The sequence below is a fragment of the Pipra filicauda genome, unplaced genomic scaffold (genome assembly GCF_003945595.2).
Source record: "Pipra filicauda isolate LSUMZ 115617 unplaced genomic scaffold, ASM394559v2 scaffold346_size766342_pilon, whole genome shotgun sequence".
NCBI lineage: Eukaryota > Metazoa > Chordata > Aves > Passeriformes > Pipridae > Pipra > Pipra filicauda.
This window is the reverse complement of record NW_024104472.1, coordinates 543457-687635: the sequence shown is the minus strand read 5'-3', so window position 1 is coordinate 687635 and position 144179 is coordinate 543457. Positions and strand designations below refer to the sequence as shown.

Sequence of the window (144179 nt, the reverse complement as noted above, 5' to 3'; positions counted from 1 at the left end):
ATGTCTGAATTTTATTATAGTGCATGCTTCAATTGCATTGCAGATCAGCAAGGCCAATCCTTCATTATCAATTATAGTTTTGGAATTAATTTATGATTAATAATAGCTTGTGGCTGCCTTCTGGAGAATGGACTGAGGTATGATAGGAAAAGAAGTGAGCATGACATCATAATGAATCATCATGGCACACGCTGCTGCCAACTGATCTTACAGTTGTGGCAAGTATATAAAGTCTACAGCAACAAACATTTGTTGTTTCTCATAACAACCTAGGACTCATGTTGCTAAAAACACATTTTCTTTTACAGCCAGTTAGTTACAAAAGTAATTTGTTCACTGATGTTTCAGCATGGCCACTTTCAAATTTTTGCTTTAATATTCAGCTCTGCAGGTTAGTTTTACAGTGGATGACTTGATTTTCAAGCTTGTGTATTTTGCATATGATAGATCACTCAAGGCCCACAGTTACTAAAAATGAGTACAGGTAATAAGAAGCATAAGGATAATAAGTGGTTCTTAAATATGGATTTCACATGGAAACATAAATTTTTGCATTACCTTTTGGTTGTTCTATTTTTATCTCTCATCTCTTGACAGATTTCTTACTGTCCATCCAATAAGTTTTTCTTGTTTTGCTCACTTACTATAGGAAAGAAAATAGTCTGCTTAAAATGGAACAAACTGTATTTCATTAGTGTATTTAAAGCCTTCATTTAATTTGCATGTAAAATAATATAATACAGAATGCAAAAAAATCAATTTTTTCATATTAAAAGCTTTAGGTTAAGACATTTTTATGCACACTGCAAGAGAGTTTTTTCTTAAATAATTGTCTGAAAAGCAAAGCAGAAAAATAAAAAACCTTCTTTCTTTGAAAACATGTAGAAACTTTGAACTTCACTAGAATTAATATTTACAAGTCGAACTCCTAAGAGAATCTGTGCTTGAAGACAGCAGAATGTTTTTTGAGTATTTCCTGGTTTTGCAGGAGAGGAGAAGTAAATTTTGTAACTAATAAAGAAAGATATCTAAAACTCTATGCAGAAATGGGGAAACTTACAATTTATCCTAAATGATAATGATGAGAACAATAAAAATGTCATAAATCCAAAGCAAGAGTCCACAGAAAGGTGGGGAGAGAAACATTTAAAATGAACTCTTTTATTCGTTAAAAATTGTGCCTAAAATAAAATAGCTGTGGTCCTCTTTGGTGAAAGGCAAAACATCAGGATCCCTTATAGCTTTTAGTGACAAAACACAAACCAAGGTTTGTTTTGTTTTTTTTTATTTTTCATGGTCTTTGTTCAATGTACACCAGTAAATGCCTGTACCTGTAACAGCTTTTAAAAGCCAATAACTTAGATTTCTCAGCTCTTAGAGTTGATTGTGATTATTAGTTTAGTAGTATTCAATCAATGCTAAAGCTCTAAAAAGGTCTAGAATCCTTTAATTCTAGTATATAATTTTCTTTTTCAGCTCAGAAGACAAAATAACTGTTCATTTCATAAATCGCGATGGTGACAAACTGACAGCCAAGGGAAAACCTGGGGATTCACTGCTGGATGTTGTTGTTGATAATAATCTAGACATAGATGGTTTTGGTAAGTAGATGCACTGAAAACTGTATTCAGTGTCTAGACATTACTTTCCAGTTTATGCATAAGTATCTATAGTATCATTTAGGTTGGAAAAGACCATTAAGATAAGTCCAACCATAAATGAATATGAATTTATATATAAAACCTACCTGTACTTTACTTGGATTTTCTCCTCTTTTTTTTCTCCTGCAGGTGCATAGAATATTTTGATTCAAGTTTTAAAAAAAAATATTTGAGGTGATCTTGGCTTGCTTATTAAAGGAGGGGAATGTGAACAGAGTGCTGTCAAGGTGGAATCTGAAAGATGCCATCTGCAGACTCTTCTGAGCTGAAAGGTTCTGGAGGCAACACAAAACTGGTGTTTTTCTAAAAGTGTCTGGTTACTTCTGTAGTGCCGTACTGTCTCAATTTATTATCAGGCTTTTTGTAACACAGTTTGCTGTGGTATTTGAGTGCAAAGACAAATAAACAACCAAATCCATGTCAGTTAGAGCAAGAAGTTTAATTCTTATTAAAGAACTAGAGTAAAAGAGACCAAAGCCCTCATGAAATTCTAACTTGGTATGAGTTCTGTTTAAAATCAAAATAGGAGGAAGCTATAACTTCTCCCTATTTCTTCAAACTTTCGCACTTTTCTTAGTTAGCATCATAAAATGGTTTAGGTTGGAAGGGACCTTGAAGTTTGTTTAGTTCCAATCCCCCTCCAATAGACACCCTCCACTAGACCACATTGCTCAAAGATAGTTCCATTGAAGTTGTAGGATTCTGCCCATACAAAGCAGTGGTATTAGGAAATGACAATTAAATACCTCCGGAGAGGTATTTATATGAATGTGAGCTGGAGAATTAATAGAACTAAAGTAGGAAGTGGAAGTACAATTTTCAGGACTGAACGTGTAATAGGAAGCAACTGGAGGAAAAAAAAGCAGACTTATAGCACAGTTTAAAATCTGAGGTGTGTTTTCGTTAAGTGCAAATAAGTTTTACTGCTAGTAATGAAATCTTTGATATGATTTAAAATCTTACACTTAATATCTGAGACAACTCTTATATCTAGAGCTGCATGCATCTGGGGAAGAAGAATTGTCTCTTAAGAGAGACATTTTTAAAAACATCTAATGCACTGGTTTAATTAGCTGTATCTATCACTTACTAAATGACTCATAGACTTATGGCTGGTCTGCCTGTATCCTACAGTAAGTGTTCTCTGTGTAAATATCAACCATGTTAAGACATTATGGTGAAGTGGGAAAAAATAATGCTGTCGATAATCAGAAGCCAAACTGAAAAAAAAAAAGGTGGAATACTGTAGCAGTCTTTAATTACAACATATACTGGTCCCATTTCAATAACCACTTGCTAATGAAACATCATACTAGGGCGGAGAAATAATGCAGGAAAAATGTATGTTCTGTGTTTAGAGAAAAATTGAGGGGAAAAGTGAAACATAAATCTTACCTATTTGTTTTTATCACTAGGGGGCATCCCATGTGCAGTAATAATAATAGAAATATCTTTGTGTAAAGGCTTATAAATCTCTTGAATGATTCGGCTGCACTCAATTTGTCTATGACTGCCAGCTTTACAGTTGTGGAAACACCTTGCACTGTCCAAAGAGACTGATCAGTTCTTTCCTTCCCCTCTCGCTCCTTCCCTCACCTTCCCAGCGTTCAAGATCCTTGGACTGCTGACGAGACAAATTTTGTATTTGGCACTTTATTTGAACTCTACTTTTTAACGTGTCTTTGAAGATGTGATATATTTTAAAAATCAAATATTCTAGTACAGTGTGGTGCTCACTTTGACTATATGCTGTTGATACTGTTACCGCATGTAACAGCATGGTGCTTTTGTGTGTAATTCTTGTCTGGTAATAAATTCCACTGTTTCTTTCTATAGCAGCGGTTATGCTTACAATCTTGCTTCCCTTATTTCCTTACGAGTACAAAGGTGATGGGGTCACTATTCTCGGTTCTGCCTTCCCTGCAAATGAGTAAATAGATGATAATTGGCTAATGTGTTACTTGCTTCTCTCCTATCAATTTAAATTGGAGCCTGGTGTTTGTATGCCCCAATCCCACTCTCCACAGTATTCAGCCTTTCCTGCCCTGTTAAACTTGCATGTTTCTTTTTCAGCAAAGTGAAGAACTCAGTGACAAATTTGTTAGTGTTCAAACTTTTACTGTCCTGTGGTGACCTCATTGCTGTAGCATGTAGGTGTTGTTGATGCTTGTTCTGCTCAACCCTAGCAAATTTTTAGATCCTTGACTTGTACTGGATTGCCTCATAATAATGCATGTAGGCCTCTTTAGCACAGATAAAACCATCTCTCTGGCCTGACTACTTTTGTCGCTGTGAATTAGTGTTCTATTAAGTGAGAAGAAGCACCAAGTATAAATTCCCTCCTTCCTGTACTTCTGAGGATTTTTTTTTTGGTGTAGCAGGTATCTTCTGTTAAACTTCTGGAGGAAACCTTCTCAAAACTATGGGAAAAAGAGAGATAAGGATCAGCCTTGGAAATAAATCAAGTAGTGTTGATTGACAGTGCTGTCTACTTTTGCATTCTTATAGTAGAAAACTTTTCTTTCTTTAAAAAGTGGAAAGGGAATTAGTTAAATGCTATAAATTAGTTAAAATATTTAAGTAAATCTTAATGCTATAGGAACTGTAGAAATACTATTGACAGTTGAATGCAGAGTAGGTATATGAATGTGAGAATATATAAAACATTAATTTTACTAATCAACAGAGACTTCTTGTATGAGACAAACACTTATATATGTAGGATTTCTTCTGAAATTCTTCTGCAATTTGAAACTTGGATTTTCTGTTATCTTGATTTGTTCTGTTGCTTAGGTGCATGTGAAGGAACACTAGCCTGTTCAACTTGTCATTTAATATTTGAAGACCACATATTTGAGAAACTAGATGCAATTACTGACGAAGAGATGGACATGCTGGACCTGGCATATGGCCTCACAGAAACGTAAGGCAACATAGCACTTCACTACATCAAAGAATGCAGAGAAGGGTTTGCAGACGGGGCAGTCTAATATTCTTGGAGCATCTTAATCAGCTTTTGATGAGTAACTGGATTCTGTTACACAAAATGGGACTGCTAAGTTTAGATATTGTCTATCTTAATTCATACTAAAAAGATGTCAGTATTGCTTTTGTAACTGAAAAGTGTCAGTTGCCAGTACTTGTCTTCAGAGGTGTCTGGTGCAGAAATGTTATATACTAAAGTATAAGTGAAAGCCCCATTCCGTCAACAAAAGCTCTGCTGCTGCTGTCCTGTGTGTGAATTTTCTTGTACTTGTTTCTCTTCCCTTCTGTTTACTGTCTCTGTTAGTCTGTAGCTAGTGAATGTGTTAACATTAGTGTTTTAGGTTTTGGTCAGATCTTCTTTTCACAGAATCACAGAAGGGTTGAGGTTGGAGGGGACCTCTTGAGGTCATCTGGCCCAACCCCCTGCTCAAGCAGGGCCACCTAGATCCGATGCCCAGGACCATGTCCAGACGGCTTTTGAATATCTCCAAGGATGGAGACTCTACAACCTCTCTGGTATTTATGTACATTGTTAAGATCCTTCCTCCAAGCCTTCTCTAGCACAAACAGTGTTCCATATGTCCGTGTACCTACTTGTCATGCTTTGACTCAGAGTACTCTTGGTGCACACAAGCCAGATTCCCTTTTGGGAGAAACTGATCCTAAACTGTGCTCTTACTGCTGATAGGCATTAGGATTAGACTAGTGGTAGTCTAAAGTAACCCTTGGTTCTGCATCACCCCCACCATCACACATCTTGTGATTAGGGTGTCACATCCTCATCACAGACCCATTCCTAGTGGGCTGTTCTACCTGCTGGTGTACAAGTAGCCTTTATCATAAACCATGCCCCCATGAACAGTAGGCAGCTGTGCCTTACAAGGTTTCATAAGCGCTTTTCTTCATCCTTCAATGGAACAGCTTATTGAAGTTTTTGAGAATCTTTCCAATGATGATGAGGCTTTATACCTGGCCTGTATAGCATAGAGGTTTTTTATGTCTCTGCAAAGAAGCACTCTGAATTAATTCATCTATCTCCTTATATCAGTAATGGGAATCCCATACTCATCATTTCTATATAACAATACACATTCTCACTTCAGACAAATCTGAACTTCTATGGGAGGTTGTAAAGGCAAAGAAGTTAAGCTATGAGATACTTGTTGCAGCTTCTTTTGTTTTATTCTTCCTGTCTCACAAAACCCCATTTTTGGTTTTGAAAAGATCATAAGCCTATTAAGTGTGAATTTACTTCACCCTTACCATCTACCATAATTTTCCTGAATTTTTAGGTTCAGGACCAAAATAATTCCTAAATAGCTCTGAAGGCAAATGGTCTAATAAAAATCTTTTTTCTTTGGCCATCTTTTAAAGGTTTAAAGCAAGGAGATTTTACTGAAGAACTGAAAAACAGTAGAAAGCCAGAGCTCTTTGTTTAAATGTTTCTATTTTCTAAGTTCTTCATACCAAATTAAGTTTTAGACCCTCTGAACACGTTTGGTACTTCTATTAGGTGTTCCTAGCATCATGTGTTCTTCCTATGGCCAGGGACCTTTCAAATGTGTGAGAGGATGACTCTTCTGGAACGTGGAGCTTTAAGTGACTGATATTTACTGCGGGTTACCTGGGCTCCTGTGCTGATACAGATTTGTGTAATGGAGATGCACTTCTATGCTCTGTCATAGGATAAAAGCTTATTTTTATCAGTGACTCTGTATTTGGGGAAGTTTCAGCTAGCAACTGCCATGAAAGTCATGTTTTTTAAAATGAGGAATTAATTAGAAAGGTTACAATTAAATAGTTTTGATTAACTGCAGAACAGTAGAGATGGTTAAAAGTAGTAAGATAAGGGGAATGCAAACCCTGGCAAGTTAAATGTGTAAGAAGAATGCTGAAGCAAAAAATAAGCTGAGAAACAGCTTGTAAAAAGTAGAAAAAATATTTTTGTTTTAAAGCTATCAGAAGCAGGAAACTCTGTCTACATGAAGAGCTGATGGGTAATGTAGAAGGCGCACTTACAAAAGAAACTTTGCTTTTATGTTATCTTTTTCTCTTGTTGTCTGTAGAGATGTTACGGGATGTCCATGCACTGAAAGGTTTCTTTGCAAAAGGCTTCCTGGAGTATTCTGTGATCTTGTCTCAAACTGACGTGTCCATGGAAGTATTACAGCAGATAAATGAGTAACAAATGGTAATGGCTAGGTAGCATTCACTCAGGAGTTCTACAGGAAGTCAGTCTGGCATTTCTGAACTGTCTGCAAGGCTTAATTGGTTGGTTTAAAACTGCTTCTGCTGCAAAGGTATGGGAAGGCAGCAACCCAACTTTTAAAAGATCATCGAAACTAAAGAATACACCGAAGTTCCATACTGGACACTTTAATCAGATGTCTATAGATAGTCTATACTGTCTACTATGGGTAAGGAAAGAATTCGACAGAGCTTTTGTAGAGGAATGAAGCAGATATGGGAGTTCTTCAGATAACTCACTGAGTGCGAAGAAACATCTTGCAGTTCATGAAATTTATTTAGGATAAGAGCAAAGACCCTGTAAAGGATAAGTAATTCATTAAGAAAAATCATCTTTGAATAAGGTAGAAGCATTAGGCTGTCTGGTAATAATAGGTGATCAACAGTGTGATCTAAAAGTGATAAGTACTAGGTTTTAATTAGCAGGTTTGTGGAAGATGTGGGAAAACACAGTGAAGAGTAAGGTTTGTGTATAGTGTGTGTTGCTCTGTGGTAGTATCAAAAACTGTTGGTGAAGACGTATGAGGATCTTGAGCTACTGTCCAATGTTTGGACTTAAAAGGTGCAGATAAATGCATATGGAGAGGTGGACAGGAGAGTGGTAACTTTTAGATTTTTGAAATAGGCTGTCAGCTAGCTAGTGTCTTTCCAGGAACTGGTGCTACAGAACACTGCCCATCCTTGCTGATGTTTTCAATATTCTATACTTAAGTACAAAGACATGAACATTGAAATAAAGATATCCTAGCAATAAAAGCGGCTTCTGATGTCTGCAGAATTTTGTTATTGTATTAAATACTTTGATTTTAATTGCTTGCTTGCAGCATCTTTTTTTTGTTCAGAATGAATGGTAGGTAGAAAAAAAAAGGATGGCATCTCCTCGAGTGCCTTGAGTGTTTTATCCTTTTATCCTTCTCCTTCCTGTGTTTCTTGTCTTTTCACTCCTACTTTTCTGGTTTAATGACCCAATCTTGAGCTTTTTAGTTTGAAAACATTGGAGCCTCGATAGGGAGGTTAAGCTGTGCTTTTTCTGAGGCTTTCATTCAGATTTTTTGCCTTCTTCTCTTCAGAGATGCCAAATGCACCTGGCTGACCTGTTAGTGTCCCACTGAAAATGGAAGGGTCACCCTTATTACATATTGTCTCAGTAAGCAGGAAGTACTTGGTGTGCGACTTTGCAGTGTGCTGAGCTCTGATACTGAACATAAATCATTATTATTGCCACACAGACCCTTGTGTTGACGCATGCGGTTTGCTACTGGGCTTGATTAAGACCATGCACAAGAGTGGCTGTTTGTAGTTCATGATGTGTTTGGGGTGGCTGAATGTTGGAGGCATAAGGGGGTAAATGCTGTTAGATGTCTGGTGGGCTAGAACTAACTGCAATGTCATATTTCCCTACAGATCACGTTTAGGCTGCCAAATCTGCTTGAAGAAATCAATGAATGATATGACTGTTCGAGTACCAGAAGCTGTTGCTGATGCTAGACAATCAGTAGATATGAGTAAAAACTCCTAAAAGAAAATACCTTGGGGGTTTTAAAGAAGCTTAATTATTTTTATAACTTATTTTTAAATGTGTAATTAAATATGGAAACTTACATAATTGTGAGTTATTTTATATGACTATCAATATTAGATTAATGCTATTTTAATTTTCTTTATAGAACCTCTTATATTTTTACGCTTAAAATGCAATAATACTTCCTGTAAGTAATCATTGGATTATAAACATTATCAAGTGTATTACAGATTTCATATAAAATTATTCTGCCAAAACATTTAATGACATTTGGAAACTGGATCACTTCTACAAGACTTCTCCTAAAAAAACCTCTTAGTATTTCTTGGTTTCAGACCTGGATGTGTAAGAGAACAAAACTTGTGAGACTGCATGGGGTCTTTTTGAAGTGTTGTCATTAAAGATGGTATGCTCAGAGTTAATTCACGTTCTCAGTAAACATGATACTTCCTCAGCAAATAGTGGACTTTCAGGGTAGGAGTTTTCCAAACTTTGGAATCTTAATGAGATGTGTTAAATTTTGTCTTGCAAAATACTGCTAAACCCATGAATTCTAGGGGCCATGTTATGGCTCTAACACAGCAAGCACCTAAACACCACTCAGCTGTTTGCTGGCTTGCACCCCACCACTGCCTGCCCCCCACCCAAAGCAGGGTGGGGGATAGAGTTGGGGGAAAAAAAAAAAAGTAAAATTCATGTGTTGATACAAAGACAGTTTAATAAGACAGAAACAGAAGGGAAAACAACAACAATAATGATAAAAGAGTTGCAATATACAAAACAAGTGACGGACAGTGCAATTGCTTACCACCTGCTGACTGATGCCCAGCCAGTTCCTGAGCAGTGACCGCTGTTTCCCCCCAGTTTAATATTTTGAGCATGGCACCATCTGGTCTGGGACAACACTCTGATCAGCTGGGGTCAGTTGTCCTGTCTCTGTCCCCTCCCCACTCCTTATGCACCCCAGCTCACTCACTGTTGGGGTGGGCTGAGGAGCTGAAAAGTCCCTGATTTAGTTGTTGGTAAGCCATGTTTACACTAAAACATCAGTGTGTTATCAACATTATTTTCATTATAAATCCAAAACACAGCACTGTACCAGCTACTGGAAAGAAATTATTCTGCAGGCTGATGCAGAATGCTGGCACCTGCAGCTTAACTGTTGCCCAAATCAGATGTCAGTAAACCTCAACAGTTTTTACATTTGACTACACCAGAAATAAAAGGATACACAGGGCTTAGAAGAGTGAAGTCTTGGAGGTGTCTAATGGGAGAACATAACCACTGGATTTGCAAATTTACCCATGATAAATTCTTGCTGTTCTCTGAAGATGTTGGAGGGGGCAATGTTTGTCAATGTAAGATTTATTCTGAAATCATTATCCCTTTCTCAGTTTTGAGCTTATGCAGGAGGCAGTCTGATATTAGATAGGGTGCTCAGCTTGAAGAGATTTCTAGTTTCTGGGCCTTGCTCTCAGGATCATTTCAGTAATGGCTGATGTGAAATTACCAAGTATATTTATTCCAGAAAAATGGACTCGGTTCCCCAGAAGGTATAGGGAGAACCCATGGTGAGATGACATGTGGACTGATGATGAAGAGCTTTCAGTTGAATATTGTTTTACTCTTTCTAAACTAGCCCAAAATAAAATAATGTCTCTAAGACTATTATTCTCTCCAGCTTTGCATAAATACTTAAAAGAACAACCAAGAGTTGTTACCCTTATAAGGTAATTTTGATATTTGGGGCATATTTATATACATTTATATATAAACAATGTTTATTTACATTTGAATGATCTAATGCAGTCATTATTGCTTTATTTGAACTGATAACAATGATATCTGGACATTTTTCTTGTATTATTATATATATATGGGAGAGGGGGGGAAATTATTTTTACAGTGCAGAATATTGGGATTGTTTTGAGCTTCATAAACAGGAAAAAAGGTCCCTCTTTTTTTATAAAAATTAATATTTTCTAGAACTGTATTGAAAATAGATGTGGGTCAGATTCTTTGATTTCCTCTCTGAGTTACCTTGTTTCCTTGTGTTACCTTTGGGTTTTGCCCTAATGCAAGATGCAGTAACTTGTCTGTTCAGAACTTAATCATGTAGGGTTTTCAGAATACACTTGTGATCTCATCTAAATCAAACTGTGACTTCAGAGATGAAATTTCCAGGCTTTTTGAAAGGCAGATCAAGGTCAGGGAGAAGCACGGGCATAAATGGAAGGAAGAAATGTTCTGATGATGCTGAAGATGTCTTCCTCTTCAGCTGCTGTGACTCTAACTGTAATTTAGAGGTTACATTCACACAGTCAGGCACTAAGGTAAATCTTACTTTATATTGCCTTTGTACTGAGCTCACTTGTATACAGTAGTCATCATTATTAAATCTCAACTTTTTTTTCTTTCTTTTTACATGAGACACAGCTCATTACATTCCAAGAGAGGGGACTTGGGTCATAACAAGATGCACTGTGCGTTCTTAACATCAGAAAGAAATTTGAGGTTTCAGTATAGTTGTGAGTTTTAGGGGTAGATGTTACTATTTGGTGAGTTTTAGGGTTGCCTTGGGTTTTGTTTTGGATTTGTGGTGGAATTTTTTATTGGCTTGTTTGAGGTGTTTTTCATACAGCACCAGGCACTTCTTGTGGGAATCTTGAAGTGCTTAACACTGTGTAAAACAAATGTGAAACAGGTCTCATGTGACAGTTTTCTTTCTAAGACAAGGTTGCTTGTGATAGCTTCTCATTACAAAGACTGACTCTCCTGTAGTGTGCCTGTGGAAGGAATTACTCAGCACAGCAAGGCAAAAAAGGACGCTTTGAAGTTTCGTTTTGAAATCCCATATTGCATGCAAATGGAGATCTCAGAGGGCAAAGGAACTGACTTGTAGTCCCCAAAATGCACAGCTCAGAGATACTAGTTTATTGTCAAAATGATTTGCAAATAAATCTTATTTTTGACCTCTTTCTGACACACCTTGTTTGTATGGATTTTTTTCCTTCTTCTCCAAGCCATTGAATGTATTTCTGGGTGAAAAGTGGAACTTAACAGTTAATGGTGCACATTCCAGTGTAAGTATGAATTCTTGTGCAATGACACACAATTATACCATCAAAACTAGTTGAATACATATTTATTTCCTTATCCAAATAAAGATTACAGGTAACTTGCTTTCTAAAACCATTTCCTTTCTCTGTTAAAACATCAAGTCAGTGGGTCTCTTCTGTCTCTCCTCCGTCAAAAATGATGAGCACATCAAAACCTACTTTGTTGTCTTTGCTTCTGTTAGTTTACAACACATGCTCGAAGTCTGGGGCTGAAACACCTTTAATTCAGAAGCAGTGAATTAGGGGACCAGTGGGCTGCACTGTCTTCTGTTGCTTGGGGTTAAAAAGGTCCTTTGGATTTGGTTGGGTTTGTGAGGAAGCCAGGCCAAAACCATCCTTCTGCCTTCCCAAGGGTGGGGTGGGAGCTTATCTGTGGCTCTAGGTCGTGTCCCTTCCCTCCACTCCCTTAAACCACAGTCAGGCACAAGCCAGCAGTCCCCACCTCTGTGACATTTGGTGTTTGTGTGATGTCTGAAGGGGAAAGAAGGGTGTGCCTTACATTGCTGCATCACTACATCTCGATATGTCAGAAGTTCCCATCATCTGGACTGCAAGCTGTCATGAGAGAGAAAGGCAAGTTCTCCAGGCAGTTTCTGACTTTTCAGACAGAAAAACTAAATCTTAAAAGTTCACCATTTTTGGCTACAGGCACCAAGAGATACAAGGCATCTGTGTTCAAACTCAAATTACATCCCAGTTAGAGGCAAGCTGAAAACGCTGTGTCCAAAAAAGATGCAGTGAAAGTGGCAGTGCTTGCCCTGCTCACAGGCCTGGGCTAGGCAGGGAGGGATTCTCTATAGCCTGTGTTATGCACTCACAGGGGACGATGTGGTATACAAAGATAGGGGAGACAAAAGACAAATCCTCATTGCTTGGGAGAAAAAAGGAGAAGAGATGCTCAAGCTGTCACTGAGATACCAAATAGTAGAAAACATTGGGAAGAGTGCAGCTGCTCTAGATGATTTCTCCTCAAATGATCTGAAAAGATGCACAAGGGGAATGGGAATTTCCTGTGTCGTGGCAGGGGCTGTTGTCTCTGTGGGTGGCCATGTAGATCCATGTCCTGCTGCGGGCTGCAGTGCCTTGGTGCTCTTTCTCTCCCTGTGGAGCTACTGGGAGAGCGACAAGAAGTGTCGTCTGTCCATAAAAGAACAGGCATTAAAAGGAACCCTGAGGTTTACTTTCTAACCCACTTGCTTTTTTATGAAGTTAAATGTTTTTTTGATGTGAACTAATCCAAATTTAAAAATGTTTTAAAAGTCATTTCTAGCCAGCAGTGATTTAGCATTTGCAAGTGGGGCAAACTCTTCATCTGAAGCTGTTGCCTCACTGTGCTTGGCGAAGCATCTTTGAGACTGCCCTCCACGGTTCTGGAAGCTCCTGTGGCCTCAGCCCAGCCGTAAAAACGTTACTCTGAGCATTTACACGTCCCGTGTGCTCCCGTGTGCCATGTTACTTTAGTCCGGGCAGCGTGATCCCCTCTGTGCCTACCCCCTTCCATAGCGCGAGGCCGCCTCCCCCGAGCAGCCACTAGAGCGCATCCCTCGCATCTTCTGGAGATGAGAAAGGATAAAAAGGGGTTTGAACAGGCTTGGTACGACCTTCTTTAGGTCTGCTCAGGTACGGCGCAGCTTTCCCATTTCTGGGAAAGAGCACGTCTGTGCCAGAAATTCTCTGGGCTGGTGCTGATCCCAGGTGGTAAATCCCTGCAGCACAGCGCTCGCGGGAATTAAAATTCGCGTACGGGAGCAGCGCAGCCGTGTGTGTGAGCCCAGCTCAGGTACCACTCTCGATGCAGCTGCTTGCTGCGGAGCCGGCTTGGATACCTATTGCTGTGAAAGAAACTCGGCTTTGGTGTTACAGTGAAAAAGAGCTATTGCTGCGTCAGGCCGGGTTGCCACGGCTCCGGGTACCCTTGCCCAGCCCAAGGCAAGGCTGAGCATGTGGTCCTGCAGACGGACAGATGCACAGACACACAGGCATCGGTGAAATGCAGACAGAAAACAGGGCTCCAGCCATCTGTCCCGTGAGCTCCCAGCCCTGCAGGCAACACCCTCCATCTGGGAGCTGACAGGGAGCCTCTGTCATTGGCCGTGGGACTACTGGATCCCCATGACAGTCCTGGGAATGGCCCTGTCAGAGGCTCAGCCGGCTCTGGTGAGGTTATGGGGGTTCCTCTGCCTGTCATGGTTCCTCTGTTCGTGGCAATGGGCTGTCAATCATGTAACCTAACACTGTTCAGTATGGGACATTTGTGCTCCTGGTTTCTTCAGCATGGCAGCAGGCAAGAGAGGATGCATTACACATGAGAAGTCATAACAACATGGGATGCTGGTGCCATGTAAGGAGACTCTTCCAGGTACTCCAGGGAAGTCTGCGGGCACCTGTGGCAGCTGTACCTGGGTTGCAGCTATGGCTGAATCGATTCTCTTCCCACTGTCAGCAAACTGCCACTGGCAGCTGGTAGGCTGAAATCTCTGGGTTTGGAGAAGTGTGTGCTATCATCACTGAAGAAAATGCCAGACCATAGATGGCGTTCCTCTTTCAGGCTGTGTTTGATCAAAAATGGTTCTCCTCAAGGATCCAGTTTTGGATCAAAGAAACACCCAGATAAGTCAGATGTACTTACTCCATCCAAGCGCATCTGAGCAGGTTCAGAGGCAGGTTAGCAGCCTGTTTTCATTTTACCCTTCCTCAACTAACAGCCCTGCTTTGCATAGGTAAGCCAGCATTAGCTTTTGATCTGGTGAGTGCTCACAGGCTTTACTGGTAATGGTTTGGAAGAACCAGGGCATTGCCTTCCTAGAAAACTCTGACTGGAGGGGAGAAAGAGAGAGAGGGAAAGCTGACACAAGATCACAGTGATGCAGCTGCAGTTTCTTGGATCCAGGAGAGAGGCAGACATATACCACCCAGAGAGCAAGCAGTGGGTTTTGGCTGCAGATAAAGGTAGAAGGTGTCATCTCAGAGGAATGTTTAACAATGGATGAAAACAACTGTAAAAGAAAACAAATGGTGTCACAGAGACAAGGCATATGGTAGCTCAGAGTGATGGGGAAGCTCGTTCAGTTCCAGGGACTGATGATTCTCAGGAGGAAGCACAGCAGGGGATGGTTGGAGGAGAGTCTCTGCTTCAAATATCAGCTTTTTTTTTTCTTCCAACATAATTGTTATGATCATCGCAGCCATTGGATTTTTGTCAGAAAACTAGGAAAAACACGTTCTGTCCTGGCATGAGGAAGAAAAAACAATGTCTCTTGCCTTAAAGTTTCCTGCCCTTCAAGGAGAAGGGCAGCACAGGAGTCTCTGAGGCAGAGGTCTGAGGAAGCAGAATAGAGCTGCTCCGAGGGTGAATGTTGTCCTGGTAGGGAAGTTCAGGAGACTGAGATCTCCCTCTGCTGAGTGATGTATACAGAAAATGTATTTCCAACTCGAACAGCCTGTGTCTGAGCACTGAATGCAAGCTTCACATTAAAAATTGCCTTATTAAATATCTCATCACTGGTCTTTATTCTCTACTGTTTTGCATTTTATCAAGTATTTGCCTTTGGATAAGAAGGATGGGAAAGGTCTAGCTTCTGAGTTGCCCATCGTAGTACTTACTTTTGGAGGTAAAAATGCTTAAAGGAGGCACAAGGGATCACAGACCTTTCTTTACAGCAGCACACAGAAATAAAGTGGGAAAACCAATTACTGGGGAGCAGGAGTTAATTCTTAGAATAAAAGTACAGAGTAACTGCCAGATATTTGCTATGGTATTTCACTGCTTATATAACTGGTTAATCAGTACTGCCAACTGCCCAGCACTGGGCTGCTCCTGGTTTACCATAAAGCCACCATGTATAATACATTTAATCCATTTCCACTTCCTTCCAGCTGAACAGCCTCCATAATGGCTCTAGATCATGGGAATTTTGTAACTTTAACCTTCCTCTGAGGGTCATGTGCCAGAAATTCTTACTCCCCAGGAAAATAATTTCCCCAAATCTTAGTGAGTGAAAAATCAGGTCCAAGCCTGAGGTGAGCTTGAGCTGCAGTGTAACCAGTGCAAGTGCAGCTGCCCCAGCACTTAACATACTGCCCAATGCAGTAGTTCATGGTTTCTGCAATGAGATGTTATTTCCCAAACCATGTTATTTTTTTGCCCCTTCAAATCTGGAGTGCAATCATAAGGAAGGTCCTTTTGCTGTAAACTTCAAGCTTGGAAGGAGACCTGTGTTATTTAAGGAGTTCAATCCTGGCAGCAAATTTGGGTGGATGCTGCTCTGACAGCAGGTCTGAATCTGTAAACAATTGGCCTGAATCCACTGAGGGAAGAAAAAGACCCTTTAGCCAATCGTTTCCACTTGCTCCTCACCTCTCCAAAGCAAACAGATTGGTATGTTTTGGTTTAGCAAAAATGTTGAAACAAATTATATTTAATACAAGCCACAGTACTATTTCAGAAGTGAAAACCACAATATTCCTTCCAGGGCATGCTGAATATTTAGAAATAAAAATGCCTCACTGGTGCATGCACTGAGCTTCCAGCCCTCTCTGCTGTTACTTCCTACGCTGCTTCTCCCAGAGACCTCCTGATTTATTGACTGTTTCCCTCCCACTCCATTGCCTGCAGCTTCTCATGACTTCCACTCACTCCGTGGGTACATCTGTTCAGGGTTTTTTTGTCTCAGTTTATGTCCTTTTTATGGTGTTTCTTTGTCAGACAGAAATCAGGTGTTCTGCAAAAATATACCACACAAGTCAATATTGCATTGAAAGCAAGCTCTGCTCATTTCAGTAATAATGAAATTCTTCAGGTTTCTCTTACTTTTTGAGTAACCATGATGCCTGGAATCCTGGTAGGGTAACCTTCTGGTAGAATACAAGCCCTCCAGAACCTGCCAAAGGAAACAGGGAAGGGGTGCAGGAGCAGCTCCTGGCTCCAGTGCTGCATCTTTGTGCTTCAGCACTGCCTCTGGCCCCTCTTCCATTCCCCAGGAGCTGTAGGGGGAGCCCAGGCCTTGACCCTGCCACAACTTTGCTTGGTATACGAGGCCATAGAGGAACAACCAAAATGAATTTGTGGATCAGGCATGTTCTGAAAACCCTGCAACACCTGAAAACCTCACGTTTCTGCTGCGTGGCTTTCACCAAAGCTCCTGCTGCAAAGTGCTGGAGCTGTGTTGGACGGCTGAGCACAAAGCAAGGGATAATTTAATTAGTGACTACTGTTACCTAAAAGATTTAGGGAGAAAAAAAACTCTGGGGCAATTTAAGGAGGAGGTAAGATAAGGGAAGGTTTTAATGAAGATACAAACCACGCGCACACCCCCTGACCCAGGCGTTATAATTTTATAATGATGTCCAGCCAATCCCCATTCGTCCATCCCCCGGCCTTTGCCCCCTTCCACCCCCGCCCCGCCCCTCGGGAATTGAGTCTGGGGGCGTTTGGGGACCCTCTCTTCCTCATCTTCTTATTCTTCGCAGCACATAAAGTCCTTAGAGGCTTTCCAAAGTCCTGGGTGACATCTTGTTGTCTAGGCCAGGGGGCAGATGTTCTTAACCAGAATGAAGGCCTACCTTGAAAAGAAGACTAAATATGCTACTGGAATTTAGGGGAATTGATATGGAATTGGGGTAATAGGGTTGGGTATATGTGTAACTACTATGCTAAAGGGTAAGGGATGTAATACAGCTGCTTCTAAAACTTACATTCACTACATAACTACTTCTAAAACCTATAAAAATTAAAAAATCAAAAACTCCAAAGCAACACTACATACAAAACTCAATACAGGTCTGAACAGCTTCACCTAGGGCTGCATCCTCTGTACGCTGCCTCTGCCAGGCACGGCTCTCTTCCAGTGCTATTCACTTTGATGTGCTCCTTAAAACGTTATCATACTTGCTTCTGAAGAGATAAAGCAGCAGAAATCTGGGGCATGCTTCTCCATTTTCTCCCAGGTGTATTCATGGCTCTGATGCCATCTGTAATGTCAAAGTGTTCTTTTTCTAACTTCATAGCCTTGGTATTAGGGCTTTTGGCAAAAATCTCCATTGCTGACAACTTTTCAAGGTCCTGGCCGGAAGTTTTTGATTTCCAAACTGAATTTCAGGCTACATTATTTTCACAATTACCACTTTTATTTTCTCATTGAAAATGTGAAATAAACTGTTGAATAAAATAATTCTTTTTTTCTTGGAAAAAAGTGTGAAATTTGAATATTTTTCTTTTTGTATTGCTCTTCATACAGTGAAATCTGTTCATTTAAAAGGCATGTGCAGAAAATCAATTCTGCTGGTTTACACATGATACCATTTAATTCTGGTAAGCTTGTTCATAATGATTTCCAAATCTGAATACTGAAATTATCTCACTATAGCACAGGCTCTAAAATATCTTTTCTAACATTGCAATGTTTTCCAAAATGACAGACAGAGGGCTATAAACCCCAGATATTTGGCTGGGGAGTCACACAGTCTCAGAATGGTTTGGGTTGAAAGGCGCCTTCAGAGAGCACCCACTTGAGCCCCTTGTGTAATTGATTAGGCAACTGCATAAACTTTGTGCATCTGATAAGATTATTGCATAAAATTTCTAGTGTATCTGGTAAGTTTATTGCCAAACTTGTCCAGATTTTTTGAGGAAATGGATTGTATTGAAAGTTGGTATGTTTTCAAAGACTTCACTGGTTTGATATGCTAAACAATTCATGATACATTACAAACCAGTTGTCATTAACATCTTTTTTTACTCGAGTATGATACCAGGAGTATTGCGCACATGTGACAATTTCTCAATATGATCTATAGGGAGAAAAAAAATTAAATTTTTTTCCTATTAAAAAAACTAAGAAGTAAACAAGTAAACCAAAAAGAACTGGAAGCGTGGATCCCAACTTCCTGGCCAAGAGCTTATTGTGATTATGAGTCCATGGTATGTGGCCACTAGACAATGCTTAACATGTTTGAAGGGTAACAGAGAGAATTAGTGTCATATTGGACATTGTCTTGTTATGGTTTAACCCCAGCCAGTAACTAAGTACCAGCACCCCTGAGGGAATGAGCCACCGCTGGGACTTGGTACTCACAGGAAGAGTCCGGATATAAGATGGCTTCAGCAGCTGAGCAGTAGAAAGTATTACAGATGAAAACATTGAGTGGATTTAAAGAAAGGAGCTGTCAGTCAGAAGCCTACCAGTAAAAGTCAGTCAGCATTGGCAATTTGTAGAGAAAAGTCCAATGAAAACCGAGTGCAGATCAAATTGCTGCTTCTCAGCTGTGTTTGCTCATAAAGAGTCAAGTACCAATAAATCTAAAAGTTAACCTAAACTACAGCCAGTTGTGCTGTCACCAGATCCTTGGAGGATCCTGGGATATAAAAGTGGGTTTGTTTCTCTTTTTTATAAATAAAATCCCAGGAGCAAGGATTCAGTTGAAGAGTTAGTTTAAAGGTTATTTTAAGTGTAGAGCTTCTGGTGTGATATATGTGAACCAAATGTGTCCTTCCCTGACATGAGCAGAGTAGCCACCGCAGGAATATGTTGCTTTTGGAGGCAGAACTGTTCTCCTAGCAAATGAAAAAAGTCTGAAAAAAGCTCTTCAGACATCAGGGCTGAGAAGGGGAAATAATAATTGTTAGACACCACCCAGTTGGAAAAATAACCAGGTTCATAGAGTCCATGATATTTAGTGTCTGAAGTAATCATGAATATCTCTTCTAAGTTTTACTTTTTGAAGGTGGCTCTATCCCTTGAGAATCAGAAGCTGAGAGCCAGAAATGGAGTGCTGTGAATTACCATCTCTTGTGGGTAACTGGATACTTCTGAGTCTTTATCAGCTCTCCCAGTTAGTCAGTTTTAGTCACTAATGGTCATTTAGTTTTTACTCAAATAATTTCCACAAAGGCATTTTGATTGAACACAACTATCACCCATGGTTTTTGGTGTTTCTATCACGAGGACACATTGTAGAGCTGTATCAGCCTTTTTTGCATGTTCTTTGGCAAGATCTGTCTCCGTTAGGTGTTTGTGGAACACTAGGTGTCTTGCTTCTGCTGATGAGATTGGAATGGCTGGGAGGTGCCTGGAGGGTGAGAGAGGTTGTGGAGAAAAAAGGTAGTTCTAAGAAAAGTTATTTTAAGGTATGACCCATCAACTAGGTTATAGTTATTCAACATTTTTCAAGATATACCCAGAAAGAGGAGAAACAGTATGATCCTGGGGGGATAGATGGTCTTATTGTTTCCCTGTCAGTCTGCACGAAGTATGTAAAAACTCAGATGCTATCATTTGTCTTGGGAAATTAGGGAAATTGGAGTGGGAGGATTAGAGATATTTTTAATTGGCCCTGGCCCTTCATCCAAGGATTTTTTTTGCGATTCACCTTCGTCATGGGCAAGGAACTTCTATGCCGTACCTCAGAGTGTGCAAACCCTCAGGTCCATTTGCCACTGCTGAAGGGTTGACTTCTGATCTCTCCATTTGTGGATCTGGGGCTGTTTTAGTTGTCTGCATGTAGGGAGCTTGATATGGTGCACCTCTGCCCCCCGGGCCGTGTGCCCCCTCCCTGCCTGCACTGCCCTGCCTTGCCCAGCCCCTCGTGGGAGGCTGCGGCTCAGGAACAGCACAAGGACACACTGACAGACCTGTGACCACCAAGGTACCTACGTAAGATAAGTATGTAAGTCTCTCCAAAACCTTCTGTCTGACAAAGTGCATATGACAAAGGATGAGGGGTGATCGGAGGAGCTTTATGGTTCACTTCTTTCCCTGTAGTTTCTGGAGGCAGGTGCCTTGTTGGTTTTTTTGTTTTTTGCGTTTTTTGGGGGGGTATTGATGAAGGGTGACAGTCATCTTAGGTCTAGCTGAGTACCTCACAACAGATCTTTCTGCTCACTGGGTGTTTACTATGCCTCTGTTTGTTTTAGGGTGGTTTTATATCTTATATTTGATGGAGCTCTATGCTCAAAATATTTCCTAATCCCAGTTTTATCAGGGACTATAAAACCAAGTGCCTTAATGCATACTCTCTGCTTAATCCTCGTAGTTCAAATGGAATTTGAAGCTCAAATTGACTCATAATCTCTTCTTTTTTACAGTGTGCATTTTCAATCAATTTGTGAGTTGTGTGTGTGCTGTTTTCTTGTTTTCTGGGTTAGGACAGTCCCCTACACAACAGAGAATCTTTATATCTTAGGAAATTTGGAAGGTGCCCTGAGTGTATAAATACAACAGTGTTGGAAATAGAAATGTGGCATTTACTTATTGGGCCAAATATCAAGAAGTAAACAGGGAGTTAAAAGGATAAGACAGCAACTGTGTTATTTAAATTAATTTAGTTGGTAATGCTGATGAGTAGTGAGGACATTATTGGAAAGCTTTTGTTACAGGGAAGGATAAAAATAGAATATCTCCCACAGGCAATTACTTTTAAAAATCACAGCTTGTTCCCTGTGTCAGAAGCTCGGTGGGACGATGGAGCTCTTGTGGAGGAACAGAAAGGACAAATATGATAAAACTTGACCCTTACTTTGTGTCAGGTTTCTACCTGTGAATTTCACCCCACCCTACCATATTTTGCTCTTACCTCTACAAGACCAAGAGTAGGCCACCCCTAGGCAGCTTGAGGGGTTCAAAGGGCACCTGCACACACAGGAGCCCCCTCGGTAGTCCAAGGCAGGGGTTATGTGGTGGGTGACAGCTGCAGTGCTTTTGCTAAAGGCACCTCTGGCTTCAGGCAGCCTCTGGGATGTGCAATGCACAGACCCCCTAAGTTGCTCTCTGCAGGCACCTGATCTTAGTGTATGGTGAACAGAGAGCAGAAGAGGCTTAAATTCATGTGCTCTGGATTAGGCTTTGGAAACTTTAGTCCCCCCCGAGGGAGCCTCAGTGTCATAGCATCACTTGGCTGTACTTGGAAGTACCTCCATCTACCTGGCAGGCAGGTCAAGGCACTTTTTGGGGGGGTCGAAGAAGGCACTCATTCATCATGAAGAACAGCTCAGAGTGGGAGAAGACACCTCTGGACAGTCCTTCAGCTGTAGAGGAAACTCAGCACCAACCCAACACTAATTCTTGGATAGATAAAACCTCACCCAGGCCTTAGGAGAGTGGGTCATCTCCTTCAGTTAGCAGTATCAAATTCAGGCCCAAATAGACATAAGGTTGACACTGAATCTGTGTGTAAATGACCTGGTTCAGCAGTGAGAAGAAAGCAGCAGCTGTGTTTGGAAACTCCCAGCAATGAGCCTATTTTTTTCTCACATGAAGGTATGGCTAAAGAAAATGCATTTTTTGCTTGCTTACTTATTAAACATTAAGGCCACAACTATCTCTTTGTTGGTAGTCCCTGTGTGTTTGTCCTGAACAAAATAAGTAAGCATTATGGAGTTGTAAGCAGCTACTGAGGACTGGGAGTCTGATTAAAGTCTGTTCTTGGGTAAGTCATGCATGTCCTGTATCCTCACCATGGTCCCTTGGGCTGTCATGTATGGCAGGCCCCTGGTTTACAGCACTTCCCTAGGCAGGATTTTCATTAAAAAATGTGCAGTATGGCTCAGAAGAAAATCTTAGGTGACCATGACCAGAAGGTCTGAAAACTGTGGAAATAACATATGCAAATGTTATCCCACAGTCCTCCTTAGGTCTCCAATGCATGGCACGTTCAGCAGCTTTGGCTCCTTTGTATCCCTCGGTCACTGCACACATCTGAGTCCCAGATTCTCCCATCATCAATCATGGCTCCTTGTCTTACATGCAAGCATCATCACTGAAGTCTTTTCCCTTTAGTGAATGACTAGTCACCATGGACTATGTTAGAAAAAACCTCTCTGCTACATGGGGGAGCATCAACTCTGTCCTACACATGGCAGCTGACTGGTGTCTGCCCAGGTTTAATTTAAAAAGGGGTTTAAGACATTCTGGCAGCCACAAAATCAGCAGAGCTAGGATAGGGGCACCCAACCTCCCTGCTTGCTGCCCCTGCACCCCTGAGCTGCTTCCCAAGAATTTAATAAGCACAGAAACAATTTGGTCTACAGAGAGTCCCACAGGCAGCCCTTGAGGGTGAAATGTGCTCTTGGTCTAAAAGAATAGCAGCTCAATTTTTCTTTAGCTTATGACACAGATTCCCTCAGTGAACTCTCCAGACAAAAACTAGTGCAGATTTTCTGTAGGAAACTTTTGGCAGTTGCAAGGACTGGCAGGCAAAGGAGTAAGTACCTCCACTGCTGGCTGTTTCCTCTGGCACAGCCATATCACACTAGGTAAAGTACCAGTTCTTCCTCCCTTCCCTTCTCTAAAAAGCACATAATCCTGAGTGGAAAGCTATTGAGTACAGCTTGCAGCGGAAATGTCTTTCTTGACACCATTCAACAACACCTAAGCAAAGGAGCTTTGAAATAGAATAGTGCACCATCTCAAGAAGGAATTATTAAGAAGCAGCATCCCTATTTCTGAAACATGTTAGCATGAGTTCCCCCTCACTGATGTCTGAGCACAGCCTCACAGCATGAGGAAGTGTTCATTTTTGTCATGTCACACTGGAGTCCAAAACTATGTAATAAACTGCTTTAAAGTAAGTACAGTTTCAGAGAAAAATGCAGGCTGGATCCAGTCCTGCAGCTCCTTCAGCTGCAAGGCAGCTTTGCCTTGAGCCAGCTCACAGATTAAGGCAAGGGACACTATTCCTGAGAGCCTCTATGGCTCTGTGGGATATGTGTGATGGCTGGGATGGGTGCCTTATGCTCCCAGACCATCACACTGAGTTGAGCTGGGACCTCTCATATCACTTGCTCTGGAGCTAGAAGTTACTGGGAGCTTACAGGGTCACAGGAACAACGGAGGGGCTTGAAAACACCCCAGGAGACAACTATGAGTGCAGTGCACATGTGTGCTCAGTGTGAGATGAGCTACCCCTCCTCCCAAGCTGGGCTATGGTCACTTGTCCCTCATGGTTAATGAGAAAAGACTCCTCCAATAATTATTCCTGGAGCAAGATGCTGAATGTAGAGCTCTGACCTTTGTGTTTCAGAGCATTATGAGATCAGCGTGTTTTGCTCTCCTTGTCTGAGCTAATTTCTCTGACACAGATTGATTCTCACTCTTCTTGCTCCATTAGATGCTGTTCAGCATGTCAGTGGCTCCTGAGGGTGCACACTAATGGTCATTGTAAAAGCATTTTCTCAGTGGCCTAACTAAGGAGGAAGAGTTCATTTGACTAGAGAGAAATAATAAAAAAAGCCTGAGCCACTGTTCTGGCAAAAAGGTCCCCATAATATCCATGAGAGGGAGAGTAATGGTGGTTCTGGGTGCAGAGCAGGTCTCCCTGGCTGAGCCCAGTGGAGCTCTCCTGCTCTGCAAGCAAACATGGGCTGGCCGGGACCGATACTCTCTCCTGCTCAAACTTTTCCCAATTCAAACAGCAATAGAAATCTGGAAAAAAACCAAAACACTTCATTCAGAAAAATCTATTGTAAAAAGTACTTCTTGTCTGTCTATTCTGCCTCCTCATTATTTTCTTACTCTGAGAATTACCTCAATAAAAGGAGATGAAGGAGGCAGTAGATACTCTCTATCTTGGGTTTGATGCCAAGCAGCATGACATACTTACAGGGAATAGTGGAAATACGGCATGGACAAACAGCTACCTTTTAGTTTTGCTGGAGAATTGTCACCAGCAGATGGAAGGCCCCATGGCTGTCTGCATGGGAAGGGGCTCCACAAGGTTCTTTCCTTCCCTGCTTGCCTCTGAACCTCAAGACCATTTAGAGATTTGAACTGAGAAAATGCTTTTACAGACAATGGTAGGATAAAAGGGATGTGAGTCTGGGATTCAGGCTGGGTGTGGGCTCTTTGGGTGTCCACCAAGGATTAGGGGTGTACACACAGGTGTCCACATGTGACCTAAGTGCTGATTTCCCATGGTAGCTCCTGGGGATATAGTCACTGTGGTCAGAGGAGTCCAGAGAATGAATCCACTCCTCTAAAGCAAGCACCAGGAAAGCATCTGGCTGCCAAACCATAGATGCCTAGTGCCATATTGGAGACTGTAGACCCTATTTGGTCTCCAAGGGGCTCAGCATCTGGCCCTGTGCAGCCATCCTATGACATTTCAAAAAAATGATGCTTGGGCAAGGTATCTCACCTGCCAAACCCCTTTACACACCAATAGAAAAATCTAAATTCATAAGGACACTGGAGTTATAACAAGACATCAGGAAGCTCATGTTCAGCCATGAGGGGCTGTAGGACATCCAGGGCAGGATAGCTGTCTGGATCATAGCACAGGAGGACTATATGATCATCTTGGACTCAGGGCAGGGAGCCAGGTCTTTTTCTCCAAATATATCCTAGCCAGATATTTTTTCAGTCAAATATGGCACTTTACATCCCATGTCCTGCCCCTTGTCAGGGCCCCGTCTCCAGATTCAGGCCGAGCTGGTTGATGTAGCATTGTGTGATTGCTGACAGCTCTCTCCCTTGCTTAGCCACCCCACATCCTCTTCCCATCAGGTTGCTAGGGCTGCAAAGCCTTAGAGGCTTCTCAACAAAAAGAGAAATTGAAGAAAATCACATGGAGTCAAATGGAACCTTTAATTCCACTTATGATATTGATTTTCTAACTTTTTTCTTGACATTTGTAAAAAAGTATGTCATAAATTGAAGCAAGATATGATGTAGAATTTAATTTTTCTTTTTTTTCATCTAAAATGTCAGAAGAAAATGCGGATTTTCATGGATAAAGGGAACAGGGCTTCAGCACTTCTTGAAGAGAAAAAATGAAAAAAAATGGATGTGTATTTATGAAACGTTTCAATATAACCAAAGCCCTTGTCTTCCAACAGAAAAATATTTGGACCAAAAATCTAAATCTCCACCCAGCCTTTTTTTTTGACCTACAGCATCACCCACAAAGGGCATACTGTAACAGCTGAAGACAAGCTCTGTAACCACCCAGCACAAGCCCCCTATCTCCCTTTCTGCTTGCAAAGGGCATCTCTCCAGTCACTACTGCAGCAGTAATGATAATTGCCAAGAATTTGCATTTCTGCTTATCCTAAAGCTTTGTATTTCAAAGCAGAGACTTCAGAGAACTAATTAGCACAGAGGTTCATTAAATCTAAAAAACGCTCTCACTAAATAGGTGGAGCATCCAGACCCTTAACCCATTTCCCAAAGGCAAATGCCTTTCTGCCTCCCAAGGCTTTACCAAGAGCAATCTGAATCCCTTAAGCAGTTTATACCATATACCAGCTTTTTGCCTCAGCACTGGGAGGCCTGGGTGCTGCCCCAGGGTCATCATGGGGCTGAGGCAGCACTAACCCAGTGCTGCAGCGCCACGGGGCAGGACCCCCAGCACAGCCTGGCCACGAGGGCAAGGGGGCAGTGGGTTCAGTTCATCCCTCCCTGCTGTAATAAGCGACCTGCCTGTGCTCCAACACAGGACGATGCTGCCAAAAATGTCGTAGTGAGCCAAGATCAGCCTGCAGCCAATGGGCGTCTGCAGAGAGAGAGAAAACCAAAGGGACATTATAGCAGCTCTGTGCTCCCATTCTTTCTCAGAACCTAAAGAAATGGCTGTGGTTTTGTGTAGAAGTTAATTAATGGTAGTAAATAATATTCCTTTGTGCTAGGAGTGAATAGCGCTCTTTATGTGGGGATCTCAGTGTGCTTAATGCTCTGTATTTAATCCAGCTTCACAGCAAAAGCTAGCTGAATTATTCATTGCAAATAAATTATCTGAAGAACACAGTCCTTTTTTCACTGTGAGCCTGTGAGCCCAGCCTGCTTTCTTTGATGCCCTTTTCCATAGCCAGCAGTGTCTTTACAACAATTTGGGCAACCGACCCACAGTGCACAGCTCGTCGTGCTGTCTGCTAATTGTCAGAGTGTGTGTGCACATGTCAGGGAGGCAGCAGGAGGAGAGAGACAGCCTCCAGGTCCTGCTAGTGGTCTGAGTAAACCTTTGAATGGGAAAGAAAGCAATAAGCAATGCTGAGCATGTTCCTCATCTGCCCACATAGATGAATACACACACATGCATATGTATATAGAGCTTTTCATACGCACCATGCTGGTGGTTCACACAGTGCCCAGACTTCTGTTAGGACCAATTGCATATAGTAAATCCACAAATAAGGAACTGAGATGACATCCTTCTGAACTCATTTTGGTATGAGGCTCAATGTTACATATAGAACACATCCACTTCCTGATATTGAGACAAATTAAAACCTGTCCCCAATACTCTCAACCAGCAAAAAGCTCTGTACTGAAAAGTGGAGAGATGTGGTCACTCAAAGTGAGTGTGAACTCCATTGCTTCAGGAAAGCAATAGGTGGGGTGTGACTCAACTGCTTGAGGAGGACAAGGTCCTGCAGTACATAGATTCAGGCCTATCAACATCTTGATCCCAGGGCTTTTTTGATGCCCTGGGCCTGGGGACACTTTGGTTGTGATTTTAGCCGGCCCTTCATCAACACTTTGTTGCAGGTGGTAGATCTGACACAAAGCCCCAGGATGCCTTTTTTATGCAGGCAGAGCTCAGCCATGAACTCGCTGCTACCAGCAGGTTTGAGATGCCAAAAGCTGATGTGGGCCCAAAAAGCTTTTTGCCTAATTCACTTACACAGAAAAGTGCAGGCATCACTGTGCAAGGAGGCAGAGATGGCCCTCCTCTCTCATGTACCCACTAACTGCCCTCAAGGAGGGAAAAGGGAGGCAGAGTCAAAGCTGCAGGGAAGTTCTTCCCGTACGAATGGTCCCATCACCGAACAGATGCATGGGACAGCCCTGTCCTCACCTTCTCACCTCCAGAAAGAGTTGCTGGTCTGGGCAATTTTGTCAAGAGTGTTGGTTACTTGAGTATTTGATGCTCTGTTCTTGAGCAATGAACCATTCAGATCTGAGATCCACCAGGGAGCCTCTCAAGGACAGCTCTCAGCGGGGAATGTTAGGAGCTGGACTGGAAATGGATATTCCCTAATAAAGAGCTGAAACGCTGCACACATGGCAAGGTGTCACTAAAGCCCTAGGTTAAGTCTCATGGTAAATGAGTGCATGACTAAAAATTATCTTTTTAACATAAAATTTTTGCTTGTTGTTTTTTGTTGTTGTTTTGTCTGTTTATTTCTTTTAAACAGTAAACTCACCTTTGTAAGAAGGGCTTGGTATTTTGTTTAAAAAGATCATTCTATGAAAATTTTTTACCTTTGGAAATAGCTAAACTGACAGAAAAAGAAATCTCAGGTGCATGTTTTTGTCAGTTCCTTTTCATCAATAACACCCCTGTAAAAAAAGCCAAAATCAGCAAGGAAACAGGCTGAATCCATAACAGTTGGGCTGATATTTTGTAATAACATTTGTCAAGAAGAAAATAAATGAAAGCAAACCAGCCTCCTGCATCAAACCTGATGTGTTATCTGCCCTCCAAGTACCTAGTAAGAAAAGCACGCAGACACCTTGGCTAGGTTCAGTGAGGATGTGATACTCAAGAGATGACAATAGCAAGATTCCTCCATCCCAGGAATGAACTTCTGTGGTGGGATGACCCTGTCTGAGTGCTAGGTACCCACCAAAGTCCTTCCATCACTCCCCTCCACAACTGGACAGAGGAGAGAAAATATAACAAAAGGCTCATGAGTTGAGATAAGGACGGGGAGAGATCACAATTATTGTCACAGGCAAAACAGACTCAACTTGGGAATAGCAATTGAATTTATTACCAATCAAAATCCCCCACCCCTCTCTCCTCAAGTTCTACCTCCTCCCCCTCCATGGCGCAGGGAGATGGGGAGTGGGGGTTACGGTCAGTTCATCACAGGTTTTTTCTGCCATTGCTCAGGGAGAGGAGTCCTTCCCCTGCTCCAGTGTGGGGTCCCTCCTGCACGCTGCAGTCCTTCAAGAACAGCCTGCTCCAGCATGGGCTCCTCTCCTCACGGCTCTGTAGATCCCTGCCAGGACGCTGCTCCAGCACGGGCCTCCCACAGGGTCACAGCGTGCTCTGGGCACCCACCCACTCCAGCCTGTGCTCCTCCACTGGCTGCAGATGGATCTTTGCATTCCCGTGGTCCTCCTTGGGCTGCAGGGGCACAGCTGCCTCACCATGGTCTGCACCACAGGCTGCAGGGGAATCTCTGCTCTGGCACCCACAGCACCTCTTTCCCTTCCTCCACTGACCTCGGTGTCTGCAGAGCTGTTCTCTCACATATTCTCACTCCATTTTTCTCTGAGCTCAATTACATCTGTGCAAGAACATTTTCTTTTCCTTCTTAAATATGTTATCACAGAGGTGTTACTACCATCTCTGATGGGATCGGCCTTGGCCAGCAGGGCTTCTGCCTTGCTGCTGGCTGGTATTGACTCTGTTGAACATGGGGAAAGCTTCTGACAGCTTCTCACAGAAGCCAACCCTGTAGTCTCCCCTCCACTACCAAAACCTGGCCATGCAAATCCAACACATCCCCCTTTTTAGAAAACAATCCAGAAGATATTTTTGAACTGTTTCTCTCGCAAACAAGCAGCAAAAGGTCTCCAGGGATGCTTCAAGGACGGAGAAGCAGATCAGTGTTTGTTCTGGACCCGAATCCAGGTTCCAAGTGTCCCTGACCACCTCTGTCCCTATCCTACTCTAGAGGACTGTCCTTTCCCTGTCCCTCCTCAGGAGGTATTTGATATCCCAGTTGATGATACAGACCTGAAGAGCAGAGAGGTGTTGTCCCCTGCATTTGAAAGTTTGGCAGCCATTCCCGCCTTCTCCCATTCATTGCAAAATACCCCAATAAAATAAATTTGTTTTAGAATAAATAGGTCTCAGGGCCTGATTCTGCATCAGTCACAGAAGAAAATCAGATTTGACAGCACCCATCGTTTCATGAGAGCCTAAGCATTCCCAAGAGAAAGCTAAGTATGGGGACTGTATTAAGGCTGTAAATACCTTGGAGTGATGAGCATGGACTAACAACCTGTTTTACAATGGGACCCACTCTGCACCTGCATCGTGTGGGTCTCCTCACCCCGAGGCAGGGATGAAATTTTATTCACAGAGATGTGTTTTCAGAATTATGGCTTTTATGAGCTTTTTGAATGTGAGAAAAGTGAAGAATTTACATAGTAAAAATTCTTGGCAAAGTTGGAACCTCCAGTTTCTGTGTAATAAACCAATTACTATGCTGTTGAATTTACACACTTCAGACAAGTGGACTGTAAACTCATATCCCAAGATAAAAAAAATGCAAGAAATTCAGATTTTGGCTTTGCCAAACATTTTATTAGACAAATTCTTCTTTTTTTATTATTTTTTTTAAATTAAAACTAGGCAAAATGCATAAATATTGAATACTTTTTATTATTTCTTACACAATGAAAGAGTACTTTTGAAGTCTCTACTTTATAAAATAATAGATAGATCTCTGTAATGTAAGTTAAAATTGTAAATGGAAACTTCATAGGAATCTTTTTTTTTTTTTCAGCAATGCAGGAACACCTAGTATAGTTTTTAATTTATTTAGAAAATAGGCACATGGGCTCCAGTCCAGTAAGGAATTTAAGTGCAGAAGCACTTTTATTTCACTTCTCTGGGACTATTTACACATCTAAGCTAAGACCAAGCCCACACACTCTGCTGAAGGTGACCTGCCAGACTCCTCATTCTATCTCTGTATGAAAAGTATGATATCATTTAGATGCTGCACATTTCTGCAAGTATTTAGATATTTAGTAGAGGAATAGCAATGCCACAGAAGTATTCAGATGGGCCTGAGCAATGACAAGCATATTTCAATGACAACCATCTGTGGAAATCAAGTCCTGCTTGGAAAGGTGACTTTGGAGCATGAACTTCCTTGGCTGCCTGGGCACCTCAGGTTCCTCAAGTCAAAGGCACTTGTGGGCATGGTGTCAGACATGCCTTTCCCAATCAGATGTGCCAATAAAGCATCTAAGCAGAGCCCTGCCTCCTTCCTGCCACCCCCACCAAGTCAGGCCCCCAGCTCTGCTAGAGGAACTTTCAGTGGTGCTTTCAGTGGTGTTTTAGATAAAACATTTTGTTCAGATAAAAATATTTAAGTAGTAGCATTAACAAAGCTGCTATTGCTTACTGTGAGGTCAGGGTCCATCTGACCTGCTGCCGGTAGTGACTGATCCTTGGCGGCTTTGACTGGATCTGTGGAGATCATCCCCCTCCTGCACTAAGTCCTTTCAAAGCATTTTATACTACATCCCCTGTGCAAGCTATCCATGGGGCATTTGACTTTTAAAAACACCCTTCTTGATCAAAACTGTTCACTGACTCTGTTGTAAAGCAGTCCCTTGCACACAGTGCTTGCACAGTGAACAAACACAGGTGACAGATACTGCTCCTCTCCAGCTCTGCAGGATTGGTGTCTGCTAGTGAAATCTGTACTGACACATGGAAAATGGGTCTCTCTGCTACCTGGCATTAGCTACTCAGTCTGCCCCAGAACTGGCCTCCCTCAGGCCCCAGTTTCCCCAGGTGCTGGCAGTGGCACCCTCCAGCCTCTGAGGTTTGGGATTCCATTCCAGTTGCCAGCACCGGGCTCAAGTGCTGCTGTCCACTCATCCAGCTTGAAGGTTGCTGGTGGTCTCTCACAGGTGCTCAGAATAGAGTGTGTGCCCACACAGAAGGTTAACTGAGAGAATGTAAGAGTAATTATTATTAGTAATAAGTAATTAATTGTGTTATTACATACAAATATTTAGTAAGACTCTAGGGCAGGCTGTGGTGATGTGGTACAGGGCTCAGTTAGAGAAGTGTGTACTGACCAGCTGTCACTTGTCACCCAGACCAGTCCCTTTTTATCCCCTTTTCCCTGTTTTCTCATGTGGGTTCCTCCCCAGTCCACCTTGATCCCTCCTTTTCCCTGCCTTTGATCCTTACCCTCAACATCCCATAACAAGTCCTGTACATTCCTACAGCCCCCTTAAAACACCTTCTAAGAGGTTGTCCAATGCCCTCAAATACTTCCCCCCCAGCCCCCTGAGTCTTGTGCCCCTGCAAGCACTGATCCCTGCCATTCTGCAGGGCCTTCTGGGGAGGGGCAGCCCCACTAGTGCCTTGGTGGGGGAACCCCTAGCTGACCTCATTTCTCTGGCAGTCCAAGGGAATGGGTTGGGGCTCCCTGGAGCAGGCGGGGTGACTGGGATCTCACAGGCAGCATCACACTCTGATCCCTGGGGATCAAGCTTTAACCACCAGCAGGTCACAGGTCACTCTTCCTTCATCAGCCCTTACTGTCAGGGCTCATTGTCTAAACTCTCAGCCGGGATTGTGTAGCCTCAGCTGTGCACGTTGGCAGCACAGTCCTGTCCCTTCCCTTCCTGGTTGACATCGGGACTGGTAGACCACCCAGCCCCCTCTGCTCATCCCAGTCCTCAGGGTAGCAGGGAATCCTATGGATGTTCTCCAAACCCAGGAGGAGGAGAAGGAGGAAGAGGAGGCAGCCTTGCCTTCAATGGTCACATCAGAATTACTTCTGCGCCTGAGAGTAGGTTTGTAGCAAGTTGATGGAAATAGTTTGTGATAGGAGAATCAAGTGCAGAGAAACAATTTCTGTACTGAAAACACCTCTCCAATGTAGGGTCACAGAATGGCTAAATTCTGAAATATTTAACTTAATGCAACTGGCAGCAGCTACCGAGTACTTGTCCTCAAGGAACTGCTGACATTTGCAGTGAAGCCACAATGAAACCGACAAAATAGGGCCTGGAGCAAACCCAGTGTCGAGGAAAAATCATTGCAGACTGCATTGTACATATTTATAAGACATAAATGATGTCCAAAACCTTTAGGTCTTGTGTGGCAACCATGTCCTAACAAATATTCAACACCTTTAACCAAAGGGTCTCCCCCTTTGGACACCAGTGGGTCAATTAGTTTAGCTTGACAGTGGCCTCAATACAGAGACGTTGGTAACTAATCTTGAGAGTAAGTGAAATCATGCAAGCGCATCTGTGAATGAGAAAGCTGGCTCCCTTCCCGTGATGTTTATGTAGGGCTCTGCTTAGCTGGCAGACATCAGGCTCCACTGCCTCTTACACTTGGTAGGAGCAAAGGACTCTTCCATGGGGAAGTGGGCTTGCACAAATGCCAAGGATGAGGCTCAATGCAGCTGCAGCTGCTTGCTCAGGTTCTTGCCATATTAGCCCTTGATGAAGGAGAAGCACCTAGTGTAGGTGATGCCTTGAGTCTCCCTCTAGATGATTCCTCGAAACACTGTGAGTGCATGAGGATGTCCAGTGGTGTCACTGAGCCTAGTTCCTTATGCATACTCAGGTTTTCTGGACACAGGAGATGGGGAGATGTTAAATAATGAGAAAAAACATGTATCATAGCCTCTGTTCCTAATATATAAGCTTATTGGATAACCTGAAGATTGGGGGTAAGACTATAGCTTTTCTGGTTTCTCAGACATTGTCTGGGTTATCATTATAATCTGTCCTAAAACATTTTATTTATTTGTTTGACTTAGCTACTTTTAGCAAAATTTTCTGGCTTTGATGATCATTGCTATCTCTCCTCTGGACATGAGCTACATGTCTTTGACACAAGCCTTTGACACTGTCTCCTGAAGCATTCTCCTGGAGCAAAGTGGCTTCTCATGGCTTGGACAGGTGAACTCTTCACAGAATGAAAAACTGGCTGGATGTCTGAGCCAAGATAGTGGAGGGGAATAGAGTTAAATCCAACTGGTGGCCAGTTACAAGTGATGCACCACAGAGGAATGTAGCTGGAAAGCTGCCCAGCGGAAATGGACCTGGGGAATGCTGGTTGACAGTGTCTGAACATGAGTCAGCAGCATGCCCAGGTGTCCAAGAAGGTATCCTGGATTGTATCGGCACAGTTGTCCATTTCCCCCCCCTCCAGTACCCAACCCTTTGTTGGGTGCTGCGCAAACACCAGCAACCACTAGCCTGTCCCAGCAAACCAAGATATTTAGAGAGAAGACTAGTGATGCAAAACAGGGAACAGAGGAGACAAATAACTTTGCCAAATGTCATACAGCAGATCAGAAACAGAGCTGGAAATGAGATGTAGACCACCAGGTCCTGGGACCACATATGTCCCTAAAACAAAAAAGGAGCTGGAACATTAGGTCTTAACAGAAATCCAGTGATTTAGAGTCATAGATAGAGAGACACTTTCAGTTTAAAGGTCATGCTTCATTACCCAGACCTATAATCTATTTCACTTGAACTCTACAAACTAGCTTAAACAAGAATTAGATGGTACATGTCTTTCCACTTCCTGGATTGGGCTGTTCTGGAGAGAGAAAATTTACAGGAATGAAGGAATAGCATTTATGAGCTCGATGAAGAAGATCGGAAAAGCACACAAAAAAACCCCTGATAAACACAAACAGTGATATTTCAGGCACAGAAGTCTTTTACCAGGGCTAAAAAAAAGACAAAGACTTTCAATGCAGGTTGAGAATAAATTGCTCTAAATTTATATTATATTAATCTCTGAAGTTATCTGAAAGGAATGATGGTTAGTACTTGTGAAACAGAGGCAGGATGATCATGAACAATGCAAACATGAACCCCTGTGGGACAGAATGTCCGAACGAGCAAGGTAATTTTTCAGTTTGCTTCATTTTGTGTCCTTGACAGCAGTGGATGAGGAGTCACTGCCATGTTTCTTCCTTAACTCAGTCATCTTTTTATTCTATTGTTTTCTGCAAGGTTTTGCTACCTTCATGAAAGAAGAAAATATTTGGGAAACATCTCACCTACCATTTGTCACTAAAACTTGGGCACTTTCTCCAAAGCAGCCACTGCAGTTTATGGAGGCAGACATAAACTAGGCCCATTTGCTGACAGGACTTGTGACCCTGCAAGGGGAAGAGTGTGAGGAGCCTCCTTCTGAGGCGGAAGGAGCAGTACAGAAAACATGTGATGAACTGACCACAGCTCCCATTCCCTGTCCCCAGGTGCCACTGGCAGGAAGGAGGCAGAGAAAATTTGAAGTTGAGCCCAGCAAAAAGGGAGGGATGGGAGGAAGGTGTTTTAAGAACTGGGTTTTTATTGATCATTATCCTACTCTGATTTGTTTGGTAGTAAACTAATTTCCCCAAGCTGAGTCTGTTTTGCCCATGGAAGTACTTGCTGAGTGATCTCTCCCTGGTGTTATCTCAACCCACGAGCCTTTTGTTGTAATTTCTCTCCTCTGCCCAGCTGAGGAGGGGAGTGCTAGAACAGCTTTGGTGGGCATCCAGAAAGGGTAACCCACCACAGAGGCCATCAGCAAAGACATAAAAAAAGTTACAAAACTTTATTTTTAATATTACTTGGACCCAAGATTCCATTCCAGCCCACCAGGGTGCCCAGGGGAGGAGAGCAGCTGGGACCCCTGTACACTAAATTGCTGGCTTCCCAACGATAACATACCTAAAGCTGCTGCTTACTGCACTGTTTAGAGTCGCATCTGACACTCTGAAAACATTCACTACAATTCATTTTGGATCTTAACAGCATTTAATTCCTTCACTGAGGCTTTGCAGACAGTGATCTTCTCCATTAGCGCTCTTTTTTGTGCTCATCACAGAACATGCCTCATGCAGCAGTAGGGTGTATGTCTTGTAAGAAGAAGTGCATTTGAAATTGTGCTGGGTCTACATCCAAATTGTTCGCCATATATTTAAAGCTGAAAGCACTCTAGCATTAGCTACAGCTCAAAAGCAGACACATAATTCGTTTCACATCGAAGCACACTTGGATATACTCTTACCTCAGACTAGCAGAGATAAATGACTTGCTGGAAGATACCATTTGTAGGACAGAACATTTATTTTGCAGAGACTGGAGATTTTCTAAAGCTTTATTATTGTTGCAATGAATCAGTCTTTGCTACTTGATGTAATCTTGGCAGCTCAGCAATACGCTTTTTACGGTTTCAAAAAGAAATGCAGAGTAGCTGTTTTATTTCAAAATAGCATCTTTTTTGTTTGTTTTGAAGGAGGTGCATATGTAGGGCTACTAGATGACAGGTCTCAAAATGCATACGAAGGTGACTATTACAGATCAGATTCTGCATAGTACTGTTTTCATTAAAATAGCTGAATGTGAAAAAGAAGAACAAATTGCAGTCAAGTCTTTTGAGCCTGCACACAATTATACATGCTGGTATTGTTCTAAGCGCATGATGGCTTATTGCATTACGTGGGTCTCCACAAATGCAGCTCTGCTTACAACATTTGCAGGACTAGAGCCCAAAATAATAGCCTTCTGATTCTATATTTTCAAGCAAAGGTATTTCTAACCTTGTTAACAGACTTTCCTCCCTCTTCTGCATCAGCTGGAGAGTATCCATTCTGTTTCATATAGAGCTAAAAGCCTGTTATGTTGATAATACTTGGAAGCAGCTTAGTGCACTGGACAGTGTTTACATTTTTCAGACATGTGAGTGACTTAGGAACATCAGCACCTTTAGGACAGCATAGTTAAGCAGAACAGGATCTGAAACTCCAGTACCGGCCAGTATTAATTTTAGCTGGGGAGGGCTTTTGAAAACAGAAAGCTAAGGAAACAATCAGTGCAATTTCAGAAGCACTGTATGCATGCACACACATTCAGATCTGTTTAGTTTATCCCTGCCATTCTTGCTTTCTCTATAATGCTGCTAAATTTAAAGAATAAATCTTGATTTCATCCAGTGACTTGCTCCCCTCCTTTCCTTGCTCCTGACTGTAATATCTATTATCCCAAAAAATCTCTCTTCACCTCCATACTGTTAACTGCATCCCTTAGTTAAAGCTGAAAGCACCCTCCTACCTCTAGATGCAGAAAAAAAGGGTAGGAATTCTTGTTTGACTATTACTATAATTTACAAAAGTCCACAAGCTGATGGCATGCAGTATCAATTATGCCAACCAAAGCAGAAGAAAAATGCTTCAGTCCCTCCTCACGCAAGATTTGCAGTGGCATCACTGGGACTTTTGCTTCAGCAATAGCTTGTAGAACTGACAGATAAAAAAAATTACACAGAATATAAATTGAATTTATGACATAACAAATAATATTTAATAGATAGCATTGAATGCATATACATATCAATACCAGTGCTGTAACAACAAAACAGAACTTGTAAAATTAGCAGCAGTTTTTTGCAAGTACAAAAATACACATTTTATTCAGAACATATATAATAGCAAAATTTAACAGGATATATTATACAAACTCAAAGCATTTAGATAATGCATCACTTTAATATATTATATGATGTATGACACAGACAGTGAGATCATCAAGTGCAACCTCAGCAATATTGCAGATGACATGATGCTGAGAGGTGCAGTTGACACAACAGAAGGATGGGATGCCACCCAGAGGGACCTACACACAAGCTCAAGAAGTGGATCCATGGGAATCTCATGAGGTTCAACAAGTCTAAGTGCAAGGTGCTGCACCTTGCCCTGGGTTGGGACAATCCCAAATTTGGGCACAGACTGGGAGAAGAATTCCTTGAGAGCAGTCCTGTGGAGAAGACCCTGGGGGTGCTGGTGGATGAGAGGCTGGACATGAGGCGATGATGTGCACTCTCAGCCCAGAAAGCCAGTTATATCCTGGGCTGCATCAAAAGCAGTGTGGCCAGCAGGGCAAGGGAGGGGATTCTGCCTCTACTTTGCTCTGGTGAGACTCCAGCTGGAGTGCTGCATCCAACTCTGGGGTCCCCAGCACGGGAAAGACATGGACCAGTTAGAGGCGTCCACAAGAGGGCCACAAAGAACCTCAGAGGAAAGGAACACCTCTTCTATGAGGAAACGCTGAGAGAGTTGGGGTTGTTAAGCCTGAAGAACAGGCAGCTTCAGAAGACCTCATTTCAGCCTTCCAGTACCTTAAGGGGGCTTATAAAAAAGAGGGAGATTATTTTTTTATATGGGAAGACAGTGACAGGACACGGGGCAATGGTGTCTTTAAATTGAAAGAGGGCAGGTTTAGATTAGATGTTAGGAAAAAATTCTTTCCTATGAGGGTGGGGAAGCACTGGAACAGGTTGTCCCAAGAAGTTGTGGATGCCCCATCCCTGGAAGTATTAAAGGCTAGGTTGGATGGGGCTTTGAGAAACCTGATCCAGTGGAAGGTGTTCCTGCCCATGGCAGCAGGGTTGGAACTAGATGATCTTTAGGGTCTCTTCCAACCCAAACCATTCTATGATTCTATGTTTTAGATGCTGCATAATAAAATTACGTGTGTTCTGCTTGCAATAATACATAATGCCATTTACAGCAATGTTAAGAAAATATCCACAACTTAAACATGAACAGAACAGCCAACAAAGCACAATAAATGAAACACACAGAGTTGCAGGGTGTTAGTTACAAGCTTCTGCATTTCCCTTTACATATTTTTGAACTTACTTTTGTCTTTCTTTTGCAGTGTGAAAGGAATAACTACACCTATCAAGCATACCACATAAACATACAGAAAACAATACACTTACTCCTGGGAGGACAATGAAGGGAATATTTATCAGTTTCAGAACAGTAGTATAATACCACAGTTATGGAATCTATGCTGACTTTGCACACTACATCAAAAGCACAAAGGACTGGGACTCACATCTTCAAGGCTCAACACTCGAGTGGTCAAGGGGAGAGGCCCAGCAGGCACCCTGCTGCCCTGGCAGGGTCAGAGAACAGGGCACTGGCCTTGGTTACCTCCTGGGTCCCTTCCGGATTTTCAGGAGACTTCTGTTTGCTTGCTTTTTAGCAATTTTTATTATTCTTACAATGTTCTTGCAAAGCTTTATGTCGGAACATTACTCAAACAGTTTCCTAAAAAAAAGAAAACTTGTGAGTCTGGGGACTGCTCAATTAAATTTGAACAACCTGGATGTTAAACTTAAAATGAACACACGTTAACACCAAAGGCATTTTCTTTATGGTGTTTATTTTAAGCATTAATATTCCTCTGCAAAAAAGCTTTGGTCAGTCTCTTTAAACTTTGGATTGCTGTAATGTTTTTCTAGACTTCCTCTTTGATCATGAAGACTGTCTCTTCCTGTGACTTTCAGAGGCAATGCCTGAATTTTAGGCTTAATCAAATAGCCATCAACTCCATCAGTAGGTTTCAGGGGGGCTGGCCTGCTGTTGGGCTCCACCAAGCCCCTTTCAGCCACAGCGTCAGTAGGTTGTGGAGACGGTGGCACCTTGGTGGGTGTAACCAAATAGTCACCAGCCACAGCAGCAGCAGCAGTAGCGTCTTCGTGTTTCTTTAGCAATTGAAAAGTGCTGTCGAAAGGGCAGGAGGTTTCACTTAGGGTAAACAGAGTCTGGTCTGAAAACTGCGAGAAAGCACTGTCCAGAGAGCAAATTGATGACACAGATGGAGATGTCCCAGAAGACTGGCTAGAACAGCTAAATCCTGAGCAAATATTTAATCCCTCTGGTGTTGGAGGCAGGAGACAATGGGACAGGTCTTTCCTTTCAACGTTTTGATTTGTGTTGTCACTTTTACCAACATTAATCCCCATAATCAAGCTCCGATTGCTAAGCTTTTGCCTTTCCATCTGCAATGACCGAAGCTGACAGAGATAGTCTTCATCTTCATGAGATAGGACAACATCACAGCTGGCTTTGCGTGTTGCCTTCTCATGACCATCATCAATGTGGACAAAACTGGAGGCGAGGAGGGCAACTGCAGGCTCGGAGGAGCGTCTGTGTCTCCTCGAAGTTTTGAGAGCACCTGAGGTAGCGGCTGAGGAGAAACCCAGTGCGCCGGAGCACCGAGATTCATTCTGTGAGTTTTCTTGCGATGAAAACTTCAGGTGCATGCCAACAGAAATTGTCAACTGCTTTGATCTGGTCTCGCTTTGGATTTCATCCACCTCTGTCTGTTCCGAATCACCATCACTCAGAGTGAAGACAGACTCCCTGCTCCGGTTATCTTGATCGCGGGTTTTAATCCAGTCACTAGAAGAAGAGTCAGCTTCATCATTCGCCTCATTTTCCAGGCTGTCATAGGAAGAATCATTCTGATGGAGAGAAGCAACATCTGCAAGGACAAAACCTAGTGTTAACACATCAGTGACTGAACCACTCTATTGACAAGCAGCTTCCTTTTTTTATTTTTTTTGGCAAGTATCCTTTACTTTCAGGAGTATTTGCCCTTTAAAGATTCTTCAAGCAGAAATATCAATAATTTCAGAAAAAATTACTATCCGATTTTGAAATGGAAAAGATCAAGTGAGTGCTAAGCTGCAGTTCAGTCAAGAAATACAGGATAATGGCACAATTAAGGGTTAGGGGTTTTTTTTTGTTGTGGTTTCCTTGGTTTGTTTTGGTTTGGTTTTTTTAAGTGGTGAACTTTAGTAGTAGATAATCTAGCTGTAAACAATTATTTACATACATACATGTATTTAACGGGTAATTATTGAATTTTTCTTTTCATTATTGAATATTGAAAATAACATTTAACCTTTCTTTCCTTCTTTTAGACAAATGAAGAACACAGGGCATACTTCATATTTCCATGGTCTTCCAGAAAATAGCTTTCTTCCAGAAAATATATTTTTAAGAGCAACATAGTGAGTTTTAGTCTCAGTTTAAACAGGCACCTCATTTCCACTCAGCAGTGCACACCTGGGTCCTAATCTGTATTTGCGATAATTGGAATTACATCAAATCTCTTTTGCTCCGGGCCACTCTAAGCTGACTTATCTCACATTTGCAGCAGACACAGTTCCCACACGGGCAGTTACCACACCTCAGTGCATGCCTGAAAACTTGTTCAGCTGTCACAACCTATTGTGGGTGTGAGCTCTCAGTCCCAGCACATCCCAGCACAGCAGATCCCATGTGCTTCACTCCTGGAGAGGAGGCAGGCCAAATTTCACTGGATTTCATCAAATCTCACCTGGAGCATGAGGAGTTCAGAACAGGCACACTGAGTCAGTCTGGCATACCAATGCAAGTGCCATTACCACTTTCAGTATAGGCCAGCTGTGACAAAATCTATTTTACAAAAAATGCTGCTTTAGAAACACTTTAAGGAGAGACACAAAACTCCAGTCAAAATTAATGCTATCACAAAGTTGGAGAGAAAAAGAGCACTAAGAATAATCTGAAGAGTTCTGTCAACTAGTCTGTCAGACAATTTCAGTCACCAGTTCCATCATTTTTCTGTGCTAGTAGCAAAATCTGGATGTCCCATTGAAATTATGGAGATCTCTCTCTTTTGATAGTGAAGAATAGACACTTTCAATCCTAATATAATGGTGTGACATGACAGCTGCATTATAACCATCGTTGATCACTGACTTCATGACATTCTGGAGGCTGAGGCAAAAATTCTAGACTTAAGATGAAGCTTTCTCCAGATTTTTTTCCTCTTTTTTTTTTTCTTTGTTTCCCCTTCCTCTTTTTTACCATAGTGGCTCAAATGACTGGTATAGGAGCAAGAGATTCTTTGCAAGAGCATTCTGTGATATGGCTCAGGTCTTTGGTAAGTTGAATCAGTTTTTACGACCAATATTTTGGGCAGAGGAAAAGAGAACAGCAGTATCTGGAAAAACTGCATGAAAAGGGAACAGTATTTTTTCTTGGAATAGACTGATCTTTTGTATGGATAAGTTTAGCTGTCTTAAGGAGATCAAAATATCAATCTGTATTACCTGAGCTGTTCTCTCTACTGCATGTCATCAGTATTTCTCCAAAGAGGGAGGTAATTTCATCTCCAAAAATCCTGCAGCAATTCTCAATGAGGAACTGTACCAGACTGGAAATCTGCAACAAAGCAACGGGAGAGAGATGTCTTGTCAGATCTTCTATTATTGCACTCAGGGCAAGCTCACCATACATATGAGGAACAGGAGCAAACTGTATTCCATGATGGCAGCCAGGAACTACTCTCTCAATCTGCTGGGCCCAGATAAAATATCCTGGTATACATCATCGTATGCATCTTCTCCATTTCTACTCAATCCTGTTCAGAGGTCACCGCAACACAGAGCTTCTTGATGAGAGAAGCACTTCACTAATACACTGTGTATTGCTTTATGATCTCCCTCCCCCTCTTCCAGATTATGAGAACGGATAGATGAATGTTTCTAGAGCCCTGACAGGAGGACAAGTCCTGATCTGAAGAGGTATTGACTGTTTTCATGTTTGTAACCAACAGCGTGGTTGAACAGGAAGAAGGTTGGTTTGTTTTTTAACTACACTTAAGTGTCTCTTACCTTTTTTATAAATTCACTTTCTATATCAGGAGTGGAGGAAACAGGAGGCCAGAGCAAGCTAGGTGCAATGCAGACAGCCAGATTAAATGCATTCATCTGGTTCTCTTCAGATCTCATTTCTATACCATGCAGCACTCCAAAGATGTAACGTAGGAGAACAACATTAGCTCTGGGGAGCTGCTCTAATAACCTGAAAACATACACAAATGTAATTCTTCAAGTTAATGACCATTTTCCATAGATACACACAAGTCAAGGTAATGGAATTACAGAAACAGGGTAACATGGTCCACTAATTAAAGCCAGGAGCGTGTCAAAGAGATGTTGTTGCTCAGCTGCTTTCCCTCACTGTGTCTCTGAACAGTTTTCCGGAACAACAGAAAACATCATAACACATAATTAAAATAATGCTCTGTCAAACTAATGAACCAAGTACAACGTATGTCATGAAACTGTACTTCACCTGAGCTCCCTGATAATTCACTATTCACTTAACCAAAAAGTTCAGCTGTCTCGTGTAGGTATGTGTGAGGTCAGTTAGCGTACCAAGCTCTGCTTCCCGTGACATAAACTTTGCCTACTTTCTCTTTTATACCACCTGCAAGGGTAGAGGCTTCCCTTGTCACTCTACTCCAGCATTTACACACAATTCCATCTTGGCTTCAGAATGGTCACTAAAATTTGAGATGAATCAGGGGAAATATATGAGGAACTGCTTTCGGCTTCCCTTTCATCCAGGACTCCAAAGTTCCCTGCAGGTGGTTTTGGATTTGATATCAGGAAGAAATTCAGGTCCTGGACAGCGTATTTCCAAATCATATAAGTTGGTTTTGTTTTCTTCATGAAATGATTAATTTATTTACTGGTATCCACAAAAGGCAAAAAAGTGGGACAAAAGAGTCATAAAACTGTCTCATATAGACAATCATTTAAGTATATATAAGTATATAAGTTTGAATGTTCTGTCATATACACGGAGACTTTTAGCATCTATTTTTAAAAAATTAATTGTAAGTTGAATATTTGCGATTCCGCATTCTGGGATATACATTTATAGGAAAAGAATGCAGAGAATGTAAGTATATTATATAATAGTATTATATAGTATATAATATAAGCATACCTTTGTATGCTTTTTATCCTCTCTTCAGTATTTCCTTGATCCAGCACAGAGACCCACTTATCACACAGCTGGGATGACAAAATGCTGCCTGGGATGTTGCGAAGAAAATCCTTATCAAGAGAAAAGAATAACAAAACATGTGAACAGCTGTTCTGGAGCATGTGAGGGAGTAGGAGTAAGACATGCAGATAGAAGAGGATGTATCCCTGGAGAAAAGCCCTACTTGCTTCTGCATGGGGCTTGTGCTGCTCTCACCCAAAAAGGGAGAAAGGAACATTCTTCACATACCTTAAACAAAGATGCTGTCACAAATATGGATTCACAGGCTAGGTCCACTTCAGAGCCTGAATCAAGCTTCTCCTTGAGCTCTTTGAAGGTTTTTGCACTTCCAGAGCGTCTGAAAATACCCTTGGTGGAAGGGCCCTCTTGGTAAAGGAGAGAAAGCATGTCCTAAAAAAAATTAAAAGGCAGACAGGATTTCTTATAAATATATTTTATTGTCCAGTGCCATGAAAATGTAGTTTTGCCACTTCTGCCCCAGCTGAAAACCTCTGAGTCCTAAAAAAGCTCAGAAATAAAACACAAGTCAAGGTTAACCCTCCAAATCATGCCAAACTGCACAGCAAAGCTGTGATCTGGGGTTCTCATTTTAGAAAATCTTATAAATACTGTGCTGCCACTGCTGAGCTCTAGCTTCCTGCATGATCTTCCAGGACCCATGCAAGTTTCAGCCAAGTCATTTAAATATATAAACATTGTGGTATGGGAAAAGGAGAGGGGTCTACCTAATTCAAAGCTCTGCATCTGATGGTGGCCTCAGACAGACACCACTTTGCATGAAGATATCAGACCCTCACTGCTCATCATTGTAGTCAATATTATCACTGACCAGAGATAGACTTCTGTTCCATTACTGATGTCTGAAAGGAATTAGATTTTTATCTAAGCTGAAAAGCACTTTGTTAATATCTATCTGCACTTCTTCAGCAGATCAGAGTCAGGTTTTTACTCCCTTTGCTGCTTGTGAGTGGTATCATACTTTGCAAGCAGCTCAGGGCTGTCAGAGGGATCACCTCTGGGGCAAGGTGTTCCCTCCTGGGAGGTCACCCAGAGAGGGTTAAAGCTCAGCCTTACAGCTATCCTAAAGCCAATGAGGCTGCAAAGGATTAAACAAGTGGGAAGCTTACTACATGAGATACTTAAAAGGAAAGGGAAAACAAGCAGATTCCTGCTTAGCTTTTAAAATAACAGGAGGGACTGATTTCTTCTGCTAAATAAGAGAGGAAAACAAGAAGAAAAGGAAATGCTGAAATGACTTCTGAGGTAATATGTTCATGATATTTGCCAGATGCTTAGTTCTCTGCGGTCTCCTGTAGGTCATCTTTCTGACATGCTGCTCACCTCTTGCAGGCCTGCTCCAAGTGATACAGAATTTGTCATGTTTCTCTCTTCCAAAGGAGAAACACATGCAGACAGCCTCTGGGATTATGTGTATACACACAGTGGTCTGAGGACCAAGTTATCAAAAGAGACAGCAAGCAAAGGGACACTGGGGAGAGCCCATCATCATAAAACTGAATTATAGAACAGTAATGGCTAAGAAGTGGGGTTTGGGGATTTTCCTAGTCTGGGCTGTAAGGTAGGTCTTCCTGACACACAGCAGTGCAAATAAGTCTAATGGAAACTATTATTTTTACTTTTCCTCTTTAATGTTTCTTTCTCACTCTTGCAGATATTGAAGGCCGAGAATTCATGTAAGTGCAGATGCTTTGGAGAAGCACCTTTTACTCCCTTTGCTGCTTGTGAGTGGTATCATACTTTGCAAGCAGCTCAGGGCTGTCAGAGGGATCACCTCTGGGGCAAGGTGTTCCCTCCTGGGAGGTCACCCAGAGAGGGTTAAAGCTCAGCCTTACAGCTATCCTAAAGCCAATGAGGCTGCAAAGGATTAAACAAGTGGGAAGCTTACTACATGAGATACTTAAAAGGAAAGGGAAAACAAGCAGATTCCTGCTTAGCTTTTAAAATAACAGGAGGGACTGATTTCTTCTGCTAAATAAGAGAGGAAAACAAGAAGAAAAGGAAATGCTGAAATGACTTCTGAGGTAATATGTTCATGATATTTGCCAGATGCTTAGTTCTCTGCGGTCTCCTGTAGGTCATCTTTCTGACATGCTGCTCACCTCTTGCAGGCCTGCTCCAAGTGATACAGAATTTGTCATGTTTCTCTCTTCCAAAGGAGAAACACATGCAGACAGCCTCTGGGATTATGTGTATACACACAGTGGTCTGAGGACCAAGTTATCAAAAGAGACAGCAAGCAAAGGGACACTGGGGAGAGCCCATCATCATAAAACTGAATTATAGAACAGTAATGGCTAAGAAGTGGGGTTTGGGGATTTTCCTAGTCTGGGCTGTAAGGTAGGTCTTCCTGACACACAGCAGTGCAAATAAGTCTAATGGAAACTATTATTTTTACTTTTCCTCTTTAATGTTTCTTTCTCACTCTTGCAGATATTGAAGGCCGAGAATTCATGTAAGTGCAGATGCTTTGGAGAAGCACCTTTATGTCAGCAGGACTCATGTCATCATTTTCATTTTCTTTGCAGGAATTTAGAACTCTGCCAACAAAACAGGCTGAGTTCCACACCACAGGATATTAGCACATGAACAAATGCTTTGAAAATATATTTTGAACAAAGTATCCACAAGATAAAAATCGGAAGCCCCTGTTAAACTAGCAAACCCAGACAAAATTACATGAATGAAGCTAATGGTGTAAGACAATTCAGCGTGGTCATGGCTAAAAGAGAGCCCTTCAGCTGTGAAAGCAAGCTCTGAAGAAGATATTAAACACGCCTGCTGAATTCATCCCTGGTATTTTCCTTCTCTTGTAGGTAAATCCCACACAGTTCCCCAGTATTCCAGTCTCCAGAGATGCTGTATGAATTCAGAAGTAAGTTATATTTTGTGGCATAAACACAATGTTTAAGATTCAAAGTATGAAGTTTACCAAGCTATGATTCTATTCTTAGTAACTCTGGGGATTTTTTCAGATAAAAGTTTACTAATATTTATGTTTTGGAGAAATTTCTGATATGCAGCATTGGCTCATCTCTTAAACAGAGAGCATGAGGGATCAGGTGATCATATTCTTACAGAGTCTCTCTGGAGGGCTTATTTAAATAATCTAAATTATGAAAATACACACTTCTCCTTCAAAAGAAAATAACAAACCCACACTATTAAAAGACCTGAAAAGTCCTAGTATGATTCACTATTCAGGCCGTGATAAAGCAGCACATCAAGCACAAGCTTAGGAGACAAAACATCTCTTCCTGTAAACTGGTGTAACCCCACTGATTTCAGTGGGGTTCTGGCAAATTCTTCCAGCCAAAAGTCAGGCTATTAGGATGAAGGGGACTCACTCCTACTCTGTAAATACTTAAACTGCTGCATCGACAACAGGGCAGCCCTCAGTCCTGACCAAAAATGCCACGTATCTGCCTTAATTATGCCTAGGAATGGGCTCTAGGAAACCCTTTTTCATGTTCTTAGGCTGGTTTTGAGAGCACCCACAGCACTAGATCTCTCTCAAGACAGAAGGAAAAGATGCTTCTGCAGCCTCCAAATTCCCACCTGTTTTTGCAGTGGCGTTATTGGATCAAAAACGAGGACTCAGAGTGCTTGCCTGTCCTGGAATGCCTTCAAGAAAGACTCTGAAACTGTCTAGTTACGGGCAGGTGGCATTTTTATGCATGCGTGGGCTGTCTATATGGGACAGTAGATGACATATTTATGGATTTGGGAATTTTATAGAGCTCTTGGGAGTGGTTTAAAAAGTATGTGAACGTGGCATTTATTTACACTGCATAAGTGAGGATTAGGGAACCGGCCTTACAGCATGGGTTATAAAGAAGAAATAGCCCAGAGCAGCAGGCTGATCACATACGTTTCTCAAGCTGTTATTAACTAAGCCTGACCACAGCACACGTTAAAAACTGAAGTTCTTGCTGAGAACCACAAATGAGGTTTCCTTCTGGAAGCCTTTCTGGTTTCTTTGCTTGGGTACTGTCCCATAAACAAACATGTTCTCATTTACTACACAAAGAAATTCCACCACTGTAATACCCAATTCTGAGCCTGGGACTCACCAACAGGGGTTTGGGCAGGTTGTCATCCTCACAGATGGTTGTTAGCAAGAGGCCAAAGAGCTTCCCAGGAGCAGCAGATGTTGTGGAGAGGGGTGCATTGTCCAAATGAGTGCCTGGGCCACGCCAAAAAGCCCAATTTATGATAGATCTTTTCCTTTTAAATGACTTTTGGCTTAAGTCTGGGGAAAGAGAAAGGTGTTTATTAGAAGAAATGCATTTCAGTTCTAGTTCCAGTATTTGGTTTTTGGTGGTTGCTATGGTTTCAAAGGAAAAAATGTCATGAACTCAACCAATTCCTTGGCATCCAGCTAAGCCTAATCCACCATGAATATATCTGTGCGTGCATGTGTGTGTGTGTGGAGAATGTGTTGCCTTACTCACGTCCTGAAGAGGATACAGGATCTGCGCTGCGCTGCTGGACCACAACATCGGCACTTACCCTAAGTGCAGGAGGGCAAACCTCAGTTTGCTGACATCACACAGAGCTGGACTCTGCTAAATAACTCATTTTCCACCCACACGAGCAAAACCAAAGACCTTCTTCAGAAAAGAAGGTTTCCATCTTGGCTTGCTGACCGGAGGCATCCTAGTGTCCCTGGCAATGCAGGAGAGCACCCACTCCCCCCACAAGTAACACAAGAGAATCAGCGGATGTGGTGAGATGTTTTCAGACCATGAAAAGCCACTGCCTTTGCTCTCTTATCTGCAATGCAAGAGTATCATTAGTCTTCTCACTCCAAGCATTTGCTGACCATGGCCCAAGGACAGTGCCTGCCCTTTAATCAACGCCTTCCAGATGGCATTTCAGCATGCTGCCCACACACTAATGGGCTCTGTTTGTCCTAATTTTAGCATCTTTCATGACATATCGAAAGACCACCACTAATTGAAGCTCTTATTCTCTTATTTGCCGCATATAGAGAAGGAAAAACTGGTATTGGGATACAAAAAGGGTTTTTTCATATGACCTTTCTCAACATCAGACAGTGTAAACTCTTCTTAACAGCATGGGCTACTGCTAAGTGGGGAGGAGGTGGGGACTGTTTATGACAGAAATGCTAACTGAGAAAGACTTATTCTGATATTATTTTTCCTTTTCAAGGTGTTTTCAAAGCCAATCAGCATTGATTTAGTTGCTTGCCTACCCTACACACTTTTCTATTAGCTGGTTCTTCCACCTGGTCAAACATTTTACTTTCTGCTGTTGTGGAGGGCAGAAACAAGGCTTGCAGAATTAAGGATTGTGGCATAATACCAGGTTTTTCTCTCCAATACTTTATTCTCTCCTACACTTTACCGCAATTGTTTTTTGAGCTCAAAGAGTAATTTTCATTATACGTCATTCCATTCCAGATCATGCTCCTTTTGGGAATGGGTGGAAATCTTTTCATTAGACACTATAGGATGAAAAGTTACAGTTTAATTCAAAATGTGAACATATGAATGTGAAAGCCTGATGAAAAATTCTTTTCATAAAAAATAACAAGGATATACATTTCAAGCAGCTCAAAGCTTCAAGAAATGTAAGTCTGGCAGTATCTATGGCTTTACTTGACACATCATGTTCTGGAAAACATAACTAACCTGTAACTTTCAAAATGACTTTTTTTTCTTTCAGATGAGCTGGATATTAGCACACAAATAAGGTTTTCTTCACTTGGAGTTCTAGTCACACAGCAAATACATACTGGTGTTTTTTTCTGTCAATCCTGTAGGTCTCAGTGGAAGTAAAAATTAAGAAAAGATGCTATTTTGGATAACAAGGAAAAGCAGAAGTGAATAAAAAAGGAGTCTTAAAATTAGGAACTCTTCTTAGTCTCTTACTGTTTGCTCCCCTCTTAAAAGCCATGTCTCAAACTGACAGTGTGAGCAAGGGGTAATTGTAACTAACTGCAGCTCTCTCCAGGGACAGGAAGGAAATCTTAACCAGTGCTCTTCAGCATACCAGGGCAGAAACCAAAAACTGATGTACAGCAATGAAATGCCATGTCACTTAAAAAACTAACATTCACTGAACAACAGGAAAACTCATCCTTTTAATATTCCCTTTTTAAAAGGCTTGAGAAGTCTTAAGCTAAAGAGCAGATGAGAAGGCGTGGATGTACACTTCCTTTCCTTGAACCTGTGCAAAGCTGCAATACAAGGAGAAGCCCAGGCTTCTCTCAGCCAAGACAGTCACCAATTATTGCTCTGTAGAAGTACTTCCATACAAAAACCTCAGGACACTGCTCTGGTGGATTATTCCAGGCCATAATCAGAAAAAAATCAACACTGATGGAAAACTTTGCTCAGAGCTCACAGCAGCCATCTCTTCTGCTCATATTTTACATGAAGGGAATTTCCATTCATAGGTAGTGTTCCAGTCATGGAAGTGGCATTTCCTCTTCTTGAAACTAATCAGAAACTTCTAAACAAAACTTAAGATCTGTCTAACAGCATAGCATCCTTTCTGATCAAACCCCTAACTGTCAACAGTTTTCAAAGACCTCCTTTCTGTACTGAGACTAATTGGTTGAATCTTTGCTTTCTAACAAACAATTAAATAATAATTTGGATTACAGAGTAGCCACTGGCAGCAGTTGGTTCTTTCAATACTTTAGACATGTGCTCATGAGCATTACTTAATGGCTATGTTTAACTGGTAGGTGACCATTCCTGTTACATGCTGAAAGGCCACACAGCAGAGGTGACAGAAACACTCCAGTTCTTCCACACATTAAATTCTCTGTACTTTTTTTAACCATCCTGCCAGGACAGCTGATGTAACTACACCACCACACAGCTACTTATTTGACATGACAGCCTAGTGTCAGTCATGTCTGCCTGTCAACACCAACACTGCTGCCTAACCCTGGTGCATACTGGTGCAGCTGGTCAGCTGCTCCTTGCTGCCTCCAGAAGGCACAGCATGTCCAGCATAGTGGTATCGATGCAGGGAAGTGATGGGAGGGAGGATAGCACAGCATGTGACAGTGAAATGTGGGATTACAGATGCCGTTCTCTGTAAACTTGCCCTGTATGTGGCAGTGTGTCTAGTGGTTAATCAAAAACAAACACAGAGATTATGGCTGGCTGATCTGAAGATGAGCCCAAAGTCAGATCACAGCCTTGGCTTGCATACAGGGACCTTTTGCCATTTTCCAAATCCGAAATAGGTGAGAAGGAGTAAGGAGGAGCACAACAAACAGCGCTGTATGTGAGACAGCCTGCTTTGCAAGCAGTCAGACTACACACCACTTTAAGAGGTTCTGTCTGATGAAAGAAGGAAAGGTGAAGGGACTAAAAGCCTTCCTCCCATTTAGACCAATCCCTGTGCATGACATGCAGGCTGCCCCAGGCTTTTGCTGCCCCAAGCTAGCCTCACCGCCCCTCTGCACCTTGCACAGCACCGATGACAACACATCTGCATTAGAACACTACAGGCCTGATTTGCATTTCTATTTTCTCTTGCCAGTCAACATCAGCTGCCAAAGCAGGGTCTGTAAATCTAATTACACCCCTTTGCTAGATTGCCTCATTCTTGAAACATGCCATGAAGTAATATGTGATACAAGTTACTGCGAAGGGGGGGATGAAGGCATGCAGAAAGGAAATTAATATACATAAAATGTAATCAATTTTCAGAATAACTTATAATAGACACTAGTATAGTTTACTATATTTAATTTCTAAAAACATTACAAATGGATTCTATTCATATATTGTGGGAGATCTTAGCTACTGGGGAGTGCACAGGGTAACAGTGTACATGTTATTTTTTTATGATACAGTCATCAGTGGTGAAGTAGGGCAGAGTTCCTAATTAGCTGCGTATGCCAGTGTGTTAAGCACAATTAAAACACACCATGGGATGTATCCTTGCCTGAGATGTAATGTCTCGATCCTGTAAAGATCTCCTTATTTCTTTTATCATGAGCAGTGCTCAGTCATTGTGTCGTTGACAACAGAGTGCAAAACAGAGAGCAGGTGCTCATATTTTTGCAGCATCAAGGCCAAAGGCAGAAGAAAATACTACTTTCTTCAATTTGTTCAGAGTACTGAAATAAAGAAGTTCTATTCGCTCACCTCATCTAAGTACTCAAGGACACGTCTAGACTTTGCCACTTGAGGGTCCCAGTGAAGTAGGTTTACAGCCCTAAGTACCGTATTGAGATAAAGGATGCTGCCAAATGTTGCACGGGAATTCTGTGCCGAAGTCAAGCCCTGACACCTGAACCGTAAAACCACTCAGCCTTGCTACAGAGCACAGCAAGGGCTGCAGAGAGAAGAGACTTACAAAAAATTGCAGGGGAGAGATTTTGTCTTCCTTTTGCTTGTTTTAGAAGAATCATTTGACAGGCAGCTTGTCAAAATGTAACTTACAAGGATGACACATATACAACAGCACACTGAAATCTGTAGCACTATACCTGATGAGAAACTTGTTTAAACATGTCTTAAAATGGCTCTTTGTGGTCCCTTTGCAAACACGTGTTTCTTCTTCCCAACACCCCCCCACAGCAACTGTTATCTCCCATGCAGGAGTGTCCTGGGAAAGGTGTCCTGAGGTGTCCCATTGGTCCTTTGTTTAACCCTTTCCTATTGGCTGACCTGATGGTTTCTTTTGTGTGACCCTGAACTCGTGATTGGTTCCCCTTTGACCCTCCTAAAAGCCTTATAAACCCCTTCCCAACAATAAACTCCCTCTTGCCTCCTCTCCACGCCCGGTGTGCTGTCTCTGTGCCTGCCATGGAGCCACGTGGGTGGTGGGGGGAGGGGAGGGCACCTCTCCCCTCCAGGCTCGGGGCCTGAAAAACCCTGTTCCTGGAGTTCCCCCTTCCCCGTCCCACAAGACGTCGGAAATGGTTCCTCAGACGGAGAAGGAACTAGAGCTGGGCTCCCCCACGTCGAGGATGGGGAAAGGGAAACCCATAGAAATCAGGGAGAGCTACATTGCAGAATCCCTTGTGCAGCTGGAAGGTACAACTGCACGCTCCTCTTCACTTTTCACTACCCCAGTGCTGGTACATTTGCTTTCTGTAGCAGAGCCAGGGAGGAAGCCAGGCTATGAGTGAATGTTGCTGGGGTGAGCGGGGCAACATACCGTTCAGCTGCTGGCACACGGCCACTTGGCTTGGCTTCAGCACAAACTGGCACTGCAGCTCCTGGGGCAGCTGCTCTGTCAGGAAAGACTCCTGAAGCTGCCTGGGGCAGGCACAGTGCTTTGATCCATGGGGCATAGCGTCGCGAATATGGCTCATTTTAATTCCAAAGGGATATTCATGTCCTGTTCAAAGAGAAATCATAATAATCTGTGTTGGATTGACTGGAGACTTGCAAAACTCCATCTGCCCTGGATGGAGCAGATTTTGCTTGCTGGCCTGCAGCACGTTCTCTCTCCATAATCTAAGAATTGACACTTTTCTCCATATTTACACAGACACAGTTCATACACTGGCAGATAGGGAGTTACTGTGTTTGGTGTAGTTAAGCAGATGTAAAAGTAAAATCAGACCTATTGCAGCTGTATCACATAAAAGCCCATCAGAAAATACGGATGTTTACTATTTCTACTGCTTTCCTTGTGGCACTGAAAGTTTAGGTATTGATTGCTTGTATCATTCTGGAGAGAAATGACACTTTGGGAGCAGTCATTTTTGCTAAGCATGCAAAACCCAAAAAAAATCCAGTGTGAAAGTGATCTTCCTTCCTTCTCCGTGTTAAGTGCAACAGCCATCAAGTCAGTCAAAACGAGATACAATTATGGTTCTCATCTGAGGCTGAAACAGGAAGGAAACGTTAATCACAAGGCTAATGCAAATGAGCTACGCTTGGCTTTAACCAGCATCTTTGGGGACTACACAGACACAATTCATTTCTGGAGGAGCTTTCAAAAATGCCACTGGAAAGATGTTTTTCAGACTTCTCTAAAGACCTGGTAGATGAAATATATTAAATATGGATGCAGTGCTAAGATGTTTTAGTTAGCAGTTAGACTTGAGCACTGAGATTGGAAGAGACGTTATTTAAGATTACAGGTAAAATGAAGCTTTGGCACAGTCAAAACTCTGCTTCTGATGCCTACCTATGATAAAAGCTGGCCTTATCTAATAACTTTGCATAAATATCAAGAACAGCATCACTTTCATACTCCAAGGATTCTTCTTTTCCAAGGATTGTAACTTGAATTTGCAGTGAAAGTCAGTCAATTAGAAAGGTTTTACCATTTCTGAATTCTCTGGCTCTATGTTTAGAGCTGTGGCTGTGATTTGTTCTGAAGAAGATACACAATAATGGTCAGAAAGCCAAAGTCTGGTATGTTTCAAAGGCTAAACAGTTTGCACTACCTATAAGGTGCACAAGGTAGACCTTTTATAAATATTCATGTTGTCTGACTCCAGCGAAGCATTTGTAACTAAGGCTGCTTTGAGAAGGAATGCTAAGATTTACTGGGGTTAGATCTGCAAGAGGTAAAACCAGAAAACTCATAAGTTTTTCTTGTTATAATCATCTGCAAACTCATATAGCACAAGTAAAGCTGGGCTTCTACAGGGAAAGGTTCTTAATAATGGGAAGGGATTTTTTCTTAGTGAATCAAGGGCCAAAACCAAATCACTCCATCCAATCACTTTTGAGCTTTGGGTTGGTTCCTGAAGACAAAATGTTTTGAAAACCATTTTAGAAACAGAATAAGCACTGATTCACTCCTAATCAGAGTGGAGCTGTCAGCCAGTACAAAAACCAGAGGATTGAAAAGGACTTCTTGAATCAGTTAACTTGAGTTAACAACAGAACATTTCTCAAAACTCTGCTGAGTTTTACTGAGGAGGGAAGTACTGCTATGGAGGTGTAGGAAGAAGTATGGTAAAGCTGGACAGCCTGGAGGATGATGCCCCCAGGAGGGGGTGAGTGGAGAGGCCAACTCTGCAGAAAGACTGGGGCTCATGCAGTAAAACTGGGGCAGAAATAAATGACCTTTTCCAACCTCTTAGTGACACAAGCTCTTCAAAACAAAGGATCAGCATCTGACTAGCTCCCCAAATAGGCAAACTTGTGTGACAGGGAAGTAAGAGAAAAAACAGGAAAAACAAAAGAGGAAACTGCATTTCAGTCTTCTCTGTATTTCTTGCTTCCTTCAGCACTAAAAGCTGAGTGAATATTGAAAAACAAAACAACGTCAAGAACTTACCAATAAGAGGGTAAGGAGCATGTTCTCTTCCTGAAATCACCCACAGCTTGTAATCTTTTTCAGAGCCCTTTAAAACCAAAATTAAGAATAAGTTTGCCAGCCATTAAGGACAGGTTCATGTAAGGTTTCTCACAATGTAAGGATAATCTGCACCTTGTCAGCAGCATTTACTTTGCAGTGCCTAAGTTTGCCACCAACCAGCAAAGTTTCTGAATTGTGTCTGTCCTGAGCAATCTGGTTATGTGACCAGGATTCAGCTCTGAGCATTGAGAGGTGCTGGAGCCCATCATTTCTGAGGGTAAAGGGGGAGATTTTCCCAAATTCTTTCAGTGCTCCTGGAAGCAGAGGGATGGATGTCTCAGCCCACTCTGCCCTGCAGCACTTAGCAGCATCCAGCGCCGAGGAGAGACAGGTCTGATTCCCCAGAAGGATTACAGCTAAGCAGCACAAGGAGGAGGAGGCCCTGCTGCAGGGCATGGGGCAGTTCCTGTGAGCTGAGGTCACCCTTCAGCTCCGTCCTGAGTACCAGTGAAATCACACTCTCTGGGATGTGCTCTGCCACACAGGGACCCCCAGGCCTCACATCTGAGAACTCTGCTCCACCATCTCCCCAGCTTCTCTACATCCCCCTCAAGCAGGAGGAGCTCAGGCTTGTGAGCCTGTGACCCATGCTTAAAGGCAGGGCAGGAGAACCTTCACCCAAGTCCTGAGCCCACTCTGATGATGCCAAGGCAAGGATGGCACCCATGGGGCTCCTGGCATTCAACCCAAAATCTCCCTGTAGGGAGATTTTGTTGGATTTTGTAGGGAGATTTGTAGGATTTTGTTGCCCCAAAATCTCCCTGTAGGGCTGCTGTCAGCCCTTTTGAGCAGCCCTTTTCTGTGGAAGGGCTTGGGAGCACTGGAAGGTGTTTTCAGACTGCCGAGCCCTCTTTAAAATGTACAGTGGAGAGAATAAATTTACATCAAAGGAGACAATTTTCAAAAGACTGAAGAATGTGATCATCTTTGTGAAAAGCTGTGTAAAACCTCTGATTTGAAAGCAAATTCAAAATATTGCCTTTAGCATAAATACAGAAGTCAGCGTTGCAGTTTAATTGAAGAAAGAGAATAATACTTATTTCAGATATGATGGTGAGACAACAGAAGTAAAAGAATGACATTTAATATAAACCACACTCGGGACAAAAGGAAATAGCAAGTGGATAAATGCACTGCATTAAAAGTGATCTATTTTACCTTAAATTACTTTTCAGTGATAGTGCTAAATCAGAATAATTAAAATCTAAAAGTTTTCTGGCTACAAAGGTGGAAAATACCTCATGACAGTATCTACTTAGCTCTAAAGTTAAATCCTACCTCCTTTTAAACAATTTGCCTACTATCCTGCATTGTCTGGACCTTCACCCAGTGTCCCCAAGGCTCTTGAGGCTCTTCCTACTTGCTGCACTTACCTGGTGTAATGCTGATACATCCAATAAAGCCTTTGCAGTTTGCTCTCTGACTGACAGAGCTTTTTGGCCCATATTAGCACTTCTGTTAAGTCAGCTAGCAGGGGGCAGAAGGAAAATAAATAGGCTTTGGAGACATCTCTGATGCCTCAGGGCAAGCAGCCAGGAGCAAATAAATACAGCTGAGGAGGACAGGAAAGGGTATTTGCTTTTCCTTTTACACATATATGTGAAAGGGATTGTTGCCATCAAGGGGAAGCAGGGGAAAGGAAAGAGCTAGTAAGTATGGCTTTCAGGAGGCAAACTGTTCATATCCCGACTGCAAAACCTGTCCTTTATGGGCTTTATGAGGCCATTTGTCAGTATAAATATGACTGTCCCAGAAAAGTCAGAAAGTGTAATTACAGAGCTGGGAAACCCAAGGCCCTTCTTTCTGCCCCACTTGATAATTTGGAACAGATGATCAATGCCATTTTGCATGAGCTAGTTGTCATTTTACCAGAGAAACCACAGACGAAAAAACCCTGATGTGTTAAACCAGAGTGAACTCAGCCAAAGTAATAGCCTCATTAATCACATAATATGTGAAATGTAGTTTTTATAATTGCCATTGAAAAGTCATAAAGCTTCTTTCAAGTGGTCCTCTCTGGACATAAATAAAAAACCTCACATAAGGCAAAGCTTCCTCCCAGTCAGAACAATCCTAAGAGGGGTTTGGGTGTTTGATTGATATCCAGGCTACAGCTTAATTTATTTAGCTTGTTTGATTTTATTGCTAATCTTATGATATGCCTATAATGAAAAAAGGCCTTATGCTCTAAAGAAGCAGTGAAAAAATGTAGTACATTACTTGGGCAAATAATTCTGCAGGCAAGATTTTACATCTTTCAGATGGCTTTCCTTCTTTTTCCACTTGAAATAAAAATGTAAAGAGAAGGAAAGGGTTGATTGTAATACATACAATAGAACACAATGCTGAAACCTAACCAGTCCTCCTCCTGCTCCTGTCAAAGTATTGTCTTTGAATACTACCATTTTCCTGTTTTTTCTGTACACAAAATGAGGAAGTGCAAATGACACCCATAAAATGGGTAAAAATGAAGCACATCACAATAAAGACTTGCAGTTGTAATATAGCATAGTCTCCTGATTTTTCTTGCAGACAATCTGCAATTAAAATCCTAATTTTAACTCACATCTTATCCTTTTCACCTTGCAATCCCCTCCATGAACTCCAGCTTCCTTAATCGACTGGACTACTGGATTCTAAGCTCAGGCCAGAGCCTCAGCCCTGGTGGAAATGGGATGTCTGAGAAACAACAAGGTGGGTAGACAGAAATTGCTGTGCCTGAGAAATGCCAAGCTAGCAGAATAGATCCCTGTATTAAAAGCCTGTATAAATTAGGGATAATGGATGTTAGTGAATACTAATTCTGAGGTTACTCCAACTTTTGCTGTGAATGTCCAGAAGCTGCAGGGAAGCACAAGAGTGGCACTTTGCTCATATTTAACTCTTCACACCCAAGGCTGTGGTAAGGAAAGACTTGACAGATTCTATGCAATGAGATCAACACGTGCATCAAGAGTAAGACATTTAAAAAACTCTTATTACCCAAACAGCAGACTGGCAGGCCAGTTAAAAAGCTGTCATCCAGGATCTTCTATGTGATCACTGGTGTTGGTTGGAGGCACATTGTGAAACAGAATAAGGGAGCCAGAATTCTGCCCTTGGCATTGATTCACTGTTACACCTGAGGCACTACCTGGTCTGATTTAGAGCAAAGGAAGCCAGCTGAGGCAGTACTTGATATCGTAGGGATCGCTGCATTTATTTGGTACTACCCTGCATTACCATAAGTCCTGTAAAAGCCTTCTTCCAAAACAGTTTCAGGACATTGCTTAAATTGGGTGCATTCAGATTTCGTGCAATCGCTTAGTTACATTCTTGTCTTACATAACTCTAAAGGTCCATGGATATTTAAAGTACCTGATTCAGACACTTGAGAGCAGTGCTTGTACTTGCTATCTGGTGACACAGCTGATGATGCATGTTTGCACATTTTGAAACCAACTAACAGACAAGTCAGTAGGTTTCCTGTTCACACTGAAGCATGCAAAAGGAGCTCTACCAAACTCTCAGTTCTTGTGTCTAGATGTCTCCTCTTAGGCTTCAGCAAAACAGATTTAAAAGCAACTTGAAACATGACTGATCCCTTACAGGGATGAGAGAACTACTCAAAACTTTTAAAGCACTTGTTAATCTCTGGAGGTCTATATATTAAGAAGGCACTTCTGCCGCACTTCAATAACTCTGAATTGCTATCTTAAAGGCTTTAATTAATGTTCATATCCTAAAACTTTGAAATAGTGCAAGGCAAGATCTGACTGTTATAAGAGACTGCAAAAAAAGACTCATTAAAACTGGTGCAAGGACTTACATTAATTCCCAGCTGCTGCAGGGCCATCAGAATTACATCGTTTGCTGTATCAACATTGGTTACACTTAGGGTTTTTGACTGTGAACAGAAAAAAGGAGAAGGGGAAAGTGTCATTAAAAATTTGGATTTGCAAAGAGTATCTGAGGTGCAGTAGCTCTGCATAATTCATTGTTGGAAAAATTGAGAATATCCTGTAAAAATTTTACTTATTGAATAAATTATAGTACATAGATAAAGGTCCAGCTGTTTGAGATCAAGGTTTGATTTCCTCTGCTTTGTCACACACTTTCTGTATTTGCTCCCTGCTTCCCTAGCAGCTCCATCAGAAGAGAGAGTGCCATGATTACTGGGGACATGACTTCCACATTAAAATATGCAAAAAGACAGCACTACTAACTGCACTTTAGACACTGCATAAGGGGAACGCAATGGTTTGATTAATTTAAAAGCACACAAGTTTCCTTTGAAAAAAATTAAACATTTCAGTGAGTTTTTTCAGTGAAACATCAATTGTCAATAATTTCTGTCCTTTTCAACTGAAGTTCTCCCTGGCAAGAAAATATTGTAAACAGGCCATTCATCTCTAGCCCCTTTGCTACATTCTATATAGATTTCTCAGAGCTAGATCTGGCTCAGTACCAGAACCACTTACTCTTGGTAATCTTTCATCCAATTAAAATGCTACCTCTCCAGCAGCCTCCAGAATCTGCTGATGAGCAGTATGGAAAAGCATGGAGCAGCAGAGATACCACTTTCAAAATAGTTATGGTGACCAGCATGGAGTGCCAAGCTTTGGTTGGTGAAAGTGCTGCTTTCCACAGGGCAGTCTTTCCAGAGTGAGATTTCAGCATCTGCTGCCTGGAACCAGTATTCCTCCAGTACTGCTGTGCAATGCTCTGTACCTCAGCTCCATGGATTGCTCTTATGCATCGAACACACTAGGATTAATGACTCTATCCTCAGCCCTGCTGGAATGTAGCAGCACCACTGCCTTCACATTGCAGAGGCAAAAGCAAGTGGTGAACATGTGTCCAGAGTGGTTTTTGCTTGCAGCATCATACCCATGCTGGTCTCACTTCCAAGCTAACAGGCAACTCCCACACACCAAGCACAAGTTACTAAGCCCTCTTTAGAGGCTTGGCTCCACCAACAGCACTACACAGCTTTTGGATTGCAGCTGGTTCCTGGCCAGACTAAAGTCTTGGCAGAACAAAGGCATGCCCACTGCAACAAACCACCCAGGCATATCTGATGGCCCAAACAAGGGAAGGTGGCAGAGCTGCGATGTAGATGTTCACTGCCAGTCCCAAGATAGTTTGCAATACACTGATACCTTCTGTAGTATATCAATTTTATGCTGGCCATAAGGTGTTCAGGTGAAACAACCCTCTGACATTTTGCATTTAGAAAAGATCTGAGCTGTACATTTGTGTAGGTTCCTGACGGTTACAAGCTGCCATGGCAATGAAAGGAAAGTAGTGAGACTACTGTATATCTTGCTTCAGGACATATCTGAACGCTCATACCATAAAAAATTTAACATTTGCCTGAAGCAATGACATCTGGCTCTCAGGAGTAGGTCAGCACATTTGCATAAGTTTTGCTCTTGGCTAGAATATAATAAAATGGTTTGTGCCTTGTGTTCAGCCTTCCTTACTGTCCAAAACCAAAATAATTCTTAGGCATCTCCAGCCGCTATAGCAGGAACCACAGTGCAATAAGAACTGTTTGCATCACAGAATTTCTATCTGTTCCTCCTCTGTTTTATTACTGGTAATATCCAGACTATAGTGTGTCGTTCCTAGGACTGTGAGGATCAGGAGACCATATCTGGCATATGAGCTTATTAAGCTAAGGAGAAAAGGCATTTAAAAAAACCCCAACAAATTCTGGTACAAGACTGCAACTCGAGAGCATGTATGATTTATAGACTTTTACACCTGAGCAGACCTTGATCTGCAGTCTTGCATTTGAACTTCACAATTTTTGGTATTGTTTATTAATTTTTATCTTAGCCACCTCGCAATTATATTATTGTTTAATTATTATTTTCTGAAAAAAAGGCAGACTCCTTTATGCTTTCATCTATGCAAATACAGAATTCTAAATGGAGATTCACCGTTGGGCAAAGACTTCCAATGAAATCTAACTTCTGTCAAAATTTCTCATTCCCTTGCACATGCTCCTTGGAGTTCTGAGCTTGAAATACAGATGTTACAAGAAAGAAAAGAAAAATGTAGAAGAAGCAAAGGAATGAACGGATTATCACTGAATGCTAGGGTATCCCAATGGAATTGGCTAGATGCAAGAATTTATTTTAAATTGGTTAATAATTACTTAGTCAAAAAGGTGCAAATCACCCTGTGAATGACCTTTTTCACTATTTACACTTTGCCTATAAATTTACCAGCATCAACTAGTTGATGAAAAACATGCTTAAGGCAATTTCAGGGTGTTCTTACACACTGCTTTCCTGACTTAAGATCGCTATAAACAATAACACACGCTGCAGCTTCGCAGAATTGAATGAAGGCAGTTGTGGGTTTAGATAAGATTTACAAGCAAAAAAAGGGTATATTGTGCTGGTATTTCTGAAGATGCTTACGCGCAAGTTCCACTAGAGGTGTTTCTTGGGACTTCACATTGTACAGTCTTTAGTTTGTATGCCAGAACCATTATTTCTTACCAAGCACACTGTCTTTAAAACGGAAGTCATGTATTAAACACAGGGCACAAACATTTCAGGGCTGCGTATGCCAAGTCTTTTCAAGGGACTGAATCCTTAAAGGAGATTGCAAACCAAAGGAACCCTTTCAATATCCAAAGGATTTGCAGGTCACTAGCACTCATAGGTGGTTTGGATTTAGACCCCTATTTAACTCAAGAGCACTTACATATGCACAAGTTCCCACGTCTTTTGCAATTATCGTCACAGGAATCCTTTTAGGATTGTCTTTTTCCTTCTCTTCTCTTATTCGACTGACAAAACAAGTATAAAACAAGTAAATTTTTAATATTGCAAATATAAATAGCAAGACATATTTAAATAGCAATCAAGCAGTAACTGGATAAGAAGCAGACTGTTTGCAGATGTACTGCAGTAGAAAGATCTCTAAAGAAAAGAAAGCATCCAGCAGCAGCATCTGGAAGGGATGCCAGTTGTCGTCCCCAGTAATGCCCTGTTGTATCAAAGTTCATTGTAGAAATCAGAATAATCAGCAGAGAAAGTGAACAGAAAAAAATCAAGCTAAAACTACCCATCATTGTGATGCCTCAGTCTACACTAAAAGCTCCTACTGGAATCAGTTACCTCAGTATAGACTAGTTCAAAGGACTGAACAGGAGAAGAGTGAACTGGAAATCATCCCAGTAAGAATGATTTAAACAATCCAGGAACTCTGAAGAATCAGATCAAGACAGAAACCTCAACCAGAAGAACTGGTGACCAGAAAACAGAACTATCACTAATAGCTTTCTGTCCAGACACCGAATGACGTAAGACAGCTCTATTTAGACAAACCCTCCCACCACACCCTCCAGCTTGGGGTATGTTTTGTAAGACCAAAATATAGCTGGCCATGAGCAGCAGACAGAGGTCCTGAGGTGGGCTTGCTTAGCTGCCATCGCCATGGAAAGAGCTCCAGGCTCAACTAGAGCAACAGTGGCATTGGGAAGGAACAATGTGTATTAGGAATTGCTCTAGTTTTGTGCTGAGCAAGGAAAGCAATTCCCTCCTTGCACAGTGATGGATGCATAAAAGGCATGCACCATCTTCTGCAGGGAGAAGACAAGATTTTTTCTTTTCCTTAGTAGCACTTGGAAGGAGCTCATCTATCATGACGGCATAGGCACCACAGCTTGGGAACCACTGGTCTAGACTGGGACTCTTTTCAATGTCTTTAAAGACCATACAAAAAAAGTACCTTTGCAAAAAAGAGAGCCATGTTTCCTTTTGTTCTGCAGACCTGAAAATTAAAACAAAGCAGGGACAAATCAACCATCATTCTAATACCAAAATAGTCCTCGTACAAACCACAGTGGAATGGACTGTTTCTTGGCTGGAATTTTATAAATACCTACAAAAACTAAAAGATTTATCCAGATTTGAATGAAAAGTCTGCTTCTCTGCAAAGTCAACTGAAAAGCCTGCCCATGGAGACCAAAGCCCCAGTTACCAGTTTTTGTCACAGAATTCAAAGCTTTGCCAATGAATTCAGCAGGAAAACCATTGACTTCTTAAACTAGTGTCCAAATAGAAGAGGAGGGCACTTTAAAATAAGAGGTTAATTCAAAAGTTTAAAGGTATTTCCTCAGGTACACAGACTTCTTTCCACTTTCACTATTCTAATTATCTTCTTATTTATTAGTTGTTTTGTCAGCACATCACAAAGTACACATAAGCCCATTGTGCTTAGTAGGGTTTAACTTTGGACATTTTAAGGCTTATCTCATTTATCTTTATCTCATTTATACCCTTTCAAGGATATAAAGCTGTCCAGTTAAATGTAGCTAATAATAGGACTGTTCAAGGAATCTAACCTAATTTTGCTTCAACTTTCTTGATTTAAATCCTGTCCCAGATGGAGTAACTGCTATTCCCACTGCTGCTTTTGTAAATCGAGTTCTTCAAATTTTCAGAGAAGGTATTTAGGGAACTACAAACCTTCTGAATGATGCTGTGAGGGGAATGCTACAAATGTAAATGCTACAAATATGACTCTGCTTTGGCTGTTTCAGTTATGTTGGACAGGCATCTACGGACTCACCCATGGCATTTTAGATTTTTCGGTGTACCTCCAGACATGAAATAATTTCACTGCTATAAAATCTCTGACTCTTTCTTGATTGAGGCTATTGCTTTCCTATTCAACTACTTTCTGATATCTATAAAGGATCACATACTGTCTCTAGATCAAAGTTCATGTTTATTGGCAAGAGTTCAACTGAAAATCAATAGAAAATTTCATCTTTGTTTCAGGGCTATTAAGTGTAAAAAACATAAACAGCACAACCATCTCAATAGAGTGCAGTTTGTACACAGCATTCTCTTTGGCTAAGGACAATGTGACATAGAAATTAAGCTGGATACTTCAGCTTTTGCTCTCTGTTGATAAAGAAGAAAATGCATTTTCCAAGACTCAGGCAAATTACCGTGGCTAAGCAGCTGGGATTTCAGGGGGATGTGCCCTCCCTCCTCCAAAGTGACGACAGAGCCCTCCTGCTGAGACTAAAATTAGCCTAATCACTGAAATTACCTCTACAGCCCTTATGTGTACTACAGTCAATGCTGCAAAGACAGATGAAAAATCCTTCTATTAAAATTCAGAGATTCTGCCTTAAGAGTAATTTTGACATTTTCTCTGGCACAATTAAATTGAACAGATAAATAGGACAAGGTCAGTATTTCACTGTATGTTTCCTGCTATTTCCGATACATGCTCTTCTGTTTAAAACTGTCTTATGAGTCTCTTTGATCCTTTCATTAGCTTATCTGTTTAATATTTGTAGTTCATCTTATTAATTAGCCAAGGTGTTCATCAAGTTATACCAAAAAAAAAAAAAAGATAATTTCCACTGAGCAAGTTTGTAGCACAGACAGTGCTTTGCCAAGTTACATATTTTCTCAATTTTTAAAATTATAAGAAAGTACCATTGCCCCATTTGCAGGGAGACAGAAGATGAGGTGTGGAGGGTGACTTGCTCACAGTAGTAGAAGGAATTGGTTTAACAATCAGCAAGTTGCTGTGCCCCACATTCACTGGTGCTGAAATGAATCTGTGATAGTCTCATTACCTGCCAGCCTAAAAACATTTAAGTAACTTGGTAAATAAAACATATCTCAATTCTTACCTGAAATTTGCCACACAGTTTGTGGTGGGCCAGCCCAAAACAAAAGACCTCTCTGGGTCTGTGCTGCCTTCACAGACTTCTTCTGTACAAAATGCTGTCCACATCTCACAGAGACGTGCTTGGCACTTTAGTTTGAAATGAGAGTGTGACCTGCAGGCAGAAAATCATAGGTAAGTCACACACATGAAAACATAGCAAGACAGATTAAACAACTAGAGATTTTTCTTCCTTCAGGCACATGTAAAGCTTGCATTGGAGCTGATAGAAGAAACTCTTCTGCTTCAGTTAAAGAAAACAATGTTTTATTGGGTTACATGTAAAAACATATCAATTTCTTATTTGAATGGGATCAACAGACCTCTTATTTGTGGAATAAACAGATTGCTTGTGGCATCCCTGGGAATCACCCTTCTTGGGGGAAAACTTCCGTTCGTATCTAGAGTACTTCTCCAAATCTCACCATGAGGCAAAGATTGCCACTTGTACTTGAGTCTCCTTTCAGTGACCTTAATGCTATTGAGGAGTTTATAATACAGTTCTATTGCTTAGCCCCAGGGTCAAAAACTATGATGAGTTTAAGTAGTGACAACTAGGTCAGGGCAAATGAAGCAATCCTGAAGAAAGAACAAGCAGAAAACTGTCATCTGTGTTAACTACAGCACAGGTCACCATACAGCCTCCACGAACTAGCTGCATAGTAGCTTTAGGTCCACATCACTTGGAGAATGAGCCAGAACTTTGTGCATTCTCAAAATATTCGCTCATGTATAAGGAAGATACAAAATTTCCCCAATTTTTAAAAATTTGGCCCTTCCTGTGTTTTATCCTACTAAACAATAAAGGTCAAATTTACACAATTTCATATTTTAATTTCAACTCTTTCTTCCACCTAATTTCTCATTATAAGTCTCCTTCCTTTGTAGGATTGGTGAGCGCTAGTGCTATGTGAGAAACAAGTAAAAACTCAAAGTCAATGCAGCTCTGTAGCACTGCAAAAGCCGCTCACTTCAAGCCTTGCAGTCGGAATTACCTGAGCTATGGTTCTCCTGGGCCAGCAGGGAAAGGCTGGAGGAAAAGTGTTCCCTACCTGAAACCGAGGGGACATGCAAGCAAGAGCATATCAGCTCACCACTGTGCTGCAAACATGATGGGGACAGTGCCAGGCACCGTGGTGATTAGGGCTCTATAAATAAATATGCCACATAAGCAGTTTCCTAGAGCTTTGATACACATGGGCTACCTTCTCTGAGATTAGTCTCATTTACAAGGTATTTGACTTAGAATAGACTGAACTAATACACCCGGAAACACAAAAGTACTTGAACCTTGTGGCTTTCAGGAGGACATAGGTGAACTTGCAGTCAGCTGAACCCTGACTGTCTGAGGTTTCCAGCTGACATTGTACTAACATGTGTGGCGAGATGGTGTGCAGCAATGCTCGCACTGTTGGGCAAAAAAGGACTGTCAGTGTAAATCAAATCTGGTAAAAAGATACATTTCAATTTGATTGTCGTAAAATACTGTAAAATACCATCTGAAGTTCCTGTATTTTTTAAACTAAAAGCTAAACACCATGTTCAGCTAAACTAAGATCATAGTGTTTCCTGATCAGCTGAACATTTCACCTCTCTTCACTATATTATGTTCTGCTACCCAATCAAAGACAAACTTAAAGTACAGGAGAATGTTTCAGCATGCTTGTTAAAAATTAGTTTATGATGCAACAAGTAAGGTCTGTCAAGAATACAAAACTAACTGTATTCTGACTGACCACAGAATGAACCGTGAAAACGTAGATTTACAAAAAATACAGCTGTGAATTCTAATGTAGATGTTAATAAATGGATGTCTGGTCTTACGCCACCGAATCAATCTGTTGACCCTCCCTTTCTCCTTAACTTTTTTTTCCCATTACCCAGTACAGTGAACACTCTACATGCTGTTTCACTTTTTTTAACATTTACAGTTCGTAAAGCCAGATCCCTACAGTGCCAGTAGCAGGTGTCAGCAGGGTGTTGGCAGAAGCACAAGGATGTTCTCCAATCATGCTTGATGTATGTTCTTACCCTTTCTGCCATGCCTAGTCACAGCTTTCAGCTATTATCAGTATTCAAGTGGCCTGATTTCCAGAGGCACTGAAACAGTAGCCTTCGTTAACATCTAAAGAGCCTGAAGTATATTTTTATCCCTATCTGCCATGTCCTTTATGCAATCCATGGGTTCTCAGTATTTGTGAAAAGTGGGCCTTCTACTCAAGTGCCAGAGCATTACCTCTAAAAATGAATATATCATTGCTGACTAAGGAAGTAGCATGACTGAATGTTTTAAAAATGGCCAGACTAAAATCTAATTAATATTGTATATATTTTTAAGGAAGTCCCCTAGCAAACGTTACTGTAAACATCAGGCAGATCTCAAGTCCACTGAAATCAACAGAAAAATCATGAACATCAATGGTGTCGGTATTGATGCACTCCATGCAGGGCACTTGCAGTTCCTTTTGCTTGCAACTGGACACTTTGCAACCAATAACAGATGGAAGATTAACTTCTCACTGGATTTGCTAATCTCCTTAATAGGACCCTCTGACAAAAGCATTAATGGATCTACTGTGAGACTGTTACCATAATTCCATGTATGCACTCAACCATTAATTTCTATGTCCAGACATATTGGGAAAATGACCTTAAAAGGCATGTGTATATACACAGGTGCATATTACAAAGGAGAAAGAGGAAATCATTTCTCTGTGCTTTCCACACAAAAATTTACATAAGAAACCTTCATAATTGAATTGACAGATCCTTGAAGTATTTACTCTGCCAAATAAAAACACATGCTCTCTGTAAGAAATCTAATCAATATATAGAAAAGAGTATATAATATTTTACATACATAACTTTGATTTAGTGATAAAAACTCTTTCAATCAATTCATTTGTGACTTAATCCCCATATCAAGGCAGTGAAGGACAGGGCAGCAGAGGAGCACAACATGTGAGTATTATTCTTATTTTTTATAAGCTGGTATAACGCACGATCAGAAAACATAACAGTCTACATTTCAGAAATTATTAGAAAGTAGCAAAAAATGAACCTAGAGGCCCCTTTTCCAAAGTCATACATGGACCAGTTGTGGAGAGGACTTATCCCTCACAAATTTCCATGGGAGCAATGCCAATTGGCTGCCTTTAAGCAGGAGCTCAGTGCTATACAGTACTTTACTCAGCAAGCTCAGAGGACACAAGATACTTGTTGCTCTCTTTAGGAAAAACTTGTACCTGTTTGCTGATCATACGAAGACTAATTATACATGAGCTCCCTTTGTACAGTTACTGGCTACCTGCAGCTGAGCTGACACGAGCACAGCACTGAGCTGTACTGAAGATAATGTAGGGGTTCATATGCCTCAAGCCAAAAAACTACTTAAGACAAAAAGAGTATTAAAAATTTTTAGCACTTTCACAAGGAATAATTCTGAAGATAAGTCAGATTCAACTGCATCATTAACTCTGTCCTGGTCTGACTGCTTTGACTCTGCAACAGGCTATTAAAAAGTCTATAGCAATCAATAGTCACGGCCACATAGCAATACACACGCTCAGGTCTTCCTTCTAGGAACCAACACTGGTAAGACAGCTTTAAAAATGCTGATTTTTATGTAGTATTCATTAGTGACAGCTCTGATGCTTTAATTGCTGACAGAGCAGCTGTAAAGAGAACATCCCAATTAGATCTTCAAAATACATGAAGTAATATCACTTAAAATACTATTTTTACCATTTCTAGCAAAGACTCGCCCCCTTCCTTTTTCACATGCAAAAGCACAATTTGTTCTCTTCCATCTTTTTCAAACATTGCAGTCTCTGCTCCACATTAAATCACATGCTGTAAGAGCTGTTATTACTCCCTGGGGACCAGGGTTTTGTGCGGTTGCACTGAGTAGTGCTTTCCTATGCAAATAGTCCCATTGGGACCCAGTCAAACCTGCAGTAATGTGCAGCTCAGCTTGGGGCTGTAACATAGCTTCTGCTCGGCATGCTGACCGGGGTGGGAGGGATTTACCCCTTCTGACTTCAGTCTTCTACAATTTAGGAGCTAAGCTATGCTGGATAGCCAGTGTATGGAGTGAGAGACCCCCAAGAACCTGACTCTCCTCACCCACTATCGACACTCTTTCGGCTCCAGGTGAGTTTGCTGCACTAAGGTGCTGGTTTTGCCTCAGTGACTGTAAGAGGGGCCTAGAAACCTGGGTAAGTTGCAAATAGTTCACGTTTTAAAGCTGAAATCAGGTGAGGTGAATTCCACTCTAAACAAGCAACAAACATAAATCAATACAGTAACAATGTTGTTATTGCTACTGCTGGTAGAATAGCAAGATTTCCCCTAAATATCCGTACGTTCACCACCCACCCATAGTGGAACATGTTTTGTGTAAAACATCCTCTGTGTTGTCACACCACATCAAGTGAGGGAGTTCAGCTGGGAGGGTTATGTTTACCATGTGTGATTCAAACAGACACGGCTCAGATTTCTACAGAAAACACAGATTTCTTCTGGCTTTTCCCAGAAGCCCCTGAAACAATTGCTTAAGCGAAATGACACATTGCAAAAGCCCAGGATTCATACTGAGATTGCCCACCCTGTGAAACCACAACACAGTGCCTTACAGAGAGTGAAGCTACATCAGGATTTTTTATTATTATTTCCCCATAACCCATAACAACAAGTGAAAGCACCCTCTAAAACTGCCTTAAACCACAAATGCTGCATGAAGCTGGCATGCTAGACACAGCTTGTAAATGTGATTTAATTGTGAATGGTAGAGTGAATAATCAGAGCTCAGCAGCAAGCCTGATTACACATGAACACTACCCAGACTGCCCAGCATCGCTTCCCCTTCCCCATGCACAGGACAAACTGCGGAGACATACACTGTAATGCCATCTGCAATCTCTATTTTCATACAGCTGCTCATCACTGATGTGTATCCAAAGCAGCTTCCAGGTAAGGGTTAAGACCTCTAACCCCACCAGTGGTGTTATGCACATCCCATGGGACTGAAGATGCCCTGTCTAAAACATGACAAGTTGAAGGTAGCACAACAGACATAGCCGAGCACCAGTGAGTCTTTTCTGTGACGCTGCACTCCCAGAGCAGAGAAGATTACACAATGCAAGCAATACTCAAAGAACATCTGATACTTCCTTAAAATGTTGCATCCTGGAATTCCTCTATGGCTACGGGCCATACTCACTTGGACTTGGCAACAACCAGAATGTCTGTGAAGAGAAAAAGGTGTCGCTCCTGGGTTTGCAGACTCGTCTTCAGCTGCACATGGCCATCCAGGATGAACGTTCGGTTGTGGCATATGAAAGACTGCACAAGAGGCCATGCCTCTGGGCTGATGGGGGACAAGCAGCCTTCCCTGAAAAAGGAAATAAAACAAATGGGATAAAGAAAATCAAATCAGCCAGTTGCCTGTAAATTGAGAACCAGGCAGTGAATTCCCATATCTGCTGTCAAAAAGCAATTTATTTGACCACATTTCAGTGAAAGGTGAAAGGGACTAAGAGGATAATTCAGCAGTCAGATTCTGACAGAAAATCTATTAGGGACTGTCTTCACTGAATCTTTTACAGCCTAACCACATCTAGCATTTAGCAAAGGACAATAATTTAGACATTTTATCTTTTTTTATTTGATTCCCTTTGTATTGAAGCCTTAGACAAAATACTTCACCTTCTGTACGCTGTCCAAAAAGAGAGGAGACATATGCATGATGAACAGATAACTGCACAATCACCTTGCTCAGAATAGGACTCATATTCAGGGTTAAAAGTGATTTATAGAAAGTATTCCAACCAAGGACAAACATAAGGTGTAACCGAACCTTGCTAGAGACAGACCATGTACCAGATGCAACGTGAGACAAGGCTGCTCGGCCTTTCTCTCTCCCAGCATACAATCCAAAAACATTGAAGTAAGCTCCTGTTCCACATTTTGGTTGTGTGACCAGAGCTATGCTTGTCTAAGGCTGCTGGGTAATCCAAACCCAGGTCTATAGGGAAAAAATTAAGACTGTCTCCTGGAAGACACTGATCTTTTCTAAGGAGGTATTGCAGAGTTTATAGCCCAAGGTGGAGACATGATTCTCTCAACCCCTCCTGTTCTCCATAAAGTAGTGGAATAGTTACTGAAGCAGAAATAGAGTTTCCCTAGCATGATGGTCAGCTCACTCACCCAAATAGGATAGCCTTCATTTCTGAGTCTTGCTCTAACAAATGACTATTTATATGGAGCTGAACCGAATGAATGTGAGGGTCTGAGAGGATGACACTCCTCCTCTAGGGCTCACTAGATGCTTGTTGCAGGTCAGGCTCTCCCTTTGAAAGCCAGAGACATGGCTTCCAATTCTTACGGGAAAGTGCGAGAACTGAACCTGCGTCTCTTACACTCTGGTGGACCTTAAATAATGAATTTCTGGATTAAAACCAGGACCCAACAGTATCTTTACTCATGATTTTAAAATCCAGCTTTCCAGTTATTTGCTTTCCCTAGAGATGCCTCCAAGTGAACCATTTCCCTTTGGTAAAATGGATCAGTTCAATTTTTATTAAAATGTATTATTTTTTCTTCTTAAAAAAAAAAAAAAATTAAGCTAACACTTGGCGGGATCAGCTTGGCAAGGACAGGCTGAAGTGAACAGCTTTGTAATTCTAGTTTATTCCTGGCCCCACTGGAATGAATGACAAACACCTAATGACTTTGCTGGGAGAAGAAATGGAACTCATACAGTGAAAGTCACAAAACGAAATAGGAAGGAAATGAAAGAAAACATGAGTGAGCAGAGAAAACCTTCAAAGAAGGTCATAAACCTTCTTGTGCCTCTCTTAGAGCCTAGATGACCCACAACCCTCCTCTCCTTGATACCTGTGGGTGGATTATGAAGGAAATTATTTAGGAAATCCTGACAGCTGGGAGAGAAAGGATAAGCTCTGAGATTGGCCCACATTAGCAGGACACACTTTCATTGATGTGTAAGGACCGATGAGGATCTCTGCCTGCTGGGGAGAGCCTTGTTTGGCCTTGCATTCCCCTTTCTGGCTGGGAATCTGAATTTTTGAAAGAATTCCTCAACTTATTTTGTCTTAAACTATGTCTTAATCATGTCTTTCATTACGTACCCCTTCAGGGGAGAGAGAAAGAAGCAGAAGGGGTGTTTAGGAGTGTGGAGGTTAAAGCAGAGAAAGGAGTTTTGGAAAGGATCATGTATCACTGTACAACAGTGATACATGCTGTGTGGCCAGCAACAGGAATTAGGGGAACAACGAGCACCTCTTCTACCCTTCCACTTCCATGGGATGGGAATTTGCCAATTCACCAGTTCACTGGTGAGTGTTAGGCAACCGGGACTCCATTTCATTAACTCCTTAGCAGCGCTTGGCACAGAAACTTAAGCAGAAATCAGGAATGGTGATGAATTGACCTGCATGAAAGCCATCCATGGTCCTTACCTCAAAGATTAAGTCAGTGATATAGTCACTTGTATTTGAACCCAGTACCAACAACAGCTAGGAAAGCCCTCTCCATGTTACACTGCTGTAACTAAGTTAGCAGAAGCACTCTTAAAATCATAGGGTCAGGCTTTGCTGTCTCCATATAGGCAACTCTGTTTGATTATTCCTGTTTGTGTATTTTCTACATCCTGATTTGTAAGCCCAGGAACCCCTTAAATTAAACTAAGCAAAATCTTTTTCATATAGGTATGCAAATGAAGGTGTAGTAGGTTTAGTAATGCCAGTAGGGTCAAGCAAATTGAACTGTTTTGACCCAGTGCCTTTCAAGCACATCTGTCATCTGAACTCTAAAGCACTCTTACATACTCTAATATTAGGGTTTACCTGATAAGCCTTATTAAAAAAAAAAAAAAAAAAAAAAAAAAAAAAAAAAAAAAAAAAAAAAAAAAAAAAAAAAAAAAAAAGCAAAAATATTTTCTTCCCTAGAAACAAAGTGGAAAAAAAAAATCAAAGTCATTAATTCATCCAGAATCTTTTAAGGCCTCAGGAACAAGAAACACGGAGGAAATTCATGTCAGCAGTGCCAAAAATGTTGTTTGGAAAGCATGCTTTTGATCCTCTCAATTAATGTTCCATTGTTACAAGACATGAATGAAACCAAGTGTTGTTACATTGAAGAAAACGCAGATCGGCAATATCCTTGGGATAGGGATTCATGTGAGAGAGGTATTTCTGCAGTTCAGTTTTTACTGGCTCAATGATTTTTCTGGCCACTAAACGAGTCTAGTTTTGAAAAAGTGCTAAGTACACAAATACTGATTCTTTGAAAATTCCTTTTAATAGAGTTAGGCAAAGCTCTGTACTTAAGTCAGTGTGATTTCTGATATAATTAAAAAATAAGTCCGCGATATAGGGCTCTCTCTGCCTTCGCTATATTTCCCTAAAAGTCACTTCATGATTAACACATGTAAAAATCCCACAAAGTAACATCTTTCCAGTTTGGCAGGAAAAAAAGCCATCACTCAGGTTTGTTAAGAAGGAACTGTGAACTGATTCCTGAATAATGGGGATAGACGGGGATCCTGCACAGCCAGCAATCAGTCATGTTCCATTTTCTGTAGAAGCAAGGCTGACACTGATGTTTTGATGGTATTGCCATTGTAAAATGCTAGTCTTAAGTGGACAGTTTTTCCTAAAATACTATTTCGGAAGACTGAAATTGCTATGTGGGATTTTAACTAAGGAGAAACTCTTGTAGTTTGACGATATCTACAAAATATTCTTGACTTATTCAGAAAAAAACTAAAATCACTGTACTGGCTAAAATTAGTGTAAAGATAATTGAAGATTTCTCTCCTGGCTTTTCCAGAAGGTAAATTTTTGCACCTGTTATTTTTGAAATTAATCAAAATAGGCATTTTGTGCCTATTCAAAAGACACTGATTTAAAAGAAGTCTTCAGTTTTGTAGGTGAAATATATGAAATTGAATTCCACACTAGTCAGCCAAACACTGAAAAACACATTCCAGCTGCATTCAGTGTGAAAGCAAACACATCAATGCTCACTTCATCAATCCTGTATTTACTAAAAGCCATAAAGCACAAAAATTACTTCTTTTTTCCCCTGCAGAGCTTCCTTGGGGTTTCCTATAAAACTGATACCTAAACAGCATGACCTACAAAATGTTTATTCTTGGTGTTAATGGAGATGTCAGCTTTATTACCTGTTTGTAGTGAAAACAATGAAAGAAATCATACTTTCCTAAGGAGAGTTTAACAGCCCACGTTAAGTGGTTACTGAATCCATGATCCAAATGTCATTTATGCCAATGGGAAGCTTTCCACTGATTTCAGTTGATGATTACGTCAGCCTATCTATGATTTAGATTAAGCTATAAGATGCCTCAAGGGAACAATCTGTTCCGAGGTGGCTCAGCTGGAATGAGCTATTGCAGGTATCTCGGCTGTAAGACATCCCTCTCAGAGACTGCTCATGCTCCATCCTAAACCTCACTCCATTGTTTTATTTATTGTTCTCTACCAGAACTTCTCTCCGCTGATGATATCGTTGCAGTTGCAGAAGTCGATTTCCTCTTATGATGCAGCACCAACACTCTCCACATGACTGATGCCTATTGAAATAAAATGCCATTTTCCTTTTTAACCTCTGAAGTCCTTCACAAGAGGTAGGTGAGAAATCCACCTTTTCAGTAGCAGAGTAGTAAAATGGCAGCTATTCAAAAGGCTGAAACCTGAGTCAGCCCATCCACTTGAGAGGCTGCACTTGGTCTGTCAAACACACATACATAATACCTTTCCAAATTCCTCTTATAGTGAACAACATAGCCTTTATTAATTTCACACATGTGTTCTGTAAGCAAAACTACTGCATGCCTCCAGCAGTGCCGAAGCCTGAGTAAGGGCAGAAGCTCTTTCCAATTTTCATAGAATCAATCATAGAATCATAGAATATCCTGAGTTGAAAGGGACTCAGGAGGATAATCAAATCATAGAGTCATAGAATAGTTTGGGTTGGAATTGACCTTTAAAGGCCATCTAGTCCCATCCCCCTACAATGAGCAGGGACATCTTCAAGCACATCAGATTGCTCAGAGCACTGACCAACCTGACCTTGAATCTTTCCAGGCATGGGGCTCTTAACACCTCTCAAGGTAACCTTTCTTATAGGCCACCTTTAGGTACTGCTCTAAGGTCTTCCTGGAGCTTTCTCTTCCCCATGCTGAACAGTTCCAATTCTCTCAGCCTTTCCTCACAGGAGAGGTGTTTCAGTCTAATCATCTTCATGGCTCTCCTCTGGACCCAGTCTAACAGGTTTATGTCCTTTCCGTACAGAGGACCCCAGAGCTGGACACAGAACTTCATGTGGAGTCTCACCAGAGGAGAGCAGAGGGGCAGAATCACCTCCCTCGACATGCTGGCCACACTACTTTTGATGTCCCACAGGACACAGTTGGTCCTCCTGGCTCCCAGGGCACTGCTGACTCATATTCAACTTGCCATCAACCAGGACCCCCAAGTCCCTTTCCACAGTGTTGCTCTCCAGCCCCTCATTCCCCAGTCTGTACATACATCTGGGGTTGCCCCATCCCAGGTGCAGAATCCAGCACTTTCCCTCATTGAACTTTATGTGGTTGGTGATTGCCCAGTCCTTGCAGGCCTCCCTGCCTTCAAGGGAGTCAACAGCTTCTCCTAATTTAGTGTCATTGGCAAACTTACTCAGTGTACCTTCAAGTCCTGCATCCAACTCATTTATGATGATGTTGAAGCGAATGTGCCTACACACATAGAGCTTACAGCATAAATCTAACCTTTTCTTGGCTAAAGGCTAGAAAGGCCACCAAGCGGAACCTCTGCCAACCCTCCTCACCGTGTTCAGAGACAAAAGAACTTATTTTCTATATCTCAAAGGCCAGTTTTGAATGGCTCTAAAAAATGTCCAGTGTATCTTTTAGGAATAATAAAGTCAATGAATATTCAACCTCAGTAAATATTCAACCTCAAGTCTCTCAGTAAAGCATCTACTTTACCATCACTGAGTCGCAGCTTTGGGCTAGAGCAACCCACTGAGAGAAGCAGGAGCTACTCACATCCTTTCAAGGCTAGTGAAACAGTAGCTATCTGCACAGTAAGAAACGTCTACAGTTAAGCCCACGTTATGGATTTTTGCCAAAACGGATTATCAGTCAGGGACAACGTGTGATTTGTGATCATTAGAGACATCCCCAAAAGCAAGCCAGATCTAGAAGGTAAGTTTCTCCATTTTCTTAATAGAGCTTATATTGGAAATCAGGTAACAATATTTGCACTTTTTTCCTGTGCCTCCTACTCAGACCCTTAAGTTCCTAAAAGTCCTGTGAGAAGGAACTTCAATAACAGCTTAATAGATGCTTGCTTCATATATTTGCTAATGGGGCAGGTCCTGCTAACTGGCGCTTGGAAGCCAACATGGTTTACAGCTGGAAATCCTTTAACACATATTACCCATATTGCACGGCTAGAAGGTGTTTTGCATTCAAGATACTTAACTAAATAAAGTACTGAGAACAATTCTTCAACTAACCAAAAGCAAAGAGCTCCAATGTGGTGTGCAAGAGCTCACCAAATAAGATGAGATAAGATGAAAAAAAAACCCAAACCTCTAACACAGCAGTGAGTACTGATCTGCCTTGAAGAGCTACTTATAGTGCACCACAGTGCAATGTTAAGATTGTCAGGACTTTGACATATACCAAACTTCATTATAAATGATAACTTGGATGTGACTTGCACTATATTCTAGCCAACTTGACTAAATCACCACAGATTTTGACAAAATTATCACAGATTTTGACAAAATCATCACATAAAACAGAACATCATGTTCTGTATGCAAAAAGAAGAGTGAAAAACAAAATGAAAGAAGAGCTTTTCTTGTACACTGAAAAGAACTGTCCGTGCTTGGGACTGAACACAAGACAATGGAGATGGTCCTGTTCATGCTCCCAATTAATTTAGCCTCTATCATGTTGCTAGCTTATTAAAGCATATGGCTTGAAGATTCAGTCCCCATGCTAGAAGGGCTGTGAAGAGAAAGGAGGCTACAACTGCATTACACACAGCAGACCTACCTCCAAAATTTATCAGCAAGGGACTTCATCTTTGAAAAACAGCTGAGGAACAAGCAAAGCCCTGTGTAGGTTCTTAATCATTTGCTCAAACAAGCTGTAGATGGAAAAGGGCAGAAACAGAGATACTACATGGTTCTGCACATTAATGCTATCTAGCTCGAGGTGTTCTTGTGACATGGCTTCTGGCTTGGCACAAACTCACAAACCATCTATAGACGGAGTAAGGAGCTGAAAACAGGGATGCCAACAGTCATACCCATTTCCCATGACTTGCTCAGTCCAGCCTGCTCCATTCCCACTACCTGTTCAGCATGACCATGCAAAGCCCCGTGGGCTTCATGGACAGGCATTCACAGCTCCTTTCACCATAAACTAGACAACACGCAGACAAGGCTCACCCACACAGAGCAATCTGCAGCTCAGAGCCCTACTTAGACTGGCAGATATTTATATATACATATATATAAAGATCCTGTGCATTTTTAAAGGTGCTAACTACTCCTTTCTGTCACTGCCTCCCAAACATGGCCAGTGAGTGCCCTCAGTGAGTCACCCACATGCTCAGGATCTGCCCATTTCAAGTCCTCATCATCCAGAATATGCATTTAATCTAAGTTTATATGGCACTTTATTGTAATAAATAATAATTATACCTAGAGGGTGGAAGTAAGCAAAAAAAGTATAAGCTTGGAGTATAGGAGCGTGTTCCAGGAAGGTGGTAGGTAAGATATGGGCCAACACAAAGTTACTATGCAATTGTAAACTTATACTGACTATTTATAGAGGAGACTTGAATAGACAAGCATAAAACTGTCTTAATCACATGGGCTGCCAACCTGTTTCTGAAAATCTGCTGTCAATTGATCCCTGCTATGCCAAGGGAGCTTCGTTCTGAGGATGCTGGGCATGTTTGCTTGCTGTTATCTATGGTAAATCTTATGCAGTTGAAGCAGCACTTTGTGAAAACAGTGCAGCATTCCAGAAATAGCAAGTCTATTTTCTGCAGCACTCTGTTAAAGTCCCCTAGGCCATCACTGTTGTGCGTACAGTAGCTTTTGTACCATGAGGTAAGTGAGATAATGCTTGGTTTTCCAAAGAGCATTAGTTACTAACTTTTAAAACGCCTGCTTCTACTTTATAAGTGTTCTTTACTGGTTGCAACTTCTTTTTTCCAAGTAATGTGTTTGAACAAATCCAACGCAGTCACCCCTTACCCCTACATTTTTCCTTGTGGTTAGTGTATCTCACAGAGACCCCTCTGCCCTGGAGTATACGTTGGCTTCAGTTCACAGCCTCTAGTGCAGGGCTGTCCTCACTTTCTCTGTGCAAGTAGCTGGACCTCAGAAAGATACAGTGGAAAATACTGCACCCAAGACCAAGCAGTGAGTCCCAACAGGGTCACAGAGACTGCGGACCAAAATGTGCTGCAACCCTCTCTACAGCACTAGCAGGGCAAGCAGAAGCCTGGACAATGGAAGGAAGATGAATATTAATTAGGAGCAAGTTTTACTCAGATAAATAGACAAATTTACATTTTAGGGCAGAAATCAGTTTATCTATATTTTATGTATCACTTATATTTAGGAAATTGGATACCACTCCTCTGCTCCTAAAACCTGATGTACTCATTTTAATACAATACACATTGAAAAAAATATTCCAACTTAGATTATAATAGGATGCTAAAAATTGTTTTGTATAATCTCTGCATGATATCAAAATCTTATTAAACATAATAAAAATTATTATGATGAATAACATGATTAAATGTTCCAGGTGTTGAGGCATGTAACTGTATTACTTTTCTGTAGTCTGGCAGTAAAATACCACATAGCTGTAGGGTAAAATGCATTGTTAAAACAAAATCCTTGCACATTTCAGGATGGAAGCTTGGCAGCTTAACTGAAAACAAGCTCCACTTAAATAATTTTTACATAGCCAAAAGGACAATATTCTCCGCAGAGCAAATATGCACTACAGCGTGGAGGCTGGAGACAGGAAACACGCTTGTGGTTTGGTTTTTTTCCAAGGCTTTTTGTTTTATTTTAACAAACAGCTGCAAGGTGTTTACTCTGAAAATTTAGCACGAGGGCAAAATTCTCTATTGGTATAAATTAGCACCACACATTTTGGTCATATTTTGCCTGTTCCCATCAGAAAATAAATTAGTGCAAGTTATTTAAATCCTATTGAAAAGCTCTTGCAGTGTGGGTGTCCTCCAGTTCTGCTATATAGCTCTTACAGCAATCAACAAGTTCAAGGGGTTTTGGTTCAAGTCCCCTTGAGCAGGGGGGAGGTTTAGGAGATGACATATGCACATGCAGAAGTCAATAAAATTTTTTTGGCCTTTGGAATAATTGTTCCTCTGTTCACCACTGCAGCCCCCCCTCATTTTTACTGACTGACATAGTAGCAACACCTTGAGTTACTCAGTTTCCCAGTTGCACCAGGGAAATGCAATCCAGGCACTGTCTATCCAAACAGAGATTTCATTGTTCAGGCAAACAGAAAAACTCACAAAAAATGATTAACCAAAAAAGTGACCTTTGGGGGGCAAAAAAGAAAAATAATTAAAAAAAAAAAAAGGTAGGATAAACAAAGGGCAAAGAAAAGCCCCAAACTTAACACCCCAGCCCTGCAGTTCTTCACTATTGTTGTCTGGGCTTTTTTGAGCTTCTCATGGCCTACAAGAAGTCTGGAGGCACAGGCTACTTTTGCTACTTTCAACACAGCTTCTTCCTACCCAATCTGAGGAGGGATACAGGGAAGCACTCTGGGATCTCAGGTTCACTCATGTCCCATTAGAAGGATCAAGTATTATTTTAGTAGGCTGAAGGGACAAGGTTTCTGTTCTACCTTAATTTTTTTGAGAAGCAGTAATTGCAACTGGGACATTTAATCCCACTTAATTACAATTGGGACATTTAAAAGCCGAGCTCAACTCCATTGATTTTGACTTACCTCATGGATAAAGCTAACCTTTTATTCAAAAGGGGTTTACATATATCTCCTTGCAAACTGTATTACAAGAGTTCAGCATAGGTCATATAATAAGCCAGGAATTCTGGGCTACCAAAAATAGCTAGGACATGCTGCAGATCTCTACAGAAACAAGTTATTTCAAGCTGATGTGCGCATGAACTGAAAAGATTGGTGTGAGCATCTTTAGAAATCCCTTGGGACCATCGTGTATGGCTGTTAATGAGCCTGCATGTATCTGCCTGCCCTATTGTCTGCAGCTACATGTCTTCACCATGCTTTATCCTTCCACAAAGTACAGCTGTCATTGGAGCCACTGCTGACCAGCATTGCCTGTATCCCCAAAACATAACAGCAACTTGGGAAGAGTATAGAGAGGAAGTTCACTTGTGTAGGAATGGTGTGAGGAAGGCCAAGGCGAAGCTGGAACTGGACCTGGCAAGGGACACAAAGAATAACAAGAAGGGCTTGTACAGGTATGTCAGCCAGGAAAGGAAGCAAAGAAGGGGTTCCCCCCTGTCCTAGTTAGGACAGCTGAGACCAGTTCATCATGGTATGGGTGTAACCCAAAACTGTGTATTCTATAGCCTTCCATGCCATTTCCCAGAAATTGTTAGCAGTAGAGGCCTGCGAGATAGAAAGATGTTCCTGTCCTCATACCCTTTTATAGAATTCCCCGCTCTGAGGGAAGGACTGAGCATTCCTGCCTGAACTGGAGAATATATAAACTTGGAATTTTGGAACCTTTTTACCACTCGTGGGATCCAGAGGAAGACTGCAGATCACCACTCTCAACCAGACTGAGACCACCACCCTCAACTGGACTGCAATCACCACTTTTGACCAGACTGCAATCACCACTCTTGACCAGACTGCAACAGCACTCTCACCGACAGGTTTTCCCCTCACTTTTTCCTTTGGACTCAGGGGGCCCAAAGAACACCACTCTGTACATGCCCCAGGGTGCTGGGTTATATATTTGGGTTTTGTGGGTTAAAACCAATTGTTTGTCTGTATAATTGTACTTATTGTATTATTTTATTAAATTGTTATTCTGACTTATAATCTCTCTTTTGAGTTGAGTCCATTTCCCCTGCTGGTTTACCTTTAAACCAGCACACCCCCGATAAACAATGCTGATAAACTGGTAACAGCAGATGAGGAGAAGGCTCATCTGCCTTTTGCCTCAGTCTTCAGTGGCAGTCTTCAGTGGTTCTCTTCCCACACCTCTCAAGTGGATGGACAGCAAGATGAGAACTGGGGGAGAAGAGATTCTCACTCTAAGAAAAGATCAGGCTTATGACCACCTGAGGAACCTGGATGTACATAAATCTATGAAACCTGATGAGATGCATTCGAGAGTCCTGAGGGAATTGGCTGATGTAGTTTCCAAGCCACTCACCATGACATTCAAAAAGTCTTGGCAGTCAGGTGAAGTCCCAGGTGAGTGGAAGAAGGGAAATATTGCACCCATCTTTAAAAAGGGTAGAAAAGAAGACTCTGGGAACTAAGAACCTGCCAAACTCACCTCTGTGCCTGGGAAGATCATGGAACAGATCCTCCTAGAAGCTATTCTAAGGCACATTGAGAACATGGTGGTGATTTGAGACAGGCAACATGACTTCACCAAGGGCAAGTCCTGCCTGACCAACCTAGTGGCCTTCTACGATGGAGTGATTACAGCAGTGGACAAGGGAAGAGCTAAGGATATAATCTAACTGAAAGGACAGATCACAGAATACTCTGAGTTGGAAGGAACCCACAAGGATCGTCAAGTCCAACTCTTAAGTGAATGGCCCATATGAGGATCAAACCCACAACCTCGCTGTTGTTGACACCATGCTCTAACCAACTGAGCTAATCTCAGGGTCAGTGGACTTCTGTAAAGCCTTTGACATGGTCCTCCACAACATCCTTCTCTGTAAATTGAAGTGATGGATTTGATGGGTGGACTGTCAGATGGATTAGAAATTGGATGGTCGCATCCAGAAGGTAGTGGTCAATGGCTCAGTCACAATGGACATCAGCGACAAGTGGTGTCCCTCAGGGGTCTGTATTGGAACCAGCGTTATTTAATATCTTCATTAATGACATAGACAAAGGGATCAAGTGCGCCCTCAGCAAATTTGCAGATGACACCAAGCTGAGTGGTTCAGTTGACAAACCTGAAGGAGGGTATGCCATCCAGAGGGACCTGGACAAGGTTGAGAAGTGGGCCCACGGGAATCTCATGGGATTTAACAAGGCCAAGTGCAAGGTGCTGCATCTGGGTCAGGGCAACCCACAGTATATCAATACAGGCTGAGGGATGAAGCACTGAGAGCAGCCCTGGGGAGAAGGACTCGGGGGATCTCATGGATGAAAGACTGACACGAGCCAGCAATGTACACTCAGCTCAGAAAGCCAATTGTATCCTGGGCTGCATCAAAAGCAGCATGGCCAGCAGGGCAAGGGAGGGGATTCTGCCCCTCTACTCTGCTCTTATGAGACCCCACTTGGAGTACTGCATCTAGCTCTGAGGTCCTCTGCACAGGAAGGACATGGACCAGTTGGAGCAAGTCCATAGGAGGGATACCAAGATGATTAGAGGGATGGGGCACCTCTCCTACAAGAGAGAATTGGAATTGTTCATCCTAGAAAAGAGAAGGCTGTGGGGTGACCTAATTGCAGCCTTCCAGTACCTGAAGGGAGCCTACAAGAAAGATGAAGAGAGACTATTTACAAGGTCATGTAGTGACAGGACAAAGGGGAATGGCTTCCAACTGGAAGAGGGTAGGTTTCAATTAGTTGAAATTATTAGTTGAATAATTAGTTGAAATTACTTCCTAGGAGGGTGGTAAGGCACTGGAACAGGTTGCCCAGAGAAGTTGTGTATGCCCCATCCCTGGAAGCACTCAAGGCTGGGTTGAATTGGGGCTGATCTAGTGGAAGGTGTCCCTGTCCACGGCAGGAAGGTTAGAACTAGATGATCATCAAGGGCCCTTCCGACACAAGCCATCCTATGATTCTGTGTTTCTATGAACGGTGGGACACTGTGGGATGAACTTCACAAAGCCCCACCACAGACGTGAAGAGAGAATCTGCCCAGCCCTTGTACTGGCTTAAGTTTTTAAGGATCACTTCTTTAAGAGGGATGACCAATATGGGTGCCATATGGAAGATAAGACTGTCACTTCACCCGTCCCAGCTGTAACAGGAACAAATCTGGCTTTGGTTTGCCTCAAGGGCTTTAAACTATATTTTAATACTAATACTACAACACAGGAATTATCCTATTACAGAGAAGAGATTACTTGATATACCTGCTGTTGCCAGCTATTGCAAGCATAATGACCCAGATTCCTTATGAATAGCCGTGCAGCCACACGCACCTGTTTCACACTCTGAACTATCTGCCTACCTATTCAACAAGTGTTTTACATAGCTACTCAGGTATGTTAGTCAGAGGTTCCTGTGCTGCCAGTGATCTGAGCTGTGGAAAAAAGCTATTAGAGGATTTCCAATATCCCTACACCTTATGATGGTAGTTACCTGTTCAGTGCTGCCAGCAATCATGCTGTACTGGGATGCGTGAAAGTACAACTCCAAGTGTTTGGGAGCTCTCTGGTCAGCAGGAGAGCATCTAAAGAACAGAGGAACTTGAGAAGAGGTCAGGAAGCCTCTGAGACGATGTTTTTTCAACCATGGTTTTAGATTCAGGTACTGAAATTATTACCATGTCTTGCCCTTGAGGCTTATTATCCTTTATTGGATCTAGCCCCTGGTACTCAAACACTTAAGACATTGGCACAAAAGAAATCTAAGGACAGACTGTTATTCCCATGATATGATTACAATGCCTCACCAGCAGCTTTGTATACGAGGAAGCAGCTGGACCAAGAGAAGCAATATGTATCAGCCTGGGGAGAGTGTTCAATGTCTATTTAATGCTGACCCTTGTCAGAGGTGAGAGCACCAGAGGCTGCATATCAGCCTTCACATCATTAGAGCCTTTCTGCTTGTTTACACAAGATAAATGATCACAGAGCAGTCTGAAGGAGTTGGTCTGTGATTTCCTCAGGTATGCTGCTGCCCAAACTGCTTGGCCAGACTGTCATTTGGCAGAGATTTCGTTGTCTAAAATCAGGGATACACAATGGTTGGACAACAGCTGCATTCTGCCAGACCTCAAGGCCTAATCCAGAAAGTCCTTAAAACAGTCTGCAGCCAAAAGCACATGTGGACACTGAGACATCTGGACAAGCACAGCCCTGCACTCATCATGATGAGCAGTGCCTCTCACTGTCTTGATCTTAAAACTGTCACAAACTCTATCCAAAGGGAATCAGTTTAAAGCACTAGTGTTAAACTATTAGTCACTTATTGAAAAATTAATCCCTTATTTAAACTTCAATACCTTGCTTCCAAGGATTCCTTCTGGTTACCTCTAGTCCTTTCCATTTAATAAAAAAAGCAACATATCTCTAGGAGTTGCAGCTCATTTCAATCTCCAGATCACTATAAGCCAGTTTCTACGTCATAAATGAAGAACTGAGGGGTTTTGTCAAAAACCAACATATGTACACATACACACACTCAAAACAAAACAGAAAAAACGCAGCAGACGGACAGGAATGCCAATCTCTAAGTTAAAAGGCCATTTGAGGCCTCAGAAAGTTCATTCTGTTCCTTGTTAACAGTTAATAAAATTTTATCCCAGCTACTATTAGGTAAAAATAAGTTTTGTGTTCAAGCACATGGTTTAAGGAAATAATACTCCAGTGTCATAATTAGATTAAATCAAGCATGAATTAGAAATACTATAAAAATGACAACTTGTAGAATATCATCACAAGTTTTTATAATTATGTGCAATTCCATTAAAAAGGAATAGGAATTTGATACAAAATAACAATTAAGAAACCCCCAACACTATTTTTCTACAAATTCATATATCCTTACCTTATGACATACTGAGGGGAGAAATCCAGGAAATTTCTCATGAAGAGATTTCTGCCTATTCTGACTAAGCATAAAATGTTAAAACATCAAAACCTTTCATGAAATGAAAAAAATTTATTAAAAATTCTGATCAACTGTTTCAAGGGTGAATTAAATCTAAAAATTAGACCCAGAAGCAAAGAGCTTTTCATTTGCTTTGTTGACTGAGTCTTTAGGAACAGGATTTCCCCCTCTTTATTGATGACTAGCTGGAGCTTTGTGGAAAAAGTATCATAAATCAAGATAAAATGAGTGGTGACTGTATTCAATCCCTCACATTGGGAAACTATTTTGTGGGATTTTGTCCTTTTTCTAACTTTGATTCATAAAACAGCTCTTCTGTATTTTTGAGTGTATTGAGTCTCTCCGACAAAATACTGTAAGACGAGGGGTGGAGGACACAGGGTTGGAGATGCTGCCACTTTGATTTTCACCTTGGAGGACCACTCTGACAACAGTGACAGCCCTTGTGCTTCCCAAAAAACCTCAAGCCCTGTGGCTTCAGGAAGACTTGTCTTGCAAGGACTTCCTTCCATGGCATGCCTCTTCTACGGGTCAATGAAGGTGCCGTAGAGGCCTCATCCCTTGTGACCACACCTTTTGGGTGGCTGGGGGCACAGGAGGAGGCTTTAGAGATGCCATTTCAGTTGTGTGGGTGAGTGCCCAGCATTACCTGCCCATCCCTTGCTATCCCAGTCACCCTCTCACAATCCTTGGTGTGGCAGATGTGGTCCACACCAGGGAATAGCCCCAAGGCAGGGCATGGCCTTGACTGCCCCAAACAGTGGGAATCTGCCTCTACTGCCGAAGGCACCAGCGTAAAGTGAACGTTTGCCCCATTGGCTTCTCCCCTCCCCGCTCTTCTGCAGCTTCAAGGGAACCCCCTCCCACCCAAACTGTGGCATCAGCATTTGGAATGGGAGCAGGCTGGGATAGTACCTGTCCATGCTAACTCCCGCTCTTGGTTCTGAGCCCACGCCTTCCTGCTGCTGGCTGCTCTGGAGGCAAACCCCCACACCTGTACGGCACACACAGAGACCGACACACATGGAAACTGGCACACACACACAGCATGACAGCCTTTGCCCCTCAGAGCCCCCCAAAATCAGCCACGAGGTGTCACCTGTCTCCCACCATGCCAGGGCTGTGCCCTGCAGCAGGGTGACCCTAAGACATGCCCTATGAGCCACCAGCAGTGGCACCATCGACTAGCCCGGCTGTGGCGGCCCTGGCCAAAGGTGCCGCTCTTCTGCCTGACAGGTGGTGACCCTGGCAGAGGGGCGGCCTCAGCCCAGGGGGTGCCATTCACGCTGATTCTGATCTCACTCTGACAAACTCTGTCATGGTGCCTGTGGGGCTGTGTGAGAGCAACACCCACCTCAGCATTGACAGACAAGGGAACGGGGCGGGGACCCTCTTCCTCATGAAGGCCTCGTCCTCTATCAGCCGGTAAAAACGGCTGCGGCGTGAGGCGCAGGGGCGGGTGCTCCTTCTCCACCCCTCCATGCCATAGTGCACCGGTGCTGAGCTTCACCAAACAAACACACCTCAGGAAATCACACTGTGAGGCAAAATTACTCACTGTCATGGACGTGACTGAAGAATGAGCAAAATTATTGCAACCGAAATATCTACTTAACAAGCTAGTTGCTTGCAATGAGCTTTTATTCCCTTCCTCCCTGCAATCAGTTTTGCCTGAAACACCAAATTCTCATCTTCCCTATAAAAAAGCCCTCTGGCAATTTACATTTATTAAAAGTCTCTATTTTTGTCTTCTTCTAGTCACATAGCTTGGATCATCCACATGTCTTCTGACTAAAACCCTGAAAACACAATGTCCAAGACTCTGGGAACACTCTGTATTTGACTAGCGCCAAGTGGAATGTATTACTAGATTACACATATGATCTTCGTTATCTAGGATATTTAGCCTTTGGCACAGGACCCCTGGAAGATAACATGCCAGAATCACTTACTGTGCACTGGGAGAAGGAAGAGCAGCCTCTCTGTGAATGGCATAACACTACTTCTACGTAGCAAAGGGGAGAAAACACCTTGGAAACTTGTGAAATCCTCAGTTTTTACCTTCCACTTTTTCAACCATAAAAGCCACATAATAAAATTGGGTAGGGATGACATTTTAGGACTTTCCTTTTGGGGTTCTTTAGAAATTTGTTCAGAAAACCTTTTAAAAAATATACTTCAGGGTTTTTCTGAACAGCCTCTGCTTCCAGCTTACACCAAAATATCATAAATATGCTTCATGGTGTAAAAGAAGAGTTGTTTCATTTTTAGTATTTTAACACCTTTATTGTGTAGAGTCACAGATCTCTAAATGGTCGTGCAGACTCAGAAATTGTGAAATTATATTAATAAATTTCAGCATGTAAAAATATCACTTTCAATGATCTGGTCAGGTGTGCAATAGAATAGGGGAAGCTGCCAGTGACTGCAGCACATAGTTTGGCTGTCCCAGTGAAATATCTGAGATGGAAGCAGAAGTCTGACTACACAGACCAAAAACTTGGGTTTTGTCACAAGTGAAAATTGTTTTGAGGGACAGAAGAACAAAGGCTGAAAATCTGACTTGAAACAAATCTTTATTATTCTATATTAACTACTTTGAGATGACAATACCTGATGCTTTAAATCCAGGCCTCAGACATTTCTGTTTCAAGCCTGTCATTTGTGTTGCACTGAACTATATCATTAAGTTGTGCAGGTTTCATTAAAGGACACCAAGAGAAACTAAGAGGAAAATTACAACTGAAGAACAGGTCCAGGGCCAAATATAACTAACCCAAATCCTTTGCTGATTTCATATACATTAATGGAGTAAACAATCAAATTAACTTTTCCTGTATCTGAGAAAAATACCAAAAGCTTACTTTTCCTGTGTATTTCTACTATAACTTTGCTCAAAGTACTTCCAAAGAGGACATCCGATGATGTGGAACAGTCCTTACATGCCTATTCATCACAATTTTGTGATGAAAAAGAAGCTGTGCAGAAAAAAAGGAAGAGAAACAAGAACAGGAAGCAACGGAATAGTCTCCATATTTTCACCTCTTGGGTGTAAGGGCCCAAATTCCACTATAATAGCTGTACTATTTACTATGTTCCTCTGCTGCCTGCAGGTACAAGTCAAGTGAGGCAGGGATTACAGCATGATTGGACATCCGTGCATCAATGTGCCACACAGCCATTCCATAATTCTTCTGCAGGCCAAATATCTTGTATCTATCTTTATATGGCTGATGTGCTAAGGTAAGATTTGTAAGGAAGGCTGAACTTTCATTAAACCAAACGCTATAGCTGGAGAAAACAAAGACAAGCTTTTAAGCACACAAGATTTTCAGATCTACTTCTCTTTCAGGACTTGATAAGAGGACAATGGCACAAAACAAGCCTCTGCTATTTCCAGCTAGATCATCTTGCCTTGGTCACATCCTTATGACAGCTACAACAACATCACCACTAAAAATCCTTAATTCTCTGAATGCTAAATAGACATCTCCAGATGTCACAATGGTTTCTTTGAATAAATAGCATTAATAAACTTTAAAATGCCCCAAAGTAAGTCTGTCCAAAGCAGATGCCAATGCATTTTATGAAAATGCTCTGTATATAAACCAGGGACACCTGACATATAAAGTGGTATAAAAATACAAACCGACTTGGCTTCTAAGTATTTCCTGCCCTTTTAAACTTTGCACTTGTTCATTAATTTCAACAAATATTGAGGTGAGCCAGCTGCTGAGGTGAGAGCATTCAAATAAATCCCTCACAGATGTTTGTTAACTTCAGATAGGAGCTTTATTATCTACAAGTCATTAATCAACCATTAACAAGTAAGTGTTATGGAGTCCCAGTATTAAGGTTCACTGCCAGAGAAGAATAATGGATTTTGCAGACTGGCTGTGTCTACAAGAAGGAGAACTAAGAGCTGAGACAGGTCTGAGGTAAAACATTTGGAGGAGATTAGAAAACATGAGAAGTCATTTTGTTGCTCTTCAGCTCTCCTTCAGAGAAAGCACTTCACAAGAGTTAAGCATTTACACAACAAACTGAGTGGAAAGATCAAACTCATCCATCAGTTCAGTGATGAAGAGGCATGTGCTTTGTACAGCCAAACAGGGAAGTCAGGCACAGGTGAGAATTGCTGCTCCTGTGAACAATAGTAAACACCATCCAAAGCGTCACCCTCTAACTCAAAGACTCTGAAGCTATAAAACCACCTGCTCTGACTTCAGGGCCCTCAGACTTCACCCAATACCTCTCACAAAGGCCACAGACTTCAGTTCAAACCAACAGGAGCAGCTAAATTGTTGCATGCCACAGACAGAGGACAGACATGATTGAGGCAGCATCCATCAGTTATTAAAGCAGCAGGGTCGGTCAGGTAGGCAAAGCATCGCTCTTACTGCAGAACAAGGCAACAGTCCTCTTCACCACAAAGTTTCTGCCAACTGGCCTTAAAAAAAAGTCCTTTCACAAACCAGAAATAATTCTGATCTGGGCTATACAAGCAAGACATATTTACGCTTCAGAAAGCGTAAAATTCTTAGGTGAAAACACACATACTGAGTGTGTATCACACTCGGTGCCTCTCCAGCTATCTCCAATTTCTGATACTTATGGAGCAGGCAATAAAACAAATTAAAAAGCAGAACTAAAGAAAAATGTTAATATCTGAACCCCAGCAGGCAAATGAAATTTGCCTCTCCTATTTTGCAACTCTCATTTTTTTTCACAGAGTACTTTCACAGGTTTCTGAAATACTGTGGAGTTCTACATGATATCAAAGCAGATACTAGTTAGATCAAACACAAACAACTTTCCAAAGCTCTGACTTCCTATATACTGACTACTTAACACGCCACAGAGTAGGAAAAAATATTCCTTACAAAGCCATACTCTAATTTCCCTCAATAACATTTCTTCATAAAGAGCAATACACAGCTGGAAGCATTAACAGCCTGCCAGATGGTTCACTTCTCAATAAACACATTTTGTAAGTTTAAAGTCTAATGAACTGTAGTGCAGGGAGACAAAAGTTACGCATGGAGAGTGGTTCAAATGGCAGGTCAGGGCTGGGGCTGGACAGGGGACTAGCTCCATAGAAATTCCCATTTCTATGGCAGCTTTACATTGGCGGAGGGAGGAGGAATGGCTGATTCTGGCAGAGGACAAGGACAAAAAATGCTGAATGCTTAACACCCACATACTCAGCCCCACAAATGCTAATACTGGACAGGAGAAGGCTTGATCACCAGATCCTGGTCCACAGCATTGTCCTGAGTCAGCAGGTGCTTCCAGATCCCTGGAGAGCCTGTACCGTTCAGCAGGCAATGACAGAAGAAACTTAGCTCAAATTAAATTGCACAGTTCCACAATAAACAATCCTGAGTTATGCCTGGCACTGCATAAGCATACAAGGCAAAAAGCAGGGAACATCTTCTTCTGCCCATGCCACCTCCCCATGAGGCACTCACAGCCAGTCACAAACTATTTACAACTGAACAGCCCAAATGTCACATGCCCAGTTGCAAATTGCAGAGCAGCTTTGCCCACCCATTTGGGTACAAACAGCTTAGTGTGGCAGCACTGGGGAAACCCATGAGAGTTCTGTCACATCTTTCAGCAGGTTTTGTAGTTGTGCAGCTACCAAGCAGCATGAATTGTGTTCAACAGCCTGGCATGGACAATAACTCAAAAACATTTCAAGTTTTGAGAATGAGGCTGAGAAAGTACAAAACAGTACAGCAACCAAAACTCACTGACTCACCTTGAGGCCGATCTAGATCTGCTAAGTGCTTTGACAAAGATCAAAGATGGTGCAGACTGGCGTCTCTGGGCCAAACTCTTCATTTTCTGGTTGGAAAGAGAAACAAAATGAAACCACAGGTGAGATTTGGAACAGTAAGTGCATGCATACAGAATGGTTGCAGCCAGACTTCCATTTCAGACTATGGGAAAAAGGCTGAGTTACTGCCATCAGAAACCCTCAAGGGGGAAAATGGTTGTAAAATATCACCTTTGAGAAAAACAGGAGCATGACCAGAAAGCCGGTGATAAAGAAAAGCTGATTATTAGTGTCTATACACAGATACCTGTGGTACACTGCACACATGAAATAAACACCTAAAGATGGTCCTCAACCACTTTTTGTCCCTTAATAATTTATTGTACTTTAAATTTATCAATTTTCCAGAGAGTGGCTTAAATTTCAAGTGCTTCATACATTTCTATGTCAGATCTGACATCTACCATAAATTAAGGTTTGGAATCTATGCACCTAACTTTACGTGCTATATTGGGTTACCTTTTTCTTTTCCAAATCTTCAGAGATGAGTGCATTTTCCTTCTCTGCTTATCTAGCTGGAACATTATATCTTGCCTATCAGTAGCCAATCCTGACAGTTTTTTCATTCCTGATTATGTATGGGAAAAATAGGATAGTGGGAGGCAGGACAGTTGTTAGCACAGAACTAGGAAGAGACTGAGAAAAAGAAGACACTCAAAGACAGAGAACGCAGCATGAAAAAAAAAAGACAAAGCACAAGGAAGAGATGCAAATATCAGTAGCTAACAAGGGAGCGTGGATTTCCGTTCACTGAAGTTGAACACTACAATAAAAATACTGAGAAAAGAAACAATACTGCTTTCCCCAGAGGTAAAAAAATTTCAAAAGCACCCACAGGAGACAAAACCACACATTTCCCTGAACACAAATGTATTCACCACATCATATTCACTCTCCCTCCTGCAGCCAGAAGCAGGACCGAGTAGTCCTGGCCCTGACCCTGGAGCTGCTCTCTTCAACGGGTTGTGCAGCCTGCTGCTGAGGTGCCTGACCTCTCCCCTCACTGACCCTCCACCAGAAGGGTGATTGTTACCTTATTTAGCTTAAATACTTTTCAGAATAAACTGGTGAACAAAAGAACTGGGGTCAAACTCCTCCTGAGATGCCAACAGGGCAGTATCCGATGCTGCAGTGGTCCCTTACACTACCCTGGCCACCACCCGCAAACCAGGTGAACCTTTAACAGTCATGAAGTCTCTGTTCCCAGCTAATCGCAAAGCATGACTTTCTTCCTTCATCCTAAAAATAACCACTGACTATCAGGAAAAATATGTCAGAACAGTCAGAACAACTGATTCTTCTGCCAATGTATGTGCTGGATGTGGCACACATTTTGTTTGGGCAGGTGCACAGCGTGCTCCCCTTGGAGAAATTGAACTCTACAGTACTATTTTACTTGCTTTTGACAAGGACATTTCTTTTATTCACTGCAATGCATCTGTTATTGTGTCATTTTTTTTTTGGTTCTCCCTTTATTTATGTAAAGCACGCTTCTTTGTTTTGTCAAGATACTCAGTTATAGCTATTGTGCAGCAATTGTTATAAATTCAACCATGTAATTTCAATTCACCTTTAAAAATTATCCCCTTCTCCCTATTTGATCAAAAATTAACCTTCTCAAGACTGATAAATTAAGTCTGGGAATATTTAGCTGTCTCAGATCAGACTATAACTGGGTAACAGCAGATTACTAACAAAAGAGATGCCCATTTTTGATAGATTTGAAATAAACAAACAAATAAATATGCTAATTTTTTCTAGTGAATGAAATCTGTTTGTCTTACTGCTAGCAAATCTGAAAAGCTGTTAGCAATTTTAAAAGTAGCATAGCTGCAAATATGAAGGAAAAAAGAAACCTGTTTAACAATGCAGTCTAACATCCTACAGAAGATCAGCCACATATTTCACACAAACAGCAGATTTTAGGAGTTTATATAAAGCATCGACTCCCAGTGGGAAATGTATTGTAATTTACTCATTATTGGGCAGGTGGCTTTTGGGGGGATAAAAACTGGAACATCTCAGGTCCTGCAAATGCAGTGAAAGTTTGTATACTTTCAAAGAGATCTTAATTCCTTTGACTTCTCAGGTCTGAAAAGAAAGCAGCATTTTGAAATCTATGGCAATTATGGCAATTCTTTTCATGCTTGGGTTAGCAGTGCTGAATAGTGCCTGTGGCAGTGAGATTCTAGTCTTGACTTAAATGTCTGAAGACAAAGGTGAAGTCTAGAGCTACAGCACGTTTAATAAGAGCTCAAATAACTGGCAGAGATAAATCTGTTGGAAGACATTCCAGGCAGTCTGTGATCCAGCCTCTCTGAACTTGCTGAGAGCAAGATCCATTTGAGCAGGCTGCTCTGGGCCACCACTAGTCCAGGTCTGTATTACCTCCAAGGATGAGATTCCACAGCCTCTCTGGACAAAATCTTAGTACAGCTATTAAGCAAATCTTAGGAGAAAAAAAAAAGCGCCTCAAAACGTAAAAGGATCACTGCAAAACTGAAGTGAGTCAGGTCAGCTGTATGCAAATAAAAACATTACACAGAGACATTGACTACAGACAGAAAGGAGTGATTTGTTTTCATTTTGCTATGTACAGAGTTTGGGAAGAGAAAATAAGTGACCATCACGACAACTTAAATTCATTTACTTTGAGAAGGAAGAGGATAAATTCATATTTGGTTGAATTGGTTTCATTAAGTTGAACCAAGATGCCTGCTCTACTCAATTTCACTGCCTTTACATGCAAGGATGGCAATGTGGAGAAGAGGAGATACATCCTGAACATCTGTAGTAAGAGAAGATGTTTGGAAACAAAAGGAGATGCAATGACCAATTATCTAAGTATGGGACACAGAAGCATTTCTCAACATACGTCCCACACCATTACCTCCCATTTTTTCATGTAAATATTAGAAAGGTCAACAGCAAGAGAAATCCTCATACTTGCTGGCTGAGTCACATCCATGTGAAATGTATCATAAAATCAGTATCCATAATGAATGTTTACAGTGTGCTAAACACAAAGATGATAATCTTGTATCAGACAGGACAAACTAGAGTTATTTTTGTCTTCCTCACATTCAAAAGCTTGAGTTCCTGCCCTCTCCCCTCTGATTCAGGTTTAACTTCATATTTTCTGCATTTCTGGTGGTGGTTGTCTTGACTGCTTTTTAACAGAAACAAAAAAGTTTTGCATTATTAGTTGTTGGACTGGCAGTAGTATTTGGCCACTTTCTGGTATAAACAGACACAGGCCTATAGATTTCAAAAGAATGAATTTACACCAGATATTGATCACACCTACACTCTGAAACACTGTTTCATAAACTGTAATGAGCAGATCAGCCCACCATGCTGAGGACAATAAGCTTGCAAACCATCACTGAAAATATGCTATCCCTCCTCAAGAATCAGAACACTCTAGGGATTACAGCAAAACTTGCATAAGTATCTCACAAGTCATCAGATGGAGGAAAAATCTATTCCTGACTGCCAGTATTCTGCCTCGCAGTGGATAATGGTACTATATGGAATTTACACAAAATAATATATTGTCAAGTTATGATATTGATTTCCATTCTGCGAAAATGGTAACATAGAGCAGCATCTTCATGAGGAGATCAAAAGAACTGGAACTGTCTTGCATGTTACATGTATCGCTTAACTATATCACGCTTATAAAGAGAATTGCAGAGCGTGAATTAAAGAACGCATTAAAAAAAAATTATTGGTACTTGCTATTTTTTTTGTGAGGGCAAATAACTGAAGTAACACATATATAGTGTACGTAATATTTTCAAGTATTTAGAGGAGTTAAAATCTATGCAATAAGCGGACACCCTGCAGCAGCTACCGCAACCATATAGGAGATAGGAGCAGGCAGGCTAAGGCAGGGATTGTGTGCTGTGGTTCCCCAGGAGCACACTGCCCACGTTGGCAGGTTTAGATGCCTGACCCACGCAATGGTCAGACACGTGCAGGAGAATTCCTCTCACTCAGCCTCTGACTCACACACCTGAGCTATTTGCCCTGTGCTCCTTTTTGAGACAAGAGAGAGAAAAGGACACATTTAGGGCGCAGTTCATCTTATCTGAGAACTTTTCCTTCACTGACTGTAAAAGAAAACTAAGGTGACCAAGAAAATTGAGTTAATCATCTCAATCCTATTCTAGCTGCCTGAGCAAAGGACAGGGAACGAGCAAATCTGTGAGCTCAGTAACACAGGGAACAATTGTCTTCTTGTATTATTTTGAGCTTACGATGAGAAAATGATGTTACCTGATATCTATTTAAGAGACTCACACAAAATTATTTAGTTCCTGACTGACAGGTAAACATTGCAGAAATGCCTCCTCAGCAACGTGCAGATAACCTTGTTAAAGCCTCGTCAGACACTAAAGGATTTCAGGCCCCTGATTTACAGGCTCACTCCAGAAGTGGGTCAAGGCTGGGACATCTCCTGGGTCATTTAACTGGTTGACAGGGACAACCCTCAGATGTGCCAATGCCTTGAGCTGAGGCTCAAATGGCTAAGCTCACCCTTTCACTGATTTATTTTTCTAATGAAAGGAAGACTGATTTTAACAAAGCCTACTCTTTAAAAAAAGTATCTGAGTTAATAACTGAGCAATTTCATCCATGCAAACTCTGGTCCTGTTGTCTGAGCAACCAACCATATCTGTGGCATGCATTTCTGGTTTAGCTAGACATGAACCAAAGCACAGAACACAAATCCTTACTAAAAACTGTGAGGCAAAGTTCAGCTAACAGCCTCAATCAAAAAATCAAAACAACCATCAGCATGTATTCCAGGACAACTGGGCATCACTCTTTCCCCTGTATCACGGGGCCACTTATGAGAGGCAATATATAATTTTTTCCTACATACTATAATCCAGCATTTGTTAGACTCACAGAGTAGAGTCGTCTAAAAGTACCAAAAATAATAAGAATGTCTTATAGTTTGGTAAAGCAAGAAATAGACCTATACTGACCTATAACATTCTCAGGCCCTCATAAGCAGGGTGAGAAGATGACTGCATTTGAACTGCTGGCTCAGGCAGCTGAGACGTAGGTCCCACAGAGAGACCATTTACCATAAAGGCAGAGCAGGTGACAAAACTATGTGCCTTTGTTTATGCTGGCAGAATAGTTTTACTATACAAGGACTTTCCTAAAAAGAAAGCCATTTTTGGATGGATGATTGAGGAAAAATTTGCAGGGTCACAAGAGGAAAGAGCTATCAACACAGTGGAAGCAAAAGCACATCGTTGTGGTACAGCAGCTGCTAGAGAGCAAAGCAAAGATTGAGATGGAAGGCCATCTCAGAGCAGAAAGAAAAATGTATAAAAGAAACTAAGAGCAAGATATGTTCTGCAACTACTTCCCAAAGGTTGCACATCTTTGGAAGCACTGATATAGATGTCTTCAAAAGATCTCATCCATCTACATCACAAGATGGAGATGTCGAAGACCAGTAAAAATGTAGACGAGGGAAGCATTGAATATTTTGCTTGTGGGTCCTACAGTCAGCTCACCGGATTCATAGTGCTCAGACCACTGACTCCATGGTATTTTTTGATGAAGCCCAAAGTTTCCTTTCAAGCCTGACAAAAAGCAGGAAGGTTAACACATGGACACAATTCTGCCCCGGTTTCTGTACAGTAAGGCTTTCTCAGGAGCAGTTTACAGACAACAGAGAGAGGAGATTCAAGCAAAATTAAGTAAACAGGCAATAATTTGACATCTGCAGTTCTTGAGTATTAGATCCTACATAACCTGTCAAGCGCCTCTCTTTCCTACTGCCACCATGAGGGACAAAAAAACCCCAAGGCTGAGAAAATCAAGAATTAGAACACATTGTTTTATGCATAATTTTCATTTCTCTCATGGACAGACAGGAGAAGGAGTGCTCATAATTAAAGTAGTATCAGGAGGCACATCACAACAGTAAGTTACCATAATCCAGCACAGGTCGCCAAGGTGATTTTAACCTAAAGACCAATTAGGTGGATGATTTCATTAAATTAGGTCTCTTTTGGTCCTTATCAGAGATAAAATTGCTGCAAGATATATCTGCAGGATGACAGGAATTGTCCATCACTTCACTAAAGAGTGTCAGAAGTGGTCCTGGACATCTGAGATTTCAGCACTACCAGGTGTGATTTTGGAAGCAACCCACCAGATCCTTAGCCAGGATCATAGTAAACAGGACAGAGTATTGCAGGAAGAAGAAATCTTTGCTTACGAAGCTTTATGTTAAAAAATGTACACATAGGGGCATGAGATCAGCTAACATGAGATCAAGGTATCATCAAATACAATGGGAAATACATACTTTTTTTGCGCAGTGAGACAAGTAAAGGGATGAAGATTATGTATGACTAGCATTACCCTTCCAATGCCAATAATTTGCCTGAATTTTATCCATTTAGTACACTGTTGGGGGACACTGTAACTCCTTTCCCTGCCAGTAAACTGTTGCTGTATTTGTGATCAGAATCACAAAGAAACATATTTTTATGGTGATGGAATACCTTATTTCAAGTCTCAAACCATAAATACTAATTTGCTAAGTGTGCAAAATGGTTATTTTTTTGCACACATTGTAGGAGTAAATATTAAAAATTGCTGACCCCCAAAACATTTTAAGCAGTTACTTGAGGCAGCAAAAATCCTAAGAGTGACTCCTTCTGTTGCCAGATACTGTTTTGTGTAAAATATTCAGGGTTGGTTGGAATCTAGCCCCTCTAAGAAGAGAGAAGTGAAACACCAGGAACTTATAAATATGGTTAAATGACCACAGCTGCTACTGCTGACATGGTTACCTCAATATAAAAGACATCTCTGCTGCATAGTTTGTTTTGATAAATTTGTAGAAATAAGCTCTATCTGTATAATCACTCTTACTCATGTTACTTCAGTCCACTTCAGAGTTGCATCAATTTATTGGTATTGGTTACTAAGGTGCTGAGAACACAGCTGCGTTGGGCAGGACACGTCTCAAGAATGAAGGAATGAAGGAATGAAGGACCACTGCCTCCCTAAGATCTTGCTCTGTGGTGAACTTGCCACTGGCTGCCGCAAGAGAGGAGCCCCGAAGAAAAGATACAAGGACTCCCTGAAACAACATCTCAGCCTTGGCCGTATTGATCATTATAACTGGTCTACTCTGGCCTCAAACTGGAAGGTCTGGAGACACACCATCTGTAACGCTGCTGCTTCCTTTGAGAACACACGCAGGATTGCTCTCGAGGAGAAAAGACAACACAGAAAGAACCGTGTTTTGCAGAATATACCACCTAAGGAGTCTTTCTGCTGTGCCCTTTGTAATAGGACATGTCTATCTCGTACTGGCCTTATTAGCCACCAGCGTGCTTGTAACAAATGTGGATAGAGCCTTCCCAAATCTTCGTTCGCGAAGCCTAGCCATGATGATGATGATGATGGTTAGTAAGGTAAACAGTCAATACAAAACTTCTCTGCAGGTCAACCACACATAGTCCAGTGACTCCAGTAAGTCCACTAAAGGAGGGAATCTAGTCCAGAATTTTCCAAAAGCATTAACTAAAACATTGCACTTCAATGTCACCTTTTAGCAGGGTGCCTTGAGTGCATTGTAAGCATTTAATAGAGAGAACCTCCCACTGCCTGTGAGGTAGGTTAGCAGTGCAAACCATTTTGCATGCCAAGAAAAGGAAAAGAAATGGTTCCAGGAAATTAGTTTAAATAGTCATACAAAATACATGAGAAAAACCCTAGATATTTTCTGTCTCTCTTCTGGTTCTATGGTGTGATCAAGCATGTGATCTTTCAGCTTCATTTTGACAGCCAAGCAGCAGATGAAGTAGGAGTTCAAAAACCACAGAACAATGTAGCAAATCTCAGCTAATTTGAGAAAGTCAGGAGAATAAAAAGGCAGAAAGGTTCAGTGGTCGTTTAGTGTCACATATTTGGAGATATTTTTGCCAGAAAGTAAAATAATTGATATTAAATACATATTTGCAAACAAATTGCTGTGTCACAAGTATCAAAACTGATTTCTTGCCATCACATTCTTCCATTTAACTGTATGCAACCAATACAAACAATGTAAGCTCCCTTGTAGCAAGAAAGACTTTCTGTATTGTAAAAAAAACTTGATGCTTTGGCACTGAGTGGAAGACAAAACAGAGGGATATATAGAGTCCATGGGACCCAAGTAGTAAAAGAAATATTTGAACTGTCACTGAGATCCAGCTTCAGGCAAAATTAGGAATAGCCCACTGCTGTACACGCATAAAGGTAGGAATCTTCTTCCACAGAGAGGCACAAAGAGGTGGTGTGCTAGTAGTCTCAAGGGAGCACCACAGCCGTGGACAAGCAGCTGAGCAGTTGGCTGGATGTTGGTGGCTGCCTGTGTCGGTTGTGCATGATGTGCAAAGCTGCCATATGCTGCACGGCCCAGCCAGGGTCTCAAGCTGCTTCTCCACAGGAGGATCTCCATCTGTACCCCTGTTGCATGTGCCTCCAAGCTGAGGAATTCCAAAAGGGCTGCCAAGATCCGTAAAAAGTAATATCCCTGCTCTCTTGTCAGCGCTGGCAAAAACAAGGTCTGCATTCCTTTGACTGTGGGCTCTTTGGAGCAGGAATGGGAAACACAAGTGCTACCATTAATATTTGTCCTCAGAATGCTGAATTATGAAGTAGAACTTGCAAGAAAAAAGTGTTCATCTTCACAGTACTTGAACATAACTTCTCATTTCAGGTGGGTGCCTGGCATCAGGGCTCTGCCAGGTTGGAAGGTACATGGTACTCTGTCTTCAGCAAAAATGAAAGAAATGGTTGATAAAAATCAAAGCTCACACATATTGAGCCATCTCAAATTAGACCACAGTACTCGGAGAGGGTGAGTATCTACTGCATCATTTTGCCCAGCTGGGCAGCACAAGGTACTCCACCACTCTGTGTAGGTGTATCACACACCCACTTCAGAAACCAATCAGGTATTAACTGCAATGTAGTAGAAGTCTTGGCCAAACACTCTCCAGGCAACCATCTCACCACTGGCAGCAGCTGTCATAAGAAGAGGTCCCCAGGGCTGCAGTCAGGCTGTAGAGGTATGTGGCTTGGTGGGACACAGTACACATGGACAGAACCCATGGAAATAGAGCATCACTTCCCAGCCCTAAGAGACACATCAGCAGGTGAGGGATCAGGATTCCTTTCTGCACCACTGTGCCATAGCCAGCAAAGTCCCAATGACTGCTTAGCCACAGGATTGAACACAATCTCAGCCTCTAATACCATGCATCCTAAATTCACCAGGTGGACAGATTTAGTAAAGGACACCGTAGCCTGGCCAGTCATTCTAATCCTGCCAGCCTATTTGGCAGTCCTCTGAAGTGCACCTCTAAAGACAAGGCAGTGCATAGATTTAAATACCATTGTGAGGCAAAATTGGTAAGGCAGGAAAGCACCAGCTCTTCTTTGGATAGAAAAACACTACAGCACTTGCTAAACCAAGGAGAAAAAAAGAATTCATGTTTTATACAGTGAGAAGAATGTGGTTATTACAGCTTGCTCATTTCATTTAAGTATAAGGCAGAAACAAGTGCTTGGCTGTACGCAGAAGGGAGCATTCTGCACTCGATCGTGTCAGATGCTGAAAAGCGATTTGAGACATCAAACAGATTTTACAAGCAGTTTTGAAGATGGGATGAAGCTCTTCTGCCATCAATTGTGATATATTTAGCGCAAGGCGCTTCTTCAGGAAGCCTCCTATACGTCTCTTGCACAAAGCACGTGTGAGAGAAGCCAGCAAACATCCTCATCTCTAGCAAACCCTCCCCTCGCTCTCCCCAGGCACACACGCAGCAGATACCTCTTAGATCCCCTGGATAACCATTCTGCAAACCTTTCCCCAGCAAAACCTCCAGACATCCACACAGCAAAGCTCCCTTTAGGTCTCCCCAGGACATCCATGCAGCAAACACCCTTGTCGCCCCAGCACATCCATGCAGCAACATCCCCCGCGCCCGATCACCGGGAAATTCATGCAGCAAAGCCCCCTGGCTCCACCGAACACCATCCAGCAAACCCTTCCCGAGCTCCCCGGGACAGCTGTGAAGCGGCGCTCCTCACCTACCGCGGACATCCAGGCACCAGCCTCCCCTTGCCGCCGGGATATGCATGCAGCAACCCCGCTGAGGTCCTGGAGGTTATCGACCCGGGAGAGCCCGCGAGCCCCACTGGGCAGCGCCGCACCTCCAGTTCCCCGGGGCACCCGTGCACAAGCCCTTCCCGCCGACAGCCCCCGCTTCCCCGGCTGCTCCCCCGGCAGTCCCGGTCCCGCCGGCGGCGTGCAGGACCCGGGGGCGATGGTGCGGCGATGGTGCGCCCGATGGGGCCGCGCTGCCCCGCGGTGCCCCCCGCGGGGGGCTCGCGGGCCGTGGCGAGGGCCAGGCAGCTCTTTCCCGTGTGGTCTCCAGGGACGGCCTCACCTTCTTGCTGTCGGCGGCGGCAGCGAAGCCCCTGCCCTCGCCGCTCACCGAGGACGAGCGGCCCGGGCCGAGGTGCTCCTGTTGCGGGGACATCACGTCCATGCAGCCCCGCGCCGCCGCGCTCCAGCCGCGGGGACACCCGCACCATGGACAGGGCGCGCCGCGGCGGGACACGCCCCCGCTAGTGGGACACGCCCCCTGGGACACGCCCTCGCAGGCCACGCCCCCGTCTCGGGCCCCGCTCTGCACAAGGCGGGGCCTGGAGGCGGCGGGCGGGGGGGGTAATACGCATGCGCGACCGGTGGTCTGGGGGGGCGCGAGCAGACGGCGCTGGGGTGGTGGGCGCGCGCTAATGCCGCGCCTGCGCGCGCTCGCTACTGAGGCGGGAGGCGCGAGGGCATCCCGGGAATGGGGTGGTGCAGGGTCAGGGCACTGGGGAGCTGTTGAAGGGTCCCGGGGTAGGGAGGGTGTTGCACTGTCCCAAAGCTATCGTCCCCTCCCCGCAGTTCACCACGAGACATCGCTCTCCCCAGAGCCCTCCCGCGGGAGGGTCCCCACCTGAGGGCAGGCAGCGGGTTGGTGCGGGTGTGCGTGTGGGTGTCCCGTGGCAGCACAGGGAATGCCGTCGTGCTCCAGAAAGCCATGAACAACAAGGAGGAACCACTAATTACACTACTGGACGGCGCTGGCTCAAGAACAAATGGGTGCAAGTAGGCTATAAATAAATCTGAGCTGGAGAAGGAGAGAAAGCATCCTGACCGTACTGATCCTAAGAGGAGGAGGTTGTGGAGTATCACTGCCAGGCAGGAGCAGAAGGTGTAAGTGCGTGAATGGTGGTGGTTTGATGCAGCTGTCGTGTTCGTATATCCCCATTAAGTATGGTGTCTTCAACAGCAAGGGCTACTCCTGGTCACCCAGGAGGTTCTTTCTAACCCTGTCTTTCTACACTTTGTGAGGGCAAGTTTTATCTCCAACCTTTCCAGCTGTTACAGACTCTACACAGATTTTCTCCCACATTGATCACAAAAAAAAAGCAGAAAAAAGAGATCCTGCCATCTCATGTGCAGCTTTTCATAACTACCATTTCTCTTCTGCGAGAAGAGTTTTTACATTTCTGTGGTGAATTGGAGTGGGAATTGTTTCAGCTTTAACAAGGTTACTTTTCATCTGGAGAACCCAGGCTGGTTCTCCTCTGGAGGCAGAAACTGATGTGCTGCTTCCATAACTTGGTGGCAGTGGCTCTTGCTACATAGTACTGAAACAGCAGTAAACAATTAACTTGGTTCCATGTTATGTAGCCACCCTGGACAGGTTATTTAGGCTCAGCGTGTTGGTGTGATAGTCCTTCGGTGATCTCTCTGTTGAGATTGATGTGGGCATCTGCCCTCTGCTTGCACCCTCATTTCTGCAAATCAATGAAACAAATCAATGAAATCATGTAAGTAAAGGAAAGATGAAATATTAAAGGCAGGGATGCAGTGTGAGTAATTCTGCTTCCTCAGAGGGGTTTTGTGGATCTGATTCGGCTTTTCCTTCTTACTCTGGCTGACCAATTAAGTCATAGATATCTCTGACCACCAGGAGATACCTCCTGTGTGTCTGATTTCAGAAAACCCAGCAGTCTACCCCTAATATCCTTGGGAAAGAGCAGTGGATGGTTAGGGTAGAGGTTTATATGCACTGTTTATGTTAACATGTCAAGAATTTCACTATTTCCTCTTTATTGCATTTGTAAAGTCTTTCAGCGGAAGTGTAAAACCTTGAAATGATACATTTCTTGGTATCTACCCTTATTTATAGACAGATGGGCATTCATCACTGAGGCAAAACAACATATAAAAAAGCCTTCTGAATTTTTAAAGCATGACTGAAAAACCACTATGTCAGCTGATTTTTGCACCTCTGGGCCTTGGCACAGGCCAGATGTCAGGCCAGCTCCAGGCGCCCATCCCTAGATGTGGTGCAGACCTTGTCCCGGTGCTCTCACAGCTCCTCCCATCCCCTTAGTTGTGTCCCTGTTTCTCTTCCTTCACCTCCTTCCACCACAGCCCAAGTCCCTCGAGGGTTTTGCAGCAAGTGGAGAGCAAGCAGCATCATAGGCTTCCCCTGGCACAGCACCCAGCTCTATAAAATGGGGAGGCAAGTCCAATTTCTACTGCAAGCACCCAAGCCAGTGGGATGCTATCCCCAGACAGGTCATCAAACTTCTGTGAGAGGGCTAAGAAAAGATTCATTAGGGTAGAAAAGAAACAGTATGAAATGTCTATTCAAAGCCCAGAATATATTTAGCGATTTGGCAGCCTCTTTTCCAAAAACATTTGCAAGTGATGATATTCTCAGTGACGTTTTGGAAACAGGGCTGTATGTATATGTTTATTTTGCAAAGGAAATGTTACATAAGCTTTCCGAAATACTCGCACGTGCTTAGGGGTGTTCTTTTATCTACTACCTTGAGCACATTTGCTACATTCTTCATTAAATACTGACTCTTTTACCTACTCGAAGGGACAAATAGATTAAAGTCTGGCTATTTGGTGACCAAGACTGGAGAAACTGCTTCTCTTTGAAGCAAAAATATGTTCATATATGCAAACATACAGCCAGCATGTTTTTGTTAGCTTCAGTTCTTCCCTGGTGCCAATGTTTCCATACCTTTCCTTAACCTGCTCTGCCAGAAAAATGGGTGGGAATTTTAGCACTGGAGATGTGAACTGGCAGGAGTGACTGGGAGAGAGCAGGGTTTTACAAGCCTTGCTTCCTCTTGCTGTAGCACAGATGACAAGGAGGGAGCATGCAGAGTACAGTAGCAATGTACAGGCAGCCTGAGGCACCTTGCCTGTAAAGAGACCTCTGGTGTGACACAGGCAGTGAGTGTCTTATGGTGATTAATCTCAAAGGGTAAAAACAAGTAAACCCAAATGGGAAACAGGAAAAATAGGTTTTCCCAAAAGACTGTTTAGAGCTTAACCGACAGTTTCTTTGTGGCAGACCAGGAATTTGTTAATTGATTTCTGTCTGGATTTTGAGAGATCCTTGAAAACTGGGGAAGTGATCAAGGCTGGGGACAGGATGTCATTGCAGCCTGTGCAGAATCCCCAGGACTGCCTCTGCCTGATGCTTAACCTGCCTCTGTGCAGAGAATCCCAATGGGATAACCACCAGGTCTCCCTCACTGCTTGTCCAGGGATGCAGAATTTCCCACATGGGCTGGTGTGGGGCCAGGCCAGCCATGTGGCTGCTGCTGCTGCCCAAGCCACCCCAGGTCCTGCCACCCCACAGCACACAGCAGGTACACTGTGACATTGACCAGGCTGTAGGGCACCTACTGGGTGCTGCCTCTCATAACACCAATGCTGTCAGGGTTTTGACACCTGCTTGGGCAGTTCCAACCCACCGTTGGTCTGAACAATGAAAAGATGAGGTGTATAATTGCACCAAAGCAATCTTAAACTGCACCGTCATCACCGCTAGCTAAAATCCTGCTTGAGCCCTGCCCCCAAGAAAAGACATACAAGGATCAGGAAATAACATACATGTTCATTAAAAGATTTTCTTTCTGTTGCCTTGGCCACAGTGTTGTGTGAAGAAAAATACCAGAGAGACGGGGGGGAATTGAGGCAGAGAAATATATGAGTGTTGTAGGAAAATCATGCTTGTACACAAGACAGAGGAGAATTATTCATGGACAAACCCATCCAGGTGGAAATGTGACCCCTGTAAATCGGCCACATTAGGGAAACCCAGAGTGAACTGTTAGCAAATGCAAGATACACAGGCTGCCTCTACCTCCAGTTTTTATGAGCTTTCCAAGCACGTTAGCACTAGCAGACATTCCCTTCCAAGAAAATTATGATATCCAAGGAAATATGTGAGGCTATAAAAGAGTGAACAGTACTTAACTTGAACTAAAAAAAATGTGATTCTACCAAATCTGCCCCATAAGGGTACATTTGCCTGAACACTGATTTTATGAACTTCACAAGTGCCCCATGCAATTAAAGACATGAAGTTGATCTGAATTAGAAACTCCAGAGGCAGTTGTATTTCAATGAGATCTGATACAACAAATCTCTAATATCCCGGTACCTAGAATCTCATGCTTCTCATGCATGACAGCTAAAAATAGGACCATATCCTGGACAGATTGGAGCTACTCAGATGGAAAAAAGCTGAGCTGAAAGGAAAGCTTGGAGAAGGAGAACAAGACGGATGGAATGGAACTGGAACTCAGCACAGGAGCTCTTAATGGCAGGTTTTACCCTACAGTGTGAATCCTTCATTGCTCATCTTCACAGTGTTTACTGCTGCTCCTTTCCAAAAAAAGTTGTATTAAGCTGAGAGCATCCTCTGTGCTCTCTGATTTCAGAGAGTCTGGGCAGAAGGTGGCCCAGCTACCAAGTCCTACCCCTCTGTTTTGATAGCAACCTGCTAATAAAACTGTTTAATGCTGTGTGAGTAGCTGCTAAGTGGAATTCATGAATGTCCTGGGATTCAGGCTACAGCAGTTATTAATGCTTGTGCAGATAGGTTCACATTAACAGGAATTGCCCCCTTCAGTCCCTTCCCAGGCTATAAAGTTTGCAAGGCCTTTGGAGCCAGATGCTCTGCCTCAGAGGCTTCATAAGACTGAGCAACACCTCACTTGGGTAGTTCTGTCAAAGTTCATCAAATGAACAAAGATCTACCCACTCTATCCCAGAAATACAGGTGGTCCCTTGCGAATGTGGAGTCCAAGTTTGCAGCAGGTGACGTGTTTCCAATGGCAGGGACAAGTGTGCACATTGAACGAGGACCCCAGCTGACAACTCTGCTGTAGAAATAGAGTGCAAGTACTGGAAGAGTCAGCACTGGGTGCTCCACAGCGCTGGGTGCTCCACGTGGAATCACCACTGTGGCCACTTAGAGCCATCCTCCCATGGCTACACCTGCTGCCAAAATACGAGGGAAGACTTTCATGTCCCAGCCTTACGAATGAACCTACCAATGATCCTACCAATTCTTAACATCCCCTTCAGCCTTATTACATATGCTCTGTGAAATTCAGTCCAGTGCATCAAAAGGAAGTTTGCCTTTGAAGGGCAGCATGCTTCCTGCATGCAAACATTGCTCTGATTTAATTAGGTTTGATTTTATAATCAGTGTAGTTAAACCATTACGATGCTTGCAAGCAAATATGGCTGGTGTAAGCATCTCAATGTCTATATGGCCCAATATCAACATCTCCCATAAGCGACATTGAATTTTCCTACCATTCACATTTTCCCTGTTTTTCCTATATCTTGCTTCTTATTTTTATGGATTATTTCTTTTGTTTACATTAATCCTCTCATAAGACTGTTTATTTTTGGTTTCTCTGCACTGAAGATTTTCTTACGGTCCTTGTCCAGCATTCAGTCTTTCAATTGCAAATTGCAAGGCAAAGTTGAAAGTCAGTAACTGGATATTCATCCATAAGGGACCTCACATAGGAGCTAAGCATTAGACATGAAAGGATAGCATTTCATTTAAGATAAGGCCTAATCTCTTCCCTTTGTGAGCAACATTTCTGAACTTAATCTGAGCACTTCTGCCTGGAGTGGTTTAACTTTGCTCTCAGTTAGGTGGGTCATGATGGGAATACACAGTACTGAAACTGCACCATAATCCTGAGTACAAAAGGCAGGTGCCTTTAAGAGAAGGGAGGTGGACTTTAGGAAACATCTACTAAGTGTTCAAATATGTGTAGAACACACATCTCTTCAGTATAAGCTTGAGCCTTATAGGATCTCACTGTACCCATCACACTTCTTGACCCCTGGAAAACCCACGGTCCACAGCACTCACAGGGTTGGTTTCAGCATCAGGATTGGTTTCTATTCATATTTGACATATTCTTGAGAAAAGACATTCTATCACCTAAAATTTGATGAGGGGGTGTTTTCAGATGTTTGTCCCAAAATTAGAGTTGAGAAACACGGTTATCAGCATAGATCATAAATAACCTGCACTGGTTTTTGTGTTAGAGCCAGGTGTTGCCAACAGACTCCCTGGAGCTCCGCAAAGCATTGGCCGTATTCACAGCCAAGTTTTCACTTCAGTGGTTTGAGGCACAGAGTGATAAATTAGGTAACATGAGTCAGGTTGGCATATAAGTGACCAGTGAGAATTATACGTTCATAACAGGAACGTTTATGGTAACTAGAATGGGAAGTTACTGAGGTTGTACTAAGAATAGAGCATCTTTGTTTTATGGCTGATGGGACTTAAATTTATGGGAAGCAGAAAGTGGACTGTTGACATTGGCTCTTTAGGAAACGCGAAGGAAACTCCCATGAACAGGGGACCCTTTTGAGTGTAACATACACTCATCCATAAAAGTTATCACATTATCATCTTTGCTCTGGATTCAGTTCAGGCATCACTTTATCTGTCTCTCTAATTCATAACCTAGACAGTTTTTACTGTTAGTGTGTTTAAGAACCCTGAGTGCTATATTTTTTGTCAGTTTGTGTTTTTAACATAATGATGGATTGTATTGTACTTCTGATCCCACCCTAGATTTACTATTTTCCATTCACCATAGAGAACTCCCTTTTCCTAATAGCTTGTGGGTCTGTCAAGCTGTGAATGACAGACATTAGAAAAAAGATGGGCAAGATTTTTAGTTGTCCTTTCATAACACTGCAAAATTTTTCACCAAAAGACTAGGATGTTTTCAAAAGTGACTCAGATGAATAAAAAATGAGCTAGACATCCTCCCACTGACTGGGGATCCAAGAGGAAACAGCTCTATTTTTCTTATACAGCATTGAATTACTCCATATAAACTGATATACATATATTCAGCTTCTGTAATCCAAGGTAGGAGCCCAAATTTCATTGCATTCCACGGAGCAAGGAATCATAAAATCATAGAATCAGACAGGTTGGAAAAGACCTCTGAGATCATCAAGTCCAAACCTTGATCCACTACCACCATGGTTACTAGACCATGGCACTAAGTGCCTGTGCTGGTTTAAAGGTAAACCAGCAGGGGAAATGAGCTCAACTCAAAAGAGAGATTATAAGTCAGAATAACAATTTAATAAAATAATACAATAAGTACAATTATACAGACAAACAATTGGTTTTAACCCACAAAACCCAAATATATAACCCAGCACCCTGGGGCATGAACAGAGTGGTGTTCTTTGGGCCCCCTGAGTCCAAAGGAAAAGGAGAGGGGAAAACCTGTCGGTGAGAGTGCTGTTGCAGTCTGGTCAAGAGTGGTGATTGCAGTCTGGTCGAGAGTGATGGTTGCAGTCTGGTTGAAAAGTGGTGGTTGTAGTCCAGTCGAGAGTGGTGATCTGCAGTCTTCCTCTGGATCCCAGGAGTTGTTCCATAGGTCCCAAGACTTCAAGATTATATATCCTCCAGTTCAGGCAGGAATGCTCAGTACCTCCCTCAGGGCAGGGGGTTCCTTAAAGGGCGTGAGGACAAGAGCATCCTCCTATCTCACAGGCCTCTTAGCACCTAGTTTATAGCCTGAGGAGTCAGGCTCTATGTGCAGACAGTGTAAATGGTTCATTGATAACAGTTTCTGGGAAATGGTATGGAAGGCTATAGAATACACGGTTTTGGGTTACACCCATCCAGTGATGAACTGGCCTCAGCTGTCCTAACTAGGACAGTGCCACATCCAATCTCATCTTAAAAACCTCCAGGGACAGAGAATCCACCACTTCCCTGGGCAGCCCACTCCAGTGCCTGATTACCCTCTCTGTAAAAAATTTCTTCCTAATATCCAACCTAAACCTCCCCTGACAGAGCTTAAGACCATGCCCTCTTGTCTTACTGATAGCTGCCCGGGAGAAGAGACCCTCACCTGGCTACAACCTCCTTTCAGGTAGTTGTAGACTTGGTCCTCCTGCTTGTCTCAGCCATAACAGCACCACTAGATTAAATGGTCTGTTATATGAGTGTGATGGGTTGACCCTGGTTGGATGCCAAGTGCCCACCAAAACCGCTCTATTACTCTCCTCTATCGCTGATGGGCTCATCCCTGGCCAGTGGCAGGTCTGTCTTGGAGCCAACTGGCATTGACTCTGTCAGATATGGGGGAAGCTTCTGGCAGCTTCTCACAGAAGACACCCCTGTAGCACCTTCCCATCCCCTCCAAAAAAACCCCCCTTGACATAGAAACCCAGTACAATGAGGGCTGAAATTCCTGGGTCTTCTGTCTGATATGGACAATGAGGACTGTCAACCTCCAAATGGAGTTTAACTTTCACTGCAATGTAAGGGGGTGTAATTTCTGGAAAGGGGCAGCCAGCAGGAGCAAGGCAGAGGAGTGCTCAAGGTCTCTGCCAGGCTCCTATTACAAGCACTCTGCCTCTGAAGTGCTACTTCCAGCATCCTAACATCTTAGGGAAAAAAGCAACGGTTTTGGAGTGTTCCTGACTCCAGCATGGTAACTGTAAGAAGCAGATTTAGGAAGGACCTTAGAAGACTGTCTAACTTCATCATCAAGCAGCTTTATCTGGGTCTTTCCTCAAGGCCTTTTGGATAACTTGTTCTTAGAAATGAGGGGTGATGGGGATGTGTGGGCTCCCTTTTGAGCCTGTCTTTGCATTGTCCCCCCAGCTGGAAACTATTTTCCCTGATAGCCGACTGAAACCGTCTCCTCCTCAGTTAAGCTTATGGTAACTTGTCCTAAGTCCAGGGGATATAAACAGAGTTTATTCTTTCCTCCTTAGAGCTACCTTCTACATATTTGGACACTATGTCCCCACTTTGTTTCCAGACTAAACAATGCCAAATTCTTCAGCTTTCCTTGCACTCAATGATTCCTAGTCCACTGCCTCGTCTTGTTTTCTGAATTCTTTCTATTTGGTACATTTCTTTTCTATCATAATTTCTAAAGCAGGATATGTTTTGTTTGTAAGGATGATGTGCACACGTTTCTCTTCCATTCACACCCCGCTTCCGACCCAAATGTTTCTCCACTTTTTTATTAACTAAAGAAAGATGTAACTGTGGGGAGAGGTATGAAGAGGTTGGCAGCACAACCTTAATATTTTACAAAAATAGTTTATATTTACAGAAAGGTTATTGCTACTGGGGTGCATACATTTGGGTGAGAAGCTAAGCTGTAGGACAATCCTGGGTTGAATTTTTTTAGGATTTGAACCTGAGAAAAAAAAAGGGGGTTGTTACTGTAATCATAGAATCATAGAGTGGTTTGGGTTGGAAGGGACTTTAAAGGTCATCTAGTTTCAACATCTCTGCATAAATCCCAGATCCTTCAAAACAAAAAACTGTTTCATAAACTTTGTTAAAAATTAAATTCTTAGATCACAAAGAAGGAAACAAAATAATCAGGGAGAAAAAAAAGGTTAAAGGATTTGGGAAAAAAAATTCCATCAAGTTACTGGAAGATTGAAAAAGTTCATTATCATGAATGCAGAGGATTTGGGGTAGAGGACCAGCAGAGAGGATTGGAAGGGTTGGAAGAGGTGTAGACCTGGCAGCTGCAGAGCTGCTGAGTCAAGAAATGCCACATGGAGCAAAAGAGGACAAGGAGACAACAGAGACGCATCCTTTTGTGGGCATAGCCCTTTGTGTCTGACCATCAGTAGCACCGACTTTGCTGGGTTGGTGTCAGGGACATCATCACATGCTCACAGCTCATCGGACACCTGCACAGAGAGGACAGGACACCTAAGGGCCACTTTGCCGGGCCACCAACCCCTGGTAAGCAGAGCAGGGAGCAGCATCACCGTGGCAAAGGAGTAACTGGATCTTCCCTCAGCCTAAAAATAGCAACATAAATATTGTGTATGCATTAATTATAACTGCTAATAGGATAGATTTGGGGGGGGGGGAAAGAACTGATTAGTGTGAAGCATGTTTAAATTCCTTCACTGAAAGCCATTATTTTTCTTAAAGGAGCGTGACTTTTTCCCCAAGGTGCTTTTAAATGTTGCGCTTAGATGATCTACTTCTCATGGGGGGTTTCCTCTCAAGCGAACTCTCGGGCATGGGGTCAGAATGTAGAAGTGCCATACATTACATATTTTGCACACAACCTGAATATAAGAACACCTTATAATTATTTTAAAGTAATTGTGATATAAGCTAATGGCAAGCCTGAGGAGAAGATAAAACATATGGCATAGATAATCACTGTTAGATGCTACTGGACTATCTTCTTGGGACATGAGACGGTATGCAAGCCTAGCAGCTTCACATTTTATGTATTTGCAGTTATCAAAACATAGTTGGCTGTGAGGATGTGTACTTGGTCATGAAAAACACAAAACAACAACAACAACAAAAACACCCCCCACCACCAAACAGCCTAAAATTAATGTCAAGAAGAGCACTGGTATTTATTAAAAAGAAACCTGAAATTGTTATCACAGGACTATGATGTTGATTCTGCTGCCATTCAAGGTTCACAGATTAATTCTGCACTAAAGAGATTTGCTCTTACAGGTCAGTGGAAACTGTTGATCCTGAGAGGCCTGTCAAGAAAAATGAGTGAATTATGGGGTATGGCCAAGTCATGTGCTTACCAGGCCAATTTCAGTAACCAAGGCAGCAAAAAATCCATTTCAATGAACTGAAATTAAAATGTGTAAAAACGTACAGTCTAGGTTTTACAAGATTTTCAGTGTTCTGCAGTATGACATAATGACACATATTTTTATGTCCTCAGGACAATTCTGCTGGTTTCAAAAGGTTGAGCTGACACTGATGTCATATGATCCATTTATTCTACAATATATTCTGGCTTTGTGCTTTATTTAATGCTTTGCAATTTTCTTTGGATGTTATAATTTTACAGTTACCTCACTGGATCCATGAGGAAAAGTAAAAAGCTGCTAGAGGAAGGTTATTTCACACACAAAGTTTCAGCAGCCCAGGCCTTTCCTAGCTTACCTTTCCTTCTTCTCCACCTGAATGCAAATCCGTTAAAAATGGTCCAGGAAACCTCCACCTTTGCATTCACATGCAAGATGCTCATAAATCATATTTCTTTAGCAGAGGTTTATAATCTGATGTTAATGAAACCTCTGGGGTAGCACTGTGTCTGAGAAGGAGCTGGTGCCAGAGAGGAGGTTGATGAATCATTGCAAACATCCCGTATTATCAGTGGAAACCCTTGGAATTACATCGGTACAAGAGCTCTCACATTCTCTTTAGTTCAAAAGTTTCTATTGGCAGAATAATAAAAATCCCCCACTGCATCTCATGAATAGTTTACACTGCAAATTCCAGAGCCCTGGCTGCTCTACCGCATGGGTCCCAAAGCACCACAGTCATGCTGCTTCTCGTCTGCTCCTAGCCCCTTCAGACCACTCCAGCAGTGTGAAAGGCTCCATACCCCACATGAAAGACACCTTTCCTATAAGACCCCTTTCCAGAGTTGTGTGAGTGGGAGGAGACCGGGCCGCAGATGCAAAGCTGTGCTACAACCTTGCAGGACTTCACGGGGAAATGCAGTGGGTGCTTTGCTAAGCGATGTGGTGGCTTGCAGAGCGTAGGAGCTGCTCCTGTACCTCCTAGGTCTGGACCTGAAGGATTAATGTCAGGTCTTTAAATCGTATCGTAAAAGCCCATCTCTTAAACCCCAGCTCCTCGTGTTGTCCAGTAGATTGAGGTCATTTGCAGACTTACTAACTTGCTAAATAACCAAGATATGCCGCAATATTGCAGGCCCCACCTGTCTCTTCCCCTTTCAAACCCTCTGAAAACAGAGAGTTGCTGATGATGTTTCACCCCAATATTTTGGGATAACAAATGATTTGCTCTTCCAGAGAGTCACACCAGAAAGCTAACAGTCATTACTGAAAGCTCCTTCTTTTACTCAGGGCTTTGAATAGTATAAAGTCTGACAGTAAAATAAATACCACGTTAGGGATTGATAGTACCCTGCTGCTAAATTAATATCTAAATGGCATTGTGGAAAGATTTCCATTATAAAAATTATTTTCTTTCTGGCCTATATATTGATCAATGTGGATTGGGTATCATTTTGTCTACTAGTAGTTGCTGTTATCAAGTGGAAATGATCGCAATCGGGAGCTTTCATGACTCTCATGCCACTCAGCTCTCTGCATAAAGCACTGTAATTTTACACATCCCAGAGCATTTTATCAACTGCAGTGAGCGTTTTCGTATTGACCAGTAATGTTCATTTATGAGTGGGACCAGAGAGTTACTGGAGTAAAATACTCCCACAACACTGTAGAAAATTTCATAGGATGGCGATAAATGTAAAACGACAAATGAAGTGCATCTCAGTAGAATTATTTGTGGTTGATACGAAGTCACTGGTGTCTTAGCTGCCCTGAAAGAGGAATGAAAAGGATGATGGGGTTCGAAAACCTCCAAGGATTTTGCTTTTGCTTGATCTCAAAGTTAAAATTTTCTTGCCTCGTAATCACTTCTCCCTCTTTGCTTTCTACAGTTACCTACAGCAAGGAATATTTTCCCAGACATAAAAAAAAGTTGTTTTCCCTTATTTCAACCCTGTTTGTTGTTTGTTCATCTTTCTGAATAACTGCTAGCGTTAGTCATTTGTTCTCCATGGTGCTCACGTCCTGCCTGTGCTGTGAGGACTTTGAGGATAGCTGGCAGCAGAAACCAGGCTGTAGGCCAGATACTTCATTCTGGGCAGTATATTGCCCCAACCTGCAGGTTGGCTACCACTGATCCTGGCTGTTAGACCCCGCTTTTCTGTAAGATTGAATTGAAGGCCAGTCACCCATGAGATTGCTCCACTAGATGTTTTGTTATGCTTCATAGCACTGTGTTTGTAGCTCTCCAGCCAGTTTTCAATCCATGTGACAATGTTCATTTCCAGGCCAGTTTTGATTATTTTTCTTTGGTGTGAGATACCCTATCATTTACTTTGCTAAAATCCCAGAATATTTCCTTTGCGTCATTGCTTTTGTCCAGTAATGGTAAAACTCCATCATAAAATGTAATCAAGACTGTCTGGCAAGATCTTTTATTTAGAAACACATGTGGCTTATTGCACATAATTCCATTACCCTCTTGATGTTTTATCATTATATTTTCAATCTTAATGTTGTATTGAAGTGGAGGGAAGGGGGATACACACACACACATTTGTTTCATACCTGGTCAATCATTTTTTACGCATTTACACATATCCTATAATGGAGAGCACATATGCAAGGGAGATATGTTATTTTTCCATGTGGTTTAGGCTGTTTGTTTATTTTGTCATTAATTCTCAGAGAGAAGGTCATCCTTTCCTCCAGATGTTTATTACTTTCCAAACCAAAAGAGATTTCTCTCATAACTTGCATTGCAGACCTAATACTTGTAAAATGCATGAACCATGCCAACACAGTAATGGTTTCAAGAACTTTCTATACACAGAGATGTGGTTTACCACCACACCATGTCTTATCACAGTTTAGCAGAGAGCCATATCTTTTGATTAGTAAACCAAGTCTTGGCCAATTTGAAAACACAATGCATGGGTGGCGAGAAGCAGGAATGCGTGTGTGTGTGTGTGTGTGTGTGTGTATTTGGGAGAGATTTGATGCACTGGCTTCTTTCAGTTTTTCAATTTACTTCCATTTTTTAAATTATTATCACATATTCCCAACAAGGAGAAAAAGGGTGATAATCAGGAAACATTTGGATGTTGACAAATTGTAAAAAATTAGTCCAAATTTGTCAATTTTCAACCCTAATCTTTATACCTCTCTGATCTTTTCTTAGGAAGATGTACTTACGCAGAGTGCATAAGCATGGATGTTCCTGGGGTTTAAATATGTTATCTCTACTCAAAAATTTTCTTTCTGCAGAATTTTTAATTACTGTGGGTGTACTCAGATACTTCTGCATAGGTTACTACTGACTGCAAGGAGAGCAGGCTTCAAGATAAACTCATATATACATTATATAGAACTGACAAGGGACAAGTAAATACGTTACAGTTTCATACATCTATGAGCTGTGAGATGTATATATGTATATATGTTTTGCCATTGCAAATCTTACAAATGTATTTCCATTAGGAGATTAAATATATATATTCAGTATATAATGTAAAAATTAGCTGGTTGTTTGGAAGGAGGTGGCTCATATTTCTGATATATGTGAAGTTGAATTTCTTCAATAGAGTCTCTATTTTTGCCTTGATAGCATGAAAATGCAGTTGGGACTTGCTAGAGAGATTTATTTTGCTAGCTGAAAGCTGAGTAGGCATCTCTGAGCAGCAGGTGGTAAGGACAAGAGATAGGTTGAATTAAATCACCATAATGAACAGAGTTTGATTTAAGGAGAAAGAAATTTTTTTAATGACATCAAATTCCACTTGTGACTTTCTCCTCAGCACAGACAAGCTGTAACTACTTTATGCTGAGCAAAATATAAATCTTTTGGTCTGGTACTACAATAACCAAGATGTCAGGGGTAATGTTACTTGATTTAGAGTTTGTGGCATCCACTTGACAAGGAGAGGTGAGAGCCACATTGTAGAGCACTGCAGCAATAATCCCACCAAATGTTGGGACAGAAGCAGTTTCTTTCTTTTCCTCATTGTGGGATTTTCACTACAGACAAGTCCCAAACTAGTATTTTACATCAGTTGTCCTGAGGGCAAGGTCAGCAGCTATCTGCAATTCAGCATTTTTGTAGGCTTGGCCCAGAAATATTTTCAACTGAGTCTGCTGCACTTTTAAAGAAGCCAAATGTCACACTGATCAACATCCCAAGTGCTTGGACAGGCAGCCTTTGGGTTTGGCTGAGAGGTGCAGTGAATCACCTGTGAGAGGGTTGTGACTTTTCAATATCTCAGGAACGGGGAATTCAGACCCTGTCTCTAAATTAAGTAATCCTCTGGAAAACCGCTGAGTCAGCATCTGAATTAACTCAAAACTGTTTTCTGTTCTGAAATCATAGCACTCATATAAATTAGTTCAGCTCACAGTGGTACATCAGAAGCGGCAGAATGGGAAACAGTGGTACCCAGATGAAAATGAAGGGACAATGACTAGGGGAGGTAAGTAATTGGGCAGAAACAGGCTCAAGTCTGACAGAAATCTATCTTAATAAAATTATTGAAAACATAAAAAAAACAGCTCAAGAAAGTCAAGGTTTAAAGTATTTTGGATTTTGAACATATTTTAGTTAAAAAACTTACTAAATTTAATTAATTTAATTAATTAATAAAATTCAGCTGCGTAGGTAGAAGCTGTAAAAATTCATGTGCTTTCTGATGCCTTGTCTTGGCTGGTATTCAGAAAGAACCAAAACACCAAATATTCTGATAAAGTATCTCACAAGCACTGCAACGGACCAGAGCCTCAGCTGTCCTTTGCACCTTCACAGCAACACAGTGGTCACCACTCCCGGAGACCTGCAGGAACAGTCTGAATGAGGAATGCTGTGGGTCAGCTCCTTCCCACCTTAAGGATGGCTATTGGGAGAAATAATCTTACAAAGAAACAATCAAAACATATTTCTACAAATCTGATACTCAAGAAATTTGCTTTTATTAGATAAGATTGTGACTCAAACAAAAAAAAGAAGTAAATTTTGCCTCCTTCCACAAGCTTTCTGCTGATAAAACTGGCTTTGAAGAAGGTGATTATTATTGACTGTCTAGCTTTTTATGTAAAACCAAAGAATTTTGAGTGAGAATTTCCTTCCTATCTGTTGAAATTGTGAATGAAAGGATAAGGAATGGATATGCAAATGCGGAAAAGAAAATAGAAAATATTTGTGTGTAAGACTAAAGAAATATATATTCTCCGGTTGTTTATGATTACTGTCATCCACGGGCAAGATGATTACAAATGACATCTCTGACTGTGTGTGTCTGTAGTGATCTTCCCACTTCCCACCATCAGAAAAGACAGGAACGCTTCCCTTGTCCTTTCTAGCTGTGACTGCTCCGTGGCATGATGTGTTCGTGCATTTATCATCTTCTCTCCATTGGTCAAAACTCAGTATCACACTATGCCAACTCAGGCTTTCTGGACCAAAACAGTGGTGAATCAACACATTTTTACCTTGGTCACCATATAACAGTAGCAACATGTTTCTTTTCCCCCATGACATAACTGGGAAATCTCCTTTAGAGTAAATCAAAGGCACTATAATCTGTTCTGCATGTCCTGGAGGCTTGCTTCTGCGCATTTCTGGCTTTACACGTTCCTCAGCCCCTCTCATGTACACACAATCATGTGCACAGACATCTGCCTGGATGGATTCATTATTTTCCTGCCCACCATTTGCTCCAGTTTCCTCCTCAGTTTTCAGCCAAAGGCTCTGGCCGCTCATGGGGCAGCTTGGCCCCAGTGTACAAGCCGCCAACCCAGTCTCTCAGCAAGCCCTCACACGTTCCCCCTGCCCAACCTCTCCGCAGGCAGCTGCAACAGGAGCCAAGCAGGTAGTCTCTCCTTCCAGATGGAAAGAGAGCATACATCCCACTCTCCTGCAGCTGCAGAGACGGGGGATGTCTGCAGTCATAAAATCCAAACTGTGTGATCTTCATAAACCCACGCAACTCTGTCTCCACAGGACAGATGAGTGCTCTCTGGCACAAGCAGGAGAGCAACCCCACCGGGAAACAGCTACTACAGTCCCCAGGTAAGGCTGAGCATCTTGAAAATCAAACCTCGGACACTGTGCTTTTCGTGCTGGACTTGAGGGCTGGGTGGACATTATTTACTGCATTGTTCATGGCCAGAAATGATCCCTAGCAGTAATGACCATGACCTCTGCTTTGAAACTGAGGGTAATTACCATTTGCTTACAGCATCCATGGCACTGTACTGCAGTCATAGCAGCTCCAGGGAAGCAGCAAGTCCACATTGCTTTCCAAGAAATCATTTCAGTCCTGTTGCCCAGAGTTTGGGTTTGCACAGCCTGTCCAGGCAGCTGGTTTGCATGAAGACCCCATCAGCTGGAAGTGTGGTGAAATCCCTCGAATGCCTGTCCTTGAGCTTGGAGGATAACTGCGAGGAGACCTCCTTCTCTCACTGCACCTTTGCTGGCTATGGCAACAGCAGAGGACCTGCCACTGTTTCCCAACTCTGCTGCATACAAGGTCACTACTGGCATGGGATTTTGTGGCTTGGCCTCTGGAGAAGATTGAAGCTATAAACTACTGAAAGTGAAGACACAAAAGAGGCCAGATAAGGCAAACCAGTCCTTTTTCTTGTCTCCACTAAAATCCATCCCTGTGTTGGTGTGTCAAGCAGAGATGAACATTTCCTAAGTAAGAAATCATATGTTGATCTGGCTAACAAATTGCCAGAGCCATTCTGTAAGTGCCTCAGATTGTAAATCTGGTATCAATTCTCTTTTCTCACCCTACATCCTGCTTTTTTTATATCCACAGTTAATCATTCCTACCCTTCACACCATGTGTCGTGGCATGAGTCCTACCATGGGAGGATAATGAGCTTGCCTGTCACCATTTCAATACCCTTAGGCCTCTCTTATTACCTACCTCTGGTAAGATGCTACCCAAGTACTGGCACTTTTACATTCCTGCAAATTACCACATATTTCTTGATAAAGCCATCTGCTGACTCAAAAGGCTATCACTAACTGCATGCAGTTACTTCTCCATGCAAAGGGTCCAGTTCCTCTGTTGTGCAATATGTCCATTTGACCTTCTGACAGCAAAAAGGAGACACTTGCTATTTCCTCAGCATGCAAGAGGCAACCAGCTCTTATATGGGGTAATGACTTGACAGAAATAAGGTACAGTCCTTCCTTATTCTTAGAATAAAGCAGTAGCATGTAACTCCACTCTGAAAATATTAAAAATTGTCACTGCATTGTCTGCACATGTACTCCCTGTAGCCTTTCAAGAGGCCTACAGTTATAAAAAAAGGTGAGAATTATAGCTTCACTCTGAAATTGTACTGCTGGACATCAGTTAATGATAATAAAACAGAGCAACTACCTGCATGCTGGATTACATGAGTAATGTGTAAAGTTAGGCACCTGGTTTGAAACTGTTCCAGTTAACTTCCAGCAAGAGTCATCTACTCTGCTGTTTCCTTATAGTTCAAGTTATTGATACTTTGCTCCTTAAAGTGGCTTCCAGTGCTGCCTTTCAAGTTTGTCCTGCCAGGCTGGGATGGAGGGCTTAGAGATGGAGAGCCTCTGATGCAGGATCACCAGGGCTCGCACTCTCTGTCCCATGGGTTTCATGTCCACAGCCAGATCCAGCACCACAGGGCATGAGATTCAGTGTTCCCAACCCGTGGTCAGCCAGCCCATGTGGTATCTCTCAGACAGCCCTCACACACTTTCTCCACGGTACTTTTCCACTTGCTCACTGACGTATCTATCCTTATTTCTGAGGTTTGCTAAATATAAAGCCAGCCATAGGCTTCAGCAAGCAAACCACAGAACCCAAACAAAAGAAAACTCATTCCTCATTTCCCTGGCCAGACCCAAACAACATCTACAGCACTTCCCCAATTTAAACATGTGAGATTTTCTTGCCAGACACTGCAAAAAAACCTACCCAAATCATCCTCTCTGGGACATGGTAGTCAAGCTGAGATGCAGCACTGCACGTCTCTGCATCTTGTGCCTCCGTCATCCATCTTGGGCATCCAGATGCTGGAGATCAGCCCCTTGCTATCTTGGTTATCCAAGGAGTTGCTGCTACAATCTTTTTGACCTGTTGAATATGTTTTTAGCACTGTGCTCTGGATTAACTACTGATGTGAGGGCAGAGCTCTTTCTGGTTGGTCCTATGGCACTGTGGCATCTTCTTGATGCTCTCCGTGTGATCAGCACCCACTGCTCCGGTGCACTTGCACAGGCCCCAGGCACCTTCTGCCAGAGAGTTCTTGTCATTTGGGTTCAAAAGAATAAACCCAGTGCATCCTTTGATTACCTTAGAAGAGTAAATTTACTTGCTTTTAGGTAGCATATTTTTTTTAAATGTGATTTTCTGCAAATAGTTTTGCTACTTGCAAAATGGAAAGACTCTGACAAGAAACTCCAACAAACCACTTAGAAAGTGAAGCGACTCTAAAGGATTGTGCACGAGTTCGTTTTTAAAACAAGTCTTAGATTTCTGTGGCAATCCACTCCTTTTATGCAATTTCCTTTTTGCTACAGCCCTCAGGATAAGATGGAGTGGCAAACCATAGGCTGTTTCTATTCTAGGGTAGCCTGTAAGAAATAACTGTTAGGTTCAGCAAAACAACAGCGGCCTTTGGAGACAGAGAACATCAGCAGTACTGCTCTCCTGTTCCCTTTGCCCTTTCTGTGGGCACTCAGCCCCACAGAAACCACTGGCTTCTTTCCTCCTCTTCCATGCAAAACTTCTTTCCTCCTTCTTTCTTCACTCTCACGTATTTACCTTTCCCCACTCTGTTTCCCTCCTTGCTGGGGTGCTTTTGCACTGACCAACATGTCTGGTTTTATTCACTCATCCTTCCCTCAGGACACTGCTGCTCCAGTGGCTCAGCATCTCTGGCTGTTCCAGAAAGCTGCCCCTTCCTTGTCCAACCCTCTCATCACTTTTCCACTTGCCTTGGAAAGTGTTCACATCCTGCCCAGATGCTGAGGGTCCCTCAACCATATTCTACCATATGGTACCACATCCCTCTGCTTTATCTCATGGCAAATATCAAGATAATCAGACCTGCCTTGCTGTGATTCATGTAACCATCTGTTTGGGCTTCCCACTATTTGAGTGCTCTAATACCCAGTCTGCTAGCTAGCCAGAATATAAGTGGGTTTTTACTTTCCAAATTTCTTAATCTAAACAAACATGAAAGGCCAAATTCTGCTCTGGTCTCCATTTGCACAAATCCCATTTGTGACATTAAATGGAGCTGTTTGAATCAGTGAGAGCATGGAGTTTGGCCCAGAGTTTTCCAGCTGATTTATGGTGTCCATCTGGCTCCGCTTAATCAAGGAGAGCCTGGCCTGAGCACAGTTTTTAAACAACACTGATATACACAATACTCAACTATGGCCACAACCATGTTCGGTACCAGAGCTGGTGACCCAGCTCTGTCCCTCCTGCATCACTTTTACATGTCTATTGAGCTTTCAGACACTGCCTGTCTGGTAAAGTGGGACCTTGCCTTAAGTAAACTCTCCGAAATGGGGATGATGAACTTTTAAAGAAAGCTTACCTGTGGCAAATTTAACTGCTACCAGGACTGCTTCTGTAAAGCACTTTTCACCAAGGGCTATAACATGTGTCTTCAGTCACAGGGAGAAAGCTGGAAGGCAGACTGGTCATCTCCCAGTTCCACTTAATACCCAAAGTATTGGTTACAGTTAGCAGGACCTTGGGCAGACCTAGTCTCCAGAAATGTGTGCTGCAGCATCAGTGCTCCTGAAATCCCTTTCCCCAAAGGCATCGACCATGCAGAGCTTCAGTCCTCTGCCCTGAGAATCGGTGCTGCAATGGGGGTCCAGCTCTCACCATGTAGCTCTGCCAGCACCATAGGGCATCATCTTCCCTAGGGACCCCAGCAATCCCTGGAGTCTGTTTCCTGGCCCTATCTGGATAGCCAATGAAGGAGTTCAACCCAGGTTTGCAGGAAGTGTTCAAAGGAGACGTGGATAGGAATGGAGGTGGCAACGTCCCTTGAGTACCTAGAAGTCCGTTGTAAAGAAACAGGGCACCTTCCCGGTATGTGTGCCTAGCAGTGACAGGTGTACTTGAATCAGAGAAGGGCAATGAGACCTTTTCTAGTCATTTCAGAAGTCTGTTAAAACAGATTTTAAATCCTCCAGGATGCAGCCCTCAAAAAATCATGTTGTATAAGCTGTTTCTCATACCAGGCGCTCTCTGCTTTGTATCACTGGCCAAGTGAAAGCCCAACAGCACCCAGTCAGTCCAATTCCTGGTGGAAATGTGTAACACTGAAAAGAGGAGTTTTTGAAACTGAAATACGTACATTTTCTTTATTTGGAAAACAAATGACTCCTACAGTTCCTTATAGTTTTGTGACATGCCCAACATCTGCAAGATTTTAAGACCACAGTTCTTGAAACCCAGTGAATATCAGGGAATCTCAACTTGCTTTTAAGAATTAAAAAAAGCTCCTTTTCCTTGACTTTTCAGGGGAAAAAAATCCCTATTTTGAAACAAAGGAACCTGTAGTGTTGAGGTTCCAAAATCAGTCAAAAAGCAAATAAAAGTCATATGAACCTCTTAATTTTAAAATCTCAGGATTTCTGAATGCCAGGAATTGGTGACACAAAATTTCCATACAGACAATGAAATGAGTCTTCTAATCAGTCAGCATGATAGAAAGTCTTTTGGATGCTACCCACACAATTTGTTATTTTTATAACTCTTGGCTGGTTAAAGTTATTTTAAATTATTCCCTCTCATTACAGTTTGATGTTAATTAGCATATAGCTGAAAAAAGAAAATGTGTTAAATCTAAAATCAGGAGGAAGCAGAAAAAAAAAAGACCTAAGTTTCTGAATGCAATGCCATCACAGCCACATTAGGCCTCCTAATCATTTCGTGCACAAATTGATATGAAAGTAGTGTCAAGAACCTACACTTTCACCTTTTTGCCTCAAGCCAAGAAGATCTCCAGAACCCCTCAAAGAGGGCTAGAGCTCAGGGATGTTCAAAGTGATGCATTATAACCAATTTTTCAAGGACTCTTAGATAGTAGAGGAGTTGGAGCTGTGTGGGGTCATTCTGCAGGGTCTTCCCAAAGGAGAAGTCCAGGGAGAAGATGTGAGAGCAAAGGGAGAAAACTTAGTTCTGCTGTGTGTGCAAGCAGGGTTCCCACAGCAGCAAAGTGACTCCTCTGCTCATCAGCTTCTGCTTTCTGAGTTCAATCTGTGTCTGGTACCCAGCTCCTTAGGACAGAGAGGAACAGGCTGGAAGGCACTTCAGCTCTGGATTTGCATCCTTTGCCATCCTCCTAGGCTAGACCATCTTTCCACTTCACTGTTTTCCAAGTATCTTCCTCAAAAGGACTGGCAGCAAAAAAAAAGGGGTCTAATAATAAAAATAACTTGCTTAATATTTTCCTCATTAATGACTTTGCCTTTTCTCTGGCCTTAAGCCAATTAATCCTTTTCAGCGTTTTCCTGCCTATTCTATGCCATGCTTTCTGACCTTGCAAATCAGTCTGTCATGCAGTGCAGTATGAAATGCACTCCTTACAACTGGATGAACTGTGCCTACTGTTTCCCCCTTGTCCACTAATCCAGTAAGCGAATTCATCAGGTATGACCCGCATCACTCGTTTGGGACCGACAGTAACTCACATGAGAGCCTCTCACAAGGCTGAAAAACAGAAGCCTGCAGCCCACATGCTTTACTAAAGACAGTCAAATTCTTCAGTCATCATCTATGACCCAGTCCTGCTCTCCAGCATGAAGCAAGAGAAAAATTGGTGTCATTGAGGTGATACATGAGTGGTTCTGGCACAGATGGGAAGAGATTTGGCTCTGCCATTTAAAATGCAAGATTATATTTGCTTTTAACATTCTCACACCTGGATAGCCTCCCACCTTCCTTGTCAGAAAAAGCCTCACACAGCACAGTTGGTGAGGCAGGGCGCTGCATCCGGAGCTGTCGGCTGCAGCCGTCCAACCGTTCGAACCAGAAGGTGTGAAAGCAGAGGGCTGGAAAGTGCCTTGGAGATCACACAGTCCAAACCTCACACTAAGACAGGCTGCAAGACATCCAGACTGTCCCTGACAGATGTTTCACTGACCTTGTCTTAAAAAAATTTTAATTATCCTTATAATTAGAAAGTTGTAAAATTAAATGTCTCAGGCTGCAAATTTAGCTGATTACCTCTTGTGTGCCAGTCTGGTCCCCAGGGAGGTAATGTAACAATGGATAAGAGGAGCTCTGCGTGCTCATTGGTATTTTATAGGGGTTCAGGGTCAAAATCCAGGCCGAAGTAAGGATTTCCTTACTGCCTTACTAGTGAAACTGTTATTGATACAGTCACATTTTTTTGGAGGATGAAAAGAGATGGGAAAACAAACGAGCATGTCAGAGCATGAAGGTGAGAACTGCTGTTCCACTGATCTCTCCCCATTGGCCCAGGAGAGGAGTTTGCTTTTGTAGCCTGCCCTGGGCATGTCCCTTGCATATTCTGTGTTCATCACTATTCAATATGATGTCATTGCTGAGAAAGAAAAAATGTGAATTTCAAACAGCAACATTCAGGGTTTTATCCATTTTTCCTCCAAAACACATGATGAGCAAAGTGTTGCTTTCACAAAACATTTCCATTATTGATGACACAAATTCTTGGAGAAAAATTTATTTCCCTGATCTTTCTGACAGTCCCTGCTCTCATTCCTGCCCCTGGCAAACCTAGGAGCTGGCTCAGGACTTTGACTAAGTTCCCTCTCTAACCTCAAAGCATTCTGGAGTTCTCTTCTCCATTTTCTGGCAGTTTTTTTTTGAGATGTGAACACCAAAACTCCCATCCATATGCAAGAGTAATTATTGGCCTCTGATCCAAAAGAAGTTTGACCAGAAATTGGTAGTTTCACAAAGCTCTCTTAATGGAAATATTAAATAATATGTCAGATGGAGCAGGTTTCAAAACTCCTACGAGACACTAAAATGATGTAATATCTCCTTGGAAACACTGCAGTGTGGGGGTTTGACAGTATGTGTCGGTGATACTACAGATTGTATAGTGTGGGACTACTATAGCTGCTGGTCACTGCAACTGTGCACTGAAAGTCTTTCAAGGCTTTCGGTACCCTGCCTGTTGGAGATTATCTATGCAGTGACAGAGTTGTAAAGCTAAAAACTGTGATCTATGTTTCTGTTATTTTTAAACTCAAGCAGCCAAGACACAAAATGCACTTAGTCTCAAATTATGGATGTTTTCAAAGGGTTTCTGCACGTCCCAATATATTTCACTAGACATCAATAGGGACAGTCATGCACTGGAAGCTAAGGATGTCTTTTGATAAATCATGACCCACATTTAATATTTAACTTGAATAAACTGGCTTTCCCATACCAAAGATACTTATGGGGAAATTTGTGTTTAGACACTAAAGAAAATCTTTACTTTCTGGTTGCTTTGGCATGAATAACCCATTTTTATCATATTTCCTTTTTAAGGTTGGACAAAGCCACAGATGCATTTGTACACAGCAAAATGAGATAATCTAAGATGAATATGTCAAGCCAGACTGCAAAAAGAGGTGATATTTAGAGTGGATGAAGGAACACTCAATATGAGATGCTGGTGACTTGAAACGTTACATACCAGATTACATTTAAAAAAAAAAAAAAAAAAGAAAAGAGGCAAAACAAGTTCTTTTTTCCCTTCCTTCTGAAAAATCGCTTTCAGGCAAGCCTTGGGAATTAACCTATGATCTCATATTCCCTCTTCTGATCCTCTCCCCACTGCAACAAGCAAAGATTTCTCACAAAGCTTCCCCAGTCCAGTCTGCCGCTCTGTATAGCTTCAGCTCAGAAACTGGTCAAGCAGGTGTAGATCCACATGGATAGTAGAGGTGTAGCAAATTGGCTCCTGGGTGTGATCCCAAGACTGGGCTTTTTGGAAGCAGTAGAAAGCTCTCCTTTGGTGGGGGAAAGCCCCACTCCCTGAGATGTAGCCCTCCCCAGTGGGAGATAAGCTGGGCTGGGCTGTCATTCATGTGATGCTGGATGCAAACCCTGCACTGAGGCTCTTGGAGTATGTTGCTTTCTGTGCAGCAAAACCACACCTGAGGAGCTCCAGCAGGGCCTGCACAGAGTAAGGGTGGGATACAGTGGTTCAGCATCACCATGCAGCTTGCAATTGCAAGATGTCCTGCAGTCTGCCATCCAAGGTCCTGCTTTTGCACAGATACGTATGTCTTTAATCCTGTAATAGAATCATAGAATGCTTTGGGTTGGAAGGAATCTCAAAGATCTTCTATTCCCACCCCCCTTGCCATGGGCAGGGACACCTTTCACTAAACCAGGTGTCTCAGAGCCCTATCCAACCTGGCCTTGAACACTTCCAAGGATGGGGCATCCACAGCTTCTCTGGGAAACCTGTTCCAGTGCCTCACCAAACTCACAGGAAAGAACTTCCTCCTAACATCTAATCTAAACCTACTGTCTCTCAGTTTGAAGCAATTCCCCCTTGTCCTATCACTACATACTCTTGTAAAAAGTCTGTCTGCATCTTTCTTCTAGGCTCCTGTCAGATTGTAGCCTCCCTGGAAGGCTGCATTGAGGTTACCCCAAAGCCTTCTCTTCTAAAGGCTGAACAACCTCAATTCTCTCAGCCTTTCCTCATAGGAGAGGTGCTCCATCCCTCTAATCACCTTGGTGGCCTATGCATGGTGAGTAATTCCCTTGACTTTGTATGCATGGGACTAATTTGGATGTGATTGTCTGTAGGAATGAGTCTTATGTGTCTTCATTATTATTATTAACATAAACATATGCTCAGCATCAACATAAAGCTGTTCCAGCCACAACCACTGAAATACAGCCGCTCTGTCCTAATTCCTTGCTAGGTTAAAAAAGAAGCTAAATCACTCTGCATGGAAGCAGCTAAAACTGGAGAGAGTGTGAAAATTTGCTATGTATCACATTTTCCTGTTTATTGTCCCGAGGGGGCTAGAGTGCTTGTGATATGCAGTAGCACAGGTGACAGCAAGGGCACAACAGTCTGTCTGGCGATATCTTCGGGTCCTACACACACACGGAGCATATTTATTTCTATATATTTCTATATGTTATTAATCTGATTTTTCAGAATGAGGGCACTGCAGAATGATAACTTCTGTTCCTGCAGAGTGGACCACAGATCAGTAAAAAGGGAAAACATAATCCTGTATTTAGGGATGAATATCATCCACCCAGCACAGCAGTGCAAACTTCCCCAACCACAGCATCCTCCAGAACTGCTCAACCATGATCTGGACAATACCTCTCTGGGGCTGAGAAACTGGATGGTATTCTGGTTTTCAACTCCCTTTTGCTGTAGTGAAATATTTCCAGTAATAATAGGAGCTGTTCAATGTGTGGCTCAAACATTTGCTGAATGACAGCAGCACTGGGACTTTGCAGCTTAGAAAATTCCTTGTTCACCCTTATGTGATGTGTGAGATCATGGAAAGACAGAGCAATTCACCTTCTGCCTGCCAAACACTTAATCACCATATAAAAATTTTACAGCATCCCTTGGTAGATATATATTAGCACCATTTAACTACTTGCAGATATTTTTCAGAGAAAGCAAATTAAAAGTATGAAAGAACAAGAGATAAGCAGGGCAGTCATCTCAGTGGGAGAAAGCCACAAAAGGAGGGCAAGTGAGTCTTGGGAAACAAATCTCCTCAAATGGGCAAAGAACTGGCCTTTTAGGTAAGTACATGTTCATTTTTTATCTAATGCTAGCACCGCTTACAGTAACGTGTGCTTTTTTGGGCAGTAACCAGAGAGAACATTTCCCTGGCTAATCTGCATGCCATTAGGTAGGTCCTCAAGTGTCTCTTGCTGTTGATAACAGGGTCAAACAAATGCAGCAGAGTTCATTCTTGTGGCTGCCTGCCTCCCTGGTCCCAGGAGGAGCAGCGGGCAGAAGTCAGGGATGGAGAAGCTCTGTGCGGCAGCTTCACAGGTTCCTGTTCCGGAGGTGACCCTGGAACGATGGAGGAGCTGTGAACATAGCTCAGGAGGTTGGTGGCTTGAGGCCAGCGTTGCGGGCGGCTGCGATGGGAAAGCAGAGAAGTACTGATGTGATTAGCTGGATCAGCTGTCCAGGCATACATACAGCCCTGCACCACGGGCTGGGAAAAGTGCCCACATACTAACGAGTACAGAGACATGGCAATTAGCTTGTAAGCACTTTGGATTAGGACCATCTGTGCCATGCTCGTACAGTACCTGCTGCAATGGGCCCCTCAGCCTGCCTGGCTGAAACGGTCCTACAGGACAAACACCCTGAACAAGGAGCTCACACTTTTCCTGCTATCACTGCATGTCTTTTTGGAGAAAGCAGGGAAAACAATTATTTTTCAAAAGAACATTGTGTTATAACAGCTCAGCATTATAAGCAGTTATAACTGCTCAGAGCAGGTCAGTCTTGAACTCAGTAACACTCTCCAGACGAAGAGCATAGCAGAAACATATGCAAGTTTTTGGACAGGAAGGGAGGAGATGGGCTGAGGACAATTCTGTGGAAGATTCAAGTACATTTACAGGAAAAGATAAATGATTCATCACACTTCTAATAGGGTTATAACCCTAATTGCAAAAGCAGTAGCACAGCACAAGCGATCAGACTAATTAAGAAGGAGCAGAATGACATCAATTATGAAAATCAGAGAGGGGAGAAGAGTTTTGGTGCAGTATCTTCAGGAGACAAGCTGAAACTTTCCAGCATAAAATCACTAAATCAGAATTTACAGCTCAAAACCATGAAAGAACACCCAGGAAAGGGGTCCTGAGAACCGCCGGAGTCCAGTACAGCACCAGGGGAGCTGCTCATGCCCTCCTCCCAAGACTAGACATTCTATTCATTGTCCCTTATAGTCTAACAGTTCATGGTAGGAAAGATTGCAAAAATTTAAAACAAACATGTTCCTGGGAAAAAGTTCATGTACTAGCTTTTTTATTTGTAAGACAGCCCACACTTTATGAGGAGAGGATATGTGCAACTAGTTTTGCATCTGTCAGGAAAAAATGCCATCCTCTGTCTGCCAGATTTATTTGATCATTCAACCTACCAGAAATGAAATAACAGTGATTTTGAGACAGAATAATAAGGCAGGTGTTTGACAGCGTGTGTGATGCAACTGGAGATATATATTATAAGGTTAACTGGGTTACATGAATGTGCTGCTGGGTCAGCAGTGCCACCTGGCATTTTACCATTCTATATAGACACTGTAGGATTTTCTTTTCAAAAATCCAGCTGTGCTTTAAAAATCCAACATAAATTAAGAAAGTTATGCAATTACTGTATATGGTACATCTAACTATGCTTTAGGATCCATTTTATGCAGGGGTACCATTTATTACTGATTTCACTGTATAAGTCCATGGTTCCAATGAAATCTTGAATAAAGCTCCAAGAGGCTTCAGTGAAGCTAATTTTTCCTACTGAGTTCACAGAAGTCTCATTTCTGAGTGCAGACCACAAGCTGAGAGAAGAAAGGTCCAGTGAATTAGGTTGTACTTGAGTCTTGAGTAGTTTCCTGCACTCAGTTCCCTCCCCTGTGAGAGATTTTTCAGTGTCTTGTGAAAATGATTCAGGATCTGTGTCCCCATCTCTCAAATGAGGCTGCTTCCTCACTGAAACAGGCAAGTCTGTGGAGGACAGCAGAGAGATCAGAATCACAATGGAGACAAGGGAAAGAATTTTAGGTCCAGGCTAAGTCCGGAGTAGCTCAAAGAGAACGGGCAAAATCCCACATGCAATGAAACCACCACAAGCAGAGGGGCTGGGCAGCAGAGAGGGTCCTTTCTTGCAGGATCATCTGAGCTGTAATGAAACTCCCAGAGGAAAGATGCAGTGACATCATGGGAGGAACTTTGCTAGGTTGTCTCCTGTCCCCTTCCAGAACATGATTACTTCTGTAGTACACAGCTTGCTGGTGTACCTGGTTTAGTCTTCAGTCTCCAAGGACACATTTCCTAATGCCTGTAGCAGAGACCTATGTCATTTTAAACAGTGGAATGATACCAAATATTGTCAAGAGTATCAAACCCTCCAACCAGCACGTGCTGCAAAGTTCAATTCAATCCTGAGCATGCATAACCTTAGCACAGCATCCAGAATCCAGACTGAAAATCACCTGTATGGCTTCGGAAACAAAAGAAAAACGTGAACAAAATAAAAAACATGAGTAATAAGAAACTGATCAAAGCCAGCACCCTGTGGAAGTCACAGTGGATTGAGCTGATAGATGCACACATCAGCTGTTCCCCAGAAAGTTTTTCAGAAAGTCAGGTAGGTCCTGCTTATTCTTCTCTGTGAAGGAGCCCCCCAGCCATCAACCTAAGGAAAGAACAACATGACAGGAGAGTGAGACCTTCATGCTGCTGATTTGTGAGCATGTGGAAATAGCTACCATGCCTTTTGTGGTGTGCAGGTGTGCAAATATTAAATGCTGCTGTCCTGTAGACTCATCCTGGCCAGAAAGAACAATGTGAGTCCCCTCCTCCTGCAGAGACGATCTGTGTACATGACTCTCAGCTCACTGTGAGCACCTTGACAGTGACAGGAGCCTGTGACAGTGAAGCCATGTTACATTTGGCCAAGGTTTCTTTCCAGGACTGATCCATGTTCTGAAACATGGAATCTCCCAGGCAGCTGGATATAGGGGGTCAGGCAGATTTTGGTTACCCAAGCAACTCACATGTTATGATTCCTAAACAACTGAGATGTTGGAAGGCTGAGGACACTGGAGGGAAATTATTATGGAAAATAGAAATAGTTTTCCAGCCATACAGACACACGGTGGTTAGATCTGCTTATTGACATGTTTTCAACTCCTCATCATTTTCTGGATGGCCAACAGATTACCAAATATCAGACCAGATATTTTATTTTCCTGCTTGCCCTTATTAAATTCAGACACCAGCAAAAGAAGAGCCTGCCCAGGAAGAGTACAAGGGGTGGCTGTGTCCTGCACTCTGACATGGCACAGTGTCCCTTGGGTGTGCTGCCTGCAGTCAGCCCTTCACAGCTTACAATTGTCTCATTAGCTCAAGGAACTGCAAAGCGCCAGCTGAGATTGTAAAATAAAATGATGAAAATTACTGAAGGTCAGGGCATCAGATCTTGATGCAACACCAGTCAGCATTGCTCCAGGGACACCAACACAGCAGCTCAGTTCACTGGACACCAGTGATAGCTGCTTGCAGATCATCCTCATTGTCACATTTTGAGATTTTATTAATGTTTGCCTGAAACTGTTCTAACTGGCGAAGTGCTATGCTTGGATCTCACACACCAGGCTGATTTCCAGCCCCCTGTGCTGAACAGTTTCCACTGCAGATCAGTGCCTGTAACCCCAATAACCTTAATTTAGCTTCACAGCCCCTGACCTGAATCAGTTCCCCAGTCATTTAATTTGAGGCTCATGATTAATTATGTAGGTAGCTCATGTTAATCAGCAATTTGTTAACTGTCAAAATGTCCCCACCTCCTAAAAGACTGTGTTTCTTTAGTGTGAGATGTCCTCACAAGGAGGAACAAAACATGGAGCTGGTCAGAGCAGTAGTTTTGTGTCAGCTGCTGTCAGGTGTTTCAACTTTGGAAAAATTAGTCCAAATTCTCTTTTTCCTCTTTACCTCCGCTGAAGTGTGTTTGCAAAGGTTAGCTGGCACTCACAGGATATAGCATTAACAGAAATTCTGCCAATTACTTGAGATACCGTACCAAAATATGGTCAAGGCAGCTTTTCTGCAAGCACAACATGAGTCACATCTGAAATCAGCCTCAAAGCAGCAGCCACTGTGATAAGCAGGATAAATCAAATCAATTGGTCTGACTCACATTGTCTATCCATCAACTTAGCAGTGATCTGTCTTTTCTGGTAGCCAGGTTACTTGCCTGCACACCTTTCTTAGGCAAATTTAGAGCAAAGTGCAGGCCAAGAGGTCCGCTAAGCAGCCCCATGCGGAAGCAAAAGGAATGAGAGTCACAGAATGTAAGAAAATGTCATAGAACATATTAAAAATGATCCTCCGTAATTGACTTCTGACCTTGGATGGGTAAAGCAACCATTGGCCTGAGCAAAGACCACTCAGCTGTGAATATTCAGCCCATGACAGTGTGCCAGCTGACAAGATAAGCAAAGAGACTGCAAGCCCCTTCAAATAAAAATGGATCATAACACTCACCTTTTGCAGCAGTCCCAAATACCCAGTGGCCAAAACCAGTGTAATCAGAACAAGATAACCCAACCACACCTACACTGGTATGACTGTGCATCCCTAAGCAGCCCCTACACCACCCTAGTGGCCCAAGGCAAAAGAAGCCTCTGGACTTCTTCCCCTGAAAGCCAAAATTGGGCAAGAAAGAGACACTAGTCTCTCTTCTGATGGCTCCATCCTGGCCTCGTGAGCTCCTCTCTTTCCTGCTCCACCCAATATGCTGTCCAGCCAGGCATGGAATAATGCCATTTATCTGAAAGCAGCCATTGGACACAACTTGGGGGAAGAGGCTATGTGTTTACTGAGGACATAGCTGATTTGGCCGAGTCATTAGGATCTTTCTGTTCTTCCATATCCCTGCCCATTGACCAGGTATACCAGTCTCCTTCAAGATATTTTATGTCCAAAGTTGGTTTGACAGGTTCATGCCCATTCAGTGTTCTGGAGGTGGTCTTGTTTGCTAGGGAAATTATGCCTTTGAATGTCAGCAAATGTATAAAGTATATAGTTGACACTTTGGCAGTCCTAATTTAAATATTGTGGCTTGATTTGTTAAAATTATCCTAGAAAACAACAGTCCAGTTTGTCCCCATAGAATCTCAGGCTCAAGGCCTGTCTTTCATAGATTATGAAAGCAGATTATTAGCAGCCACAGAGCATGTTTGGAGGTGTCTTCTGGAGCCTTGACGAGTTACTTCACGAACCTTCATCACAGAATCATAGAATCAACCAGGTTGGAAAAGACGTCTGAGATCATCAAGTTCAGCCCTTGATTCACTACCACCGCGGTTACTAGACATGGGCATTGAGAAGATATTGAAGAAAACAGAAGCCACAGAAACTGAGGAACCCTTTGGTAGACTGGAATGAGACATGAGTTGAATGGAAATATGAGGGGATGTAATTTGCAGAAACAGCTATTAGACACAAGTTAGGAAGCTGCAAGGAGAGAAACCCATCTGTCATGGACTGCCACTTGTTCAGCCACCATCAGTCTCTGGATAATTGGACTGACAAGGTACAATGTTCCACTACAAAAATTTGAATCATTCTTATAAAAACAGGGCTAAATAATGATGCTTTGAACTAATTTCTGGAGCTGAGAATTGTGACTTAGTAACAGATATGCTCATTGCTAAGGCTTTTGTGACAAAAAATATGACGATTTTGGGGAATTGGTTTATCTAGGATGCTTGTTGTGCTTTCAGATTCAGACAAGTAATCACAGTTTGAAGAGTGACTGCTTCTTGGCTACCAAAAGAGAATTGAATCTGAAAGTTTTAAAACACTCACAGCAGCTGGCTCCAAGAAGCTCATGCCATTCCCCAAGAGTCTTCATCTAGCTCTGGAGCTAAGCAACATACTGATTTTGGAATAGCACAACCCAAGGGAGATTTAAAAATTAGCGTAAAAGTTTAAATTATTTTTGATTAATTTTTCTTGGTGATTAATTCATCTTTAATAGAAGATATTACTCATAATTTTCTGCAACATTAACTAAATAGCAGGATTTCAAAATCGTGGTTCTTCCCTGAGTAGTTCATTCTGAATTAAAACATTCACCCCTTAGTACAACTTGTCCCCTATTCTTAAGTGAAGGTCAGTGTTGAAGCCAATCAAGAGAAGAAGCAAGGACTGTCATATTTGTAATTAATTTAATATCTGTGAGGAACATCAATACTCTGGAGTTTTAAGGTTCACAACTGTTTTGGAAATTGTGTTCTTTCTAGGCAATGTGCCATCACTAAGAACTCTTTTGTACCACAAGTTCCTCATCATTCATTTCACTGACGAGATGTTTTGGGACAAATTGCTAGAGTTCATTTTGAGGTTTGTCTTGTATGCATCCCAGTGTGAAACATCCAGTTCTACCGTGAAAAATGAGTCTGGCAGACTGAGACATGAAGGTGACAAGAAGCTATATCACTCGATGAAGAAAGAGTGGAAATCTTGTAAGTCTGGTAGTTGGCATCATCACTTTTGAGAAGACTTTACACCTGGAAAACACCTGTTGAAGCTACTAAGCCCCAGGTACTGCAGTTTCCCCACTGGAATCAGTGACAATGCACCACTAAACCAATATCTTACACTTTTAAACCCCTTTTTATTAAAGGAAACAGGCAAAGCCAGATAATAAACATTTTGAAGAATTGTGCCTATTGGTATATTAATCTTCAGGAACAGGAGAAGCAACAGATGTGACCCATCCCCAAGATCAACATTTTATTAGGAACACTTACCTCCAACTAACAGGTGTTTAAATTGTTTTATCTGAAAACAAAAAGGCAAGTTCCCTGTACTTCAGGCAGGGTTGTCCAAAGAAGGGCTCACCCTGTGCTTGTGTCATCCTCTGCGAGAAAATCTTGTGTGAAAACCAGACCAGAGTGGTTGTAGATGCCCCATCCCTGGAAACATTGAAGGTGAGGTTGAATGGGGCTCTGAGCAACCTGATCCACTTAAAGATGTGCCTGATCATAGCAGGTGGATTGGACTAGCTGACCTTTTAAAGGTTCCTTCCAACTCAAATTATTCTATGATTAAAAACAAATCCTGAAGGAGGTATGACTTAAATCTTTGATAGTGGTTAAGTGCGTCCCTTCAAGCAGTGACAGTTCAACATCACACATACTGCTAGAGACTTATGTATTTTTTTAAAGAACCTAGTAGCAGCTTAAAAAAATAAGAAGTTTTTAAGTGAAACTTGCAGCTTTTTCCCACTGGTGTTAATTGGTCAGGCAGTCTATAGACCAGTGTGTAATGGAATAATTAGGGAAAAAACCCCACATTTCCCACACTAAGTATGTGTGATGTCACCACTGCAACATGGAAATATTACAAGTATTGTAGTAAATTTTGCCACAGACAGAAGTGGACTTTATTTCTACTAACACCCATTGTGCTGTGTTACTAAGCTGTGTATAAGCTTAAACAGAAACCTGGCAGCTGTTAATAGCCCAACAGTCCTTCTTTCTCTGCTCCTCCTCGTTCCCCACTCTCACAGCAAGGGACAGACTGGGATGGGGCCAGGGGGCCAGTGTGCCCCTCTTGTCACAGATTGCACTGGCTCAGCCATAGCATGAAGCCACAGACTCACCCTGTACCTTGATTTTCACAGCGACACTCTCTGTTTCAGAAGTCACTGAAAATAAACAGCCTCGCCGAACAGAGACCATGTGCGTCTGTGCCTCTGTACAGAGGGGTAGACTGATGGTGTCCCTTTGCATACTAGTGATGTTTATACTCAGGATAAGGAATTGCCAGCTTCCTCAGTGACAGTGTGCAGGCACCATCCTTCAGTCATGTGTTCACTTAGCAGCAGCAGTAATGTAGAGATGTTTCTCCAGCACTGTGCAAACTTTGCTGCCCTTGTTGCAAATGTGAATTTTGTCCAGGTTACCATCCCTATCCCTCACTCCACCCTTGGGCCAGCTGAGGACAGAGTTAGTCAGGTCCTGGCGTGAGCTGCCAGCAGCCTCATCAGCAAAGTGACACCCATGGATATCACCCACACTCAGGTACATGTTTCCCCTCCCCAGTGAGCTATATGCCTCCGTAAGATCTTGCAGGAAATTCACCCAAAGCTGCCACATTGGAACAGCACTTCTGGGGCACTGGTCCTCTCATCAAATGTCCTCCTTCCCCTGGGCAGAGACAGGCTGAGAAGTGCTTAATGCTTGGTTACAGCAATTTAACACTGGTGCAGCCAGGGCTGACTCGCTGTGGCTCATCAGCTTCAGTACCTTAGCAAGGAGGCGACAACTTGGGAAGCCCTCATAAATCACACACTCACAGCCCACCTAATTTGAGTACCTCCAGGTGCCCATGAGCAGGGAAGAGTCATCGTCTAAACTGCAGTTAAGCACGTTTGTTTGTATGGCCTTATATTCTTAAGCAAGATGTGGCCTAAGAAATAAATATTGGAAAGTGCTGGGGAGAGGAAGTAATGAAAAAGTTGGTAAACAGAACCACTATGGCACAGCATTTCATATGTTTCTCCTGTTGCTTTTTCTCATCATGTGCAATCATAATAGGGCATGCTTTTCCCCCTTGAATTAATCAGCATTTGCACTTACTGTGAGTAGAGCTCAGGATAAGCAGACACTCTAAAATATGTCCTTATTAACCTCTGTAATCCTCTCTGTGCCTGTTAAAAGTGATGGCAAATTAATATGTATTATTCTGTTCTATTTAATATTTTTTTACATGTCATTTCAATTTCAGTTTCTGTCTGTTCTACTAGCAAAGAGGGGAAAATAAGACAGCAATTCTGTCCTTCACTTTGTAAGGAAAAGAATAGAAGCCAGAGGTCTGTGGGAATAACAAAAAGCCATATTTATAGAAAAGTCACCTCCTTTCTCTTGATCAGTACTAAATAGATTTATTAGAAATACAAGTGAGTACTCACAAGGGCACTGTCAATTTAAAAATTACTGCATCTCTACCCGGAAAGTACTTACTGTCCCTTACTCCAAATAGAGTTGTAGCTCAGTATAAATGAAAGCAAAGCAGAAGTAGAATTCTCTGTTATTTTTGCCTTTGTTTCCCCCATCCCAGTTTGTACATTCATACAGTCTTCTCTATCTCTTGGCAGCCATCTCTTGCCTCTTTGTATTTACAATTACTCTCCCTCTTCAGAGGTTTGTTGTACAGTTGCAGCAGAGGGGAAAACATTTTCATTTTTTAAAAAAAAGAGGTATCAGGAGGTGGGAAAAAGACAGATACCCCTCCCACACCTTTAAGCCAACTGAATGTAAATTGAAAGGTAAAACAATGAAAAGAGCTTAATTTTTTTGCTATGATTTCTAGTGAGGTCAATGCTTGCCATTGGTTGCTGTGCACCTTAATCACCTTATTTTTGTTCATTACTAATGGCCATGCACTTACAGAAAGGGAGAGGGAGAGGGAGAGGAAGTGGTTGTGGTGGTGGGGCAGCAGTCCCCCCATGGCCAGGGGTGGCTGTGTGGCCCGGTGGTGCAGGCTGCCCTGTGCCCTGCTCCCAGCCCCAGCTGTCCAAACACGTGGATCTACTGCCCAGCCATGGGCTGCCTCTAAGTGTCATAAAAGTTATGAACAACAGGTTCTTGTTCCCTGCCTTCTGGTGTTTGACCCTTTGCCCCTCTCTGGAGTGAGGTCCCCAGCTGGAGCACCTTGCCTCTTTTGCCATCTTACAGTGGGCACACACATTTCCATACCTCTCCTTCGTTACTAGGAGTGCCAGAGGGGAGTCCTTCCCTTCCACAGCCCGCAGCAGCATATCAATAGAGATCTTGCAGGAGCAAAGAAAACCCTAATTTATCCTCTCTCCCCTGAGCACTCTGCTATTTCTATTTGACTTCTCTTGAGTTTGGGGAACAGTCCTTCAGAAGCAAAGTATAAAAATCAGGAAACAGTCATTACTGCAGCATATTGCTTCCAGCATCCAGGTTACAACAGAAATGCTGGAAGAGCCCCTTTCATGGCCCTTAGGAGCAATTCTAAAGTGCCTTATAATAAGTATGCTTTCCAAATCTTCTGTAAGCTTAGCTTCCAGTTATGCTGTAAGACTTGTCTGAATTCAAATTAACATTACATTCAGAAAAAAAAAAAGACAAATATTTGGTGAACCCATAATAAATTCAGGATGGATGGATACTAAGAGCAGAATAGTCTATTCTTAGAATTATGTAAATGGGATTTAAATAGAGTTTCTCACAGAGGTTGTGCAGAGAGATAATGGCAGGATTACATGTCTAATGTACCAAGCTATTTTGGAATCTGGAAGTGTTCTTTCTCTGAAAATTAATTTTTTTCCCCCAGTGCTACCAAAAAAAAAAAAAAGTGAACCTTATTTTAATCAAATGCTAGGTTTACTCAGGTTAGTTTTCAAATATCTATAAGTTGCTTTGGAGGGAGGTTCCACTGGGGGCTGATTCCAGGAAACCAAACCACAGCTTTCAATTTGTGCATCAGTTTCCAGGGCTCTTGGCAAACCAAACATGAAGCCCTGTCGTCTTCCAGCAAGTGCCACAAGAGTTTCTTTTTGGGGCAAGTCCTTCATGCTCTGAAGGATTCCATAGGGGAATGGTAGCAGACAAGCACTTTCACATGCACCATCAGGTCAGCAGTGTGATGCTGAGGAACAATGCCCACCTATGGGATTTTGAGCCAAATGATTTTACTCTTTATATTACTCTTGTTCCTGCTACTGGCTACTTGGCTTTTGTCCCCTCCGATGGCCCTTGTGCTGGATGCACACACCTATATCCCAGTGCTCTGATGCAAAAAGGCCCCCTCTTGCAGCCTCCCAAGCAAATCTGCAAGCACTGTAGAGTCAGCTCCTCATGGGTTATCCAAAATGGACTGTATGTACACTCCCTGTATTGCTTAAAAGCTTTTATGAAGCAGCAGACCCTGGGGAGCACTGTTGGCCAGCAATCCACCATTCATTTCTCTTGCCCCACCAGCCTGACTATTTATGAGGTGGTATGTGATTTGATGGTACTGGTTCCACATGTAATGCTGATGTCATGTGTTTTAGATTTTAAATGCCAGTTTCATTTTGTAGTGCATAATAATTTGTTTCTTTGGCAGTCCATAAAGAATTGCACTGAGTCTTGGCATGCCTGGCTGCAACAACGAGGAAGGGGAAGCAGGAGGACTTAATGTGCACTAGGGGTTGTACCAAGAGTGGTGCAGTTTATGTTCTCTGCCAAAAACATCATCTGACATCAAGATACATCTATGCATGCCTGGAACATTTGCTGCTCCAAGTACTTTGCCAGCAATGATGAACAAATCTGGCAGTATCTGGGCAAAGCATGTTTGATGTTAAGACCCACCCAGCAAGGTTGATGCAAAGACGGGAAAGTGAGGCAAAGCATCCTACTAAGGTTACAAAACCCACATGCAAGAGTGAACTTGCACAACTCCCATAGCTCCAGTAGAACCATCCTTCCTCTCCCAGATACAGACATCATCAGATTTTGGCCATATCTCCTCTAAACACTGTTCTGGGTAGAGGCAGCCCACACCTTCAAGCCTCTATTCAATTTTTTTTTCTGATATTAGAGTCCTCAGTGGAATCTATCAAACTTCCTATCTAGTTTTGAGCTAGTTTCCAGTACAGAATGAGAGGGGTACATTTGGGAAACAGACTCTTGAAGAAAGAGACAAGCTGGATAAAGAAATAGAAAATAAACAATTTTTTCTGGCCTAAAACACTGATCAGCAGAACTTACACCTCTAAGGGAATAATAACAGGAACCAGCAAGGCACACAATACCCGTGGTAGTAAATAAAGGTATTGCCATCAGATACACATATGTATGAAATTTCATGTGCATTTACATAGGAAACAAAGTCCTTCCAGTAATTTCTGCTGCTCACAGAGGCGTCTGTGCCCTGCTGGAGCTTCTCAAACACTGGGATGAATGCTGCCTGCCAGGAGATGGATGGTAGCACAGTCCCACATCATTGCACCAGAGGCATGTGAGGTATTTCTGAAAGAACTGTAACTTCAGAGTGCTGTAAGAAAATTCATTCAAAGGGGCATCACTTTGTGGCCATAACAGTGTAAAGAGCACCCTACTAGTGCACTGTTAGCAGTATACATACTGGACCTGCAGCAGGTGAGTCTAGACTCTCTCCTGTCTTTGCTATCTGTTCTGCTCAGATAAAATTATCTACCCTCATGAAAACCCATCCTGCCTGCACAGGTTGCGTATGAATTGTCATTACTATCTCAGCTCCATCAGCCTCTGGTAAGACTTTCCTACATAACTATTCTGGCAGAGACTAGCTGTGGCTGAAGGTGGCATCTGTTATTTAGTGGCATCTACTCAGCATAGTATTGTAAGTGCACTACACTACACTGCACTATACTGCTGTGTTTTTTTATTACATTTACATGAATGCAGCTGTATCAAAATTAAAGTTCCTACTGATGTCCTAAAACTTGTCCTAGCATCCAAGTCTGACTCAGATAAATTCTAAGGAAAACCTTAGAGACAAAAATTAATCACCCTGAAAACTGACAAGAGAAGAGGAATTCTTAGAGGAATTATTTCCACAACTCGATTTCTGAAATAAAACCATCTATTGCTCCCAGTGCAAGCTCCCATGGATCTGGGTGCTTCATGGGATGTCTCTTGGAGACACACAGCTGTCACTGCTGCCTGCAGACAGGACCCAGCTTCCCCAGGGACAGGCAGAATAGGACAGCCATCCCAAAGCCCACATTGGGCCACACCCCACCTGGGAGCATGTGGTTGCATGGCGGGGTTTGACCCCAGACTCATGTACACTTTGGAACCAATTCTGTATCATGGGCTGATGAACCCAGTGAGACCCTGCATGGGCTGCATCAAGTGCTTCCATAAACCCCAAATTTACTTGCCAATGAGGTTGGCCTCTGCCAGGCTGCAAAGAGCTGCCTACTGCTAACTGCAGGCTCAAGAGCTCTGCAAGTAGAGGCATGGAGCAAAATCATAGTATATTAGGTCAAGCCAGTACTTATTGCTGCATATTGCTGCATGTTCTGACTTCAATTTCCCATTCCTCTCTATGCCCTTGTTTACTCTCTGGCCTGAAGTGGCTTTCCCTACTGAGACAAATGAAGGGAAAGCTACTACCGTCTTTAAATGGATGGACATAATTAAAGAAAAAAAAGCCTTGAGGAAACCAGAGATTTCTTTTAGGAGTGGCACAGCAAAAGAAAACAACACAGGTCCATAGTAACTGTTCTAGATGCAGTATGACAATATTGATCTGCCAGACCATTAAAAAAAGGTATCTGGGAGAGCAGAGATGAGATGGCAAGACCCCAGCCCCTTTTCAGCTTTGAGGTGGTCTGTCCACATTTCTTTTCATCCTTTCTGTCTGTAAATCTAAAAAAAAAAAAAAAATATTCTCTTCCAACATATTCTGCCCTGCACTCTGAGGCTCTTCTGGTAATTATTTTCTCAGCCGAAGGACTCTGATAACACAGTGTAACAAGCACAGCACACATGCCTTGGCAGGTTGACTAGATAAGACTAATATGACAGAGTTTTAACATTATTACTGACCTGGCCAAAAGCTCAGTAAGAGCTGAACATCTTGTTCTCATGATATATTGAACCTCTTCTCTAGACCAGAGAACTCTAAATAAATTTCAGTAGGCAGCAATCACTTAGGTGCACTTTGGACTCCTCGCTCTGCCACTGCTCCTTAGAAGAGTCCCAAGGGAATGCATTTGCAATACACTGACTTCAGATTTCCCCTGTCAGAAAGCATTTATCAAAGCAGAGAAGTGAAAGATCTCCATCATCCGACACTAGACATGCCAAGTCCACCACAAAGAGGCCAGGACACAAGCAACACATATGCACACACATTAATGAACTGCAAGAAAAAGGTGTTTTGCAAATATGATTGCTGTTCAAAAACACTTAAAGAATTAGTGTAGAGATTTCAGCGTACAGCCTGCTTAATTTCCAAGCAATGGGAGGAATTGTCTTATAACTCTACTATGTGTTAATCTTGCTCAAGCTCCTGATATATTTTGCAGAATTTCAGCCTCCTATTACTTTAAATTAAACGTCTCCTTTGTTAATTCAGTTATTCCTTTGGACATGAGCCTTGAGTCATTGAAATGCATGTGATCTGCTTGTAGATATCTGTGAATCCTGCACAGCCTGGAAAAACAGCTGTGACCAGTAGAACTTCAGAACAAGAAGTAAACAGAGTTATCATTCCAAAAGGGTTGGAAAGAAACACGGTGTCACTGTTGGCAGGGAGACTCAAAGAACAATAAATAATCTGGCTTTTTTTTTTCTGTTAAGAGCATACATGTGTTCTGGTGCAATTTAGGAAAATATTTATACTGAAGACACTACAGCACCTTACATCCCATATCATCTTTCCAGTTCTGTAATTTTTAATAAAATCAAACATACTTATTTACTTAGGTATACATAATTATTAGCCACAACTACAATGGCCCCAGTGAAGAAAAAAGATGCTTTATTGATCCTAGAAACATTGCTTTCTGGACCACATAAAGTATTTTTTTAGAGATATATTTTCTAGGTATCTGTGGGCTCAATCTCCTGCTAGTTCATCCCACTTGCCTTAGAAGAAACACCATTGCTCCCAATATATTCTTCTAACCTGTTTAGCTAAATATTTCCAGCAATGTACAAACCAGTGCCACCCCAGGCAACTACTCCACTGCTCACTGCCTGTGCCATTAGAAACTGGCTCTGCAGATCTAGCCCAAACTGCCCCCAATGACTTTCAAGGCATCAGGACTTCTTGTCCCATCTCCTGTGGACATGAATACACTTTCCACCTGAGAAGCTTCTTCCAAGCAAAACGATCATGGTATTTCCCAGCACTGCCCTTTCTGAGAGTAAACAGAGGTGCAAGTTTTGGTATATAACAGCAATACACTGTTTCTCTCCACTCCAGTGCATGGAAAACCAGCCAGTCAGCACAGTCCATTGTCCACAGTGGTATCACTGCACTGTCTTGCTCATCACATCTCCTTCACAAAGCCCTGTGCAATAGGGGAGTGCAGTGAAAAGGCCATTGGGCTCCTTCTTCTCCATTACTTGCATCAAACGTACGGCTGCAAAACCAATCTCCACTGTGACCCTGTGAAACAGTAGCCATCAGGAGCGAGGGGTGCAGGGTGTAATTTTGGATGCGCTCATGGAACTTCAAAGAAAAATGTGAAGGAAGAATGTTCAAAGAAATATGTGAACTATTAAGACTTAAAAATTAGGTGAGCCTCAACTCATGTCCAGAAAACTGGCAGTTTAGGTTAAATTCGGTTAGTTGTCCATGTGCCCCAGGCAAAGCCCATCAGTAAAACAGGCCTCCTGAGCTGGACAAAAGCAGCAGCTCCTTTTCTCTAAATCTGGCTGCAGAGGCTGCGTACAGCATTTGGCCAGGGCAAGCTGCTGGTCAACATGGTTTTATCAGCAGCTGGAAATAGTTTGTACTCAGAAGATTCATCATCACGACAGCATATCATAAAATGTGAAGTTAAAAGGAATGTAATCTCACAACTCATCAAATAGAAGAAATTTGTTGTGTGTTGGTTTCTCCTTTAGTTTTTCCTTTTTTTTTTTTTTTTAGAGACAAAAAGAAAGATTATCCCTTAAAATCTTCCTAGCCCAAACCAGCCTTAAGTGGAAAAGTCTGACTTTGGCTCAGTACCTTTGTGTGACCATGCTGAAAACTTGCAGTGATTGCTGCCTTGGAACCCCTCATCCTCTGCTTACTGTAAATATTAACTCTTCAGGGCTTGCAGTATCCATATCTGAGCTAAACACAGCAAGGGAGATTTGTGAACTGACAAAAAGTTAGCTGTCTCTTTAGTAAAGGCAACTTTGATTCAATTAATCAATTAATATTAAGATAATAATTTAAATGTAAATTTCCAAGCTAACCATCTAGTGCCATGGGGATCAAGGCATCTCCCGAAAGCAAAGTCCTCTCTGCCTCAGGCAGGTGGGATGTATGGGGACCTGCAGCACCTCACCCATCACAGCAGGGCAAGAAGCATGTGATGTGTATTTTGGATTCCTAAAATCTCCTTTGTTGGAGACTGGGCATCTGAAGAAGTCCCTGATGCTTAGGCCCATTTTACATCACTATTTCATGCAAAGCTGCTTGAACATATCACCACCTCCCTCTGCCTACAACTGCTGTCACAGCTGAGTGTCTTTCATGTGAAATAAAACATGAAAGGTGGGCAGACCTCGTGGAGCCCTTGACATATCTCCGGGATATGCTCACTGACTGGGATCCCTTTTTTGGCCACGGTCATCTGCTCTGTCATTATTTTAGAAAGGGATTGTTCTGACAGGACACTGGGAGAATTGGGTGTGGAGGTAGATGAGTGGTGTTTGTATAGTAAGGAAAGTGTTCCAGCTTTTCGCTAAAGGCAGAATAGCTTTTAATTCATATAATCTCCTTTTAAAGTGTATGTCATAGACAGATCCTTGGGAACAAAATTGCCATCTCCTGCTCTATCTGGGGCAGCTGGAGAATCATGCTCAGGATATCTCTCATATCTAGGGATCTTCATTTCTCCTGGTAAGTGAGAATGATATTGTAATTAAATATTTCTTCATGAAAAAATAGATCTGTTGTGAGCACAGCTGTGTCCTTCCTGCTCCAGAGGGCCCTGGGACTAGAACTGGGCTCCCCCACATCGAGGGTGGGGAAAGGGATCCAGACTGGGGTCCCTCCCCAGGACCCTGGCTTTTCTCTACAAGCAAGAGTGGAGAGTGCTGGAAGGGCTGGAGGTGTAGGGGTGTGTGAGCACTATGCTGACCCTGATGGGGAGGGGATGCAGACAGTGCTGACAAAGCATTGCTACTTGTAACTGAGTTACCAGCACATGATTTATGACTAGGCTGAATTTAGTGCTACCCATATAACTGAAATAAAACCCATGAAAGAGAACTGCAGCTTGAGTCAGTGGCCGTAAATCAATCAATCCCGAAATCTCTGGGATGTCAGCAGATGAGAAACGCATGTACTTGTGAGCACTCCTAGACTCACATAGTGGGCTCCTTGGAAAGGGAGTCTGCATTTCATTTGATTTGTCCAATTAATAATAAGTACGGTACAATATATATGTTTTCAATTTTACTTTCCTAAAGATGCCATGTCTCCACTCTCTCCCCTATTCCGTTTTACCTTTTCCTATTCATAATATGCTCCTAGCATTTCAGTTTCATATTAGTAGGAAGTAACATTTAGCCTCCTGCCCCAAATTGTCTCACAAATTAAAATGAAATACGTAACACTGCTCAGATGTAGCCACATCAGGAAAGAAGTCTGGCAAAGGCTGAAAAATAGAATTCTCCATGATGAATCAGACCAGAAAACTTAGATTTTCATAACTTGGGTGCCAACAAGTAGACCTTTAAATTCACCCTAATTTTGTAATTCATACTAACAGTACTTAAATTGGTTTTCTGGGGTGCTCCAAAGGAGCTTTTCTGGGTCACA

At 42.3% G+C, this 144179-nt stretch overlaps 2 protein-coding genes across 6 annotated transcripts in view; one reads left to right on the top strand and one right to left on the bottom strand.

Moving 5' to 3' along the window:
• FDX1 (ferredoxin 1) overlaps positions 1–11400 on the top strand; it is a 15875-nt gene extending 4475 nt beyond the window's left edge. The window contains exons 2-4 of the mRNA XM_027719201.2: positions 1477–1601; positions 4455–4584; positions 8298–11400. Of these exons, the coding sequence (XP_027575002.1) occupies positions 1477–1601; positions 4455–4584; positions 8298–8412 (370 nt within the window). The 3' untranslated portion in view covers positions 8413–11400. The remainder of the gene's footprint in view (positions 1–1476; positions 1602–4454; positions 4585–8297) is intronic.
• A 27005-nt stretch (positions 11401–38405) lies between these two features.
• On the bottom strand, positions 38406–100469 carry LOC113986991 (rho GTPase-activating protein 20-like). 5 transcript variants are annotated; one of them, XM_039384322.1, is made up of 16 exons: positions 85377–85413; positions 84938–85016; positions 83960–84023; positions 69149–69319; positions 63893–64042; positions 61966–62007; positions 60937–61021; positions 58043–58120; positions 54154–54220; positions 52069–52251; positions 46986–47164; positions 43123–43284; positions 42835–42944; positions 41712–41901; positions 41148–41259; positions 38406–39529 (listed from the first exon to the last, which is right to left on the bottom strand). In XM_039384322.1, the coding sequence occupies exons 3-16, from the start codon at positions 83998–84000 to the stop codon at positions 38436–38438; spliced, it is 2664 nt and encodes an 887-aa protein (XP_039240256.1). In that variant the 5' UTR covers positions 84001–84023; positions 84938–85016; positions 85377–85413; the 3' UTR covers positions 38406–38435. The 5 variants fall into 5 exon arrangements, with proteins under 5 accessions (XP_039240256.1, XP_039240255.1, XP_027575009.1 ...); XM_039384321.1 differs by having other exon boundaries at positions 83960–84019; positions 85377–85411; XM_027719208.2 differs by lacking the exons at positions 83960–84023; positions 84938–85016; positions 85377–85413 and adding exons at positions 89787–89872; positions 100349–100469.
• Positions 100470–144179: the final 43710 nt, after the last annotated feature.

Bases quoted from the DNA above. Each gene is read 5' to 3' on its own strand.
- LOC113986991 (XM_027719208.2), bottom strand. From the start codon at position 100,450: ATGGACGTGATGTCCCCGCAACAGGAGCACCTCGGCCCGGGCCGCTCG. The intron at 62,008-63,892 runs GTAAGAATTGAG...TTTAATTTTCAG, and splicing joins AACTGTGTGGCAAATTTCAG to GTCTGCAGAACAAAAGGAAA. The intron at 43,285-46,985 runs GTGAGTCCCAGG...AATTTTTTTTAG, and splicing joins ACCTGCCCAAACCCCTGTTG to GACATGCTTTCTCTCCTTTA.